Genomic DNA, 144,179 nt, shown 5'->3' with positions numbered 1-144,179 from the left:
CTTCAGCGCTTGTATCGCCTGTGTTAATTTAGTTACTTCCATCTCTGCTTTAGCGGGTGCTTTGTCGCCAGCCTTCGCGGTTGGTGCTCGTTTTCCCGTGACCGCATCTGCCCAGCTCACCTTCTCGGTGGTTTCGGTGTCTCTTGTTGAGGTCCTTTTGGGGGTGCGGCTGCGAGACCGGCGTTGCTGCTGCTGCCGTGGGTTTGGGGTGCGGCTCCGGGACCGGGAGTGGCCTCGGCTGCGGGTCCTGGATCTCGAGCGCGGCTTGCCGGCGGGGCTGGTGGCTTTGGCGGCCGCCTCCGCTTCCTCGGCGGCCCTATGTCGTTCCCATTGCCTCTTTGTCACGACGTAGGGGGTCTTGTACCTTGCGCGGCAGTTGCGATCTGCTGTCACGTGTGTTCCCCCGCACAGCTTGCAACGTGGGGAGCACTGGTGGTCGGGGCGTGGGTTGAGCGCGTCACAACCAGGGCACACTTTGTCCTGGGGATTGGGGCACACGTCCATGCGGGGACCGAGCCTCCCGCAGCAGTGACACATGTCGACTTGCTTGCGATACAGGGCGCAGCGAAGTAGGGCGCCGCCGTACCTGACGTAGGAGGGCACTCGCTGTCCTTGAAAGGCCACTATGACCGTCTTGGTATTACTGAGCCGTTTGGCTGCCAGGGCGGGGGGGTTGCGGGCGTGAACGGTGTTGGTGTGAATGGACTTGGCGTCCTCCTCCAACGGGATTCCCCTGATGATTCCCTTCACCGTGTAGTCGGGGGCCGTCTCATAGGCACTGACCTCGTGGCGGCGATCACCGATGGTGATGGCTTCTAGTTGTCTGTACTTAGCGGCGTGAGTAGCGTGAGGTGTACTCACGACTATGATGTTTTGGTGGTTGTTTGTGCACACCGTGTCCTCCCCTGCTTCTTGCCCCGGTACGTTGGCCGCCCGGTAAATGGCCGATGCGAGGAGCACGGTTCCGGTGGCGGCAACGTCGAGGCCTCCTCTTGGTCGTATCACGACCTTGAAATCACTTCGTGTGAGTAGTGGCATTTTACTGTTCCTGTTGACTTGCTGCTTGACGTTACGCTGTCTTTGACGCGAACGCTGTCAGTCGCCGTTCGCTCCCTCGCCGGTGCGGGAGTGGGTTCCGTTCTGGGTGTTGCTTTGTGCGGCCTCGCCGTTGAATTGGGTCTTGTATCGAATGGTGCACCAACCGTTGCCTTGGAGAAACTCTTCAGGGGAGATGTCCTCCCCGTTCACTTGAACTTCCATCACTGCTCCGGCGAAGCGAGCTCCGGTGAGGGTTAGCGTGGAGCTGGTCAAAAGCCTCTGTGATTGGGAAGGAAGTCGTTTCCCACCTTGAATATGGTGCCAGTAGAATCTTAGTGACTTCCTGCATACGCTGGTGTTACATTCATGAGGTGAATGAGCGATAATCACAGCGAAATTCTTGGAAAACGGAGCCGACATGAAGTGCGTTCGCTCCCTTCGGCAACTTCTTCTTCTTTCTTCATTGAATGCTATAGCATCTGATTTTCTAGCACTAAATTTCACACCTAATTTCTCGCCTTCCTGTCCATAGATATTAAGCCAGACGTTTCAAATCACTTTGCTTGTTAGCTACCGACACAATGCCACAGCCACGGCAGCCGTGCCGCATCACATGGGTACAGCGCCCTCTGGAGCTCCTTGGGCGTCGTCTCATTAGCCTCTTTAGAGCTGTAATCATCCGTGACCCCCCGCAAAAAGCAGCGCAGAAAGTGAAGCGCCTACCCTTATCCTAACATACAAGTCCTGAAAGAGGTAGATAGAATGATCGAGAGGGGGCAGGGAGAGGGGGTAGCGGAGAATGGGTAGAACCGGGTTATTCGCGAAACGAGTGAATAACGCCATGCCATTCTTCGCTCGCAGTTCTCATGCAGGAGGAAAGTACGAGACAGGGTACGCACGTCTTTAAAAGATAACGAAACTCTGCTACTATAGACACGACAGCGGTTGAGGACAGACTGAAGGCACGGTACTGTACGTTTCTGCTACTTCTCAAAAATAAACACCATGCAAATTTGTCAAGTGGGCAACTGACGCAGGCCGTGCAGACCCAAAGCCGCAATTAATTACCGTAGGTTATAGGTGACACTACTGAATTGGTCGCACGTCAAATCAACAGTTATGTGCCCGCCGCGGTAGTTTGACGGCAATGGCATTGCTTGAGTTAGCGGGTTCGATCGCTGCTGCGGGAGCCGGATTGCGACGGGAGCGAAATGCAAAAATGGTCATGCGCTTTGACTTCGAAGCACGTTAATGAACATTAGGGTATCAAAGTGAATCCGGAGTACGCCGCTACGGCGTGCCTCATAATCCGATGGTGTTTTGGCACGTGGAGCACGATAATTCTGCCAACACATCTGCCTTGATGCGATGTGCCATGTGAGGCAATGACAATCCTCATCCCTCTCACAGGTTACAAACAATGGCGCACAACAACCCCTCAAGCAAATACGTCTCGCTGTATGTTGTGTACTACGCAAAGACCAGTAGTGCACGCAAGGTAACATTTGCCATCAACTCACTACTCACGTATTGCAATATGCGTTGAAGAAATCTTATATTCGCAGTCAGCATTACCGCTAATTAACGTGAATCAAAACAAACAACACAGAAAGCTTCGCTTACATCGATTCGCACAGTGCGTGGAATCCGCATAAGTTTTTAGACTATGAATTTATATGCTTATGAATGGCGCCATTAATGCAATATTTGCATTCGCAGTGAGCAAAAGCGGCTGTCCTGTCCACGGTAGAATTAATTTAAATGGCTTCACTTCCATGGCCATTATATAACTGCCAACTTCTGTCATATCTTCGTCGTCAAAATGGGATACAAGTGGCAGGGAAATCACGAGGTTGATGAACGGCAAGAAGGCAGAAGCCAGCACAAGATCTCAGGGAAATAAAATGACTTTTTGAGCAGCTTGGTCAGGGGCCCATGTTATGGTTTGAAAGTCTATTAAAAATCCTCCAAAATATGAACAGAGGCCGATAAAAATGCGGCGCTTTGGGAAAGGTAAAACCACTGGAAATCTCAGGACATCATTAGCCTAAATATAAAAGTTGACCTAAAAGTAAGAAACCCTAACGTTGACAGGGTGGCCAAATTTTGGCACAAATAAATTGGCTCTTGAAGCAGTTCAGCTGAAACGCGATGGTGCGAAATAAGGCGAGAATGTCGACAAGTGTTGAGAGCTCAAGTACGTAGGTCCTGTAGCCAACGCCAGCGCCCGGCAGCTGTCTGACGACTGCACGTATAAGCGAGATGCCTGGTCGTCAGTCATTACAATGTGATTCGGGTCTGAAATATTGGACGTGGACTCAATCATATTAAGTACAGTGCAGTCTATACGGTGTCACTCTTCGACGGCTGGTACCGATTCTCATGCAATGAGGATGGGAACAAATTGTCTCACGTGCTGACTGTCACCTTCCTCGAACAGACAACATTCCTTCCCCTCCGAAGTTGCTTGGGTTTTATTGGGTTCGGCTGCTAATTACGAGGTCGCGGGATTGTATCCGAGTCACGGCAGCCGTATTTTGATGAGCTTGAAATGCGAAAACACTGGTGTACTTAGGGTTCGGCGCACGTTAAGGAATTCCAAGTTGCCCAAATTATTCCGGAATCCCCCACTAGGGCGTGACTTATAATTAGATCGAGGTTTTGGCAATCAAAACCCCATAATGTATTATGTAACATTCGTTAAGGAGGTCTTTGGCAGTCGCACAACTCTTGAATACAAGTGTCAGGAGTTGTGCGCGAGGTCTTTGTATATGTCGGTAGCCTTTATGGCATTCGATACCTGCTAGTCTACATTGTGGCTATATTATAAAGGCGGAACCACAACATGGTAGACAATATGGAGAACAGACAAATGCTGCATATATTACTGCACAATAATTTTAAATACCGGTGTTCCTTCACGCACGTGGTCAACCGTGACAGGAGACTAGTTTGGGAACTAACGCAAATACTGTATATGTGATGCCCAAGGTTGTACCTGGCCTGGCGGCCAGTAAATGTGACGCAGTATTGCGAGCAGCTTCGGCCATAGCATCCTAACGGACGACGACAGAGAGACAGTTTGCTCAATTCTTGTGTCGTGACTTTTGCGTCAAGGTGCAAAATCAACATATTCATGTAGTTGTCTTAATACTTACGCACATTTCGATTTGCAGCTACTGCGGTAGTCCATTAGTGCGAATAGCAAAGTCGCTAGGGAAATAATTGGGGGCACCTTAACGAAATCGACAGGCCAAAATCAAAAGCCGTCCACGATGGCGTCTCTCGTAGACGCTGTGCGATGTTCGGACGTTAACAATGTTTGCCGACTGAAGAAAGGCTGCCACGGAGTGCTTCTGACTGTCAGCCTAGCTTGTTTACTCCGTAGCGTCAAAAAGAAAAAAGAAAAAGGAAAAAAAAGGAAGAGCCGTATAAAGAGCACAGAAATAATCATCGCTCGTCGCGACTAAACGTTCTTCGGATGATAAGGCATTTCCAGGCGACGAGCGGCTAGGCTTTATCAAGAATGCTGATAACGCAGGCAGGACAGGCATTGTGGCCAAGTTGAACGCGCAGGGATAGCTTTTACTTATTTTATTTTTGTTTTGTTGACGTAATCACGCATCACCACGGGAAGTTTAAAAAGTTTAAGGTCAGTAAGCCAAGTGGTGGCACTCACGCGAACTAAACCCTCGTGTCCAGAAAAGCTGAAAACGGACGACAAATTGTGTGGAAAGCACAGATGGGCAGCGGTGATGACATCAGTATCTCCTACACAAAGAGCTTGGTGACACCTTCGGCAGCATATGGTGGCTCCATCCTGCGAGCTCGCTCGCAATAGAGGGGGCATTCTCGCTCCAGGAGGCGAACCGACTCAAGGAAAGGAGGGAACACCAGCGCATCCAGATCGAGATCGCGGTCCCGGTCTCGCTCCCAGCCCACGAAGCGGGCATCGTATGCCGAAAAAGTCAAGGGGGCTCCGGCACAGCGCCCTCGACGGGAAGGAAGACTATAATCGCCATAACAGCAAGGGGTGAGGCGCAGTCTGAGCAAGTGAATGAATCCCGAATCGAATCACTTGAGGGGGAATTTTCCAGCTCAGGCGCGAAGTTGCAGAGCTTAAGGAGGCCTTAAATAGCATTAGAGGGCAAATCTCGAACCGCGATGACCATAAAATTAAACTTTAGGCCCGCTTGCTGGCAAATCCAAGCGTAAAGCTCCCAACCCAGAACCGGTAAGCGAGACAGAAGAGGTGGATGAGATGGCGGAGCCGAGCGAAGCCCCAGCTAGCGCCACCGATCCTCCTGCCAAAATAAAGAGCAGAGGCCAACTAGCTTTCATAGAAAAGGCCCTATGACGCATGATGGAAATGCTCTCCGGGATGGAGACGAGATTACCTCAATTAGAAAGACCCAAGGCCCAAGCCAAAGGCAGGCTTACGGTGTCTACCGTGCAGGATCAGGCAACCCGAATCCCGAAGTGTGGGCTAAAGGGCTAATTGATCATCTTCAGTAGGCACAATGGCGAACGCGAATAGCAACAATCTGAAAATCTGGCAGTGGAACTGTGGAAGTTTCCAGAGGCCCGAGGCTCCATTGGGACAACTTGTCAGGTCTATTGCAGACAAGCCGCAAGTTATGTTGTTACAGGAAACGCTATGTAGAGCAGAAATTTCTGTATCGGCGTACCGCACGGTAATATTGTCACGGGTATAAAGATATTTACACTGTGTATTTACAAGGCGTATATAAAGAGCAGCCGAAAATCCCCAGAGGCTGTTGCCACTTCGTGGTCTTCACCGTCAACGACCTTGTTCTCTTTTCCCACCGTAACACGACCCCCGGCAGAAAATGCACCATCCCGGTGCTTCAGACCGGGCCGTCGGTAAGGGCATAGTAAGGCTTAAGCCGAGAGACGTGTATGACGTCACGTGATGTGAAACCAGGTGGCATGACGGAGGTCTAAGTGACATTAGTCACTTGACGTAGAACACGGTAAGGGCCTTTGTAGCACGGAATGAGTTTCTCAGAGAGCCTCACTCGGCGGCAAGGGGACCAAAGTAGCACGAGAGTTCCTGGTGGAAAATATGTGTCATGATGGCGGCGATTGTAAGCGTGCCGTTGAGATTTCTACGACGCCAACATACGACTACGGGCAAGCTGCCGCGCATGGTCAGCGTGTGCGATAGCGTCGCGGGCATAATAATCACCCCGCATAGGAATCAACCCCGATGTATGCTTTTCTTGCCTACACCTTAACATTCGTTCAGCTAGACACAAAGAAGATGAGTTATCAGTATTTCTAGACGAATTTAGTTTCCAGTTCGACGCTATCATGTTGACTAAAACATGGTATACATGTGGCGAAGAAATTTACAAGCCGGACGGATATCAGAGCTTCTTTGTAAATCGATCCCGTAGGATGGGGGGTGGGCTTGCTATCTTGGTTAAAAATAAGTTCGACTGTGAATTCTTTCGGATTTTTCATTTATATGCAACGAAGTTGAATGTTTAACTTTGTTATCACAAAATTATATTTATTGCGTAGCGTACCGACCCCCTAATGCTGACATAAGTACCTTTACTGAATTTCTAGACCGCCTCTTCAGCTACGTAAGCGACAACAAGTTCAATTTAATTCTTGGGGGCGATTTTAACATTGATCTCCTGAAACGATCTCCTGCGCAGGAAGCTCTTTTACTAACTGTAGAATCGAGTGGTAATTGCATACTGACTCGGACGGCTACACGCGTTACGATGCGGACAGCCACACTTATTGTTGTATTTATCTTGAACCTAAATACTAGTAGCTTACTTTCAGGTGTATTACACAGTTCTATCAGCGACCATTATCCCATTTATGTGCTCCTGAAATGTGCCGCAAATAAACAACACAACCTATTAGCGCAGAATACTGCGCAAAATATTACTCCGGACACCCTTGCGTCCTTTTTTTCTATTCTTTCAAATCAAAACTGGGATGACGTCTTTTCTTCTGAGACTGTAGATGCGGCGTATGAGGCATTCATCACCTGTTTTAAACGCCTATACCATGATCATTTCCCTGAGAAAACTGTAAAAAAGTCCACTAGAAGTCGTAAGCCATGGATAAATCGAGATTGCCTCAGAATGATTGAAAAGAAAGACCAGTTATACAAGAAATTTATGAGGACCAAGTCCCTTGCTGATCTAGGCAAGTTTAAACAATACCACAATAAAGTAACGTCTTTTCTCAGAAACGAAAAAAGAAACTTTCTGTACAATGAGTTTGACAAGGAGTTCTGTGATGGTAGCGCACAAGTTTGGAAAAAAGTTAACAAATTATTAAACCGAGCACAGTCTACGTCAGGAGTTACGGAGCTTTGGTTTGACGGTGAACGTATTGAGGGTGTTGCACTTGCAGATAAATTTAATACATTTTACAAAGATATTGTGAATACCGGTCTGAGTTCAGATTTTGCTTGCAACACTATACGACGGAAAAGCAATAGTATATTTTTGGAACCTACGGATGACACTGAAGTGTGCAGTACTTTTACTTTCTTTAAGAACAACAGGTCTTGTGATATAGATGGCATCCAAATCTCACCTGTAAAATTTGTCCTCACTCTGATAGCACCAGTGTTAACTTATATTTATAACCTTGCCTTATCAAGCGGGTCCTTTCCAAAACAGATGCAGAAATCTAAGGTAACAGTATTATATAAAAGCGGTTATAAAAATAGCATGTCAAGTTACCGACCGATTTCCATTTTACCGCTTTTTTCGAAAGGGTTGGAGAAAATTATTGAAAAACGGTTAATGAAATTTTGCAATGGGTTTAAATTGTTATCAACAGCACAACATGGCTTTTTACGAGGTAAATTTACCGAATCAGCTTTAATGTCTCAAAAAGAAATTATTCTTAATGCTTTTGAAAATAAAGAATTGTGCATCGGCATCTTCATAGATTTCTCAAAGGTTTTCGATCGCCTTAATCATAATACCTTACTTAAAAAATTAGATCTTTACGGCATACGTGGCACTCCACTTGAACTACTGAAATCGTACTTGCGTCATCGTGTACAATGCGTTAAAATAGGGCCACATATATCTTCATTTCAAACTATTACTGCTGGTGTCCCACAGGGTAGTATTTTAGGACCTCTACTTTTCATTTTATATATAAATGACCTTGTTTTGACTATTAGCCAGCCGAAATTTGTAATTTATGCTGACGATGCAAGTTTATTGTTCACAGGTAGTTCCATACATTCTCTGGTTTCTGTTACTAACAATGCTCTTGATAAACTTAAGGAATGGTCTGAAGCAAACTCTTTACTCATAAACACGAAAAAAACTAAAGCGGTTCTATTCACTACAAGACAGTTTCCCACTCAACCCGATATACATATATACATAGGCGATTCACGTGTCCAGTTTGTAGACACTGTCAAGATTTTAGGGGTAATTTTTAGCAAGACCATGAGCTGGGACACTGAAGTTCAGTTCATTATGAGTAAACTGGCAACGTGCACCGGAATTCTCGCAAAATTTCGGCATTTTCTGCCCGAACGCATAAAATTATTTATTTACAATGCGCTGTTTGCATCCCACCTAAATTATTGTTTCTTGGTTTGGGGTACTACCACTAAAACAAATATTAATAAAAGATACATGCTTCAAAAGAAAGCTGTACGCTACATTGCAAACGTAGACTACCTTGGTCACACTCAGGAACTGTTTGCTCGTTACCAAATTTTGCCGATTAATACCGTGTACGAATACTACTTAGCATTAAAATATAAGCGTTGTATCCAGAATGACCAGCTTAGTTTTCTTGAATTACCCTGTCTCAGTCTAAATCTTTCAGAATACTCCTTTCGCAAAAAAAGAAATTTGGCACATTCCCTTCTCCCGTACAATGTACAGGTAACAGATGCTCCGACATAGCCTGCCCGCTGTTTTGAATAAATTATTGTCAAGGGGTATAATTCCTGAAACATGTTCACTGGTTGACATGAGAAGTGCATTAATTCACTAATATCTTCCTTTTGAAAGCCGCTTTCATGTATTTTTCTTTTTTTCGTATCTTGCTGCGATGTATCCTGTATAATTTTATCTTGCTGCTAAGCATTTCTGTGTTATATTTTTATTCTTGTGCTGTGTTTTTTTCGGTTTATGCTTTGTTCGCAAACTCATGCATATACGAGATATTTTTGCCCTTGTTAAATAGCCGGAGTGTTGCTATGACTTTTACACTTTGCATTTTCGCTGTAAGCCTTGTACAGGGGGGCTCGGGCATCCCTCAAGTGATTGTGTTCACTTTTTGCCCGGGCCTACCCGCATCGTTGATTTTTTGGCGATGTAAATAAACTTCAACTTCAACTCGGTCCTCGAATCCCGTGCCAAGGGAGTGAAGTGTCCAATGGTAATACAGGGTCATGGCCGAAGAGTAAGTAAAAGGGGGAATACCCAGCATATCGTGGCGTGATGAATTATAGGTAAACTTGACCCATAATTCTTTTTTCCATAGCTCGTTGCGTGTTGCTCAATTTAAGTAGAACCCTTTTCGTAAGCTTCCGGGGCAGAAACCTAGAGGCTTACGAAAAGGAGTCTACTTATATTGAGGACCAAGCATCGAGCTATGGAAATAAGAATGATAGGCGCAACGTTAAGGGGATAAGAAGAGAGGAGATTGGGGGAGGGAACAAACGCGAGTTAATGACATCTTAGTTGAAATCAATAAAAAGAAATTAGGGCATGGGCAGGGCATGTAATGAGGAGGGAAGATAACCGGTGGTCATGAAGGATTATGGACTAGACTCCATGAGAAGGGAAGCGTAGCAGGGGGCGCCAGAAAGTTAGGTGGACGGATGAGATTAAGAAGTATGCAGGGACAACATGGCCACAATTAGCACATGACCGGTGTAGTTGGAGAAGTATGGGAGAGGTCTTTGCCCTGCAGTGGGCGTAGCCAGGCTGATGATGATGATGATGATGATGGTGACATGAGGGGGCGCCACATCCCAGTCCTTGTGGTCGGGTGAAACGTATTTGAATAGCATGTCAGTAATGGACCGATTAAGTCGTTCAGTAAGGCGGTTGGTCTGGGAATGGTAGGAGGTAGCCAGTTTGTGCTTGGTAGAACATGAGCGTAGGATATCGGCGATCATTTGGGAGAGGAAAGTGCGGCTGCGGATAGTAAGAAGCTGTCGTGAGGCGCCATGTACTAAAATGATATACCGGAGTAGTAAATCTGCGACGTCGGTTGCGCAGCTCGTGGGAAGGGCCCGAGTGATGGCATAGCGCATCGCGTAATCAGTAGCGACAGCGATCCACCTATTGCCGGAGCTGGACTCGGGGAAAGGGCCAACGAGATCCAAACCCACGCGAAAGAATGGCTCCAGTGGAATGTCGATCGGCTGTAAGTACCCGGCAGGAAGCGTCGCAGATTTTTTGCGATGTTGACAGGGCTTGCAAGCAGCTGCAAAGCGTCGTACGGAGCGTGCGAGGCTGGGCCAGTAGAAGCAGCGGCGTACGGGGTCGTAAGTGCGAGCAAACCCAATGTGTCCGGCAGTTGAGGCGCCATGGAGCTCCTGAAGAGCAGTTGAGCGGAGGTGTTGAGGAATGTCAAGGAGAAGGGAAGGACCGTCAGGATGAAAACTGCGTTGGTACAAGATCCCGTCGTTGAGAACGAACCACCGTAACGATGGATCAGTAGGGGCAGACTCTATTCAGTCAATGAGGATCCTCAAAGTAGTGTCATGGCGTTGCTCGTTGGCCATGTCCAAAAGCTGGGAAATGGAAAGAACACTTGCGGAAGCGTCCATGTCGGCGTTGGCGGGTGGGTGTACAGGGTAACCGGACAAGCAGTCGGCGTCCTTGTGTAGGCGACCAGACCTATACACCGCCGAATAGGAATACTCTTGTAGCCACAAAGCCCACCGTCCAAGCCTCCCTGTGGGATCTTTTATGGACGAAAGCCAAGAGAGAGCGTGGTGTCCGTTACAATGGAAAAGGGCCTGCCGTATAAATAGGCGCCGAATTTCGCCAGTGCCCACACAACAGCCAAACATTCGCGCTCGGTAATAGAGTGGTTCCGCTCCACAGGTGACAAAAGACGGCTAGCGTACGCGATAACACGTCCATGGCCGTGTTGAACTTGTACCAAGACGGCACCGATTCGGTGGTCACTGGCATCGGTGTGCACCTCCGTAGGGGCTGAAGTAGCGAAGTGTCCTAGAATCGGTGGGGTGGTGAGCATGGTGGTAAGGCGAGAAAAGGCGGTGGCCTTAGAGGATCCTCATGAAAACGGCGCACTTTTCTTCTGGAGTTATATGAGAAGGCGTGCTATGGTCGCAAAATTTTTAACAAAGCGGCGAAAGTAAGAGCAAAGGCGCATGAAACTTCGAAAATCTTTTGCGGACCGTGGAACAGGGAACTCTTTGATGGCGCGAATTTTCTCTGGGTCCGGTCGGATGCCAGTCGCATTGACGACATGTCCAAGAACAGTAATCTCACGATGGCCGAAGTTACATTTCTTGGAGTTGAGCTGTAGATCGGCCTTGCGAAAAACGGCAAGTACAGCTGAAAGGTGCTCAATGTGTGTGCTGAATGAGGGCGAGAACATAATAACATCATCTAGGTAGCAGAGACACGTTGTCTACTTGAATCATTGGAGTAATGAGTCCATCATACGCTCAAAGGTTGCCGGATCGTCGCATAGCTCAAGAGGCATAACTTTGAAGTGCTAAAGACCATCAGGCGTTATCAAGGCGGTCTTTTCACGATCCAGATCATCGACAGCGATTTGCCAATATCCGGACCGTACATCGATGGACGAAATATACTACGCCCTGTATAGGCAATCGAGGGTGTCATCGATATGAGGTAGTGGGTAGACGTCCTTCTTCGTGATGCGGTTGAGGTGGTGGTAATCAACGAAGAGTCTTCATGAGCTGTCCTTCTTTTTGACCAGCACTACAGTGGACGCCCAGGGACTTGACGATGGCTCAAAGATGTCTTCCGCTAGCATCTTGTCTGGTTACGTTATGATGACGTGACGCTCCGAAGCTGAAACTCGGTAGGGTCGCCGATGGATGCGTGGATTATCGCCTGTATGTAAACGGTGTATGACAAGTGACATCTGGCCTAAGGGTCGGTTGTTCAATTCGAATATATCCTTGTAGGAAAGCAATAGATTGCAGAGCTGTTCAGTCTCCGCAGGAGTGACATTCGGGGCGATCATTTTCCTAATGTCGTTGTCAGTATATTTGGCAAACCGTAAAGGCTCACAGGAAGCGTCGACGGCAAAAGTCTCCACGCAGCTAACAACTAAAGCAGTGATTGCAGCCAGAGTGATATTCTTAGGCACAATTTGCTTAGCGATCCCGAAATTCACCAAAGGGAGGTACGTGCAATTGTCTGTGACCCTCAGTATTGTGAGCGGGGCAGTAACGTTGTGGGTGAGACGATGGCAGTTATGGGAGCAGAGATGTTATCACCATCGGGAGCTGGCGTAGGAGGCAACATTTCGATGTATGTCAAGGTCTGTGGTGGAACGTGACGAAAATCAGTTGGTCTTAGGTGAATTTCGTGGGGAGTTGGAGGAACGTCCAGTAGAGGCAGGTCAAGACGCACAGTACTTGAGGAACAATCGATGAGTGCTGAATGGGCGGAGAGGAAGTCTAGACCTACGATGAGGTCATGGGGCATTGGTCAAGCACAGTGAAAAGGACGACAGTATGGCGGCCGGAAATGCTCACACATGCAGTACCCATTCCGACCACGGTCACCGTGCTACCGTCGGCGATTGGTATGAACCGAGTAACGGCAGGCGTAACAATTTTCTTTAAATGGTGGTGTAGGTGGCTGGTCATAATCGATATGTGTGCTCCGGTATTTATGAGGGCTGTGACAGGTGTGCCATCAACTTAGATGTCAAGAACGTTATGCCTCGTAAACAGCGTCAAAGGGGCGTTTTGCGGTGAATCCGACATTGCAGCACCACCTCGAGGTGCTGCATTGTCTAGTTTTGCTGCTGGGACGGTCCTGGGTAGGTCGGCGACAGTGAGCGGTGAAGATGGAGAAGACGTGGCTGGCGATGTTGAGGCGAGAACGAGCGAGCATAGCGGCGAGTCGAGGTAGTGCCGTCGGAAGCGTCGTGGCATCGCGGGAAGCATTGTCCCGAAGTTCAACGCGCAGGAATAGCTTTTAAGCATTTTATGTTTGTTTTGTTGACATCATCACAGTGTCACCCCGGGAAGTTTGAAAAGTTTAAGGTCAATGTGCTTTCTGGTGGCACTCACGGGAACTAAACCCTCGTCTCCAGAAGTGACAAATATATGACATGTGAATATACCTACTAGAGTGTTATGAAAATTCTTTACAACTAAACGTAGGAGAATTACGTACGTAAATATATAGCGTTGTTCTGACTGCGCATGCTCAGTCCGTTATTGAGTTTGTGTGCATTACATGCGCTGTGATAACGTACACTCGTGAGCAAAAGTATATGCACCAGAGATTGTGTGATAAAGCCTATTTTTTCCTCAGCCTGTGAATGCAGCTTGAAATTGAGGACTGCAGTCCAACTTGGCATTGCGAACCTTCCAGTCTATTTGTGAGTTGCAGTTTATGCATGCTAATTGCAAATAAATTTAGTTTTTTGGGGGACCCTGTAGTCCGTATACTTTTGTTCCCGGTTGTGCGTAACCTGGCGAGTCTAACTTTCGTAAGGTTTACGCACGCTAAGAAATAGCGTTGTCGTGTACGGCGGTGTCGTGTCCCGCTTCGTTCTCGATATGGCTATGTGCTCTCACTCTCGTTGACCACCAGTAACTATTTAAATGAGCTTTCGCTTTCTGTAAACTCACCTGAAACTGCAGGAAGGTATGGGACCGGGCTAGTTGGTGTCGATCCATGACATTTGACAGCACGAACTTAAACAAAGGACAAAGGGCAACTATATATATATAGTTATTGCTATATTGATTGAATTGAAACCCCCACGTAACTGGGTGGTTATTATCGTCTTTATTTTGTCTCATTCGTTATCACAGTGACCATAGCATTGTGGTCGCTGTGGTACACCGCAATCGGTTGTACTGCAATGCTAGACTCGTTCTTGCCCAACGGTAAATGTATACACGACCGGCGACGCATGGTCGGCACATTGACGACCGTGTAACACTCAATTTCAAACCGTTCCAACAGGAAGGATGCAATTCACTTGCCGTCGGTGTGCGCGAGGTCGACGTTAAAGTTGACGATTGGTGGGTACATTATTGCGTTTTATTACACTTTTCGGCCTTCCAATGGGAGCGAAGGAGTGCCACCATCGCACGTTTAATATCTGGCCGCGAAGGTCATGCGTTATAACATGGTCAATAAGATTATAACATTGATAATGATAACAATGATAACATAACGCGGAAAGATTTAGACGACTATATATATGTTCTTTTTTTCCTTCTACACGGCTCTTGCCCACGGGCACATTTTTCATGAAAACATAGGCATATACTGCTCCGCTGTAAAATTTTATCTTTTCTTCTCCTGATTAGGAAAGAACTGAATTTATAGAACGCGAAGCCGGACCAAGAAAGGTAGAAATTTAGAAGGTATACTCATGAGCGGAGGTTTACCAACGTCACCTCACGTTGACAAGGAAGTCATTGATCCGCATGCCACAGAAAGCCTGAATGCTGGAAATCGATTAAATTTGGCAGGGTGGGAATGTGCATTTTAATGATAAAAGCTGTCTAGAAGAAGCATTTCTCAGAATAAATGGCGAAACAATGTGAAGAATATGCCCGAGCGAAGATGACGGGACCAGAAAATAGTGAATTTGTTGAGGAAGCCCATGCAACTACCCAAACGAGACGAACATGGTAAAAGATGTTCGGAATCGGTGTACAAAACATGTGCAATAAGGCAGACCTATTAGGAGAAGCCAAGCTCATACAAACACAGTTGGTCACAGTAATTTCCAAATACCGCATTATATTCTCAATACATCTGCCTCTTTCCCCATAGTACACGCCTCCGAAAGAAATGCTATCCATTCTGCAAAGCCAGTAAAAGGCTTTGCGAGGCAGGGGACACAGAACCTTAATTGCGTGTCCAGAGAAGTGGCAAAGCTGGCCCTTCGGTTTGATTGGCAGAGTCTCCAGTGTGCGTTCGCATAATTTTCGTGCTTTGGTCCCTTCTGTACGTGGCCTAGTAACCTGGCCAACCTGCTGCGTACACCCCTTGGGGTTTTCTTCATACGGGTGCTCGCACGTTGATGGGACTCGCCACCAGGGGGCCGAGCTGAACGGACCTGTGCCTTTTCGTTTCCGACAGTCACTGCCTTCCTTCTGTTACTTTGGGCCTTGGGGCTCAAAAGTCGCATAGACCATGGCCATGGATAACCCAGAGGCAGCTTTCAACGTTCCATTACCCGAGGACATGGAGTTACAGCAGTTTGAAGACGCTCTCACGCCAGAGGATGCGCCAACCCTAACGAGCACCTCGAGCGACGCCATGGTAGACACCACCGCTTCGAGGTAGACGCCGCTGCGTCCAGACGCGAATCCATTCGCTCCACTTGATGATCCGGAGCCACCAAGGGGAAGCAAAGGCAAGTGCGATGATTTACGCGTTTCAAACCTACTCACTGTACCTACCACCAATCATGGGCAGAAACGTGCACGCGGAACGCAGTCCGTGATGGCTGCCGCTGCAGCAGCTAAACCCAAGGCTGCGTTTCGTCATAGCACCTCCCGCTACAACGCAACGCGACGCCAGACTTTAACGCGTATGACTCGGACTCGGCGTCTGCTCACGAAGATGACAACGAACAAGGAGCATGGAAGACCGTCACATATAAACGCCGCAATCAAGGGAGGAAACAAGCGAACGCGCGCGATCAACGCCGTCCATACGCTCACACCGTGATCCTAAAACCTCAAGAGTCATGCAGAATCTTGGATGAAAATTTCATTGTTATTGATGAAGCAATTTGAAATCACAATCACAACGCTCCCTCAACGCATGAAAGGGAAGCTGACCCTATCGTTCAGATCAGATATTTGGACAGGAGTAATCAAAGAGCAGTTGACACCGATGATCGCGACACGCGAGATGCCCTTCTGATTTTAATGCAGCATCCCATAAATGGCAAGCCAACTGCATTTCAAGCATAAGAGGTCATACAAACGGATGAAATCCGGTGCATTATCAGCAAAGCAGGACGAATGACTGCCAAGCAGCTTACGATGAACCTGCACTGCCGGAAATGCGACATTATCAGCGCTGGCCCCATTGCGGAGAAAGGCACAGCTGTAGTCACTTTCAAAATCGAGCTCAAGTCTTTCTCAATACAAGTCTACCCGTTCAAGTCGCAGGTCTACGCTTGTGAGACGTGCCACAAATTAGGACACGGAAAACAGCATTGTCCGAATTTTAACAGCCAGCGTTGTGCCACATGTGGCGGAAAGCAGCATGGCAGCGACGAGGTCTGTCCCAACCAGGGGCCGAAATGCCGCAATTGTGGGCGTAAACACCTTGCAACGGCTCGAGACTGCCCCCATGGCATAAAGATGAACAAGTAGCTGCGTGTGAAGTCCAAACGCCCTTAGAAGCAAAGAATCAACTCCTGCGATACCGCCGGAAAATAAACCGCTTTTCGACTACGGCAAACATACCTTAATGTCGTCAAGATGGCTAACAGCGAAGCGTTAGAACACGCGAAAGCGAGTCTCGCCAAAATTAAAAGTCAGTCTGTCCCCACCTCAGTCTTAGTAAATGAGCGTGCACATGTTCACGGACAAGTCCATGAAACTACCTATCGAGCCCTCACTGTGGGGGCACCACAGCAGAGCCAGAATAAGCTGCTAAAAACGCAGCCAAAACCACAAATTCAGCCTGATTACGAAGCCATCTTCTCTGCATGCCTGGCACAAATGTAACACAACATCGCGTCAAGGGTACAAATGGTGATAGAACGAGCTATCGAAACATGCGTTGGCACCGTCATGGAGCGCCTAATGCTCAATGGAAAGCCCTCCTTCGGAGGTCTTGCCACGGCCGCATCATCAATACGGCGCCTTTGCTGTCTACAGAGAGCTGCGACGCATATGGCTCACACACAACATGGCTCAGCTAATCACTCAAGTTGATGTTCGCGGTCGCGTTCGGGATGTGGGGGGAGCCACAAACTGTGATTCAGTGAAACTGCCGCTCCCTCAAGAGGAAAAAGCAGACATGATTTTACGCTGAGGCCTGTCGCATAACAGTCTCAAACCCGCCGTCCTGGTATTGCAGGAGGGGAACTGCTTCATGCCACGCTTATCATACTATGAGTGCTATGGCTTCCCCGAAGACACCGACACACCTGTGTGCACAGCTGTGTATGTGGACCGAACACTCACGCACCCAAAGCTCGACATTGAGCCTTAGTGTTCGAATATTGCTAATGTTACTGGATGCCGGAATCAACCCACGCCCGAAAGAATAATTGTTTTTTCCGTGTACATACGTCCAGAAAACGCACGAAGGAAGACTAAGAGCGCCTCGGTATACTTCTGCTACATACAACATTTTCGGAAGATATATCCCAGGGATACAATTTTAATCTGTGGAGACTTCAGTGCTCAAAACGTAGCCTGGAACTATAATAAGTGCAGCCCACGCGGTTGTCGTATCATGGAAGAGATTGACCATTACGGACTATCGCTCCCTAATCTGCCGCAATCCCATACGAGGCTCAGACAGGACACAAGGCAAGCAGACACGACGCCAGACCGAACATGGCCCTCGAGACCCAGAACCTGCTAATAGAAACTTCTAGAGGACCCTCTTGGCAGTGACTATCTTCCAATTGCCATCACAGTGAGAACAAATGGTTCCTCGTGCCACTGGTCGTCTTACAAACCGTATAGTACGATTACGCACTAGGACAAATATCGGATGCTTCTAGAAAAAAAACGGCCCAATAAATAATCTTTACTCCTTAACGCAAGCTGGGACGCGTGCCAAGCGCACAGCAACTAAGACGCTGCGGGTTTCTCCGGACCAACTTGATCCGGATAGGCACCTCCTGCATCTATGGAACTGCAGGCTCAGACTTCTGTCTTCTTATAGAGCGAAGGGCCCCCCCCCCTTCGCTAGGCTCTTTACAAGAGCAAATTGAGAAGTATACGGGAGAGCTAGCTTCCGAGCATTGGATGCAGGTGTGCGAGCCACTCAATGAATCGACTAATTCAAGCTGGGCGTGGGCTATATTGAGATCTCTTCTTGGGGACCGTAAAACCTCAGACGACGCAGCCCGTGTTGCTTTAAAGGAAGGCATCACCAATGCCGAAGTCGCAGAGAAAGCGGCAGATACATTTTTCCGCTGTGACATAATACCATAAATAGAACCTATGCGCGGGACGATGACCAAGACGGACACGATGATCTAAACTAGCCCTTCACGGCCAGCGAGCTCGAAGGCTCCATACGCAGAATGAATCCCCGTGGCGCGCCAGGGGTTGATGGAATCACGGCAGCGCACATCCAAAACCTTACCGAAGGATGCAAAATTACTCTTCTGGCAGAGTTTAACTGTATATGGAAAGAAGGAACTCTCCCAGAAGAATAGCGCTACTACATTGCCAAGCCTATTCCGAATCCCAACAAGCCACCGAACTGCCTGGGAAACTTAAGACCAGTTTCGCTCGCGTAATGTCTAAGCAAACTTTTGGAGAGCATGGTGAACGCAAGGTTAATATGGTCGTTGGAGGTAAATTGTCTTCTACCTCACACTCAGTACGGATTCCGGCCTTGTCTTTCTACTCAGGATATTATGATCCGCCTAAAAGAGGACGCGCTTGATGTCTCGTCCTCATGTCCACGCATACTTGTGGGGGGGGGGGACATCAGGAAAGCTTTTGATAGCCTTCCCCACGCCTGTATCATGCAGGCGATACAAGAAATGGGCATCAAAGGCAACATACACAACTTTATTGCTGCGCTCCTGCAAGACAGAACGTTTCAAGTTCAAGTAGGCAGCGACCTCAGCTCCTATCAACATAACGACGTTGGAGTGCCACAAGGAGCCGTAATCTCTCCAACATGATTTAACATCGTCTTGGCAGCTCTTCCTGCAAAACTGGAGACAATCACAAGCATTGAGCACGCTATCTACGCAGATGATGTGACGCTGTGGAGTACGCGATGTTCCCTAGGAGAACAAGAGGAGGCCCTGCAGACGGCGTTGAATACCACCGAGAGTTTCACGAGGGAGAGAGGGCTTACGCTAGCACCTGAGAAGACCGAGTTTGTCGTTATCCATGGTGGGAAAAGACAAAGTCGAAGGACGAGGAGAAATCCAGCGTCCATATCTCTCGATCGGACAGACACCCATTCTCAGGAAGTAGGTCATCCGCATAATCAGGATGTTTTCAGAAGAACAGTGTATGGGCATAACGTGGTACAATCAAACAGTAAAGGTCACAAAGCAGGCCACTCAAATCCTTCACTGGATTTGCAAGCGTACAAGGAGCGTTAAAGAAAAATAAATGAGACACTTTGTGCAGGCTTTCCTGAATTCTCGCATCCTGTAAAGGCACCCCTTTTCACCCCATCACTCGAACACAGCTACATACTCTGGAACACCTCAACAACGAGCCAAGGAGAGTAGTGACAGGATTCCCAAAGTACACGCCACTCCGTACACTCAAGAGCTGCAGCGCTTTGGGTGACATCGCTGATCTTATTTCAACGGAGGAGCATACTCATGTGACACGCCTCAAGTCCCCAAACGCAGGAAGGGCCACATTGGTTAAAATTGGGTATGACATCTCCAACCTTCCGGCGCTTCCACGGATATCTCCCCCTTGGGAGCACGTACCAATTGCAGATCCCAAGCCACTGCCGAAGAACAAGGGAGACGATCAATTGGCAAGAAGGGTGGCCCACCCCAAACGCCATAAGAAATACACGCTCCAACTAAGTGAAACGACCACTCTAGCAGGTGCCATATAGTCCATGTGGATGCTTCTATCGGAGGACGACAGGAGGAGGCAATGTTCACTACGGCGTGGACAAATATGGAAGCAACCGAATGGGGCAGTAAACTCTGCTTTAAAACACATGTCGTTCAGAGCTCCACGGCAGAACTGTATGTCATCCTAGATTTTGACAAGCATGATGAACACACTGCCAACAAATTTCGAAGAGATGCTAAGCACTACTACAAAGTGTTTACGGACTCTCAAATGTCTTTAGAGCTTGCCAGGACACTTGCACAACCACTGCTGTGGTCCAACAACTCCGCCTCCACGTGCGTCGTGTGCGTGACCAAGGTCATGATTTTCAGTTACACTGGATCCCGGGACACACGGGTATACCAGAAAATGAACGGGCCCATTGACTAGCGCGCGCCTCGCTACGATCCGCGCTGTCGAAACTGCCCGAACAATTACTGAACAACGTACCTGAAGACACGGAAATACACAGTCAGTGGTGCGATTCCATAGAAGGAATAGCCGAAGCCAAGCGCCACCGGCGCAGCTATCTCTTCACTACGTCCCATCCCATGGACATTCCTCCCCTTCCCTCCCAGGCTGCTACTCGTCGGCAGCAGATTCTGCTCCGGCAGGTACAGACTGGCACCCTCCTTACTCCTTTCCGCGTGCAGCGTTTTCGCAGAAAGAAAGACCGCCGTGGTCTGGAATGTTCGCGTGCGGGTACCTGCAGCCCCTGCAACACCAGGGCGGGCCTCGAACACTTAATCTGGGGCTGCCCGCTGTTTTCTGGCCCCAGGCAAAACGCCCTTGCTTCGCTCCCAACGGAATGGCGACCAACCTCCCTACACACCTGGGCGCTACTGAGGCACTGTATTGCTGTGACCGCCAAGGAGCTCTGGCGGTCACTGTACGAATTCCTGGATGATTCTGAGGCTCTAGCCACTAGGACCAGGCTTCTTCATCTGGAGCGTACCAGTGAAAGCATCAGACCCCACGATATAGATAATTAAGTCCCCCATTGTTTCCCTTACCTTCTCACTCCCGCCCCTTCCCAAGCCAATTTACCGCAGACCTTTAAGGGCAAAAATGTGAATAAAGACGTGTAAGCAACAGCAACACATTGATGAAGGGCTGGGTGATTGCAGAGCGTCGAGATCATGGTCGACTAAAACGCGCCACACAGTTCAAGGGCACCCGTCGCCAGGCTGCCCATGGTGCGAGCACGAACGGGCCGATATGGCCCATGTGCTTTGGGAATGCCGACGCCATGAGGAAGAAGGACAAGGAGGAAGGAAGAAGACAACATCAGGACCCTCTGAAGCGGGGCGCCTCAGTGAGAGATGGCAAGCAGCCCTCCTGAGCGAGGCACCCGAAGACCAGGAGTGGGCCGTCCAGTGGGCCAGGGCCGTTGCCGAGGATCTCGAAAGATTTTCCTCCGTCAATGTACCCCTGGCAGCCTAGCCCCGGGCACCAACATCAATAACCGTTGGACAAATAAAGTTTATTCCTATCCTATCCTACACTTCAAGGTTAACGAAAGGGCGGACAATTGCAGCAAAGCCAGCTGCCGAGCTTCTAAATGCTGTCGCAGTAAAAACGAAAAAAAACAGCGAATGCTCTCTCTTTTAATACTGCGCGCGTTAATCAAGTAAAATAACTTGATGTTTGCTGGCATTTTCATCTAGTGTAGATAAAAAAAAAGGATGTCACCCCACGAGAAATACATATTTTATGACTTAGTATACAAGAGGCACATAAAACACGAACACGTGTCTTGGCAAACGCCATGTAAGTTTTAGTTCTTCTATTATCTGACCAACTTCTTCCTTACTGGCCCAACGTCACCTCAGGACTGCCACATTTACAAAGTCGTGCCAGTGTGAGGATAAGTTTAGTCGCCCCGTTGCCTGTTTGGAGGGACAAGTTCACGTGGGTGGAAATTCAAGTGGTGGCGAGGGCTAACCAGGCAAAGTGCTTTCGAGGAAACCACTTGAGGCGGTCAAGAAATACGATGGCGTCATGACCATTGACGTGTATATTAAAACGAGGGCGTGGGATCGAATCGCGGCCGTAGCGGCCGCATTTCTGTGGGAGCGAAATGCAAAAACGCCCGTGTGTCATGTATTAGAAGACGCGATCGTTCGCATCTTCCAGCTCCAAATGACGACACTTGAGTCCTTTCACAAATACAGCTCTTCGCTGCCTCAAGTGTCAGTCAACTAAGTGTTGTCGTCATCCTGTTGTCGTTGTCATGCCGTTACGGTGGTCATGCCGCGGTGGTCGTCATCGTAGTCATATCATCGCTATAATGAGATCGTCAGTGCTATGCTGTCGTCTTCGCTATTGCTGTCCTTGTCGTGTCGTCGTCGTCGTATTGCCGTTAGCTGGTTTCTATGTTCTGCCTCTGAGTCCTTTTTTATTCAAAAGCGTTTTATGGCTAAGGGTGCCCACTCGTATGCTGTAAGAACTTGTACAGGAACTTAGGTGAAAGCTGAAACACGTTAGAATTGTCATTCTCATTTAGCTTTATATGCGCAAATTACCTTGAATATTTATTATATAGAATACTAATTCAATCACGTATAGCGAAGTAAGTTTCACTTAACATTACACATGCAGTATCATTTTTTGGCGATTGTAATAATATGAACACTCCAAGCGCACTTTCGCCGCAAGTCGTCACCGTGCTGTCCCGGATAACGTTCAAGTGCGTGGAGAACGGGTGGGCCGAGCGCCGTATGCTGGTGGTCCCGGGATGTGGTGCGGGTGCGAAGGGCAGCATGCGAGGATGGGTCCAGAAGGATGTTGCCTTGATATGTGCAGTTTTTGCATACGCCCAATGTTCGCCGTTACGGGTTCGATCGCACGCTGCACTATGACCCGGCTAAAGGGTGAGAGCTCGTCTCTTTCTCTTATGCATAAAAAACTAGAAAGGAGCATTGCGCAACACACCTCAAGCTTAACGAGTCTGCCCAACACGTGATCGTCACATCAAAGCACGCGGTAGGTTTTACTGCTCCCGCTCTGCAAGCAGAGCTACGGCAGGGCAGCCGAACAAGTGGGCGTCGATTAAGAACTACCGTGAACCCAGCATTGTCGACCAATACGATGAGTCTCAGGGGTCACGTGTTGGGCTAACACTAGGGGGGGGGAACGAAGGAAATGGCTTCAAGGCGAGTTTGCATGCTAAAGCTGGCTGCGTGTCGTAATGCTTCCTCCTAGTTCATTTCCTTCCTCTATTCCCCCTCTAGCCCGGCCGTGGGTGCGCATCGCCTGTCGTGGCTACCAGCCTGGCTTGAGCGCCATGTTGGAGGTCGTATCCAGTGGCGTCAAGGCGGAGGGCGAGCATGCAAGGGCGAGGCGAGATGGCTGGTAACTTCATGTGCGCTGCCTTCCCGCGTGCTTGATGTTGTAGGGTATGTAATAAGAGTTATTGAAACGCGGCACAGTTTAAATGGTGAAACGAGCGGCTGCATGAAACGTTCGCTTTGCGAGGAGCACGCACCCTCACATATTTCAGCACTCCTCACAATGTGACAGCAAGTTCTCGCGGTCATTGAGTGAGATCTCGTGTTTGTCAGTGCCTTGGCCCGCGCAGAGCATCTCTCGTCGTTCCTGCCCGGCTGCATGTTCCGGGGGAGGGGCTTGGTCTTAATAATGTCTCTCCACGTTGTGGGTAGCGGCTCTGTTGTCGGTTGCTGTTTAATTTGCCATCCTATCTTGCATAGGACGGCCCGACCGTGCTCTGTCCGGCTCAGCCTTACTCTCTGGTAGGATAGGTGTGCTTCCACCAGCTCTTCCACCGTGTGGTGGGTACCCATTTCCAGCAGCTTCTGTGTTGACGAGTAGACTGGGATGCCCATGGCGAGTTTGACTGCTTTCCTTATCGTCGTTTTCAGCGTCTCGCGGTTCACCTGCGCAAGCTGGAGGTACGGGGCACTGGCTCGACAGCTGGAAGAGGACCCCGAGGTTCTCTACGCGGACGCCTCGCTAATCAATCACGGAACCAGAGCAACGGCGGTCGTCACCACCATCGATAAACTGGTCACAGGCGCGTCGATACGGATGACGAATACAGCCGAAGCAGAAGAAGTGGCCGTGGCCCTCGCCCTCGCACAACCGGGAGTGAGGACCGTGGTCACAGACTCCCAGACCGCCTACGCAAGCTACCACAAGGGGAACATCTCTCCCGCGGCACTAGCGATCCTCACCAAATGCAAACCACCGGGACGGGCCGTTGAGCTCGTGTAGGTCCCAGCTCACTCGCAAGTGGAAGGCAACGCACTCGCCGACCACTATGCCCGAGAACTGTCAATCCGGGCCGAGGACGAGCCAGAGCTACCGCACCCCGTTACAAGTTAAAAAGAAATCACGCAAATGTACAGAAGCGGCAGATGTAGGCTTCCCCGTCCGCATCCGCAACTCAGCCGAATGCAGCAAACGATCGTGCGACGCACGCAAGCGGGGTCGCTAACGCATCCCGTGCTCTTGCACAAGATGTTTCCAACAGAACATGACACTTCATGCCCGCTTTGCAGATGGTGAAAAGGCACTCTAGCACACATCCTTGCAGAGTGCACTAAGTTCCCCCCCTCCCCCTCCCCCCCGAGCGATGGGAGACCTTGTTTTCCAGCCCCGACCTACCTACCCAGCTCGCACTGGCGGCTAGGGGCCAGGAACTGCTGGACGCATATGGGACCTGAGAAGAAGGTTCCACCCCATCTGGTGCCAGCGCGCACCAACCGTTACTAAGGGCTCAGTACAAAAGTTGATTCTATCTCTCTCTCTCTCTCTCGTGCTTGTCAGCGCGTGCGTGCCACCATGCTTGTCTGGTTGGTAAGGGAATGTTTGTTGCAGTTCATACGGTCAACTTCGTGTGATTGTGTATATGATACTTTGCTATCGCTATCTATGCTTGGTCTTTTGGGTGAAACTGCGACACTTTTTGCTTTTGTATCACCTCACTATTCTCACATATTGATGGTATGGCAAACATTAAGCCCATTTGCTGGACAACCTCACGCACGCACGCACGCAGGCACGCACGCACTCACTCACTCACTCACTCACTCACTCACTCACTCACTCACTCACTCACTCACTCACTCACTCACTCACTCACTCACTCACTCACTCACTCACTCACTCACTCACTCACTCACTCACTCACTCACTCACTCACTCACTCACTCACTCACTCACTCACTCACTCACTCACACCCCGCACACACATGCACAAACACAGACGCACGCACGCACGCTCACGCACACCGGTTTTCTTTGCGTGAATCTTCTGCTAAGGATTCCAAGAAATAATAGGTACAAGGGATTCTACTTCGCGTTGCTTTGCACAAGCTTTTGTGCTACATATGGCCGAGCTTTAACTAGCGAGAATGAAATATAGACGTTTCTTTGACTTATCTGCGTCTGTTAGCCATCGTTGAGCGCCTTCTGGTCGATGTTTTTGTCTGAGCGCACAAAAACATGCCTGTAAGCATATTTATTACGGAAGAGATAATATGTACCTTAGCCTCTGCGGAAAACTTGAACCTTAAAACTCGACCTCACCCAGAATTACACCTCGCTGGTCTTTGAAATTGCCAATGAAGGTGATGGCAAAATGCGCTTAATCTCAATAACAAAATTTATAGCAGTCGCCAACCTCACCTCAACCGCGCGTCACTGTGAGATGGAAGTTAAATTGAGGCTGAAGTTGGCCTCATGAAGTCTAAACCTTCTGGTTGTCCATTTATAAGGATAAGACATAACAGCGCAAGCCGGACACACTAGAACGATTTAGTAAGCATAACTCGGGAGGCCGTGTGGTAACCACCGTTTTCTTTTTCAGACCTTGCGTGGACAGAGGCCGAGATTCGTGAGTGTAGCTTTCTAACTCACACTTTCTTCAAAACAGTACAGCAAATAGTCATTTAAAGTGTGCACCCAAATTACACTCATGACTCAGCTTACTTTTCTCTAGCTTTAGCAGCTTTGAAACAACCGAATTTTATTAGAGCACGAGAACATTTCGGGGCCAAGTTGACTTCTTTCTCGAATGGTAATACCGAATCGAAAGCTAGGTATCATTAAGCGCAGGACATATGGCACAACTTATCTTGCGAACTCTCATATGACTAACCTGTAAAAATCGCCAGACTTAAAAATTTCCAGCTGGTTGTGATAGTATGCGGTGTTGGTTTTGTTTTTTGTTTTTGCTTTTTGTACTAAGCAATATTTGAATCCGCGTGTTATCGCCACAATTGTTTTATTTTCTGTGGTCGGCTTCTAGAACTGGAATGCGGTGTCGCCATTTACTTTTGCCTGTAACACTGCTTTCTGGCTTACAAATGATCTGTTTCTGGCAATGGTATCATATTATCTGTATCAGAACTGTGCGTAACTTGCCATTTTAGTGCCCCTTAAGGCTAACCGAAGACATTGGTGTTGCAAAGAAATTGTTTGATACTAAAACATCCTGAAAGTTACCGTTTTGGTCGGTAACATTGATAGGTTCCATCAATTAAGTGCAATATTTACTTATGACTGCTAAATAGCCAACCCCTAAAAACACATAAAAAAGAAAGAAACAAACAAGGCAATCCGTGGCATGACGAAAATGTGCATTGCTTAATCTTTAAAACCTACATATTCTGAACAGTTCCGCAGAACCAGGGGGACGTTATTGTGGGGTACAGGTATTTATAAACAAGACGACACATTTGTAGCAAAGTCACCCTACTGAGCTGCTAGTTAAAAAGCACGAGCAACAACAACAACAACGAAAACGACGTAAGGACAATCACTGACTATACGAGTTGATTCATGCAGTACGAGGGCGAAACACATAGGTTCGGGAGAGACACAATGAAATAAGGAATATCCATGAAGAAGGATAAAATATTACGGCAGTGACTGCGTGCAACTCGCAGAGAAAGTCGCAGCATTAGCAGTTGAAATGCTCCTTCAGGACGCGATCTACACTACGGTTACGCTGGCGCACGTCCTCGTGGAGCACACAGCTTGCTGTTTTTCTGGCGACGACCGCGGCCTGCTGCAAGCAATGTCTCTTTCTGCTGTAGCACGTTTAGTTTTTTCTGCACTTCTGCCGATATCCGCGTCTCACGTGATGAGGCCATCACTAATTGAGACTTCCAGCTAGTTGGACACGCGTTACCTGTGCGGTATTCTCAAAATGCAGAATATGCATTTCCGCTGGGCACGTGTTCTTGTTGCTACTTTTTAACGAGTGGGCAACTGTTTGGCATGTTTATGCTGTTGTCGCTGCTTCAGGTGGCGCCACGGCTAGGGTATTGGCAGAATATGTCACCACGTCGTATTAAAGAAGGTATTACTATTATAATCATCATCATGTTCATCAAAAGCCAAGGAACGCAGAATGTAAATACATTGCCTTTATAGGGCAATGAATTCATTTACGTTTCGATCGTTTGTTAGTGCGGGTGGCACCTCCTAAGAATCGATAATTAAGGCAGAAGGTAGGTTGGTGACATCAGCTAGCACTGTTTCAAAGCGAATGTTCACTTTGTCCATCCGTCCGTTCAGATTGTAAACGTTCAGACAGTATATGCCTGCAATTCCGTGCCCGGCGCTATGCGCATCTAACATTATTAGCTTTGTCAAACGAAGGTGGCTCAGTAGTTTCGCAGCAGATTTGGGTATTGGTCATCGCTGCCAATCAGGAGTGATTAGCACTTCTATTTTGGCACGCACTAACAACCTAGCTTGGAACGCAGAGTATAAGAACATACAATACAAGCCTGGTGACACGAAGCGTCTGTTATTGTTTTTTTTAAGTATATGACGATAGCCTAGCGTCGGGGGGGGGGGGGGGGGGGGGGCGTTACAGTTTTCGGGTACATGAACATTAGCACCCAACAACTATCGCGGTAAAAGAAGAAAACAAGAAAGCTAAATGGTCGATATTTCATTTTTTTCCAGCTAAGTATTCGCGCAGATCCAGCCTTCGGTGGGCGCCTAAAGCAATGTCGTGCGGTGCCGAGTTACAATATCGACAACGAGGCTCGTCATGGTAGCTCAGTGGCTACGGCGCTGCGCTGCCGAGCTCGAGGTCCAGAGTTCTGTCTCATGCATGTAGATCTAGGAGCACGATAAGGTTAACTCCAGGTGGCCAAAATCAATCCCGAGTCCCCCACTACGGCGTGCATCATAGGCATATCATGGCCCTGACGCGCAAACCCCTGAACTTATTTTTAATTTTTTTATTCAAGACGAGAAGCCGGGGAAGCTACTAGATGCAGATGACCTTGATGTTGGTATCACTTACATTCTAGATAGAATGAGCACGCGTGCAAAACGCGTGCGTTGACCTTGCAAAAGCTAAGTTTTCGCTGGCATAAACTAATGCACATGTCTATCACAAGTGTTGTATGCATTTAGCTCTTTTCAGTTTGAGCCCCGCCCTACAAACGATTAAATGGGCACCGCCCGTGTTACTCTCCATCTTTGTCTGCTTTTTGTGTACACCTTTTTACAACAAATATCTACTACGCCGACTCTACCACCGTAGTCCTAACTGCTTCTCACCCTTTATTTTTCCGGCCGCTTGTTCAAGGCAGATGTGCATGATGGCCTGCGCTAGGGACAATCAGCACACAATCGTCATCGACGCCGCCTGTGCTGGCTGGGGCCGGTGCACGTGCAAGTTCACGCCTTGAACACCTGTGGGATCACCCGAATGTACGACGCTACACTGGGAAATTAGTTCAATCATTATTGTCGGCTCATGGCTTCATGGCAAACGAGTATCGTTCATAGTATATTGTTACGGAATTAAAATTGGCCTAACAGAGCGTTTCATTTTTATCAAGTACCGCGCCATGCGCAGCTATATACCTATAGCCTAAGCCTAGCCTCCTAATAACACCATCTATGCTGATATATATATATATATATCTACGATTGTTGAAACAATAAAGTGAAGCTGAACCGAAGCCGCAACGTTTGGTGCTTGCGCCAAGGCGCCTATACTTGCCATGCCCAAAATATAGGATATTCGCAGTTGTTTATTCTCCTCGTGTCTCTCTGCACACACACACACACACACACACACACACACACACACACACACACACACACACACACACACACACACACACACACACACACACACACACACACACACACACACACACACACACACACACACGCACTTACTCAAAGAGGTGGGCATTATTTGCACGAGAAATGAAAATGCATAATTACCGATTTACTTAAATTCACTAATGAAGTTTTTACACAATTACCTTACGGCACATAGTGTAACCGGTGAGGCTGCCGTAATTGTAGCCGGCGAGGCTGATGCTGCGGGCATCATTGCGACATCACTGCCCGTTATATGCAATCATAATATGCAGGGTGTCCCAACTTTCAGGCATCAAGATTTAAAGACATGCAAATGCCACCTAGATGGACAGAACCAAGGTAATGTTGTTTTCCGTCGTTTGGAGATGCTCAAATTATTGTTTTGATTCCACCTAATTAGATAATTAATCCTAAATAACTATTCAGTTTTTCAAATATATTTAGATGAAAAGTGTCAAGGAGAAGATTGTAGTGCAACATGAAAAACTCGCGATGGAGCTTTTTGTTGCTCAATACTTGCTACATAACAGCGTTTTTCCGAGAGTGAAGGGGCCCGCGAATACCGGCAAAGTGCCTCGAGCGACCAGTCGCGCGATAATTTTGCGCGTAATTTTGCGCAATCTTTCATAGATTAGGAAAACGCATTAGATTCAGTAGAGATACCAGCAGTCATGGAAGCATTCGTAATCAAGGAGTACCAGAAGCATACGTGAATATCTTAGCATTAAGACTCCATAGTTACCTCGGTTCTCCAGAAGAAAAACAGACAAATACCGAAGGAGACACAACCTCTCCAATGCTATTCACTGAATGCTTTGAAGTATTCAAGCTATTAGACTGGGAACAAGAATGATTATGTAAACCACTTAGCGAGTATTTTCATATAACCCTAGTATGCACATACCCACAAATATATCCGGTGAGACAGTGACCGACTCAACAGCCAGGCCGCCATGCCAAACCAGGAAAAGTAGGCAAAGAAAGCTTCGCTTTAAAAGATGTACAATCATTGCATTTTACCGGTACTAGCATAAGGAACAGAAGTTTGGTGGTTGACAAAGAAGCTTGAGAAGAAGTCAAGGGCCGCGCAACGAGCGATGGAACGAAACGTCTAAGGCGTTACATTAAGAGACAGGAAGAGGGTGCGTGGATAACAGAGCAAACGGAAGTACCCGTTATTCCAGTTGACATCAAGAGGAGAAAAAGGCAGCTTGGGATGCCATGTACCTTGCTAGGCAGATAACTGGTGGTTTAGTACTAGAGTTACAGATAGGGTGCTAAGGGAAGGTAAACGTAGTCGAGGACGGCAGAGAATAAGGCGGTGTCATGAAAGGAGAAAATTTGCAGGCATAACTTGGAATCAGCTTGCGCAAGATAGAGGTGATTGGAGATAGCTGGAAGATGCCTTCATCCTGGGCCCAGTGGACATAAAAAAATGGGCTGATCAATATCATAATGTTCATCCTCTTGTCTGCGGAAACGCTGCAGCATGCCCGGGACATGTTACCTTCGTTACGTTGAAAAGCTTAACTCTCCTTGAATCACCTTGTGGTAACCTGATTTTGCACATGCTTCTCAACTACACGTTACTGTTCGATAAATGAAAGTGTCACTACAATGCGTTGGCCTCTTGCAGCAGTGGGAAAGGAATCTTAAAGTGAATGATATACTGCCATAGAAGTAGAAACACCGAGAACGCCGTGCAACCATATCTTATTATCAGTGACATCAAGGTCCGAAACACAACCAACACCCAACAAACAAACCCTTGCAATTGTGCAGTTTTTCTTTCTAAGCGCTTAATATTGATAGCAGCTTCATTAGAATTACGCGTTGCCGTTTGGTATCTATAGAATACCTAAAACGCTATCGGATTAACGACTACAGTGTGCTGCAAGGCATAACATGCAGCTTGCCTCTTAACGCGGACACAGAAGCGGCGCCGCAAACTATTTTCTCTTACAGAGCACTGAAAAGAACACACCTCGACAGAACAATCGAACTTTCAGCGCATGTTATGCCATTGTTCCTTGATAACTTTCTGCCGTTATGCAGAAGCTTTTCCATGATTTTGCATCGACCTTATGTTACGCCGCTTCGCCTTTTTTCTGGATATGGCAAACACCGCGAAGCGGCTTGCGCGGCACACACATGTGCACCCACCCCACTCGCACCAATTGGCTGCAATTCCTGACTGAGTACTAATACCGAGGTCACTGAGCATATACTATTGGATAGGAATGATAATGAAAGAGACTAGATACCTGCCGTCTTCCATTGCTTTAAACACGACATATGACAAATAAGATACGAACGAAGACGCATTCAGTGAATGGTTGATGCATCTTTATTGTATTTTGTCGCGCTCGGAGAAGACCGAACTAATACCAATTACTCGGCTGTAATTTGTTTCACAAGTAAAGGTTCACCGGTAATCCGTCCAAATGTGCTGCATCCCATGCTACAGATGTGTAACGCTACTGGAAAAGCGAGGCGCTGCGTAGAGCATACAAAATGACCACATGACACAATGCAAACGACGTCAATTGCTTAACATTCGATTCGTTATTTCACAGCCATTGCGATCATTGCTACAAACTTTTTATAAATTTTCACGGGCACCTGACGATGGAATCACCAATAAGTACGTATACCGCCTTCCCAAACGACTGTTTCTCGATCGCAATGTCCTTCCCTCCGTGAAATTTAAATTTTCAATTCATGCTGCGGATGTCGTTATGGAGGACTTTTCATCATTCCGACGTTCTCGGCGTAAAAGAAGGTTCCACTGAACGGCACCGCGTTGCCTATTTTCTTTCGGAAATTTTTCAAATGAAATTTCTTCCTACGCCGCCTCTGGAATTTCATAACCTTCACGCGCTTGCCGCCCTGACAGAAGGCTAAGAACACGTATCGATGAGGTCCCGATCGTTCGGGCGGAGTTGGACCATTATACGGCATCGCCACTTCGCCTTTGTCCAGCGTCTGTGGGCTTTCGGCGTTGACAACCATCCAATGCAACCAGCTGCGGAGCGTAGGGTGCTGACGGCTCGGCGCGTCTGGGTCCAACATGACCAAAGAGAACGGTGGCATGCAGTGGATGGCACCGACCAGAGCTACCGCGGGAACTTCGGCTGTCTCCTCGGGCGTCAGCGTACCGTTAATCGTCACCGAAGTTGTCCCGTAAGCGACCTTTAGGAGGGCCACTGGCGCAGCAACCAGCGAAAGATCCCTCACCAGTCCTGCGGCTGTCCACAGGTCCGTCTCCGGCTGCAACTGCTCTTGCGAGGAAAATGGCGATTTCACGGTCGAAGCGTACTCCCCCATCAACTGCTCCGCTTGTACGCCACTCCACAGTGTCAAGAGAATGAGCACTAACGAAACCTGGATGAGGCTCATCACTCACGTCCTCTGTGCAATACGTAGATGTTGAACGGCCGCGCGGTGACGCCAACTGTATACGCGCGAGACCCGGGCGTATATGCCGGCTACACTACCGTTCTCCTATGTAAAATATAAATACGCACGCGCTTTAAGCGAACCAATCGATATCGGTATACAGCCGGCCATCTGCTGCCCGTGTCGTGTGTTTATCTCACCGTTGTCTTTGTCCTTTTGTCCGCGCAGCCGTCCGACTGGCAGCTGTGCCGGCGCCGGCGTTCGCGCGAGGACCGGCTCACAAAGCGAGTCTGTATATTTTGTATGTCGACTTTCAGGAGATATTTACATCGCTTGCTTTTCCTCTTCTTGCCCGTATAGGTCACGTTGCCGCGCTCTACAGGTTGTTTTTTTTTTTAGCTGCCCCAAATTGTTGAGAATTGCCTGTGGCACATGGCACAATTCTAACCCTTTATCTAAATTACTTTATCAGGTTGCCATTACTTCGACGAGAAGTTAAAAATACTTAATGAATAATTAGCGCGCTTCCACTAATTCAGTTATTTAAATATCTTACGGTACGTATTTTAATCTACGAATTGTAGCTAGTGAGTTCGCAAGGCGTGTCTCCTTGGGGCGAATTTTGAGGACTGCACCAGTTTCAAGACATTAATCTCCAAAATGTCCGATAAAATCGATTAGTGTACCAGTTACTTTTGTGCTTCAATCCATGAAACAGCGCTTTTCTTCAGAAAAATAACTGGAACGCCAATGCATTTCGTCGGGCATATTGAAAATGAATATCTCGAAACTGGCACAGTCATGAGAATTCGTTCCAAGGTGATACGCCTTGCGAATTCACCGGCTATAATTCGTAGATTACCACATGGGCCGTAAAGTGATTAATTAAAGAGGTAATTAGCGTAATTTTGCTAATTATTCAATTAAGCATTCTGATTTCTCGTAGACGCAATGGTCACCGAATCGATTAATTTAGATCGAGGGCTTGAACTGCGCTATGTGCAAAAGGCAATTTTCAAAAAGTTGGTGCCACTAAAAAATTGCTGGCACTCCCGTAATCTAGAGTAGATTTAAGCATGAGATGGCAGCTGGCGAAGCAAATTGGTTTCAGATGGTACTGTCCTAAATCTTAATATGGGCGTAGTGCACGTTTGCAACAGCAAATCCACTACATCACACCGCACCACACCGCACCACGCCATCCTGTACACGGGTCCATAAGGGCGCTGCCCAGCTGGAAGAAGAAAAGCGGCTGAAGGAGGCGCCACGCAGCGTGGGGCCATCTCTCGAGGCGACGCAAAACCCGCGCCGTGGAACTCACAGACATCTGGCGTTAAAAGAGCGCAGGCAACCCTGCCTCAGCGCAATAAAAGGACAGGGAAGTGTATGGTGTCCTATATCTGCCTTTTATGCGTCACTACCGAAAATAACAAATGAAACTTCAGAGTACTATAAATTACAACTTTAGTGATATTGTGAACAAACATTAGGAAGAACTCGGAAGCAATATTTTTTGTAACTTGTTTGGGCAATAACTAGTGTTATTGGGTTGGGAGCCTGAGACCACATTTTCTTAAGTTTTGTCTGGTTGTCCGGATGATCTCATTTTTTTTTTCTCGCAACTTGCCCTGATGTTCCCGTTTGAGCGTTCGGATGAGCGAAGGCCACAGGAGTTACGCTCGGCTTCAATCGTCTACCGGGTGTTCCTGCCAACAGCTTCAGAATTTTTTTAAAGATTACCTGTGGCAGATAGCACAATTCTAGTTCATGAGCTGGTCTGCTCGAAGTGGCGGACATCATTTGAAAAAAAAAATGAAATGCATAATCGTCTGTATACCAAAAATCACTAATTAAGTTTCTATCTATTACATTATGGCTGATATTGCAATTTACTTTGGAATAACAATAACAATAATAAGGAACTGGAACGCCAATGCATTTGTCCGGAATGTTCTCGATTTAATATCTCGAAAGTGGTGTCACACAGAGATTCTTTCCAAGTGGATCCGCCTTACGAACTCCATGGCTAGAATTTGTAAATTGCAATATGGGCCATAAGATATTTAGTTAAAGCAACTTAGTCAATTTCTGTTAATTAGTCAATTATGCATTCAAATTTTTTGTACAAATGGTGTCCGCCGCTTCTAGTAGACCACCTCTTGAACTAGAGTTGTGTTACTTGCCACGCGCAACCTTTAAGAATTTTTTAAAAGTGCTCGCTGAAACACCCTGTACAGTGAATTGATCGTCATTCCTAGATCACGCATGGCTCATATCCTCTCGTAGTAACATATATCGCTAAAAATGTTTGGAACAAATCTCTAATATGTTTGAAGCCTCAATTATACGGTCTATTCAATTTGGCAGCGCTTGATCCACTATAGTTGCGTTACGGTGGCGCGAGAGTGCAGTGCCAGTCCAAAAAAGTTCAAATGCAGTGCCTAAACTTTCACTGCACGTTTATTTCCAAAATGAATAGCAAGATTCGTGCCGTGTCGTCTTATCGGCGCCTTTTCGCGAGTTAAGCTCATGTTGTTGCCATCGTTATGATCGTAGCAACTCCTCTCGTCGCTTCAGTGTTCGTCTGGAGCTTTCCGCCTCTACGCTGCGCCCCGCGGTTCAATATTTGTTTTTAGTTTTTAAATTGTTGTTTATAGGTATGCTATTTTTCAAAACATCACTCCTGTAATAAGCCTGCCAGAGGGTTCACAGTATGAAGAAATAATAAAAACAACTGTTCTATGCAACCACAAGTTTGGGCTCTGCGGTAGCCAGCGTTTGCTGGTCTGCGGATACTTGCGGTAGCATGAATGAAAGCGTGAAACGCTAACCACTTGCAGTGGTGCCAAGGAGACAAAGGAGAGAGAAATTTTGACAAAATAAGTTTTTCGAGGAACGAGCCCTGAATCGGAGACGCTGGACGAAACAGGACTGATTGAAGCTCGCTACATGCCTATATTGCCACGCCTAAATAATTTTATTTGCGTGGCGCTTCGTAAATGTAGTGGTTTCATTGTCTTAGAAACAAGCCGTTGGCGTTGCATGCAGGAAAAATATTTCGCTGAGCGCCATTGGCACAAAGCTACAAGCTGGTCGCCGTCGTCTGCTCGATGCTCGGCTGCGACGCGGACTTGTTGCAGCACTTTGGCCGTACTTCCTATCCAGCGATAGCAAGCCAGTCATGAAATCACCGAAAACTGGGCGGGCGCTCTTGCAAAAGAAATGGAAGAGTGCAGAGAGCGCGCGCTGCGCCGGAAGAAACGAATACGAAAGGGCTGCACTCCATCAACAAGGGCAGAAAGTGAAGCGATATCGAAGACACTTATAATTTAACTTCTCCGTTTTCATGGCAGTGGCTCAACGGCTAAACGTTATCGTGAAAGGACGAGTGGCAACCGCACGCTCGCAGGTGCAAAACCATGTAAACTACGCCCAAACGCGTAGCACTGCGTCCGTTACTTGGCTACGCGTTTCATGGGGAAGAACGCATGGGTGGCGCGCCAGTCTGTAAGCGGCAGTTATTGGTGCCCACCTATCAAAGCCGATTTGTACGTTACTTTGGAAAATGCCTCAGAAAGTGGCAATGTCACTTCATGCACAAGGAACTAACTACCAGCGTGCAAAGATAGTGTGCGTCTCCCTCCTCTCTCTCTTTCTCTCTCTGCTAACTCGCCCCCCCCCCCCCCCCCCCCTCCGAACACCGGGCTGCTTTTGTCAACTATGGAGGTTCTTGTACGATGAAGTGGGCGATGGGAATTCTCCAAAACGGGTTACTACTTGGTCAATAATTCTTGTCCCGTGACTGATACATGGTTCACTAATTTTTGTTTTTGGGGGGGGCAATGGGGCGTGGGGGGGGCAATGGGGCGCACAATTAAATATATAATCGCAACCAGTTGCGGATAGCAGGGGAAGGGGCGGTAGGGACAGTCACCCCCACCTCCCAAAATATCTTTGTGCATACTCCCCTCCCCTCTCTCCCCTCTCCGTGCCGTGCGCGTCCTTCGTCAGCTTGCGTGAGACGCCCTATTCTCCAACCCCCGGGCTAACTGTAAGCCCAGTTGAGCTTCTCCACTCGGAGTTACGAAACAGTGTTTGTTTCGCGATCCCAGTGCGCCCCACGGAGCTGCACAGAAACGTCCATTGCGAGACGCCGCATTGAGCATATCGCCCCTAGGCGCCAACGATTCGCAAACATCGGCGCATATCGAACCGGTGGAACGTGTTTTGTGACGACCAGCTTTGTTTTCCAACAGCCGTTTTCAGACCTGACCCGGAATGTTTAACGAAGATTCCTAGCTCCGGAGTGTTACGTCACTCCTCCTCCCATGTCACTTCTCTCCCAGCGATGGGTGCAACAATCACCATACCCTGCGCTTGTTATGTCTTCATCAAGCCTGTCATCGAGTGCGCTGTGGGGTGGGACCGTTGCGCTCTCGGAGTGTCCTTTGTTCTCAGCAAGCCTTGTGGTATCGTTTCGTCGTTTTTGTTTAATAAATACTTAAACCAGTAAGCTTGTCTCTAGCTCCTGGTCATCCATCGGAGGCAACAATCTTCGCAAGTGGCCACGCTACAACTCGGCTAGCCGGGCGAAACGCTCTCCTGCGTCACCTCCGGCAATCGTAACACCGGTCAGCCGCCTGATACCATCATCTTCCAGATAGACTACTGCTCTGCCCCTCCTAATGTACAAGATATATAGACTTCTGTCGATGACATTGAACAGGGGATGTGCTTCGCTGCAGACATTGTTCACAATGTGAATGCTACGCGGTACCGAATTACCGCCTGCAGCGTTTAGTTCGAGTGTCAAAAGCCACTCTTTTGACTAACAAATCCCAAGCCGCTTGGAATTTCCTAGTTTGTTTGTAGTGTACACCGCTTCATGGGTTCCAGCCGCTTTTCCCGCAGCGATGCATGAGCCATGAGTGCAAGCCCCTACCAGATTGTTTGCAAGACAGATATTTTAGGCGACTCAAGCTACTCACGGAATTCTATCAGCGGCTTAAACAAACAGTCCGCTCTAACCTTACAATTGCAAAAAGCTAATGAAACTCCGGGCACATTGGTGTTGTGTATATTTGTGTCACTTTTGTAACGTGTGCTTGTTGGAAGTACATGAAGTACAAACAGTATATGTATTATGACACGAGCAAATCATACCTCTGTTCGAGCAAACGTGATCCAGTAATACTGGTACTTCCCCATGACGAGTGCTCGTGTGGTCGAGAGACATGCATCATAAAACACGAAGCGCGCAATTATGGCTCGTTCTTATACGCTGCAAGTACCCGACAACCACATTTTTGCTTGTCTGCAGCCCTAAAGTTTTCTTTGAAGAATGAAGAGAGCAAGTTTGCAAAGATTGAAAATTGTTCGCTCCTGCTCCCAAAAAAAAGCCCTACAACTTGCAGTCGAAGGCACCGAACAAGCCACCTCATCAGCAGTGTTCCCATCGTTGCCATTGGACGAGAAAAACACGAACATTTGTGTTCCTCCCAGGTTGGAATCTTGTAGTATATCGTTGCCTCTTCAAGGCGAATGTTCGCACACTGATTCTGCATATAACCAAAATCCCGAACATCAAATCGAAGGATTGGGCGTGATATACTCGAGCACCTGCTCGAGGATGTCACTCACTTTGTTAGTGCCAGCTCAATGCGACATTGGAAAGTTTATTGGTAGAGAAGTCAATGGCTACATTAAACGGCATTTGTTATAACCGCACTGGTGCCCTCCAGATAACTATGGGCCAAACAATGAAACCCTCCTTACCTCAGAAAAGAAGCCTTCATTGCGGTGAGGCCACCTTATGTCACTTTGAAAGCTTCCTTACTGAGGCACCCTTAGCGAAGGCTTCCTTGGTGCTTCCTCAGCGTAAGGTGGCTGCGAAGCTACCTTCATGCGCCCTTACGCAGCTCCTGGCCCTGAACGAGGGCTTCACCTCACTGCTTAGCCACGCGATGATTACTTGCGCATGCGCACTGCCGCCCGCCTGCGGAGAAGCGCGAGCACGGTACGTCTTGCCAGGCATGTTCGTTTCAGTCGCACGTTCGGCATGAGTAGCGTTCGTAGGCGTTGCTAGAGCGTTGCTAGGTGTTGCACGACGCCGGTGGTGCCAGCGTTGCTGGAGCCTATCAAGTTCTGCGCTATAACGTGGTACTTTTTTACGTTTATTAAAGAAAAGTAGAAGAAAGCGTGCACGCGTCTGTACATCAGCACTTCAATTTAAAAATTATGCGGCGATACAACATCTTTTTATTTAATAATGGTGTTCGCGTAAAGCTCTTAAGAGATAATCTTGAACCCAGACATGCGGCTACCATTCCTTACGTAAGGACGGCTGAAGGGAGCTTTCAGAGTACGCTTGCTTCCTCCATCGGTCCTTTGCTGTAAGGAGGCCTCACGTAAGGTTAGGAAGCGGTCGAAGGAAAGGAACATTTCATTGTATGGCCCTATAATTTTTCCATGCTCAGTTCACAGGGGAAAGGGCAAAAAGTAGGAGTGATACGTAAGTCAGACGCACTTAAATAGGTTCAAGTGGCTTGTCATCTCTGATTCTCGCAAGGGCGTGTACTTTAAATGCTGTGTTTTTCTTCACAACCGGTACAATGAAAGGCTACCACAGAAATGTCCCCATTCAAACACTGTCATCCGCCGTGGTTGCTTCGTAGCTATGGTGTTGGGCTGCTAAACACAAGGTCAAGGTATCAAATTTCGTCCGCGGCGGCCGCATTTCGATGGGGGCGAAATGCGAAAAACCCGTGTACTTAGATTTAGGTGCACGGTAAAGAACACCAGGTGGTCCAAAGTTCCGGAGTCCCCCACTACGGCGTGCCTCAAAATCAGATCGTGGTTTTGACGCGTAAACCCCCACAATCATTTTTTCAAGCACTATTCACCAAGCCACTCACGCACTTTGCAACACTGCTGGGAAAAGATGATGTTTTCTGTTCTTCCTGTGCATGAAGCAAACAAGTACTACAAAGAAGCAATGCAGGCCGAGAAGGACTTTCTTGCATGCGTCCGCGAACCTGAAAAAGATGTGGCCAATCAGATTTTCATTCAGCGTTTTCATCAAATGAACGACAACCGAAAACGCCTGTTTCCAATCATGAAGTGGATCATACTTCTAGGGTGCTAAACTATACTATTTAGTGGCCACCGCGACAATGAAACACTTCTTGAGCGGTCAAATTAGACCTCATTGACTTCGAATGAAGGCAATCTTCACGAGATTCTGCGCTTTCGAGTATCGAGCGCACTGTACCTCAAAACACCTTGTAAGGTCAGCCCATCCACCCGAGGCACGTATATCAGCAAGACGACCCAGAACGAACAGATCAAATGCTGTGGAGACGAGGTTATTGCTACATTTATTCAATGGGTGCACGAGGCAGCCGTCTACTGCACCATGTTCGATGAAACAAGCGACGTATCTCACGCGTCGCAGCTAAGTCTTGTCTTGCCGTACGGACACAAGAACATGGTAGGAGAAGACTTCGTCCAATTCGTCGACTCACGTCGTAATTGCGATGCTGTCGACACCAACGTAACAGAGCTCATCCTGACAGAGAAAGTACTGGCTGAACGGGCTCTAAAAATGCTGAAGGGCCGAGAACTCAACTTCGGCAGGCATGTTGGCATAGCGAAAGGTGGCTGTAGAGTCGTGGTGTGAGAGCTATGTGGTGTCGTGCCCAAAATAACGCAGGGTGTCCCAAACGCAGTTCAATCCCCGAGCTTTAACCACGCACCCAACTTGTCTTTATCCAGGTCATCGCGCGTTCGAACTGTCAGGAACGCAGTAGATATTATGAAATATATTGTTACCTTGTTCACCATGCCACCAAAAGGAAATATTGTACGGGAAAGCACACTTGGCCACCAACTTAAAAGCCTTTCCTAAACAAAATGCGGCGAACGACACGGCAGTGTCATCCAGTTTCGAGACATACTTGGCACCATGGCGAAAGCTCGACGCCGTCGCAAATTGGAGAGAACTGCAAAGCGCTGCAAAAGCGAGGACGTACCTTGTCACTGTTGGCGATGGCGAGTTCACAGTGGCGATAGTTTGCCTCTCGGTCCTACTGGCAAACTCGCTCCTATATCGAGTCACCTCTACCCGGAGTTCGTCAATGGGCACACAGCAAGGGACACGCTAACAGAGACCGTAGCTGTTCTAATTGCTCAGAGATAAAATTGCAAAGAGGTATTCATGCCTCTCGACGAACAAGCCGCAGCGCTGGAGGATGAGCTGGAAACGGTTTCCTCGCATCACGAAGAGACAGACGCACAGGTCTAACAATCCAGCGCTTAAACCAGAGACCTTCTACAGTATGGCGGCATATATTCGACTACTGCATACTGTGTTGGCAGACCTCATTTTAAGGTTTAACAGAGAGGCTTTCGAAGTCTACGGATTCATTGACTTTATGTTGTCTCAGCTCCATACCATCACAACAGAAGACGAGGGAAAAGTAGTAACAGAGATTGCCGAGCAGAACAGCTCAGTCATCAGGTGGTTGCCCGCCCAACCGTGGCCTCTAAACGTCCCATGCCTTCAGATACGAATGATGCAGGAACATCAAATCAAGGCCCTTATAAAATTCTGCCTAACGGGACCTCTCCTGTGTATCATGGAGAACAGTAATCATATTTTAGTTCAGATTGTGGCTCGCAAAAAACACACATGGAGCTTAACTCCCGTGCTCTTAAACACCGCGCATATTCTGTAGCGCAGGGACCTACCATGATACATAAAATGAAGACAAAAAGTGCCAGAAGGAAAATATATATAAAAAATATTTTTGTTTTCAGCGATAGCATCCTAGACAAGGCAGTTTCTGCTGCCGGTCTTAGCTCAACATAGGTATGCTAAAAATATAACAGTGGAATCGCCGTTCCATTTATTCCGCTCCTATTCACTTGTATTACATCTGTAGCAAACACTGACCTGATACCATTGCATTGAAAGAAAGATGGTTATTAGCAGAAAAGGCATTTCATCTAAAAATACCGCACATTTAGTTTAGACCGTCCCTCTCGTGGTGGCGGCTTAGCTATCTTTATAGTTTCAAAAATTGTGCACTGGGCTAAAATGGCTTACAAACTCATGACTTCACAAAGTGAAATTCTAGCTGTGGACAATTCCATTCCAGGTCGCCTCCTACTGACATTAGTTAATGTTTATTTCCCCGGAGGTATTCTGAGCCCTAGTGTTCTAGATAGAATAATTGCATCCTGCAGAAAAATAATTTCTGCCGGTGACTTTAACTCCAATCATACTTCGTGGGGGTTCAAGACCGATTCGAGTAGTAAACGTTTGTGGGATGGGGCTGCGAACAATAATTTATCATGCATTAATTAATGCAAGAACACCTATATTTATTTGTAGTCAGTCGCTTTGCGCGATAGATCTCAGTTTCGCTAGCGATAATTTGTCTATCTCCACATGGTCTGCTGTAAACTCGGGTGCAAGCAATGACCGTCTTCCTATACTTTTTGAGCTTGTGTGCTCATTGACTTAAATTACCGCGCATTCAAATACTTTTTTAAACGTCTTTATTTCTGCAGTTAATAGGCGAAGCCTTGCGGCAAAAAAGAAGTGCTCAATGGGGGAGGGGGAGGGGGACCGGTGTTGTCTTTTTTTTCGAGGTGGAGTGGTCCCGAGGTCGGCTCTGCAAAGAGGCGGCCAGGCCCTTTCTTTTCCCTGAAAAAGTCCAGAAAAGCCCGCCAAAGCTGGAGTGAGTCCTTGGACCCGATGTTAATTTAAGCACATTCAAAAAAGTCTTGCACATGACTTTATCGAATCAGCAAAGGAATAATGAAGAAGAAAATGCCATAAATTTATTTTCTGTTTTAAAAGATTCCGTAAAATAATCTTAATTCACTGTGAATCCCACTAAAAGCTGGTCTTTAAACCCTTGGTGGAAGGCAGAGGGCTCACACGATTGCAGGATAAGAAAAGCAGCGTTGTAATAACTACTTCATAATCAGTGTCCTAGCAATTGGAGACGCTATAAGTTCCCGGCACAAACATTTAAAAGAGCAGTTACAAATGTTCAAGACAAGTTTTATTGTAAGCACATCGACTTTCTTTCAAAGGCTGCCAGCAGAAAAGCACTCCGTCGATTTCTGAGAAATAAAAAGGTCCTTCCAGAACAAATAAATTTCGACTCTGTGGTTTCGACACCCTGCGAATTGGCCAAATTACTGGAAGGTATTGCTGAAGGTCTAAAATGTCGCCTTCAGTGGATTTTGCCCTATGACGCTACGCCACCTACTCATGTTGAAGACTTCGAAGAAGTTGCAGTTTCCGAGCTGAAGAATCAACTAAGCCAGCTGCCTAATTCAGCGCCAGGCCTATATGGCTTTAATACGGCAATAATGAAAGCATTATTTAACATGTCGTCGCACTCGTTGCTTACCATAAACCACTCTATTAAAAATTGGTTGATTCTTCCGGAATGGAGACTTGCAAAGATAATCCCATTATTAAATAAGCAAGGTGCTGGTTATGTATTAGATAACATTGCGTCAATACCTATTACATCTAACCTAGTAAAGCTCATCAAAAGAATCTTACACGACCGCATATATAAGTGGGTCGCAGAGAACATGATTTTGAGCCCATGCCAAATTGGCTTCAGACGGGGGTGCACGAATTGGTGTGCCCAAGTTTACCTATAAAGTCGTATTCAACTAGCTTGATTGCAGAAAAAATATGCAGCCTTAGTCAGTTTGGATATCACTAAGGCGCATGACAGCGTAGAACAAGTAAGCCTAATAAACACGCTTCAGAATAATGGTCTGCCAAATTATTTTGTCGCGTGGGTTTATGAATTTTTAAACGGCAGGGAATTTTACTGTTCTCTATACGATGTTGCAACCGGCGCTCCTTCAGAGCGGGGTATGCCACCCCAGTGACATGCAGTTGTCACGCCACATCATTCACTTCCAGGCAATTCGCTTGAAGGCAACAACGTTGTCTGTCTTGAGCATTTAAAGGCAGCTCGCTTGAAGATAGCGACGTTGTCTCTCCTGACCATCACGAAGAGCCCATCAAAGCAGTTACGGTCGGCCGTTCACTCCGCGAGAAACTCCGGTCACTGATAAAGAAATCATGGGAAACGAGCCGATGGCCTCGTCAAATGGGATGTTGAATGTCCACGCCGGAGATGAGGTCCCTGAAAGGCTACGGTTCTTCACACCTGTCAGCCGCACAAATTGGCATGACCACGCTGGAGGCGGAGTCAGTGTACGATGCCAGTTCCCCTATTTGTGCCCAGTGATGTGCGTGTGTTTCCGACAAAACTCCCGTCGGAGGGAAAAAGCAACAAACTTCTGGATTGGTGGGACCTGAAGTCATCGGTCTCCTGACGCTGGATTGGGGGAAGCGACTGAACAATGATGATGCAGGGCATAAAAAGCGGATCCAGACGGCTAAGAGGAGAAGGACGCTTGGAAAACAGAAATACACTCGGACATGCAAAGCTGCTACCATAGTGTGCTCCGTTAGTTGCAGCAGTATTGTGAAGCTCAATTATGTACTTTTTTGAATATAATCCTTTTTTTATTCTCTTAAACGTCGCTCGAAACCCTTTCTCCCGGCACCTGCCACGGCACCATCGATGGAAACTTCGTTGGCCGCATGGACCCCCGACTTCACAACAGCGGGTTGTCTTCGTTAACGTATCAACAGTCAAGAGGTCTCTCATAAGAGGTTGAGTTGAGTTGAGTTGTTGTAGGTTACTGGTGGGATTAGCCTTGCAGTTGCTGCCGGCAATTCCTCCACCGTAGCGACACTTAAAATAAATAAATCACATAATCAGACACAGACCTCACAATTACAAATGGTCACTCCTCAGTTCACCATGTGGAGGCCAAATCCGTGTCCTGTAGGTAATTTAAAAGAAGGTGAGAGGCCTCCTTCCTACACAACCGATTCCCGCGCGGGAAAACAATGTCCTGAAGAGAACTGTGAGGAACTCCTGTCTTCTTGAGGAAACCGAATAACACCCTCCTTTCCGCGTTATACACAGTACAGCACATTAGGTAATGTTCTATGTCACCGCACACACCACACGTTGAACATAATGGTGATAACGCCAGGCCAGTCTTATACATCGACGCAGGGGTACGAGCAGAGCCCGTGTGAAAGCGGAGCAGTAAGGTGGCTTGGTTTCTTTTGAGACCCTTGATCACACATGGCTTGTGAGGTGAGCTCCACAAAGAACTGACGTGGCACAACACCGCTTCTCTGAAGAGTCTGTTGTCCTCTTGAGGCACTCTTCTGAATGAATTCCCAGACAGCGCTCTATGGGCGAGGCTGTCCGCCATCCCGTTGCCTATGATACATATGTGCGAGGGCACCCATTGCAAACGTATGGAGAAGCCTTTGATATGGAAAATATGCACCGAGCGTAGGGAGCTAAGACATAAAGCATCGGTAGGGAACCCGTGCTCTAACCTTGGAAGGGCAGATTTTGAATCTGTAAGAATGACAACAGGTTGAGGCATACAAAACCATAGTCTCTTTAGAGCTGCATCAATGGCAACGCTTTCGGCCATTGTGGAGGACACGACTGTAGTGAATCGAACAGACCAATCATACTTCAAAAAGGGAATGTGAAAAGCAACTGCACTAGATCCTTTGACCTTGTCCACAGAGCCATCAGTGAAGATTTGAAGATGACGTGCATATTCAGTCTCAAGATGTTCCAGTACCAGCGAACGCTTTGCCGCCAGAGGAGAACTCCGCTTAGCGCGTACGTGAGGAATCGTCAACGAACAATCGAGGCTCGCGAATGACCAAGGTGGTTTCAACCTCTTAGTTCAACCTCTAGCGTCAAGACCCAGGTAACCAAGAGTATTTAGTTCCAAGTACGCTCGGGACTCAGATCTTTTTCGAAGGCGCTGTAGAAGGGCTCAGCCGACTGCCGTCTGTTTGTGACGGCCAATTTGCACCAATAACCTTTGTGAAGCGACTAGGCTAGGAGGTCTCGATAGATATTCATAGAGTACTGCATTGTTAGGAGCCGTCTGCGGAACGCCAAAAGCCCTTGTTAGGCTCTTTCTGTGCAGAACCTCAAGTCGTTCCAGCTGCGATATCGAGGGGGAAATTAAAGGGAGCTGATACATTATTGGACTTGTCACTAGTGCATCGTGCAACCTGATCATTGAAGAAGGGTGATTTCCCCATTGCTGACTTGTAATTCTACGGATTACATTGAGATGCGAAGATATCGATGTCACAACCGAGTCCACAGCTCGTCGCCACTATAGGGGGTAGTCAATAATGACGCCCAAAAGCGCTTGTGTTTCAATTGTCGAAGGCAAGATTGATCAAGGTCTAACTTCAGCCGCGCATACCTTCTTCCTCTACCTGGAAACATCATGAAGCCAGATTTTTCCACCGAGAGAGTCAACCCAACACCTTGAAGGTAATTTTGAACTGAAAGTAATGCCTGTCGAGCTATCAGAGCTAAACGCTTGTGTTGATATCCGGTTAACCAAAGACAAATGTCGTCCGCGCATATCAACATATGGACATGCCTGCAATGTTTTTGCACTTCAGCGGGAAGACCAGCCATTACAACGTTAAAGAGCGTTGGGGAAAGAACGCTTCCCTGAGGTACACCTCGCGATACCGCCCTTTCGGTGCTTTTGGTACTTCCTAACCGCACTTGAATTTTACGATCACTGATAAATGAGTGAATGAATCGCAGAAGATTGCCCTGTACGCCCATGGCCTGCAAACTATTTAGTATTGAGCTATGAAAGACGCTGTCATAAGCCTTTGATACGTCTAGGAAAATAACTAGTGTTGAAAGGCCGAAAGCTCTATGATGTTCAATATGGCTTATCAAGTGCAAGACGCTATCTTGCGTGCTTAAACCTGTTCGGAATCCAGTCATGCCTGTTGGCCGAGCCCTTCTATCTTTGAGCCACCAAGATAAAAGCTTACTTGCCAGCTTCTCCATGAGTTTAGCCACGCACGACGTGAGTGATACAGGACGATACGAGGCCAAGTCTGTCATTTCTTTGCCGGGCTTCAGCACTGGGACAACACAAGCCACCTGCCATGAAGGAGGAACATCGCCAGTCTCCCACACTTGATTCAGATAGCTTAGGAGCATCTTCGGGTGTTCCAGAGGTAGGTTCCGCATCATCTGGTTGGTGATGCCGTCAGGACCTGCTGTACATTGACGCCACAGGCTGCTGAGTGCTGTCTGTAGCTCTCGAAGTGTAAACGGGGCGTCCATCACAGACGTAGATGTTGCAGGCAGAGCGCAGGGATGAATTCCTGAACTTGCAAATGCATCTACAAATTCCTCTGCCAAGCACACGAGAGGTTTCTGCTTGCGCAGTGCAAGCGCTTCGAAAGGTTTACTAGGTCGAGAATCACCAGCAAGACTGCCAATGACTCGCTAAATTCTCGACATCGGTGAGAAAACCGTGAAGCTAGCGCAGAAGGAAGCCCACTGCGACCTACAGAGCTTGTTCGTATGGCGTCGAATGGCAGAGTTAAGCCTATTGAAGGTCGTCTTCAAGCATCTGTCGTCCTTCTTCCGCATCAGTTCTCGCTCCGCCCCTCTGCACGCTGCGCAAAGGTTCCTGAGTTTTAAATCCAGAGTCGGAAAATGATTAGGCAACTTGACCGCTGTGGTAGCAGCCATCTTACCAGAAATCATTTTGTCTATCACGTCACCAGAAACACATATAAGTTGCTCCCTGTATTTGTCCCAATTAACAACATGGCTAATTTTAGAGCCTCGCATATGGAAGTCGGCAGTAAACACTAAAATTGGATAGTGATCACTTCCCACGTGGTCAGGTGCAGTTGACAACTTCATGCGGACGCAATGACGAATGCAAGGTTGGTCTATAGATGTGGCTGAGGCTGGAGGCCGGAAGAAAGTGGGATTTCCGTCATTGGCCACGCACAGGTCCAAACTGTCGATAACTTCTACTAGTTTGCGTCCGCGGGAATCTGTATTTTTGTCACCCCATACAGAGTGATGGGCGTTGAAGTCCCCGTGGATAATTTGGGGCGCTGGGCAACGGTCACAAAGCTGCTGAAGAAACAAGTCCATTGCTACCTTCTTCCGCAGAGACACGTATACGGATGCAACATAAAGAGTTCGGAAGCCAAGCCGTATCCTCAAAGCCGCTACCTCAATACTAACGGTGCAAAGATCGGTGACGTTCAAAGCCACATGAGGAATCTCTCTTTGAATGTAAAGGGCGGCACTTCCCGCGGGAAATGACTTTGTGCTGCAATCCTTATGGGCGACATATCAAGTCAAAGGTCTCCCGCTTGGTAGGCCAGCCTCCGAGAGGGCCAATACTGGAACACACGTATCTTTGAGAAATAATTTAAGCTCTGCTAATCGACTTATAATCCCAGCGCAGTTCCATTGCATAATAAACGGCACTTTTCGGTGATTTTTAGTTGCAGGGGTTTGGAGAAGACTAGCCATATATAAGGTAAAGGTCGCTGCGAAGGTGGTAATCATCGACTCAAAGGAAAGAACGAGCTGTAGAAAGTTCTTCAGGGTGCCAGCCTGCATCGCTTGAACATATGAACGTAGGACTTCAAACAAAACTCGCAGAAGGTCGGACAGGTCCTGATTTTTGAGCTCCTTATTTTGCTGTACGCACTGCCTCACAACTTCAACAAATGTTGCGGACTGCTACCCACTCTTGGCCCCTGCAGCTGGTTTCTTCATCTCTTTTGAGGCGAGGGAATGTCCTCCATGTTGTCGAGTCTGCCTGTGATCTGGTCGCTGAGGAACGTGGACACTTTGTGCTGCAGCAGATTGAACAACCGACTCACCTACAGAGGACTTTGCCGTCTTGCTAGGCTCAGGTCGCTCACTGACGTTGCTTGTCACCCCGCTGCGAACTTCGGACTCTAACGCAGGGAACTCAACTTCCGAATCTAATGCCGGGAACTCGTCACTTCCAGGTATCCGCTTCTCAGTAGGTTGCGGTTTGGGACTAATAATGAAGGACACTCGGCAGTGTAAGGCACTTACATGGAAGGGGCAGCCACCAAAACTCACTGGATGGTCACCACCACAATTAGCGCAAGCAAAATCTGCCTTGCAGGCTTTGTAATAGTGGGCGCCACCGCATCTTTTGCAACGTTGATCTTTGGTGCAAACTTTGCCTACATGCCCAAAGCTTTGGCACCTAAAGCATCGGCGAAGAGGTTCAACGAATTCTTTGACTGTATGCTTGGTAAAACCGAGGTCAATTTTTTCGGGGTGCTCGGTGTTGGGAGTAAACGTTATCACAACGGAGTTAGTAGGTTTCACTGCCCATTATTTTTCTTGAGTCTTCACCCGGCGCATCAGACGTTTCACGTGCAGAACACCTTGTGGTTTCAAGTAGTCAAGAAGGTCGCTTTCCGAATACCACCCTGGTACTCCCCTAATAACACATGTGTTAGTCATGTAGGAGTGGGGCAGCCTGGCTTTATCTCTTATGTCACCAATCTGAGAGCACCGGAGAAGAATGTCAACTTGCTCTTCCGTTGCGATATCTAAATAAAGAGCACCTTGCGTTGTGAAGCGGCTGCGAATCGGGGCAGACCCCAGCAGTACTTTAATGGCTTCGAAGAGCCTGATAGGGTTCCGCTCCCTCAAATCAACACCTTTCTTTGTTGGCAAAACTACCACTGGGATTCCGACCGTTCTTTGCTTCCGATGACTTCCCACCTTGAAGCCGTCGCTGTCCACTTCCGCCATATCAGCCACTTCTTCGTCAGGGTCGACGATAGTTGTGTCGTCCCCACTGAGGGATGATGACGCACTGGACTGCTTATCGTCCCTGATGTCTGGCAGCTTCACACCTTGCGAGGCCATGGCCGCCTCCGCCACGCTGGCGTCCATCGGATGGCGCTGTCGTTGTTGTTGTTGTTGTTGTAGCCTGTGGCACGTGTGGCTCCTACCCACGATGGGGGACTGGCCAAGAAATGGATGGATTATTCCAAAATAATATATAGCATAAATTTCCTAATATCTATGGGAATAGCATTGAATAGGGTTGAATAACCGGCTAAAATAAAATCAGGAAGGTCATGTTGAATGAGAAATAATTAATTTAAAAGTAATAATAAAAAATAGAATTTAGCAGGGCATTCGTTTAGATTCTGTAAGGAATGTTTGGACAGCGAAGCATGCATTCCTGTGGCTGAAACCCAAAGTGGACGCCCCGAACGAAAGAAGTGCAGGTTCTGTCAAGTCCAGGCCAATTCTGTCCCTTTAAAGATGCCGGTGCCGGAGCAGCCATACCCCTCCCATAGGGACAGTACCGCCTTAAACATGCGGCCGTCTTCCAAGGATATAAATAACTCACTTAATGAATAGTAAAACCTATTAAAAATTACAGAGCTGATTTGGTTTGGTTTGGTTTGGTGCCTGTAGTTATAGCACAACCCACTACGGGGGATAGGCGATGAATCGGGCGGCAGTGGGTTGAAAAAGAATAAATACCTAAATTGAATTTTTTTACTGAAAATGAGATATTCAATGAATTCTAATCGTTAATAATAATTTTCATGCTAGAGTCTCTTAAAATTAGAAGTTAATATTTTTGTGTTCTTGTTGTGGAAAATAAAACAGTAAAATTAGCATGGAAGTCTTCTTGTTTCCACTATAAAATTATATATGGCATCACATACGTTCCCATTACAGTGTCCTAGTGCCGACGCCCCCAGAGACAGAATGATAGGTGGCGTAATGGCTAATCCAAGTTGGCGGAAAGGACCTTCTAGAAGTCGTTTCCTATGCACGTTGAACCTACGACACTCTATAAGAGCTGAGGTGACAACAGATCGAACAGCGTCGTCTTCCTCTTCCTCAATACTCCATCCCATAATCCCATAAGGATCAGTACTCTCACCATTGCTATTCAATGTTTTACTGAGTACTGTAGCTTTGCAACAGGATGTGCATGTGTACGTATACGCCGACGACAGCGTTTTTTGCTGCATTGGCAGATTTACATGTTTTGTACCAAACTCTGCGGTTAAATATGAGCCGCCTAGAATAGTGGCTTGATGGAAATAATCTCTGTCCTAATATTAAAAAGCGCCCTCTCAATTTTCTCTCAATGCGCTCCTGTGCAAATTTCTATTATTCATTGACAAGAAAATATCCCACAGGAGAATTCATTTAAATATTTGGGTGTAGTGCACACCGGAAAGCTTAATTTGAGCCCGCATATACAGCATGTTAACTCAAAGGGAGCACACGCGATAGGAAGGCTGTGGAGACTTAGCAGCAATCGACCAGGGTTGCGTCGGCATGCTCTCATTATGATTTATTGCATGTATGTTCGCCTAATAATACAGTTCGGCTGCATTTTCCTTTCGGGTGGACCTTCATATAAAATTCAGCCTCTGGTTCTATTAGAACAAGAGGCATTTCGTTTATGACTTGGGCTTCCTAAATTTGTTGCTAATGATATAATATATCAAGAAGCATGCTTGCCTTCTCTCCTCATGCGGTTCAATATACTGACAGTACAGACTTTCCAAAATAATTTGCATCACCACAGATGAGATCACACTGTGTTTTCATTAATGAATCTGGCTCATTTTTTAACTGCATCGCTCATGTTGTCCTCAAGTTGTCTTCGTAGAAAAACCATTGGACCCGTTGAATGTTCACCTATGCGAAGTGGTCTTAGTAAATTTCTCTGTTCCAGTCGCAAAAATTGAACTTGATTATATTTTTCCAAAGAATGCTAAACATTTCCCTATAAATAGCTGAATAGAATTTTGAAGACCACCTTGCACACCTGGATACAAAGACCGGTATAGGAGCTGATTGTTCGTTTGTGAAGAAAAGGCAGGCGTGGACATTGTATCACCACATCTAAATTGGTCTTTTCCCATTCGGCTACCTAACTTCACGCCTATCTTTCAGGCGCAATTATTGGCAATTGTCTTAGCTTTACGCAAATTACCATCATCTCTGTTATCAGCCCTAATCGTAACTGATTGCCGGTCTGTTCTTCACAAACCACGTCCAAATTGTCAGATTCATTAGAAACTTTCTATTCTTTTCTCTCAGGACACTTACATCTGGTTCATTTAGTGTGGGTGCCAGGCCACAGTTGGCGAGCCTTAAACCAATATGCAAAGGCACTCACAGTAGTATCCCACGATGTTCCTATAATCCCCATTTTACCTACGTCAGCTTTCACCACTGCGGCGCGATTCAGAAATTATACTTCTGCAAATAACTTGGCAATCATCGTTGTAAACATCTGATTTCCCGCATCTCAATTTTCCTTGGAACAACAAATGGTGCTCCAACAGTAACAATTACGAGACTACAGTGCTGAGTCCCCCCACTGAACTTTTACGTCACCATGGTCTGGTTATGCTATATTGCCTTTGTGCCCTTAATGCAGTGAGAGTGAATCTCCGTGACACTTCTTTTTGACATTCCGCCGTTTCATTATTCAACGGAAAATATTTTTAGAAGAACGCTCCTAAAAGCTTGGCTTGAAGTTGACTCTTCCCGTAATCCTTTCCTTTGCGGCCACCGTACTAGATTACAGCCGCAGTAACGTTTATGAAGCCCTATGCATCTTTCTTCGTGAGACAAGAAAAATGCATTCTAGAATTCCTAATACTTATTATGCTCACAAAATTCTTTTTATGTAGTACTTAGATAATTGGTTATTCATATCTGTAACAGTCGGTATAATAAATCTGATTTGCAAGATACTTAATTCATTTCACCTTAATTTATTTATTTTTAAATTTAAAACAGTTTCTTCACCGTCCCATTCATGGCCGATTCTCCAGAGTGAGTTGCGCCATTTCACTAGGAAACAAGAATAAGAGCAAGGGGTCAGTCATGTGTTGATGCAACAACAACTTATTAGATGACATACCTTCGTAACTGCAACTGCTAATGAAGCCGAACTGTGGCTATGGCAGGAAAAGTGGAAGCCCGAAAACGAAAAAGCAACGGAAATCCCTTCGAGTGCTGTTGCGATATACGCACAAAGACATCCAGTTGACTGTGAAAAAGTTACCAATCACTTCGCCATGGGAAATGGTGGACGATGGAGGTGGGAATGTGTGGTGTAACGCTAGCTTGTTATTCGCCGCTTCAGATTCACTTTTTAATATGAACTATCTAAACCTACCAAGCTTACATTCTACTTCTCTAGTCTGTAATTTTGTTTCAATATTGTTTCTGCAGAGTCTGGTACATGAACTGAAATCTTAATTTTTTATTTGCAATGAAGTTTCGTCGTTCAAGTATTTTCGCATGCCCTCTCTGATTGCCAGTTTTGAGGAAGTCTATGAATATATCTTTTCGGCTGCGTGAACGATGACTTGCATAGTTATCGTGACCCTTCGTGTACTGTTTAAATTCCGATCAAATTAAGAATACCTATCGAATTGCTGCTGCAGAGCGGGGTCGCGTAGGTATGATTACACGTACGTTTCGTTCCCCGAGCTGCAATTAGTGAGATGTATTATCACTATTTTAGTTATGTTGCCGAGTTTCGATAGGGCTTTTGCTTTTGGATACAATCATGCTGATTTTGTAGAGTTCATAGTAAGTACTAAAGAGGGATGAATGTTCTTTAAGTATGTCGCTGCTACATGCTGTACCTAGAATTTCAGACTGAACTGATCATGCTTTTGCAACGTTTCTGACTAAAAACGTTACGATGGTTTTGTTGAATGCACTAGTCATCGTTCAATGGGCATGATATGATTATTGTTATTTTGTCACTGTATAATTCTACAAGCGGTAGCGATGTTGCCATGCTTTCTTTTGTCTTCAGGTTTAGAGTGATATTCTCCTATGTACTAGTAACATTTCGCGTAATTATTATCATTTAAAGTAAATGTAGAATGAGGATTATTTGAATCTAATTACATTTACTTAATTTATTATGAAAAATAAAATAATATTCACAACTGCAGCACTTTGTGTCTATTATGTGATAATTTCCCACTCTATCGAGCCCAATTACCTGTTTACAATCGCACCTAGAAAGACACCAAGATGAGTGCTCACTCATTCTCACAACTGCATGGGGTTTGTTTTCCCTGTAATACGTCGAGAACCAAACTTCGCGATTAAAAGACTTAGCGAAGTAAATTGTGCAGTTATCTGAAGCGTGGTCATCTGTAAGGTTTTAATTCTCAGAATACTTAATGAGTGGGAAAACCGATTAGAGCAAACGAATGCGATGACTCTTAACAAATATTAGCTGTATTTATAATATGGTGGGAGTCTTTTGATAACAGTATCACCTTAAAACGACAAGGAAAGAATCCCCCCACGTCAGTATCACATCGAGAAGCCGCTCCGCCCCTCCCCCCCCCCCCCCCCCCCGAAAAAGATGAGTGGCTTGATGAGCCTTTCGAATGTCGCAAAGCTCTCGTGTGACAAGTTGTGTGCCTCGAAGAGCTAGTTGACGTTCCGCGACCAACCCGCCTCACAACTCGGTTTCATAGCTCTCGCGCGAAAGTATGAGAAGCGGCTTGTCCTCTACCCTCCGGCTCTACCCTCGTTCTCATGCAAGAAACCCGCCAGTGTACAGCCATGGCCATTCGTATTACAAGGAACTGCACCCATGGGCACAAATATTATTGAGGTCTGCGAACACGTAGGTACAAAGGATTTGTGAGTTCTATAGGAGCCGCCAGGGTGTTCGTATGATTTTATTAGAACTTCATCACCACACAGGCTGGTGCTGCCGTCAACGTGACGTTCTAGGCACAGGATCACGTGACGACGGCCGGCCGCGGCTCTCATGGTGGGAACAAGCACAAGACTAATTTTTCTTGGAAATGGGCTGCCACTGCGTCTTTCTTAACTTCGTTGATTACAGCTGATTTGTCTACTTAGAGCTTTGTACGGTTACGTTAGCAGTACAAATTTCATTATATAACGCGTCCAATATTGCGATTACTCCCATACGTGGCGATGCGAGATCCGTTACCAAAGTCTGTGTTACACAAGTACTCAGAACACATTATACTGCGATAAGTTTGACTGTGCGAGCTAGTAATAAAACACTTTCGTATCCTACGCACTGTTCGAGTAGGTTTAAGGAAATCTTTTATTGGTGTTTGGGAAAAACGCAGTTTCTGCTTAGTGATCATATGTATGCAGAGACCACCCGACGCAATTGGACACACTCTCGGCCATGCACATGCCAGGCACAACGACGACGAAGCGACACACGATGGCACCATGATGGCTGTTTGACGACGAGGCAACGACAACAAAGAAAAGGCAACGATGGCATGACAAGAATGACATGACTACACAGGAATCACTGCAGCAAAATGAAGACGATTGAGCGACCACAGTGGCATGGCGACGACTGCACGACGATGTTTAGATGAAAACGACATGACGACGACGGAATGATAACGATGCAAGGACGATGGCATGACGATCATGCGATGACGACGCTGGAGTGATGACAACATAAGGTTGCTAGAATGCTGCCGATGGCATCACGACGACGGTGTAGCCAGGGAGAGAGGGTAAACCGGGCACGTCGTGCTCCCTTCCCCCCCCCCCCAATTCTGTGTACCAGGATACATAAGATGATATGCGACAGCGCTCGCCTGCGTTAGCATAACAGCACACCTTACCTGTCCTACTTCCTATAGTCTTCCATCTTAAGCAAAATTACACACTTCTGCCACACAACAACTATTGTAATCTGTCTTGTTCGCATTTCCTTTCTTTAACGCGGCGAACCCGGTACTTTGCAGTAACGAACGGCATGCGCGTTATCAGCATGACATAGCATTCCCGACAGAAAAGCAGCGAGCGCAGTGTTTTCAAGAAAGGAAACGCAAGCAAGGCAGATGACGATAATTGTTGTGTGGCAGAGATACACCCCAAAGGGTGTAACTTTGCCTAAGATTGTGAGGTGCCACAACAGGTAATATGCTGATTAGCCCCTATTTATAATGCGTCAGAAGTATAATAAGGAAGTATCACATAGATAGAATTGAACATGCTCTTAGGAACGGAGGAAGCCAAAAACCAGCGAAGAAGAAACTAGGAATGCACAGGAATCAGATTTATGCGTTAAGAGTTAAAGTCGGCAATATCATTACTAATATGGATGAAATAGTTCAAGTGGATGAGGAGTTCGATAGAGATTTATACAGTACCATTCGCACCCACGAAGCTAGTGGAAGAGAGAATAGTCTACAGGAATTTGACGTCCCGCAAGTAACGCCGGAAGAAGTAAAGAAAGCCTTGGGAACTATGCAAAGGGGGAAGGCCGCTGGGGAGGATCAGGTAACAGCAGATTTGTTGAAGGATGGTGGGCAGATTGTTCTTGAAAAACTGGCCACTCTGTTTACGCATTGCCCCATGACTTCGAGCGTACCGAAATCTTGGAAGAACGCCAAAATAATCTTAATCCATAATCCATAGGGGGCGCCAAAGTCTTGAAAAATTATAGACCGATCAGCTTCCTGTCCGTTGCTTACAAAGTATTTACTAAGGTAATCGCAAATAGAATCAAGAACACCTTAGACTTCTGTCAACCAAAGGACTAGGCAGGATTTCGTAAAGGCTGCTCAACAATAGACCATATTCACACTATCAATCAGGTGATAGAGAAATGTGCGGGGTATAACCAACCCTTATATATAGCTTTCATTGATTACGAGTAAGCGTTTGATTCAGTCGAACCCTCAGCAGTCATGCAGGCATCACGGAATCAGGGTGTGGACGAGCCGTATGTAAATATACTGAATAATATCTATAGTGGCTCCACAGCCACCGTAGTCCTCCATAAAGAAAGCAGCAAAATCCCAACGAAGAAGGGTGTCAGGCAGGTAGATACGATCTTTGCAATGCTATTCGCAGCGTGTTTACAGGAGGTATTCAGACACCCGGATTTGGAAGAATTGTTGATAAGAATTGATGGAGAATAGCTGAGTAACTTGCGATTCGTTGATGATTTTGCCTTGCTTCGTAACTCAGGGGACCAAATGCAATGCATGCTCACTGACCTGGAGAGGCAAAGCAGAAGGCTGGGTCTAAAAATAAGCTGCAGAAAACTAAACTAATGTTCAACAGTTTCGGACGATAAAAGCAGTTTACGATATGTAGCGAGGCACTGGAAGTGGTAAGGGAATACATCTACTTAGGGCAGGTAGTAACCGCGGATCCGGATGATGAGACTGAAATAATAAGAAGAATTAGAATGGGCTGAGGTGTGTTTGGCAGGCATTCACAGATCATGAGCAGCTGGTTGCCATTATCCCTCAATAGAAAAGTGTATAACAGCTGTTTCTTACCAGTACTTCCCTACGGGGCAGAAACCTGGAGGCTTACAAAAGGGGTGCACTTAAATTGAGGATGACGCAACAAACTATGGAAAGAAGAATGATGGGTGCAACGTTAAGGGATAAGAAAAGAGCAGCTTGGGTGAGGAAACAAACGCGAGTTAATGACACCTTAGTTAAAATCAAGAAAAAGAAATGGGCATGGGCAGGACACGTAATGAGGAGGTAAGACCACCGATGGTCATTAAGGATTACGGACTGAATTCTAACGTAAGGGAATCATAGCAGGGGACGACAGAAAGTTAGGTGGGTGGATGACATTAAGAAGTTTGCAGGGACAATATGGCCACAATTAGCACATGACCCGGGTAGTTGGAGAAGTATGGGAGAAGCCTTTGCCCTGCAGTGAGCGTAGCCAGGCTGATGATGATAATACGTCGGCGTAATAGGGCATCCTACCTGTCTTACTACTCTGCGGTGCCTTAACAGGTGATATGCTGATAATACACTAGCTATATAACGCCAGTGTGCCAAGGCCTCTTACAAGTCCTACGTACTACTCTGTAATGTCACAACAGGTGATCTGCTGATTAGCCACTAGCTACAATAGATCAGCGTAATACAACATCTTACCTGCGCTACTCTGCGGTACCGCGACATAGGATCAGCTGATAAGCCACAAGCTGTGTATATATATATATACATATATATATATATATATATATATATATATATATATATATATATATATATATATATATATATATATATATATATATATATATAATGGCAGGGTACCAAGGCATTTTACCTGTCCTGCGACATCTTACCTGCGCTACTCTGTGGTGCCAAGACAGAGGATGTGCTGAAAAGCCTCCAGCTATAAACCGCTAATGTACAAAGGCATGTTACCTGTCCTACTTGGTACTCTACAATGCCACAACATATGATCTGCTGATTATCCACTAGCTACAATGCGTCAACGTAATACAGCATCTTACCTGCACTATTCTGCGGTGCCACGACAGGCGAACTGCAGATAAGCCACTAGCTATACAACGCCAGTGTACCAACTAAGGCATTTTACTAGTCCTACTTACTAATAAGTAACGCCACAACAAGTGATCTGCTGATAAGCCCCTAACTATAATGCATCAGCATAATATGGGATCTTAGCTCCACTGTGGCATTTCACCTGCACTACACTGTGGTCTCATGACAGGAGATCTTTTGATAAGCCACATGTTATATAACGCCAGTGTACCAAGGCATCTTACCTGTCCTGCTTACTACTCTGTAATGCCACAACATATGATCCGCTGATGAGCCACTAGCTATACGCGTATATAACGTCAGCATAACGCCTGCATCTTACCCACCCGATGGTGTTCATTGTAAGCGCACAGTACCCGCCCAGCCGGAATCGCGGATGCTTGCTCGCACATTCGGCTACGTAGGGAAGTTTTAGAAGCCCGTCCTCGAGTGCTGACATCGTTGTGCTTGTTTATTGTCCTCTTAGAACAAGCGCGTGAACCACAACATGCACTGCGAATTCGTCCTAACACGCAAGCACATACTCCACGGAGATCGACTGACATAATTAAGCGAAGCTCACACCTACACCAACAACCACACGAACAAACGAGAATTATTAACAGAATTGCAAGCGGGACTACGAGAAACAATTAAGACGACCTCGTTCCCTAGGAACATGCACCCGACACACAACCTCGAGAGACGGAAGGCAAGGGCCAAGGCACTCCTTCAAGACATAGATCACCATAAGCAGCAGGTGGTGTTCGTGGACGCTACCTGGGTTAAAGATAAGGATGCGTGTACCTTCGTTGTAGACACTCAAGGTAACATACGAGATGCCATCCCCGTCTATACCAAGGACCCAGCAGTAGCAGAAGAAGTAGCAATCGCCTTAGCCATCCGGGCTAATTGGTGGAGTCATAGTTAGAGCGACTCTAGAATAGCCATACACAACTTTACTAACGGATATGTGACACGGATAGCAACAAGGTTACTAGAGAAGGTCATCAGTGAGAGGATCGAAATCCGCTGGTTTCCTGCACATCTGGGTGTTGTGGACGGAACTCGGAGAAACCTCAATGAGGTGGCAAATGAAGCAGCACGAGGACTTTCTAGCCGTGCTCTTCAAGACTGAGCAACTTACACTTCACCCGGGGAACGCAGGGATCGAATATTAATATTTAACGAAATAACGAAGCACTATTACTTAAGCAGAAGGGAATACCCATTGCCACACGGTAAGCTTTGCAGAGCCCAAGCAGTCACGATACGTTTGCTACAGATAAGGACATACCCAAGTCCAGATTTTATTAACAGAATCTATCCGGAGAGGGAAACTCAAACCAATTGTTTGTTTGTTTGTTTGTTGACAAAACAATGCTCAATAGCTGTTTGTCTTGGTGCCAAGGCAAAAGGCGGTACTAAAAGCCACCTGACTAGGCCTTTGACACCAGACAGCACGCGCAGCACATAACATGAGCGCAACATGCTTTAAGACACACTGCAAAATATCAAACACATACAAATAAAAAATGCACGTACTGTGTATCAAACACGATAAAGCAAGATAAGGAAGAATGTCAGAAGTAGACGTCAACACATTCATCATCAACAAGACACATAACTATTAACACCAATGGACTACAATTGGATTGAAGAGAACAAAGCGAATGTACAAGAAGATTACAACTACTGGAGGAAATGCATTTTAGTTAGTTCACTGAAGGCAAGCAAAGAGGGAGAACTCTCCATTGTATCTAAAAAGGATGGATAACAATTCAGAAGGTTCGGAATTTGCCATTTTAATAATTGCATACCGTATCTAGTTGTCGTTTTAATCTTTACAAAGTATTTATTTCTGAAATAATATGGTGTCTCCCTATTTGTATATGTATGAAAAAATAGCTCACGATTTGCTTTTAATTCGAGAAATATCAATTCCAACAAACGCTGTTTATATAACATTTTTATATGAAGTATCCGGTTCCCGGCAAAGTATGGGGATGTATGATCCCGACTAGATAGGTTTTGAATGAATCGTATACTTTTCTTCCGCATTATCTATAGTCGTTCCAAAGTTCCCGACTTATAACTTTGTAATAAGTGCAATGGCAACATTACTCTTGATCGCATGCTTTGGAAGTGCCCCGCGGTCTTCATAGACTGTGACAAGGAACAAGAATGGTGGCGGCAAATGCTGCACAGTGAATCACTCTCTGACCAATTGCGGGCAGTGCAGAAGGCCTGCGATGTGGCTTAAGGGCTCGGCCTGACAGTCCCAAGGTGGGAACGGCCCGCGTCAACCTAGGGTTGACCTTCAGGACCCCATAAAGTTCTTCATACCATACCATACACAACCAAGCTCGCTATATAGCACGTTCACACAGCACATTCAGTGACACATTTATTACCAGTTTTCTTTAATTACCGGAACCACACGCCACAAGATACATTTGCATGGCGATGCTGGGCAGAGCATGTAGTCGTCTGCCAGAGAACAACCACGAATATGGCGATCGGCGCCGAGGCACCGCAGTGCCGCGTTGCGGCGGAGCTTCAGTGCATAAAATCTATTGGGCTTCTGTAGGCAATATTTTGCACTAATCGAAAAGGGCAGTGACCGAAAAGTTTTTGAGATTTATTTTCTATACTCTTCCTCACAGACACACTTTGTCCAGAGGAATCCTCCACAGTGTCCTCGCAGAGGCTTACTGTTGTTGTTGTAGCACTCCACAATGCACAGGTCATCTTCGAAAGGGCAACCTTCTGGTCGGAGAGGTGGGGTCAATGGGGACGAAAAAAAAAAAAAAGATAAGTTGCTGTTTTGTTTTATTTCTTTACCCAGCAGCGCGCTTTCTTTTATGGCCCACAGTAGGCAAAACACACCCACAAAAGAAAAATGACAGCTGCAAGTATAGCCCAAGAAGGGAAGTATGTCTACCAATTAACACAAATAGCAGCTTTAGTTAATGAATGTACTTTGAGTGGACATTTGGAAGCGTGCATACGACTTTTAGTTTTAAGGAGCACTATACAAAGTATACGGTTATAAATACTGCTATTTGGATTTCCGCAAAGTTTGCTATGCAACAAAGCAGAAGAAAAAGTTTTTTGGAATGTTTGGGCTATGATGGTTGACTGTGATATGCTGTGCGATTCAAACGTGAACAGACGGGAAGTATTTATCGCTTGCGGTTCTTTGGTGTGGTTGCACAGCAATTAAATTAATAAGTAGTTTCACTATCAGGAAACGCTTCAACAAAGTGACGGTTGGAGGACATGAATACGAGATATAATGCTCGTATAATGGGAAAAGCAAGTCTAGAAGAAGGAAATTTACTGGCGCATATGTAGGCGTTCCTTATACAGTGTTCGCCGCTGCATTGTGAACCAGTCACTGGCTATATTAAATAACTTCAGGCGATTATTTTGAAAAAGTAACGTTAATTAAAAAAATAGCCGTAAGTAATTTGACCTTACGTGTCCAGAAACATTGTGTCCACGAAACCGCATAAACCACCTGTACAAGCACCATTTGTGTAGCTAGCATAACCTTACTGCTAAAATTATTGATGGTTTAAGTTGGAAGGCCCTGCATATTATTATAAATGCCCAGCAGAAATTCTGCCCAGTCTTGGCTCGCATAGATTGTCCAAGTTCTGTGGTATTATGCTGTGCCAGTATTGGACCTTTGTTATCTTTAGGGTATATTAATTTGTTAGTGTACGACATTAATTGAGCCGATTCGTACACATCTCAGTATTACATGTACTTAATTCTTCTGAAATATTGGTACTTTCGCAAGCAATTTCCTATCGGCTAGACATGATTATTTTGAACTCGAAGGGTGAGTACGTCTTTGTGACGTGAATTTCACGTTAACATGTAAGCGCATCCATGTGTGAGTGTATTTTGAGCGTAAGGCATCGTTCATGAACAGACATATTATGTGGAGAATTGTTTGTAGATATTGCAATCAAGTTTGTGAGAGGAGCATAGGTGTCACAAATGCTTGAGGTAAAAGTACGTAGGTGCTGGCCGCGCACGCTTCGAAATAACCTGAGAAATATGCTTTGATGGAGCTTCCTTTTAGAATTTTTAGTTTGTTTTTTTTACACCTGTTCTAGGCGCCCAAGTTCGACTAAGCTTAGCTCCAGTTGAAACGTAGCAACTGTTTAAGGAAAATAAACTCACGTGAAACGTTAGCCTTGATACCGAATTTCCGGAACAGGTCCCCGAGAGAAGTAGGTACTACTTTGGTGCCGGGAATGTTTTCAGTAATATTTTTTTTCAATTTGTTGAACACTTCTTCGATGTCGTCGATGATCGTTCCGCTGACCAATAGGCCTGCATGATTAATGTGTCAATGCAAGTGAGTTTTAGGCTCCATAGCACATAAAGCATCTGAGATAGTGACAAATAAGCTAAGTATCATGATTAGAAAGCCGCTCTTCAGAGAGCAGTCATTGAAAACTGTAACATTCGTACCTCTCGCGATGCTTCGAAGTCACTTACATCTGTGATGAAGCCAAGTAATGGATACTGTAGAATGCCAGAGCCGATAAGAGAACATGTGCATTTCTTTGAAATTCAAAATTGGTTCTGATTGCATCATTTAATGTCGATTTTTTTTCCTCGATTCTGTTGAAGAAACAGCAAGTGACCGCTGGCTGCGAACCAATAGAATTCCAGGCGACCATCGCGTGGTCATAAATGATGTTATGTGAGCATTCTCCATGGGCGAGTCAGACGAATTATTTTATTATGCAGACGAATCGTATCGTAAAAGAGTGCGCCCGTGATGAGTTGCCGCATGCCGTTGTGGCATGCTCGTTATAATCACAACACCACGAACACTAGAGTAGCTCGGCCGAGGAAGCAGCCACCGGTTCTGCAAGTGGAGCCTCTCCCCTGCATTTATTCGTTATCCACAACGGCAAACCCAAACGGAGACTCGTACGCAACGTTATCGCATAGCGAATAGCAAGTCGCGTTCTCATCGGGCTTCTCACCACCATAAACACTGTGACGTAAGGACGGCGATCTGTTGAATTTAGTCAGTGATTTCCCATGCACGAGCATCAAGCTTTACCATGCGGTATGGCAGGTCTTGCTAAACTGGTTGCGTTGAGTAAAACTAACTTGTGCATTCCGTTTACTAATCCCTAGGAATAGTTAATGAATGAATGATTTAAATTAAAAAATAAATTTGAAGCACCTATTAGAAGACAACAAGAAGCAAATGTTCGAAGTCCTTGCAAGCAAAGCATTAGATTGTGCTAGTCCAAAATATGAGTACAATGCAATTCTCCCGACTTCTTTTTGTTCTGTTGCCAATGCGTGAACGAATTCAAGTACCGCATATACTCATGTATCGGCCGCAGTTTCTTTATTGCGATAGCAATCATACGGGCACTCCAGGCGCATATCTGCTGTAGGCTTCGGCGTCGGTGCGAGGTTCCTTATAAATTCAATGGGCAATATAATCGTCGCCGCGCGTTGTATGTTGTATGAACGAATGAAAGCGTGCGAGGGTGAGCCGGTGATTGCTGTTCAGTCACTCAATCTCGCACACGCAACAGCGGAGAGTGCGGAGGAAGCGCGTGGCTTTCCATCACGCGTTCAGGTAGCGCAACGTATTCTCCTTGTGGTTGCAGGGGCGTCCACCGTCACTGGCGTTCTTTCAGCCACTCGCGTTCAGCCGATGTTGATAATTAAGGCAGTCTGCCGTCTAGATATTCAGTATAGGCGGCCCAAATTCTACTGCGGTCCCTGCTACTTCCACGGAAACATCTGTGATGTTATTTTCAAGGTACATCGCCGTAAGGCGCGAGAAAGCTATGGTCTGGCACGACTGACTTAGCCCTTGCGCTGCAGGTTCGAGACAGTCTGTCCGACACAGCGATCGCCAAATGGGGTGTTAGTGCCCGCTGTTTCACCTATTTCACCATGCCCGACGCCAGCGTGCGAGCGTAAAGAAACTCGACCCCACTGCACAATGCCGGCACGCTTAGGGACAAACGCATACAACATGCGCTAACAAACTTCTCCGTAGTGCCCAGGCAGAGTCATATATTCAAGGAGCAAAAGCCCCACATTCGAGAGTATTAGTTTAGGGGACACAAGGCGTTGGGGCCCCTAGCGCTTGGGTGCATTTGCGTTTGGGTATGCACGCAGAAACACGTTATATGTTAGCGGCCCCAAACCAACGCCTCGTTTATTAAACTATGACTGTCAGTTCCGGCACCATGCAATGGGACCGCCGCGGACACCTCGGCTCACGTGCCGCTCTCATCGCGGTGCTGCTAGCTGCCACTATGCATTTAGTTCTTTTTATTAACCTAGATAGGAGATTAGGCAGTAAAATAGCAAGAGCTTGGTGGCACAACCCACCACCCCGTTCCGAAGGGGACGCTCATAACATCCATCCATTCATCGATCCATCCACCTATGCCGCCGCTCAGAACGTTGCTGTAACATACGTGCCGCGCCCGACTTGCGCTGCTCACGTTGGTTGTCGAGTTGCATATTGCACTATCATTCATTTAGTTCGTCGAGTACGTTAACGAAACACAGCTCAGGTACTTATATCGGTAAATATTTAATGTGATACAAGCGATACGATTGCGTCACACCGCCGCCGCGTTAGTGACGAGCAGTTTCGTTTGTTCGTTCAGGTATTTCGCTGTCGACTAGCCACTATCCAAATACATCGATTGTCACTCATTCAGATAGGCAAAAACGTAAAGCGTAATAGCCAGAAACTGTACTTGCCCTCGATTTTGTGATTTACCTTGCTTTTTCAAATACTTTAGTTCCCACGACCCAAATTTTCGCATGGTTAGACAGCAGTGGTTTGATGAACTTGCGGCACACGAGTTCATTCAAGGAACATCTTCCTGTGGCCAGGCTCCTCGTTCTTGCACATCAAGACGGGGATGTCCACAAGCACATCAACAACATGTTCCACACTGGTTTCGAACGGTTTGGAAATGGACTTCCTTTGAAACAACATTATGTCGACAAACCGCTTGAGACCTATCAAGACGGACACCAACTCTTTGGTTGGATACTTCAGTCCATCACGGTCTTGGTACGCAAACAGCCCATCAACAGGGGCATTGCCCTTTGGTTTTCCACTAGTTGAATACAACTCTCGCAGCTCAGCCTTCCTGACAAGCCTCTGGCTAGATATCCACCATTCAGGGCAATACTAGCCACTTCGGGGTTGGGGAGCCATGGTGTAGTGCACAGGTCCCGCAATCAGTTCTTTGCTGCTGATGGGAAAAAAATGCTTGCTTGTACAGCTGCGTTTCTGAGTGTCTCCATTGGAAACTGCAGCATCAGTACGGAATTAAATTGAGCTGTTCACATTGCTTCGAACTGATGCAGACACAATACCAGTCTTTAACATCTTCTCAAGTCCGCAGAGTACAGTCTTCACGTGCATTGCACCATTGCAACCTGCTGTCCTTCGAAGGAACCGAACAGTGCCTCAATAGGATCACTTGAGAACTTTAGAGTCAAAACAAATATGAATTTCTTTTCCTTCAGAAGAAACTGAATGCATGCTACATTCGATGTTGTCGTCAGGACCAGTGCTCGATATGTCTCACTGGTAAAGAAATTGTCAGGGCGGCTGTCCTTTTTCAGCCTTTTGGTATAGTCAAAGAAATAGGTCTGTAGCCACTGCAACCTCATGTAGTCAAGATGAAATGCCGGCTGTCAGGGGCATTCCTGTGGATGTGCTGCTCTGTGTTGCTGACATCCATCAGCGCAAACCATTTGTGCATCAGCGACATAAATTCCGCAGTTGGGCCCACTGACCTAAACTCCAAGTCACAGGTGTGGCCAGCCTGGTCTTTCAGATACTGGAGTGCAGCAGTAACTGGCGGAGAGAAGATTTGCACTGCGTGTCTCACACTCATCTTCTCAATATTTGATCTATAGAGGTGTTTCCGTGTTAAATATCTTATTAGCTTCACAGTTGAGCGTCAGTGCATTGTGTACAGTTCTTTCAAAGGGACTGACGAAATTTGCTTCTTACCACCTATGTCCTTTGCAAGAAATTGTCCTCTGACATTCTTAATAATGTGGGATTGGTAAAACGCAAGAAAAAGGAGTCTTGAAGGATCCACTGGATGTGGATATTTTAGCCGTTCTCTTGCTTAATATGTCCATGGCAGTGACGTTTGTCTTGTGGTTATCAGGGATAAGACAAACTATTTCAAAACCGAGTTCCTCTGTCTTCTGGACAACGTGAAAAATGGTCTGTGCGAGCTCGGCTCCTGTGCAGGCCTTAGTAAAAAAGTACCCCTCAGTTATCTTAAGGCTTGTCGACAGGGCACAAAGCAAATACAAAGCAATAAATTTGCTAGCTAGTCGCTGTCACTTGGTATCAGATACTCCAGCTCAATGCTCCTATTGACGTCACCTACAAAAAATGGCTGTGGCTTAGCTAAGGTTGAGCCCAGGATGCGAAGCATACTAGCCTTTATTTTAGTTGTTGAACCACTGTTTAGCCTGGAGAACCGCTGTTGCTTGGCTATATTTGGTTCGGCTAGACGAAGAAACAACTCATGCGTTACTCTGCTTCGCCTTCAAGAGTGGAACGCGATAGCGTTCCCGTCGACCCGCCAAGGGGTGTAAGACAATGGGCTACGGCGCAGCGACTACGCGCCCCGCATTGGACGCGGTGAGCGTCGAGCAACGCAGCGTTCGGCGCGGCAACGAAATGTGCGCCTGAGCAAGCGACGCACGCCTGAGCCTTAGAAACAGCTCGTTTCTAAGGCAACACCGCATTCACTAGAGGCGCTTTTGTACCGCTTTGAAGCATCGTACTCGTGGCTCAGTGGTAGCGTCTCCGTCTCACACTCTGGAGACCCTGGTTCGATTCCCACCCAGCCCATCTTGCGAGAGTTGAGCGACGCCGCGAGCGACGCCGCGAGTTGGAGCCCCGTTTCTCCTCTGTCGTGACGTCATGGTGTCACGTGGTATGGCATGGGGTCAAAGGTCATTGAAGGCGACACCGCCGTGCCTGAGGAGCTGGGTTGAGCTCTCGTAATATGCTTCGCATAAAACATCGCTTTGATTATTATATACAAGTTTTTGCTTGATGTGAATTTCGTCTACTACCAAACTGCACACTTTCGACTGTGATGTCGTTAGGCTCTGAAGCTGTTTTGAGCCTGCAGCGAACAAGAGGGCTGAAGCCAATTTCCTCAGTTGCCGGTCCAATATACTTTTGCAAAGTGTTTCTACATGATAAACGGCGAAGATATTCAGTACGCACATACTCATAGGCTTTGCTCGAGAGATTCCTCAGGATCCCGCACTACCTCACGGTAGTTTCCGACCACGTTGGTCTCTTCCTACCGTAATTGATTACTTGGTCCACAATGAATACAGCCGTTGCCTTAGTTTGGAGCGAAGCGGCTACAACGCCCACAAAGGCACGCACATTGCACTCCTCCTTCAGTTTGCAAAGTTCTTTGCAACTGTCTGTTGCAACCTGACGATCTGTAACTGAAGGGCTTTTTCTTTGGCTGTTTTCGGCGATATACGAAACTGCTTGAACTTGCGGCCCTTTCCGTCTGAGTTGCAAATGTTCCCTTCGCAAACGCCGCTGTTCTGTAAGTTAACGCTTCGGTATGCACCGCCGTTGGTACAGCGCATACTGTGCCACTCAAAGTAAGAGATGTGTTCGAGCATGCTGGCCTGTTAGTTGGCGCGAAGGCTGGTCGCGCAACTATTGACGTCGCGATGCCAGGGCAGCCAGGTTCTCCATTCTCGTAGAAGGTAGTAGCAGTTATTGCTTTCCGTTTTTTTCTAGCTTTCTCCTGGCAGCAGCCGAGCTGCACAGCGCGCTTTCGACTACTTGCATCACTGCCTACCTTGGCAAGTGCAGGCTTCATATACGAGGGGTAGCACGTGAACACGCTGGGCACCACTCCCGTGTTCAGTTGTTGGATTTTGGTATTCTCCTGGAAGTCCGAGGCAACGAAGTGCTTACTGCAAACGACGAAGTAATTAGATGTTGTATTCGGCTCCCAGTTCCTTTGCGAGATCACCTTTAGCCTTCGTTGGCGCATCTCGAGGTCGGCAGGAATCTTGTGGAATAATACTCCGGCGTCCTTCTTTCTTGCACTTGATGTGCACATAGGCACACAGCAGTGCCTCATGCTGAACACTGTCCGTACACAAAACAGAAGCAAATCAAACTTCAAGGCATCTTCCTACGCACGTCGACAGCAGCGAACAAATGATTGCTTTGCTTACCTAGTGCGAACGAGTCCCGCAAGCCTGCGCACGGCCGAGATGGACGGGACATTAGTGTTAGTACAGGAACACTAACTAGTGTCAGCCGGCAGCGCCACGAGCGGCAAGCGCTGGCCTATGAAGAAGAGTGACAGGAAAGGGTGCGATTGAGCAGGATGGGCTGTTTTGACAGGCATAGTTAATAAAGGAGGCGTTGCCCCAAACGCAAGCCGCACTGAGGTCGCATGCGCTCGCAGTGCCATCAGTGTGTGATCATTGCTGCGTTATCATTCTTTTAATTATGAAATCAAACATATGAAGTAAAGTAGATTAAACTATTTTTATTAAAAGCAGGTTATATATAAAAACGATGTCTGTCCACACTAGGCAAAATATTTATAAGATTATCTACGCGCCTACCTTGCGACTGAAATCGAGCCGAAGCAATCCAAACTTACGCTTCGTAAACTGTAGTACACTGTAAAATAATTTACACCCCTAAGGGTTTTTTTCGGTGTCTATAACTAACCCCCTAGCACCCTTGAAAAGGCTGGGTTTTATAGGGAATTACACCCTTATGATGGTTATTCTATATTCCAATAACACCCTATCCCTTGAGGGTGTTTTGAACAACATATTACCCTTCGACCCATGGGGTGTAAGGGTGTGATCAGGAATACATTACCCCTTCACCTATCGGGTGTAATGAGCAATATAATAGCCCTTGTAGTACGGCATGTGGAAGCGGGTACATATGCACTTCATTGTTTGTTTCTAAGTCTACAGTTAGGCTAGCACACAGAAATGTTACGTATGGTGTGCATACAATAGGTAATGTGTTTACAAACGCACTGCATAGCAACTTTGAGAGAAAACACATTATCACTTGTGAGTGTTCTGCGTGAAATGGTCCCATTTATCACAGATACAGAGTGACTGCATGGAGGGTCATTTATTCTAGCCTCCTGTACAATATTTTGAGCTTGCATTATGCCTTGTGGTGACAAGTCTTGCGGCCGTTCTACATTGAAGAACAGTCTCATTCAAACCAAAGTTCCAGGGCACAGGCGAGGATGATGATGCCTTTTTGTAGCTCCATTCCAATGTCCTAAGGCGAGCCATCATAGATGAAGCCATTTCTTCATTGATCACTGTAGCCATCTGCTTCTTTTCTACCTGCAAAATGATTTGTTGCAATTTAATGTCAGGAAAAGTACACGAAACATGACTAGCAGCGCTTCCCTGCATCATTCACTTTAATATTTCAAGATCACATGAAGAGCAGGTTAAAGAAAACAAGCACAGATAGTGCTTACTTCCAGGAAATCGTTATTTCGAAAGAATAAGGCATTTAATCTGCCACATCATGAATGTAGGAGAGACAGGCTACACAACTATATGAGGGCAATTCAGAAATTATTGCCTCCAAGCCCACTACTTTGCCAATATTACAGCAAACATTTTGAACTTTTTATCATTGATGCACTTATGCTTAAGCTATCGAATGTCACTTGCCTCGCCTTCCTATCTCTTCTCGTTCCAGAGTAATTGAGCAATTCATGGCATCCAGTGGTGACGTCCAGTTGAAACAACAGGCTGTAATTGAATTTCTGACTGTGGAAGGTTGTGCGCATATCAACATTCATGGCCATTTGACTGCAGTTTACAGGAATGCCTGTGTTGACGTCAGCACTGTGCAGAGGTGGGCAAGGACTGTGAAAGACCAAAATCGTACCACATCAAATCTCCCGGATCAGCACCGAAATGGATGGCCCACAATGGCTTCTGATGAGGGTCATGAACATCAGCAGATGAGTTGACTCGGTGCAATCGCAGGATCAAGCAACACCAGATTGCAACACTCGCCATTTCCATTGGCTCAGTGAACCACACCATTAAAGACCTGCGTTACAAGAAGACTTGCGCTTGTTGGGTGTCACGGTAACTGACGACTGACATGAAAAAGCCGAAGCATAGCCAACAAGTTCAATTCTTGTAACCTAGGAGGTTTTTAATTATGTGGTTCACTGAACCAATGGAAATAGCGAGTGTTGCTGCAATCTGGTGTTGCTTGATCCTACGATTGACCCGATTCAACTCGTCTGCCTGATGTTGATGATCCTCATAAGAAGCCATTGTGGGCTGTCCAGTTCGGTGCTGATCCTGGACATTTGATGCGGCTGGATTTTGATGTTTCTCAGTACTTGCCCACCTACGCACAGTGCTGATTTCAACACAGGCATCCCCGTAAACTGCTTTCAGATGGCAATGAATGTTGAAGGGCGCAGAACCATCCGCAGTGAGAAATTCAATTACAGCCCACTGTTTCAACCGGACATCACCACTGGATGCCATGCATTGCTCGATTACTTTGGAACGCGAAGAGATAGGAAGATGGGGCAAGTGACATTCTATAGCTTAAACATCAGTGCATTAATGATAAAGAGCCAAAATGTTTTCAGTACTACTGGTAAAGTAGTGGGTTGTGCATCAGTGCACAACCCACTTTTGTGCCTCAGTGCATAAAAGTACATTTTGTTAAAAAAGTAAGTGGAACAACAGTGCATTTTTCCGGCAAGTTTGATGGTGCATATCTCCAAACGACGCCATTCTGGAAATCAATTCCAAGTAGATACACCTTGTAATCTCACTGGCTATGATTCGTAAATTACAATATGTGCCCCAGATATGTGGTGGCGCTGGCAAACACTCCCAGCGTTCTACTAGGAAGCATAAATACCCAAGAAAGTGATGGGGAAACGGCGCCCGCAGTAGCTCAATTGGTAAAGCATCTAACGCGTAATGCAAAGACGTGGGTTCGTTCCCCACCTGCAGCAAGCTGTTTTTTCATCCACTTTCATTTCCATAATTTATCATTTCTTCATTTCATTTGTTAATCACAAGTAATTTACTCTAACTTGTCCTTGGTGTCAGTGTTTGCTGGCTTCTTAGGATATGATTAATAAACATCGGGTTTCTTGGTTAAGCCCCTTTCTTTTCGGTTATATTAGCTATAATGTAATTCATTCGAAAGATAATAATTTTTTTAATTAGTTTAATATGTTTCGATTTCTTGTGCTAGATATATCTGCGTGTTTGAATATTCCTGCTCAAGGACTAGAATTATGCTATATGCAACAGGACTATATTTAAAAATTCCACAAGACTGAAAATCATCACCCTGCATAAAAACAGTGTGAATTTAAAAACAAGCTTCAGTGAACCTTATTGAATCAGCAAATGGCCAGTGTAACTAGTCTGATCATCCTGGAATCTTTTGTAGCTTATAAGCATAGTGCATTTCAATTCCACATTTAGGAGTGCAAATTTTTCTTGAAGTCAGCGTTTTTTTTTTTAACAGCTAGCATCCCTGCCAGTTTGCTCAAACATAATGTTGCATGACTTCAACAGTACTGCACAATCACTTTTTTCTGCTCACAGTGTCTAGTGATGTCTTTAGCAGCTGAGATAATTAATGTTCATGCAGATAAACATCAGAAAACATTGCAATAACTGCCAAGAAAATTCAATCATGCGTTTTGGTTACAAAAGAGCATGTGCTCTACCTTCTGCCAGGTTTGTTTTCCGTGTCAGGCTAGAACGGAACTTGCACAAGAGGCACCTTTTGCATCCATGAAGATATTTTATGAGGTTATGGTGGTGTCGAAACATGAAATCAACTATAACACTTTAAACTATTTTATGAAACAGGTATTTGTACAAAGATAGAAAAGGCACCAATTTTGAATTTATCACATTTGGTTTAGAGTACCATAGTATAAATGGCTCAACTAGTACAGGTACGAAAACGGGCTAGTTGGTATTGGTCGATGACGTTAGACAATGTGAACTCGACAAAGGATGGAGAAAGAGGCGATAGCATTTGTTCCATTTCTCGCCACTTTTGACGTCCCTTGTACAAGTCTGCGCTGTCTGTCGAACATCATGGATCAACTAGTACAGCCTGAAAAAAATATGTCATGAAAGAAAACTTGACTTTCAACCTCGACAATTCTGCCTGTTAGGTATTATAGTTTCTTTAGAACTTAGTTCTTTATACAAAGTCAGACCCATCAAGTAAAGCTTACTGAGAAAGAAATGAAGAACAACATCAACACCTCTCAAGGCACATGCATCAAAGGAGTCAGAGCATCATACACATTACCTTTAGGTGCAAGAGTATACTCTTTCTTAGGCAAACTGCATTTCTAGTTTCTTAAAGCCTATATATTTATTTGCCACAGCTATGGGAAAATCACAAGGTGGAAAAGATGTGTTGGTGCAATTTCAACTATTATGTACAACAGCAAAAGGTAAAGCACAGGAAGCCTCACTGCTCCTCTGTCTAAATGACATTTAGTTTCATTTGTCATGTCCACTCCTATCCTGATGGCAGCAGAAACAGCAAGACAGCAGCGTGGTTCAGAAAGTAGACGAAGGAGCTGATATCCTAGCTGACATAAAGAGTAAAAAAATGGAGCTGGTCAGGCCATGTAGTGCAGACGTGAGACATCATTAACTAGCGCGAAAAAGACAACGGACGACAGCTAGAAGCACACAGGACAGAACTCTAGGCTTCAACTGAAATTTTGGCTACACAGAAACATAGGATTCAGGGGATGCGACCTCAACGCATGGAAGCAACATTTATCTTTCCTTTTCCCTGCCTGACACAGGAGGTATTGGAGCCAATCGATGGGCAGGTTCATTTCGAGATACGAACACTCTTTTTTTGGCGAGAGCAAGGGAAGGGGTGCTTACACACTTATCACCCGCTTTTCGATGCAAAGTGCTTCGAATATTTTCATGCCGACCTGCATCTAGAGCCGCGTGGGCAGATGAGTGCTTTGAAACTGCTCAGTGCATGAGCACTTACAGCAATGATTGGCCAGATGGCCACCAGCTATGACAGCTGCCCTATCTTTGTTCCCCCAAGCGGTCGTTTAAACACCGACCTGTTTGGCTTGAGGACACATAGGGCAGCTTTGAGTGCCTTGGTGGCTGGTGGCCACATGGCCAATCATCGCCATACGTGCTCATGCACCGAGCAGTTTCAAAGCAATCATGTGCTCAGGCAGCTCCAGAAGCAGGTACATAGGGAAATATACGAACCACTTTGCATCAAAAAAGCGGGGAATAGGTGTGTAAGCACCCGTCTCTGGCTCTTACCAAGAATGTTCGTAAGTGAAATTAACCTGTTCATAAATTTGTTCCGATAGCTCCTGTGTTGTTTCTGTCCGTCGACATTCTGTGCATTCCATGTTTCTGTGTAGCAAAAATTTCAGTTGAAGTTAGACTTCTTTCTTATGTGCTTCTTGATGTTGTCTTTTTCACGCTAGTTATTGATGTCTCAAGTCTTCAATGAGCACCAACTAGCCCAAGTGCCTTCTTCAACCATGTAATGCATAGGGCAGATAACCGGTGGCACATTCGAGTTACAGAATGGATGCCAAGAGAAGAGAAGGGTAGTCAAGGACGGTAGAGAAGTAGACTACGATGAAGTAAAAAAATTTTGCATGCTTCACTTCGAATCAGCTAGCGCAAGACAGGGGTAATTGGAGCTCACTGGGGGAGGTCTTCATCCTCCGGTGAAAAAAATATGTAGGCCAATTGTGATGAAAAAAGTATACCTGTCGGGTCAGACGTCTTCACAGTCTTTTCAGCAACGTGTAGGCCCAAGACAGCCAGTCGGTTCCCATGCAATTGCTTCATGCTGACTGCAACTGCATGGGCACAAGAAAACAACCCATCATTAATACCATTCGAGATTGAGACTCAATAAAAGAACCTCTCAAAACTGCAAATACAATTACGCATTTACCAGCTTAATAAATACATATATAAAGGCCAAGAATAGTTACAATAACCATACGCTTTATAACTAGACATTAAAATAAGGTAGTGAAGCGTACAATAACCGTAGGACGCTAAGTGGAATTCATTTCAGAAATACTGTTGACAACTGACAGGACGCCTTAGGCAGGGTTCAGTCACACAACAAGAAAACAAATAGTAGTAATAATAAGCACGCCTGCGTGAAACCAAGAAACGAGTACAAGGACGAGAAAAAAATTGATTAGGCTCGGTGTGCTTATTTATACAAAAAGATGAATTTATAAACAAACAGCGCAACCACGCATTCATCCGCAACAGCACGACAGCTTCTATAACAAACGAGCACAACTTAAAGCGATTGATAAGTACATAGCCGGGACGGTCGTGGTTCTTTTGTTTTGCATTAGTTCTAGTCATGAAACCACAAGCATTGCAAGCTGCCTGCGCCATTACCTACCACGGGACCTCCAACAAAAAAAAATAATAATAATAACAATTGAGTGAAAGTACACAAGCGACATTTAATACGGTTGTCACACTGCACACTTTTGGCCGCGATCGATCCTGACTGGAATCGAATTTCTGGACGCGTTTGGCCTCGTTGCACAATCGGCGGACGGGAGCCAATCGCGGTCGAAAATTTCGATCCAGAACGCGCTCAATCGTGCTCGAAAGTGGCCGTGTGGCACCGGTATAAGTCTGCGCCCATCTTTGGTAACAGAAAGAACCAATTAGTCAAACCAAAGTATTATTTCCCTGCCTGCGCCGAATACTGACGCGTAGCAGTACTTAATTCTCTACAACTCTAGTTGAGGTCACGTGAACAATGAAACATTCATTTTTTTTTTCTTTTTCACATTTGCCCATAGGCTACGCCTGGAGTACATATACTACACTCGCATCCAACACACCTTGCGCTGTCCTTTAAATAAATTACGAGAAAATTACTACCACAATGACGCACCATAAAAAACGCGACGCTGAACGTGGCTACGTACGTACCTTTTATATGAGCAGTTCATGCGCCTTGCAAAAGGCCCTCGGTTTGAAGGCGGAGCGCGGTCACGATCTGTACTCTGGGCACGCCGTTTCGTTTACGTAGTGGATGGACCATGTTGACGATGCATTCCGCCGAAAAACAAAACGTCCACTTCATCACTGTTCAGGCCGAATGGAAGATGTTTTCTCCTTCGCCACGAATGACGGCCGTCGTAGGCGTAGTAAATACACTGTCACAAAGAAACACCGATGTCGTAGGCCGCTGGTGCCCTTCTTTTTCACGCATAATCGCGTCGCCTTCACTCCGGACGCTCACTTCGCGTCGATGAGCACAAAAGTACACGATAACAACGAGCTGGTACAACCTAAACGCAGCACAAAACAATCTAATTACTCACAACTTCAAGAATATCACGGAGAACACACACATGTGCACCCGGCGGCCCGCCGCGAGACGCAGGAAATGACGTAGCGGCGATAGCGGCGACACCCGTCGGGGGAAGTTATTTCAATTTCGGTTTCGTTTTCAAGGCATAAAAACAAATATTCTTTTAAACTATGTGTGTGTATTACTTTCAAAGCTATTTATTTTACGCTACCTCTAAGCCATTTTCTGTGTTTACGGGTAGTTTCACTGGAAATTTATTTCCAGAAACATGGGCTGATATCAAATCAAATGGGGCAAAGGTGGGCTGGTAACTGCGTGTAAGTGAATTTATTTGTCGATGCTTTCTTTTTTGTTTGTTTGCTTGGACGTTCATTTGTAAAGAGACGTGGCCCTTCCTGATTGTATAAGATACAGAGGTACTTGCGAGTCTGTCTTTTCTTTTATGCACAGAGAAAGAGAGAGAGAAAAAAAGCTTTAATTGGCATTTTCAAGAAGTTCACAATGCTCATATTTCTGAACTGGAGTGCTCACTCAAATTTTAAATAGCTTGGATGAACGGCAGATATAAAAGTACTTGCATAATAGCTTTCTAAACGTATAGGCGACACCACGAAATTTCACATGTGCAGAATTACACGAAAACCTTAAGTTTCCAAGTACGAAACGTCTTTCTTTGCCTGCTGTCGTGAAAGTGCAACCGAAGCGAATCCAGATCTCGGGGTTTTTTTTTCTTTGTTTTTATGAGCGGGTGAGCGAGTGCGGCCTATGACCGCGCAAAAGAAAGAACAAATATAACAACGACTCCCCTCTGGTGGACAGCACCGTGAGTTGTCGTCATAATCTGATGTCGGTCTTTGTCTTACTGCAGTTGCTTATAAAAGCAGTTTGACGGGTAATGAGGAAGATGTATTCAAAATCGAGGTATTTTGTGCATGCGGTAGACAAGTCATTTTCAACCCAACTACGCTCGCCCTCAAACTACCACGAGCAGAGCAATTTAGTATTGTTCCCATTCAATAGCTGTGCCTATACCATCGCCGAACCCCTTTGCTCGCGAGGGTGCAGCTGTGGTAAAGGCTATTGAATGACAACAACAATTTCCTGGCAAAGTGTGGGAACTGTGATGACATTTCGTCTGGGTGTTGGCTTTAAGCATTCTCTTGTCTCCCCTTAGTACCATACTGTCTCTCCTCTGCGCTGTTGCATGTGAGTACAAAAAAGTAAGTGCTGCACCTTCTGCACTACTTTTGCGGTGGGTGGGGGTGGGCAGAAGGGGGCTAACGCGTAATTAGTCTTCCAGAGGGCATTGTGTCGATGGCCAGGGTGTTTCAGTGGGCATTGTGACGGCCAAAGAGGTCCAAAGACTATTGTAGCGATGCCCACGAAGTTCTCGCTAAAAGGACTCGCACACGCCTTCCCCGCGTCCCTCTCATGTTCATTATGCACGCTCTCAAACCACCCACCGACGCGGCTGGCAAGCCAGTGACAGCAGCAGCAGCAGAAATGGAAAAAAGTGAGGGAGGAGGCATAGAAAGCTTCGCTTTAAAATCTGGCAGAGCGCCCCTGTGCACGCTGTAACCTGCAATCCAGAGCTCTGGTGTTTTGACAAAATTCAATTTCATTCTGCAAAGTATTTCTTTCCCGTATTCAGCATGTGCACCTGTCCTACCCGTCTCGCGAGGGGAGACGGGCGAGTCTCGCGCAGGTCTACATATGCCAAGACATCGCGAACGTACTTGGCAGGTGAGCAGTAGCGCGCACACTTGAAAAATGCCTCACCACTGTTCCGTGAACAAAGATGGGTCTGCAAATGCTCCGCCAATTTCTGGAATCTCGTTATATCTACAATGATTGGCTTGATATCCTATTCATGCATGCAATAATACTGTCTCCAATTTGGGAGGGGAAATATTTCAGTAAATACCGTTGTTAGTCGGTGTTGTAAATACTTTATGCATCGCAAGTTGTACGTTGGTTCTCTATACTTTCTTAGATTATTCTCCCTTTCTTTTTGAGCACTCCGTTCAGGCAGCTGTTTGTAAGCCAGTAGAACGTTCCTTTACTATACAACTACAAACTTAATAGTTTCTTTTTGTACAGCCAGCTTCGTAAATTGACGCAGACGCGACGCCATGAGCGTTTTGCACGGCTCTTTCTGCAGATGCTGCTTGAGCAAAGCATTGTGGTGGGTGAGAAGGCTCAAGTTTGCCAACGAACCTACCTTGTTTATAAACTTGAGAGAAGCAGAACGAATTGGGGTTATTGATTCGGCGAAAGAAGGTTAGGTGGGGTCAAAGCTTCTCGAATCGGCGTATCTTTTGTCCGCGTATGGTTCGTCGCACCCTGTTCTGCCTGTTTTGTCGTGCTTGAAAGAAACCTAGACGACCGCACTGCTTTAGAGCAATTGTGGCGCGTCCAGCTGCATGCTGTCACGTGGCCTATTCATTTTGCTAGATTCCTGGCGTCCCAAAAGCAAGAGCTGCACTAGTTCTGCGTTGCTGAAAACATTTTGAACATTTTTCTTTTGGTTAAGTATTCAATACTAGAAAAAGTAGGTGCGCGCTTTTGGATTCCGCGGAATTTGTGCGTGACGACATTTAGGAACTGTGTGCCACCTAGAACACTGTGACATAATAAAGTAGTGCTTCAGCAACAGGTTTTTCCCAGGACATATTTAAAATGGCTTATCAAAACAGGCAGTGAAACGGAGGGGGTCTCTTCAAGAGTTTTGTCGGCTTTGAAAGCCCGACATATCTCGGGGGGGAAGGGCTTGGGGTAAGGCAGGGCCCATTTCTGGATCCGCCACTGGTTTTTAGTGCCGTGGGACACGCCGTCTCTTCGTGCAACTGTATGTTTGTGAATGTGATAAAAACAAACAAAAACACCCTTGCACCCACCTCCAATATTCTTAGTCAGTGCACCCTTTCGGTGGGTAAAAGGGTGTTGTGCCATCTAGAACTGCCCTATGCTTCGCAAAAAGTCATGATGATGGGATGTTTCTTGAATGAAAACACCCTTCAAGGGTGTTATGATTCGCAATTCTCACCATCAAGGGTGTAAATTATTTTACTGTGTAGGCGTCTCGTGCAGCATAATTTGTTGTGGTCTGTGTTTTGTTTATTTAGAGCCGTCTGCAAATTTTGACATGCCACCGTTGCGGCGACAGCGTGCCCTTGTGCTCTGCGCGGCCAGCTTCTTTACCACGTCGGCCGTGAAATGCACACGTGTACACGTCCTCTCTGGCGCAGCCATGTTCTCCGTCTGTGTGGCGGGATGGGCGGCTTGTCTCGGCTGGTCTCGCTTCTCGTAAGTTCTCGTACACCACGAGAGCCACGTGGGTAACGTGACCTCTCAGGGGCAGTGATATTTTCAGCTCGTTTTTTCGCGGCCTAATTCGCGTCGATGCGAACGGCTACACCAAGGTCATTTTGATCGCTGTTGCTGCCACGTTTCCTCACTGCGGCCTTTTGACAGCGAGTTTCCGCAATGATCGAGTTAGATGTCTTCATGTTGGTTTGTGCGCATGTGACACCATGCTTAATAAATTAGTTATCATGCCAATGTTTACAAGTTTATACGGCCGATAAAACTGCTATTTTTACTTCGTATGGCTGTCCACTAATTTGCTATTGCAATTGATGCTTCGGATTTCGGGTGAGACTGCGACTTTTTTTCCCGATATTTGGGGTGAAAATCGAGACTGCGGCCATTACACGGAGAAAAAGACACAGCTCTTTTTTTTCGCAAATGTTTTCGCTCATACTTTATTTTATTGAACTACAGTACTCGCTTGGACTGGTTCTAGCTATTTTTCTCTATTCCCGTAGCGCGTCACCTGCTGGATGGAATGAATGGTTACGCTCCACAGATCATTGTCATCATGTTAAAAAAGTTACGCAAAGAAACAATGCATCGTTCCATCAGCGTTCACGAAGGTGGAAATAAAACAGGGAAGCTCCATTGAGTTTTTCAAAATATCTACGGAAATGGGTTAACGCAATTACTTCCTCCGCGAAATTTTTGCAATTTGGGTATTTTCTATTCTTTCTTGAAAGAAAAGGGACGGGGGAGCAAAGAACTGTTCGAATAAATGGGCTTGTGAAGCAGCTGTTGTACTTAGTTTGGCTATCTCTTCGACGGACATTGAGTTTTCGAAGATTGAGCATGGATTGAGTTTAGAAAAAGCGAGGGGCAAGGCATGATCTGAATTTTGTAGACAGTAATGTACCCGAGAAATGCGTACACATGGTTGGAACACCATCAAAAAATTTTTGAGGGAAACAGTAGGAAATCGCCAAACACTGAGATGGCAGATTTTCATTCACTTACTTAACGACCAAACTTCTTAACGCGGAAACAAAGAGTGAGACAAAGGGGAAACGACATATGCAAGTGCTAAACTTCCAAACAAAGCTTCATTTCTGTCGTGTTTGAAGAAGTTTGAACACGGAATACCAATTTGCCCTATCTCTGACATTACTTAATGACGCAGCGTGTGCAATGCAGGGCATTGGCCAGTAATGTAAGCATAGATGAAATACAATAACTGACGCACTAAAAGAATGTAGTGATTCGAAAACAGAAGGAGAAAGCAATCTCACCAAGTGTTTAAGACGACAAAGGATGTGCCACACTGTGCAGTGTTGAAAATATAACTCAGCAGCGCCCCACAGCATTGTAGAGATACTGTCCAAGGCTTCCTTGTTGCGCGGCGCATAAAATGTTGGCGACAAGCACTTGCTGCTCATACATGCGGTAACGAAACAAATATTTGTGTACACAGCGATGTCGGAATAAGCTTCTGTGAACATGAGCTATCGAGGCTGTTTTCATGAATTCGTGTTCGAGACTTTTCTTTTGGAGTGCTAAGGTGCAAGCGCACAGAAAAAAATACTCGTTTTCCCCCCCGTAATGTCAGAAAAATTAACGGAGAGGTTGCCCACTACATAACCTATATTACTATACAACCTGAGAAACAGTTTAACTCGAGACTGTGCCAACAAAGATCCAGTGTTCACTACAAAGGCTGTAAATACAACAGAGGTCATTGGCTCGGCAGTGCACCAGCTTGTATAGCATGGCGTCAGAGTGTCGCCAACAGTAGGTCGTCCGGACCTAACGTGTTGTTCGCGCGGTACCGCTCGAAGGACGATCTATAAGACTGTAACGTACCCCATGTGTATGACACGGCCTAGGCGAAATAGAGACTAGGGACAGCGCGCCAAGTTTGGTGAGAAACCAATCCAGGCTCAACTAACACTTGCTGTACTGGAGTGCTCGTGTTGTCGCGCTCGCGTGTTGCTGACGGCGAAGCGCGGGTTGGCTTTAAACGCTTCTCTAGACTCTTAAAAGAATTGCATCCTTTGGGGTGTATATTTGTTCCACAGCGATAATCATCAACTGTCTTGGGGCGCTATAACGTAAAACTATTCCAAACTTTTCTATTCCAATTCTGCTATCAGCCCTCCACGCTTGGTCAAACACTTTTTTCGACCACGCCCACTTCACCTGTCTGTCACGCGACGTCACGAAAACCGCGATACCTCCCCATCTGATATAATGTGTACACATTGATTATGCGTGATTTGACAGAAAAAAGAAAAACAGTTATTTCTTATTTGACCCCTTTTCGCCATTAGCCCTCGGCAATTGGTAAAAAGTTTTCGGGCTGCACCCACTTCACCTGCCTGTCACGCGACGTCACAAAACCGCAAGAACTCACCGCGTCAAAGGGACGTGTACGCGATCAAGATGCATTAATATGCCGAACAAAAGTGAATCTTCTTCGGAATAGCCGCAGGCTGCCCCGTTCCGAAAGGAATAGAAGATGGCTGCGACCGATTGCTCAGACGCTGGCTACTCGCCCCTGCCGGAGAGCATGGGTGTATTTGCGTATAGTAAAACTTCTTGCGTGGCCGTGTAACGTTTTCGAGCAATTTCGGCACGTTTACCCCCTGATTCTGCCAACTCTTCTTTGCTGAGGGTCCGTTTTAGCGTCATTCTTGAGCTTCCATTGCATGCCACCGCCATTTTCGACCAGCCACCGCAAGCCAAGTAAGGGTAAGCTAACCAATCGTAGACGCCGGCACCACCCTCTTCATCCGGTTATCGACTTTCAGTGCAGTGGCTCGGCCCCATCAAATCCCTCTCCACTTGAGCGTTCTCCTCGCCTCTTGTCATCCAATTAGATACGACAAGCCGCTCAGTGTAGGCAATGTTATTGGTTTTTCAAGCAAACAAAAGTGACCTCTTACGAACGAGGAGAACGTTTGATTGGTCTGTTCAGACAACCCTGCGGGTGACCGCCCAGTGCTTGCGTTGGCGGTTACGCAAATTTGACGTCAGGAGATTGGAATAGAAACATATTGGAATAGTTTTACGTTATAGGGCCCTTGCTTGCGTTTCCTTTCTTGAAAACGCTGCGCCCGCGGCTTTCCTTTCGTGAATTCTATGTCACGCTGACAACGCTCATGTCGTTCGTGACTTGGAAGTACCGAGCTCGCAGCGTTAAAGCAAGGAAACGCGGGCAAGGCAGATGACGATTACTGTTGTGGGACAAGATAGGCCCGAAATGGTGTACATTTTTTTAGGAGTGCGGGAACAAAACATAGGTGGGCGCAGGGCTTTTTGTTTGGGGGGCTAAGCTTGGCCAGACTATCTGACAGGTGCCCTTCCCTCTCCGTCATCACGTGCCTGAGCTGATGACAAACAGGTCGCATGGCATGGATGAAGAAACTCACGATGGCACTCGTCCTCCCCCATCTTTCTGCGTGCGCGCGCGCGCGCGTGTGTCAGCAACGATCGTAGCCTCCACGGTTCCTCGGGAAGCTACTGAGTATAGGCGGGAACTAAACGCTTGGTACCATTTCCTTTTCTGATAAGTATTCACATCTATTTATTGTCAGGAAATACTCAACGAGAAATGAATCTTATTTGGACTGAAGTGAAACGGCTAGTCTTGCGGTACTAGAGGCAATTGTACAATTCCCAAGGACATGTAGGCACACGCAAAAACTTACCCACATGTCGTGCGCGTGCCACACTGAACGAGTTGCGTAAACGTATGTTGTAAGAATATTTAGGTAATACGAAAACGCACCAGTAAATTTTGCATCACCTGCATACTCAGTGTACATTATTCAGCAGTAATCATATTCATCACTCACTCCAAATAAACAACGCAAAAAGCGGGTTTGGTATTGTTCCCATGATTGCAGTGAACGACGTCAAGCCGGGACACCACGATGCCGGGTAGAACCGTCCAATATATTAAGCGTGTGTTCTGAAAAGGAAAGCACGTCACAGGCGCACCATGAGCATTAAAACAGCGCCTAATTTAACTGCCATTGAATTGTGGAGCCCATCGCAATGTAGAACGATCATTCAAAGTACCGCGCCGCAATGCATTATTCTTCACTGCCTCGGTGACATTGGTAAAATGAATTATGCGAGAAAATTGGCCGCTGATAACTTCTATTTCGACCCAAGCTGTAATACTTAAACTTCAATTTTTTCCTGTGCATTGCGATGATTGACTTACGCGAAAACTCTTCCAGTCTCTGAGCGCATTTGATGCGAAACACGTTTCTACACTATAGAATAAAAAAGCTGTTAATTTAAAGAAAATTTACAGAAATTTTCTGTACCGCAAAAGAAATTTTCTGTGGATGCTGTATGACAGATATGTGTTAAAAGAAAAAAAGAGAAACTTTCTGTTATTCTTGACCTCTAGACTATAAATCGAGCCAAACTAAAATATAACTAATCAAAATTTTTGTAACTACATAAAGAAACAATAAAATAAAAATTTTGAGTTTCTGCCGTTACCTGAAACAAAATATTCGTCTGGCTGGAATACACATCATTTGGAAAGGTGCTCCCGCATGGTTCTCACATACGCACACACTACAGGGCTTTGTTGACCATCTTCCAAAAAACATAATATCTTGTGCTAAAGCGCTTCAATGAGCTCTCTATAATCATGCTACTTCCATATGTATAATAAAGCACCACTCTTTTTTTCAGGTCAGTCGCAGCATGACACCCTGAGAGAGGAACCAAGGTCCAGAGCCCAAGCAAGCAGTATGGCCTTGCACCAAACGCTGTCTCCATAATCAGGTATCTTCACGATGGAGTTTTAAAGAAAAAGTCTTAATCAACATAATGCCGAGGCCACTCTGAGTTTTTTTTCAGCACCATTGTGGTTTGCTATGTAAGCTGGTTCTCTTGCACTGTAGTAAGAAGTTCGCTGTTTCTGTTTTGCTTTCATGTGGCTGATTTAGCCATAAGTTTTTCTTGCGTTAAAATAAAACGCTTTTCTATTTTTGTAGGAAACAAAGTGTAGCCTGGCTATTCTTTGTAGCATCCTTTACCTCTGTGTTAGTGCTGCCACCTCCTCTTTGTCAAGCATGACTCCATGAAGTATCTGGTTCCTTGGTTTATCGAAAAAAAAAATGCCCGCCGCGGTGGCTAAGCGGCTGTGGTGTGGCGCTGCTAAGCACGAGGTCGTGGGATCGAATCCCGGCCGCGGCGGCTGCATTTTCATGGGCGCGAAATGCAAAAGGCACCTCTGTACCATGCATTAGGCGCACGTTAAATATCTCCTGGTGATCAAAATGATTCCGGAGTCTCCCACTACGGCGTGCCTCATAATAAAATCGTGGTTTCGGCAGGTAACGCCACATAATTCGTTCATAAAAGAAAACAGCGTTAGAGTGAAATTAGATTAAACAATTTTCAGGTAAGAACAGTTTTGCTATCTTGCGACTCAGCTTCGATGGTTAAACCAATATCTGACTTTACACAACACTTCCTCTGTACATCAAAAAAGTATTCGAGTGTATCTGCATTTTGAAGATACGCACATCTCTTCAATGCGCACTTCACAATATCAGGACTCTATGACATAATGTACTATCGTGTGCAATATGAGCGGGAACACAGGAGCGCGTGTCAGATAGCCTCGAACCCTGCTATGGGCGATTGCGGCGGTCGCCATCGGAAACAAAGTCGAAAGGAGGACGCTGTTCTAATCGCCGTTGGCACTCCCGCCATGCGTCTCTTTTACAAAGTGCGGAACTTCACATCACCAGTGCACCTTGATAAAGCTGTTCGATATTGCGGTTACTGATAACTTTGTGCACCAAAGCGTGGTCAATAGCAGCAGTGTTTGTAAGCGTAAACATTCCCTGGGAAATCTCTCCGTCTCTCTGGAACATGTGACGCGATGCGCTCCATAAGATATATATGAGGTCCTATGAGGCTATATATGAAGCTATCATACGCTAAACGCAGGAACGGGTGCCCAAGACCTGCGTTCTGAAAAAGAAAGCATGAATGAAAAAAAAATGACTCGCTGTAAGTCACCGCGCACGCAAGCGTCTTACCAGCTACCGGCGGCCAGTGAAATGCCGTAAGCTGCCTATTTTCCACAAGCGCAGGCGTGGTAGGAGTGCCAACAGTTAGCGGAAGAGCGCAACCCTTTCCCCTATGTTTTCGACAGCGCCATCCACGTATCACTCTAACTCGGCTTCGAGGCTATTTGGCACGTGTTCGCGTGTACCCACTCATATTGCTCACGATAGTACACCTATATACCATGATGTCTCATACACATTGCACACCCATCTTGATTCTAATTGTGCGTTGAAGATTTGGGCATGAATACATGCCGTGACAAAATGAAAACAAATTTACTGACAGGGTCGGGGGAGTTCCGTAGCTTGGCCATCAGTGCATATTAAGCACAAAGATGTGCGTATTTATTTACTTCGCTTGCCTTGCTTTGAAAGGGCATGTACCTTTTCCTGTTCTTCCTTCTCCACGTACGCGTGTGATCCATGGCAAGCGGAAGGTTATCTATAGCCTGTAAAATTGGCTTTTAAGCTGTTATAACGTCTAGAGGAAAATCGATGCTGCTTGTTTTCTGAACCTAGTGCGCATAAGCAGTTCTAATAATATACCTGTTTTCATATATATCTTTCCAGTGCTGTTTTGATGTCAAATAAAACAAAATTACATTTTCTTCCACAATGTCCTAAATTACAAATTATTTCTTACAGCCACTGTGAGAAAAAGTGTTTACCATATTTAACAGCAGCGCAAGAAAACTGAGTAAAGTAAAAACGGAGACACGTACGAGCGCTACGTGCGACCTTTGTCTTTTTGCGCAGCAGTTGAACATTTTCTTCTTTGAGCACAGCCTAATTTTCGTATTGAGATCAGCTGCCTATTTACATATTTGTTATCCTATAATAGTTATGTGATGCACGATAGAAAACTCAAACATGAGAAAAGTTCACATGAAAATGGAGGCTACAATTGATAAACAGTGGTCGAACAAAGACTTTTGGCTACAGTCAACGTCTCTACAAAAAAAGAACAAAAATATATTCGTGAGGGTGGCAACTGCCCTTACGAAGAGAAATACCCTTTCAAAGCGTTGGCTTCAGCGACAGTACTGGTTTGTCCATCACTCATCAGGATAGAAAATTGTCTTTACACATCACACTTCTGTACAGTGGAACAGAAAAAAAAGTGAAGTAACAGAAAAATATAAACAGAAAAGAGAACTGTTTCTGTGCCTCCAAATGGATAATGGTTTTACACATACATTTTGTGTAAAATAAAACAGAACATATTAATATAACAAACAAATCTTCAGCAGAAAACAGAAATTTTCCTGCAATACAAAATAGATAACTGTCTTTAAACACAAAATTTCTCTTAATGTAAAACAGAAACAACTTGTTAACTAACAGAAAAAGGAAAAATAGCAAACAGAGCTTTACATAAATTTTCTGACAATGCAGCTACCAGAAAATTTTTGTTTTTTAAGGAAAAACTTTTTACAATGTAGATAAGAAAGTAGGTCTAGACAAAAACTCACATGTTTTATGGAAAAATACGTCTAATGAGTGCTTAATAAAAGTTCAGTGTAATCATTGCATATCCTTATTACTTCAAGGTAACTACCACGAGTTTCAGGAATAAGAATATCACGTTATGCGCGGCCATGGCTCTGTAAAATGTCAGTCCGTTGAGGGGTGAATTGACGAAGGTTCTCATTTGGGAGAGATGTCTGCAGTCGGCCGGGTCGCTATTACTGATAGGTTCCAAATCATGATAGGCAAGTGCCGGTTCTTACGAACCCCTCTAGTGCATGTACGGATTCCAGGCCCTGTAAGATACGAGTAAACCTAAAAAGAGCATTGGAAAAAAATTCATGCTAAATTACACACCTACTTTCGCAGAAGGACATGCACCATATCTGCATTACCAACTCAAGCAATCTGTATGACGACTATACCATCGGGAAAGTGCAACAGCTGGGAGCGTTTAACAAAGGTTCATAACATCTGTTTTGTCTAGGGAAAGCAGTCCCTCATCACGCGTGCTTTAATAGGGCAATTTTCTTTGTGAGTGCGTAAAATTGGACAGCTTTTACGAATCAGAGTCTGGCTCTTGTAAGGTCGGAACAAACTGGCTCGCAGCAATGTGAACATGAAACTATAGCCAGTAGAATGTAATGATTTCCCGCTTGCTAAATTCTGTCCCTTTCTCATAATCCACTGCTCACAAGAGACCGCTCCTGGCAATACAGTAGGTGAAGTGCCAATCGGAGCGCTGAAGAAACGCGAAAAGGAAAATAATTAAAATAAAATCTTTACCGTATCATCGCCAAAATTAAACAGCGCAACCCGAACAAAAGACCCATGTCATTCGCTCGTTCTACGCTGTTTTATTTTGACTTAGCTCTAATTATTTCAATTCTGGACAACAATGTTTGTGTTAAAGCAGCAATTACCAGAGCTATCACAGTTTAATAAGGCAGCGATATTATTTTCGTAGATTATGTATGAAGCCTGATTACTGAAACTTAAATTATCACTAATATACAGTTTAAAATATGAGGGTCCTAGCACCCTGCCTTGAGGAGCACGCGCTTTCATAGTTTCTATCGCTCATAATTCTTTATCTATTTCCACCGTTAGCTACGTGTCGGTTAGGTATGACGTCGTATGGTATGGTTAGGTATGACGAAATCAATAATGCTCTAAGTTTGATAATAATGTTAGGTCATTAAAAAAATCTACAGCTTTTAAAAAGCCATCATAAGTGCCCATAATGAGTTGTCTCTCTTCAAAAGACTTATAGATTGTTTCTTTTTTCTTTAAGAATGCTAATTCTGTTGAGAGTTACTTCTTGAAAGATAATATGTGAAGCTAATGTTAGTGTTTCTCACAGAAAAAACGTAACCGCAAAAAAATACATTTGTTCATGTCCTTTAGAATATAGCTCTGAGGTTTGTCGGTACGTAATTGTGCAAACCATTTTTTTTCAGACAACTACCACTCTTGCGAGCTTCATACCGCCCGGAAATGTTCCGGAGGTAAGTGATACGTGAAAGATATACGTAAATGTAGGTACAGCATAATAATTTCAAGACAAACAGAATTGGCTGAACTTGAAGTCCGCCAGCTTTACTCACTTTACTATTATTTAACACTGCGAGCGCTGAAAGAACATGAAGGGCGCTTGTTGGTTTCGTTCAAAAAGGCACTTGACTTTGATGCTGGTAAGTATGATCCACATGATAAGTTGTGTGTGCATGTGAAAAGATTGATGAAGTTCGAGTTAAATGTCTCTCACTTTCTTACGCTGCAAAGTTTCGGGACGTAAATTACATCATTTACTTCAAGTTAAGACAATATGTCACCCGCCGTGGTTGCCCAGTGGCTATGGTGTTAGGCTGCTGAGCACGAGGTCGCGGGATCGAATCCCGGCCACGGCGGCCGCATTTCGATGGGAGCTAAATGCGAAAACACCCGTGTACTTAGATTTAGGTGCATGTTAAAGAGCCTCAGGTGGTCAAAATTTCCGGAGTCTCCCACTACGGCGTGCCTCATAATCAGAAAGTGGTTTAGGCACGTAAAACCCCATAATTTAATTTAAGACAATATTTAACGTGCAAAACATAGGTCGTAGTAACTGACGCCCAGACAGCAGATAAGCGAGTAAGAACAGAACATTTTATTTCGAGAGTGCTATTCTCTAAACACACTCTGAAAAAAAAAGGCAGTGAGAAAGGAGGAACTAGCCGTTTTTCTCCTTCAGGCCAGTGAGTTCCTCCTCCACACGCACTTCACATGTCGCGCCCTGTTTAGTCAGGAGGGGAGAAATGTTTCTCCCTTGCCGCCGGTGACCCGAACATCGGCTACAACAATTTCTTTTAGACGGAAAGTAATGCTAAGTAGCAGAACTTGAGGCCTAAACTTTTCATGACAAGCGACCACCAGCGTTAAACTATTCTCGAACAGGAGCTGCGATACGAGAAGAGTTCAACTAAAGGCAACGCCCGACTGCTGACGCACAGCGAGACAAACCTGTACTCAGGCATCTCAGCCTAGACACCGCGAATATCAGCCAGCCTTTCTCGTTTTGATGCGTGAGATCGGCATAAGGAGAAGGTTAAGCTAAATAAAATGTAAGCATTTCTAGCCGTTTCGAAGCGCCATCCGCGACGGCTTCGAAGAAAAAGCAAAATACGTTTGCTGGCGCCGTCGATGTGATGCTATGCGATGTGAGCGCATCACCGCCGCGAGCGACGCCGTCAGATCCACAGCTGGAACACAAACCCTGCACCCAGAGCAAGGACGCGCTCGAGCACACCATGCAACCAGATGTACAGCTGTATATCCAGCGTTACTTGCGTGCCGGTTCATCTGCGTCTCCGCCCGCCAGCGGCGGCTTCTCCGTGATGCATCGTGTAGCGGGCACAACAGTACAATGACAGGAAGCACCGACCAACAATAGACGATGTATATCCTAAAAGGCGGGGTACAAGCGAACGTAGAAACAAAACAGTATCCAGAAAATAAATTTGAAAAAAGCTTTTGCAAATTGTTGACTTCCGCGTTGGAGTTTTGAACATAAGGCAGTTGGTGTCTGTGAAGAAAAAAGACACTCTCGAAAAGGGCAAAGGGCAGGGACCTAATGCAAGATGCTACCGACTTGGGACTAAATCTTATTACCGACCCAGCATACCCTACAAGAATCGGCAACTCGATCACCCGAGACACAACGCCCGATCTCACTTTCGTCAGGGCTAATGGCGGTGCTATGGCGGACTTCGAATGGCGCAACACGGGCCACGAATTGGGAAGTGACCATTACATTGTGGAGGTCGCTGTCCCGCTCGGTGGTACCGACAAAGTTGGCAGAAGCCTTCGGAAACATAGATTTACTGACTGGGACGCGTTTCGAGGATTGTTACCCGAGTAGCAAACCGAAATTACGGACATTGAGGAGTGTTCCACCGAGATTGTAAACAAGTAAGAAAAGGCCACCAAGGAAGTCGAGACGGATGAGCGTGTCCACAGGGTCGACAGCCACCTCACCCATCTCATCGCAGCCAAGCAGTCCATCCTGTCAAGGTGGAAGACTGAGAGGACAAACAGAAAGCTACGCAAGAAGATCGCCGAACTCAACCGCGAGATCGAGTCCCACAGCCGAGTGCTATGCACACAGCAATAGAATGAGGTTTGTAACGCAGCGGATGGCCAGATGCACTGCGGCAAGACGTGGAGTATGCTGATGCATCTTTTGGATGTGACCCCGACCAAGTCTCACCAGCACCACAACTTGGCCAAGATCATCCACTGGGCGCTGACCGAGCACGGGGAAGACGAAGTGAAGAAACGCCTCGAGGACAAGTACCTTCCGGTCACTCCCACAGATACGCACCCGGACTACCTAGGCGGAGCAAACGAGTGGCTAGATCGAGACATTGAAGTATGGGAAGTAAGGGTTGCCCTGCACGATCTCAACAGCAACTCCGCCGCTGGTCCCGACCGCGTTACGAACAGAGCGCTAAAAAATCATAACTAAGCGGCGATCGAGAACCTCACGGCATACTTCAACACTTGCTGGCGAGCCGGATCATTACCCCGGCAGTGGAAAGCAGCCAAGACCATCTTGTTTCCCAAGCCGGGCAAGCCACCCAACATTGAGAACCTCCGGCCGATCTCGTTTACATCCTGTGTGGGCAAAGCGTTGGAGCATGTACTCATGAAGAGGTGGCAGAGGTACCTGGAAGATTCGGGGCTCTACCCAAACACCGTCATCGGGTTCCGAAACAAGCTAGGAACTCAGGACGCCATGATACAACTGAAAAATGAAATCCTCGATGACACTACCAACACGAAAGACAAGTGAGCCATCTTGGGTTTGGACATGCAGAGCGCTTTTGACAAAGTGAGACACTCTGCGATTCTGGCCCAGGTGTCACGGCTAAACATGGGCAACAGAACTTATGCGTACATCAAGGATTTTTTGACGGAGCGGACTACTGAAATCATCGCCGGTGACCTGCGGCTCCCAAAGAAGAAGCTTGGCAGTGTCGGGAGCCCCCAGGGCTCAGTCATTTCGCCATTGCTTTTCAACCTTGTAATGATAGGGGTGGCCGAGCGCCTATCACGAGTCGCGCGGGTGCGACACACCATCTATGCCGACGACATAACGCTCTGAGTCCCAGGAGGAAGCGACGGACACATCGAGAATACATTGCAAGAGGCGGTTGACGCTATCGAGGAGCAGCTGGACGGGTCTGGGCTCGTCTGCTCGCCAAGCAAGTCTGAGCTATTGGTCATTCCTCCGAAAAGGACAGCTAGGAAGACAAAAGGCAACGAACCTGCGAGAGAGCAAGACACAATAAAGATCAAGACGAGTGGTGGTCACATGATCCCGGTTGTCGAGAAGATACGCGTGCTGGGGATGCTTATTGAGCGCAAACGAGTCAACGGCGAGACGGTCAACCGTCTGGCGGCCAAAGTCACCACGGCCATCCGTCTCATTAAGAGGGTGTCGCACAGAACAGCAGGCATGAAGGAAGAAAGCCTCACCCGGCTAGCGGAATCCTTCGCTATAAGCCACATTACATATACGTTGCTGCTTTCCACAACTGGAGGCAGTGCGAACAAAATAAGATCAATGCGCTCATACGCAAAGCGTACAAGGCTGCACTCGGCCTTCTCGACTGCACAAGCACCGACAAGTTCCTGGCCTTGGGAGTGCATAACACCCTGGAGAAAATCGCCGAGGCGCAGAGGACCGCTCAGCTCGCGCGGCTATCAGAAACAAGAACGGGCAGACAAGTGCTGCGTGACCTAGGCCTGGGACCAAAGGAAATGGGACCCGAAAATACAGAGGTGCCTGTACCGGACGCAATTAGTAGACGGCTACGGGTATGTCCGGTGCCAAGAAACATGAACCCTGAGTTCCACAAAGAGTGGCGGGCGGCGAGGGCCAAGGCGCTCATCGATCTCCATGCCAAAGACAGGGGTGCCGTGTTTGTGGACGCGGCAGAGTATCCACATGACAGAAAGGCATTCGCCGCTGCAGTGGTCGGGGCATCGACCGGTGCAACGAGAACAGCGGCGAGTGTGCGGACTCGAGGGGCGCATCAAGCCAAGGAGGTGGCCATTGATTTGGCCATCGCCGACCCCGAGCGCACGACTGTGCTCTGTGATTCTAGGACGGCAGTGAAAAATTACGCCAGAGCGAGGGTGTGTGGTGAAGCCGCGCGTGTGCTGCGTGTGGTCGATCTCGCGAGTGAAAGTCGGTGTGTTGTGATAAAGTGGTTTCCGGCCCACATGGGTAGTGATGTGTCGGATCGCGGCAACGCTAACCACAACGAGACGGCGAACGCGGCGGCGCGAGGACTAACCAACCGTGCCGCTGCTACTACAGCCGACCCGTCGTGGTGGTGGGAAACCAAGGACAAATGACTTCCTACAACGAAATTGTGAAATGGTACCGACTAGAGTGAAGGACTATGCCGCCACCTCATCCGGGCTTGACCCGTAAGGAGGTGGTTTTATAGCGACAACTTCAAACGGGGTCGTTATTCACCCCGGTGCTGATGAGGCACGTGTGTCCAAGTGTTTATGAAAGTGATCTGTGTTGTGTGTGCCGAAAGGAAAGAGACACTGCAGCTCACATCCTTTGGGACTGTGCTAAGAATCCGCATGAAGCTGCAACAATAACAACGATCCCGCCGCGGCTCGAGGCCGCAACGAGATGCTATGACCAAGATGTGCGAACCCAGGCCGTCCAGCAGATCTCGGCGGCCCTCGAAAGGCAACGACCGAGCGAAACCGGAGGGAGACTGCCACCCCAAAAGAGGGGCAGGCGCGGTCGACCAAAGGGAATAGTGCGGTCGCGGTTGAGTGGGCATGGAAGCACAATGAAGATGCGGGACTCACGTTTCTTCTTTTTCCTTGTGCAGTATATCGGCGTGTTCTTGGACTGCGGTGGGATGCACACTACGCCCTTCTTCAGCGCCAGCATCACATCTGCGCATGCGGCACAAGATTGCAGCGGTGGAGCGCAGCTGACACCCACGGCTATCAACGGATCCACTATTGCCGGCAGTGGCGCTTCGTACTGCTTCCTTGGGCTTCACAGGGCAGCTGCAGTGACATCGTCAGCGGAGCACTTAAAAGGCAGCTTAGTGGCCTTCCCCTTCAGTGGGCATGGAAGCACAATGAAGATGCGGGACTCACGTTTCTTCTTGTTCCTTGTGCAGGTTGGTCACATTTCCCTACTGCCCAGAAAATGTTACAAATCAGATGACCCTTTTGTAATTGTGCTTCCATGCCCAGAAGCCTTGCTTGAACTTTTTTGTGCATTGTTCTTAGCTATGTGTGGTGACGTAGAACAAAATCCAGGCCCGCCTACTGATGAGATACTTCGTATGGTGAAAGAAACTAATGAACGATGTATACGCATAGAAGCCAATCAAACTAGCATGGCGCAGGCAATTGCTGAGCTTAAGACAGCGCAGGAGTCGTTTTCTGGTGCAATTGTGGAAATAAAGGAGCGCCTAGATGCAGTCGAAGAGCAAACTGCTGTGTTTGAAAACTGGGAGCAAGAAATGACAGCCACGCGCCGAGAACTTCGGCGTGTGCAAGATGACTCCTTCGCGGCCCATTCGCGATTAGACGACGCAGAAGATCGGTCGCGACGTGATAATTTATTATTCTTTGGAATAGCCGATGACGCGTCAGAGACATGGAGTCAGTCCGAAGAAAAAATTGTTGGGTTTGCTTCTGACAAACTGGAGATGTGCTTATCAGCAGACCAAATAGCGCGTGTCCACCGAATCGGTCGTTTTACACGGGAAAAAAATAGACCAATAATTATCAAGTTCTCTGCGTCCAAAACCAAGGAGGCTGTTCTTTCTAAACGAACCTTGCTCAAAGATGACGAGGTTAGCATAAGTGAAGACTTTTCACCTGCGACGCGATTGGCTCGTAAAAAACTACTGGAATTCTGAGCATGTGTTGGTGGGCTAGTTGGTTAAGCATGATTACAAAAACGGCGCCGAATAAAACGACACACGAAGAAGGGAAACACGAGACAGCACGTAGGCGCATTAACAACTGATTTCGATAGAACCAGTGTTCTGTACAGAGCTGACCATTAACTCACTAGGGAGATATTGGAAGCGCTTGAGATAAAAAAGCGCGGTCTTGAATGTATCAGTGAAGCCTCAGTTTCGCTTTCGACAAAGGAGCTGGCATATCTTGAGAGTGACTCTTGAAATGTTATTCTGTATCTTCGCTTCCTTGTGCGATGCAGATGACTGCCCTGCTTAGTTCTTGTTGTTTTTTGACAGCAGCTATATATTGCTATGTAAAGAAATAAAACACTCAGTTGTTAGTGCGCCTACGTGCTGTCTCGTGTTTCCCTTCTTCGTGTGTTGTGTTATTCGGCGCCGTTTTTGTAATCATACTGGAATTCGGCAAGGCACTTAACACGAAGTTCAAACTGCGCCATAACAAACTTCTCATTGATAATAAATATTACATCTATAACTCTCTCGAAGACAAGGTGCATGAACAGAGTTCTATTCCTAATGCACACAGGGCTGAAAAGCCGTCCTTAAAATCAACTCGGTCGGGTAAGGTGTACTCTGGCACTGGCTAGGACAGGATGAGGGGAGGTGACCCGACAGTTGGTGCGTCTGTGCTATTTACTAATATACGCAGTTTCTACCCCAAAAAAGATAACTTAAATGCGTTAATTAATGACTGTAATGCTGATCTTGTCGTACTAACGGAAACCTGGCTTTCCAGCCGTATATCTGATTCGGAGTTATTTCAGTGTAACAAAAAATTTAATGTTTATCGTCGTGATCGCACTGATAGAATGGGTGGAGGCGTTCTCATTGCCATTAATGAAAACATTGAATCTTATCCTATCCATATTAGTAGCAATCTAGAAATAGTGTGGTGTTGCATTACTCTTAATTTTAAAAAACTGATCTTCGGCGCTTGCTACCGTCCCCCTACCTCGGGTCACACTTCTTGTGCAGATTTTCATGATTGTTTAAACCAGATTGTTGTGCGTTTCCCTGGTGTACCACTTTTTGTTCTAGGTGACTTTAACTTTCCCACGATCAGATGGTCCCAGTTGTGTCCCTTTTCAGAACCAGCATGCGTGGACGCGGTCACATTTCTTAACACATGTACTGACTTTCACCTATCGCAGATTGTTCACCTACCGACGCGTGTAACACCCACTACTTCGTCCTTACTCGATCTCGTCCTTACATCTGCTCCTGATATGACGTCACTCGTTGCTCATGTGCCTGGATTAAGTGACCATGATGTTCTTCATTTTACATTGTCTATTCCATCTACACGTGCACAAAAACGGCTCAAACAAATACGGAACTACAACTGTGGCAATTATGTTGCTATTAACATTGAACTTTCCTCCTTCCTTGACAACTTAATTTCAACCTATAATGAGCAGTCCTTCGAAGAACTTTGGAATTCTTTTAGAACAAAAGTAGTTGATCTAACTAACAAATTTATTCCTTTACGAGCTGTTTACGACAACACTAACGCTCCCTGGTATATCAGATATCTCAAGCGGTTATCGAACAAAAAAAGCAGGCTGTTTCATAGTGCGAAAAAATCGCCTAACCCAGTGAGATGGGCTGTATACAAAGCCGCTTCTACGGCATATTCAGAGGCACTGAAAACGGCGAAATTTACCTTTTTTCACTCAACGCTTCCGTCCTTACTCAAAACTAACCCTAAACGCTTTTGGAACACAATGAAAAGCAGCAATAACAATGACGTATCTCTCAATAACAATGGTGAACCAGTTCCGAAGCATCTTTGCGCCTCAATCTTTAATGACACCTTCACAAACTTGTGCTGGGACCCAATATTCACTCTTCCTTCTTATCCGAGAGCACATCTTACAGCTATGGATCCCATCATGCTTGACCCAGTCGGCATTCGTGCTATGATTAACAGACTAAAACGATCATCTTCATGTGGTCGGGATGGCATCAACGCTAAATTCTTGCAAAACACTAATGAGTACAGCTCTATCATTTTGAGTTACATTTTCACGAAATCGCTTAACGATGGATGCTTGCCCAAGGATTGGAAAGTAGCCAAGGTCGTGCCTTTTTACAAGTCTGGTGACGCACACAACCCAAGCAATTATCGTGCGATATCACTAACATCTGTTCCCTGCAAAATATTAGAACATGTCATATTTACTCACTTAGTTAACTTCTTGGAGTCGAATAACTTTTTTCATCCATCCCAGCATGGTTTTCGTAAACATTTTTCTTGTGAAACACAGCTACTAACATTTACTAATGACCTTCACGCGTTCCTTGATGCCGGCCTCATCACTGATTGCATATACTTGGATTTTGCGAAAGCCTTTGATAGTGTAAACCATGAGCTCCTTATACTAAAACTAACCAGCCTAAACATTGAACCTTTAGTACTGCACAGGATACGCGACTTTCTTTCTAACCGGACTCAATTCGTCACGGTGAATGGAACCGATTCCTTGGAGGCACCTGTTTCCGCCGGAGTGCCACAGGGTTCAGTCTTAAGCCCATTACTATTTTTGATTTATATTAATGATTTACCTACTAGCATAGCTTCTTCTGTCTGTCTTTTTGCTGATGATTGTGTTATCTACCGCAACATTTCTAATTACACTGACACAATAATCCTTCAAAGTGACCTAAATAATATTTCTGCTTGGTGTCAAACGTGGAAAATGAAGCTTAACATTCTTAAATGTAAATCAATGAGAGTAGCGCGTAATAACATGCCTTGCCCAAACTACCTTCTTCACAGCACGGCGTTAGAATCTGTAACTACCTATAAATACCTCGGTGTACATATTACTAATGACCTTTCATGGAAGTACCACATCGAGCACGTAACTTCAAAGGCCAATCGCATGCTTGGGTACCTGAAAAGAAACTTCTCTCTCGCACCTTCATCACTCAAGCGACAGTTGTACATCACTTATGTCCGATCTAATCTCGAATATGCATCGTCAATCTGGGACCCTGGCCTTGCAACTCTTACCAATAACTTGGAGGCAATGCAGAATCGCTCAGCACGTTTTATCCTAAGTGACTATCATCGAACTTCCAGCGTAACTAACATGAAATCGATACTTAATCTGCCCCCGCTTGCAAATAGACGGAAACTATCTCGACTTGCATTGTTTCATAAGATCTATCATCATAATCATGTTCTTAGGACGCGTCTGATTAAACCGCCTAATTTTGTTTCATCTCGACTTGATCACAACCATAAAGTCCATGTCCCTCACCAAAACACTGTAACATACTCGCACTCTTTCCTGCCCAAAACCAGCCTCGACTGGAACAATCTTCCCGCCTCATTAGTTAACATTACCAACTGTGACCATTTTCGTGAAGCTCTTTCCAGCGAAATTTAACGCATTCCAACTTTTTTTTCTCTATGTTGGTTGGAAACTTCATCTTTTAGTGTCTCAGTCGGTTGCAATGGTATGTTCTTGCCGTAATCATTGTATAAGCCGTGCATGACAGTGTGAATTTTTGTTATTAGGAATTACATTCATTCCCATTTTTTGAAATTTTTGATTGTGTATGTGCAAATAACTGAACTTATGTTGAATGATTGACCCCCTCCCCTCTATAATGCTTGTATGCCTTGAGGGTACAATAAATAAATAAATAAGTAGAGGCGCCACACGCCGCGAAGACGTCATGGCCGCGTCACGGTAACGCCTCCCTAACAGGGGAAGGCTAACCGTTCTGCAGGCGTTCTCAACAAAGTTTCGTCGCTCACTCACTCACTCACTCTCGAAGATAACATGTAGAGGGACAATTGAAACTACAAAAAGTACGAAAAGCCTAATAAAAGGCGCAAGGGTACGGGGCAGAGGGATATGCGCAGACGTGAACGGAACACAAAGCAAATGGGACGCACATGGTTAAAAAAATTAAATTATGGGGTTTTACGTGCCAAAACCGCTTTCAGATAACGAAACACGCCGTAGTGAAGGACTCCGGAAATTTGGACCACATGAGGTTCTTTAACGTGCACCTAAATCTAAGTGCATGGGTTTTCAAGCACTTCGCCACCATCGAAATGCTGCCGCCGTGGCCGGGATTCGATCCCGCGACCTCGTGCTTAGCAGCCTAACACCATAGCCACTAAGCAACCATGGCGGGTGGACACACATGGTGACAGCACCACTATGCACCGTTTCGACTGTCGGATTCTAGAAAGTTGCAGTGAACTGTCGACCTCGAACGTCGGTATGAAGCGAAACCACCCTCTCTCTTGCAGAAAGCATGGCTAGCACGATGCAGATACAACTTTGCAGTATAGAGGCGCTCGGAGAGAGATGGCATGCCCCAAAGTCGGAGCACGCCGTCTCATTGAGCCTAACCGGTCACTTGTCACAACGGTTATGCTTCAGCCATCGTATTTATGGTTATAGTAGTTGTAGTCTAGTAGACTGTATTGCAACAATCTTGGTTACCACGGCTCTCCTGGAGATGGATATAACACAACAGACAGCAGCAGTTAGCCTTCAGATATCGTCAATGGTGAGCGGGGCCAGTCGCGCCAACCGCGGTGAGTAATCTTTGGTTCGTGTATGTAGTAGTATCCTGACATCCCGGTGAGTAACTTCTATCATAGCCTCCTTGGATGCTAGGCTAGCATTTACATCCGCTTTCCTCCAATATCCTTACAAATCGCTCGCAGCTGCTCAGCGTGTAGCAGCGAACGACGTCCTCGATGGAGCCGAATACTTTTAGTCTGTGGACAGCAAGTCAAAACATGATTTCGATGGCTCGCTCGAGAGCGGTGGCTTCAGCGTCCCGGTCAGATTCGTTCCTACACTATATGCCCTGCCTTAAGTCCGGTCGCCGTCAGCTGCTGACGCATCGCGCGCCAGCTCGCACGTACCCGCTCTGCAGCAGCGTATGGACGCCGCGAATAGCAGATTGTTTGCCGTTTCTTTATGAAATTAGGCGAGAGAACGTTGAAGTGATCTGAACATAATGTGGACGTGCTCAGCAAGGTGCGCTGCAGTGACCACAGGATGGTAAGAACTCGAATTAGCCTAGACCTGAGAAGGGCACGGAAGAAACTGGTACATAAGAAGCCGATCAATGAGTTAGCGCTAAGAGGGAAAATAGAGGAATTCCAGATCAAGCTACAGAGCAGGTATTCGGCTTTAACTCAAGAAGAGGACCGTAGTGTTGAAGCGATGAACGACAATCTTGTGGGGATCATTAAGGAGTGTGCAATGGAAGTCGGTGGTAACTCCGTTAGGCAGGATACCAGTAAACTATCGCAGGAGACGAAAGATCTGATCAAGAAACGCCAATGTATGAAAGTCTTTAACCCTACAGCTAGAATAGAACTGGCAGAAGTTTCGAAGTTAATCAACAAGCGTAAGACAGCTGACATAAGGAAGTATAATATGGATAGAATTGAACATGCTCTCAGGAACGGAGGAAGCCTAAAAACAGTGAAGAAGAAACTAGGAATTGGCAAGAATCAGATGTATGCGTTAAGAGACACAGCCGGCAATATCATTACAAATATGGAAGAGATAGTTCAAGTGGCTGAGGAGTTCTATAGAGATTCATACAGTACCAGTGGCACCCACGACGATAATGGAAGAGAAAATAGTCTAGAGGAATTCGAAATCCCACAGGTAATGTCGGAAGAAGTAAAGAAAGCCTTGGGAGATATGCACAGGGGGAAGGCAGCTGGGGAGGATTAGGTAACAGCAGATTTGTTGAAGCCAAGCGCTCTCTCCTCGAGAGATGGAAGACACAGACTCAATCGCAGGCTACGGAAAAAGACTGCGGAGCTCAATAAAGTCATTGAGGACCATTGCTCCGAACTTAATAAACAGCAATGGCGAGGCGCCTGCTCGGCAGCGGAAGGAAAAATGTGCAAAGGAGGCAAATGGACCCTCTTTAAACATCTCTTAGACGATGGACAATCCAAATGTAATCAGAGACTAGTCATAGACCGACTAATTATTAAGGAAAAAAATGGAAGGCACCTCAGAGGCCTCCCTATTTCGGAAACTAGCGAACAAATACCTTCCAATTGGCCAAAGCCCAGGTTCTCCCCTCCCTCAGTATGAGGGCGCGTGCCCCAGATCTGAACGTCCCCTTCTCGGAAGCTGAGATCAGGAAAGTGCTGCACAATTTAAACGGAAAATCTGCCCCAGGCCCCGACGGAGTTACAAACCGGCTCGTAAGAAATTTGGACGACAAAGCAATTCAAGCTTTAGTGAAGGAGATAAATGAGGTATGGGAGGAAGGCGTTGTACCGGAGAGTTGGAAGAAGGCCACAGTGGTCTTAATCCCCAAGCCAGGTAAATCACCCAGCTTGGACAACCTCCGTCCTATCTCCCTTACTTCTTGCATTAGCAAAGCGGAACATGCAGTGCATAACAGGATATCGAGACATATTGAGCGCAACGAACTATTCCCGTACAATATGGTTGGTTTCAGGCCCTTGCTTTCAATGCAGGATGTCATGTTCCTGCTCAAAACACAGATAATTGATTCTCAAAGCAATGATGTAAAAGGCGTCCTCGCACTGGATCTATCCAAGGCATTCGATACAATTGCACATGACTGTATCCTTCAGGAGATATCGGCCTTGAGCTTAGGAGTTAAATTCTTCTCCTTCGTTGCATCCTTCCCCGAGAGCAGGACGGCAGCCATAAAGTTGAGGCAATCAGTCTCGGAATATTTCACACTCGGAAACAGGGGTACTCCCCAAGGGGCAGTTATCTCACCCCTTCTGTTTAATATAGCAATGCGCAAGTTGTCGGAAAGTCTTGCAGCAATTCCTTACGTAGGTCATGCATTATATGCTGACGATATTACAATCTGGTGTCCTGGAGGATCGGAGGCTACGGTCGAACAAGCTCTACAGGAGGCTCTGGATGTTACAGAGTCTTTCTTGAAAGGTACGGGACTGGCACTCTCGCCTGGAAAGTCGGAACTCCTGCTGTACAGACAGGCTAGACGAGGTGCTAGGGGACTCACCCCACTCGATCAGGTTCCAATTAGCGTTCGTACCAGAGAGGGGCACACCATCCCGAGAGTAGACTCTATCAAAATACTAGGGCTTTCAATAAACTCAAAGGGATGCAACGCTAAGACTATAGCCCAACTCACGACGAAAACTGAAAACATTATTAGATTAATTATGAGAGTGTCCAACAAGAAAGGTGGCATAGGTGAGGATATACTCCTTAGGGCTCACCATGCTTTCCTCATCAGCCATGTCATTTGCATAGTCGCGGCCCTCAATTGGACGAAAACAGAAATGGACAAATTAGACACGCTTATGCGCAAAAGTATCAAAAGGGTGATCGGCGTGCCAATCACGGCTAGCACAGAGAAACTCAAGACATTGGGAGTACACAACACAACCTCGGAATTAATAGAAGCACAAAGATCAGCACAAGTTATTAGATTATCAAACTCCAAAGCAGGCAGAAGACTTCTGGATGCGGGAGGCCTCCATCCTAGCTTCAATCAGGAAAATATCACGCAACTTGATATTCAGACCAGGAACTCCTTTATTGTAGACCCTTTTCCAAGAAATGTTCACCCCCAACACAATAAAGGTCGAAGGTTAGCGAGGGCTAGAACTTTCTTAAAGAACATATCCGGAACGGAGACCTTTGTTGACGCGGCGCGACACGCCAGTGCCAACAAGTTCTCCGTAGCCATAGTCAATGACAGGGGAGAACTCCTCTCGGCAGCCTGTGGCGGAACAGGCTGCTATAGCTCTCGGATTACTGGACTCAAAACGCACTATGGTGTACCCGGACTCCCGAGCAGCCGTTAGAGCGTTCGCATCGGGATTGATAGCCAAGGAAGCAGCCAGGATTCTAAACGGCAAACACCCCTCTGACATTGTTCACCACATAGTCTGGTTCCCAGCTCACATGGGACCAGACGTATTACCGGGTCACCTGAACCCCAATGAGATAGCCCACGACCGTGCGCGAGGTTTCGTATGCCGCGACGGGATGGTGTCTCGGGTGAGTTCGGGAGAGCTCGTCCACAGTGATCCACTGGTTACTTTTCATGAAATCACCTCTCATTACAGACGGAATAGGCAGAGTTTTCCTTTCCCTCATCATAAGCTCAACAGGCCACAAGCTAGCACGCTTCGCATGCTCCAGAAGGGGTCCTGCCCCTCTAGGGGCTTTCTGAACAAGCTCCACCCGGACATCGATCCACTCTGCCCAGATTCCGGCACTGAATTTAGCTCATTAAATCACATGCTCTGGCAGTGCCCTGTATTACAGGACTTTAATACAGAAGAAGACTGGACGAAAGCCATCACAGACCCGAGACAGGACGTCCAGCTCCTGGCTGTCCAGAGGGCCCGTGAACGAGCGGAGAGGCATGGCCTCTCTGTTCCGACATGGGACTAGCCAGTGGCTGGGTAGGGACCTGCAGGCCCCCGCTTAGCTCCTCAGGGCCCCAATAAAGTCGTTTGCTGCTGCTGCTGCTGCTATGCTGGTATACTAACGCCAGTATTCTTAACTGTCTTTCCAGATTTTGATGCCAACTTTGAGCATTGCGAGTTCTACACCTCAACTTTCGAACGCATTGGTGGAATGTCGTATTTCAGTGCACCGGTACAAGCAGCTAGACGCTGGAAGCATCATAGACGCTGGAAGGACATCACGTGCTCCGAGTGCTTCTCATTTTTGGACTTTCCAAACATTAAAAGGAAAATTATCAATCACTTATTAACAATGCGTAACACTGCACATGCTAGCACATGTCCTTACTTTTCTTTTCTTTCGTTTCTCTTCTTGTGCCGATGTTTTCGATGACGCAAAAAATAAAATTGGTAGAAAAATGTATCTCATTTGTGAAGTTTTCCCTATTACTGTATTTTCTTGTTTTACTTATTCAGCTATTTCACTTTTATGCGATTTTACAGTATAAAGAAACAGCTGCCATAGAAGTGTTTTTTCCTGAAAACAATCGGTAGGGGCCCTTTAACAAATTTGTTGGGTCCAAAAAGCGTGTACTTTGCCATTGTATACGTTAGTTATGTTAAATAAACTTTCACACAAACTTTCAAAAACAATCCGATGAGCTGATTATCTGATTTCATAATTTTTCTTTAGCGCTAATTCATGTATTTGTTTTCAGCACGAGAAATGGAACCTAATGCTATGTTACCGTTAACCTGCGCTTTCTTTCATTTAAAAGCTAACGATCCTTGAAGGTCTTGTAATATATAAGTTGCACTTTTTCCTGTGAAACAAGTTAGCACAAGTACACGGCTTTTTTGTTTTCATTTGCTGTCAAAGCTAGCGTGGTCTATATTCTTAAACTATGCCTGTTTAATATTAGGAAACAACGAACCTACTGTGCCCTGTAAGATAAATAAATTTGTAAAAGTGAATACATTGATAAATTTATAGAAAAGCACGTTTTAGCCTGACTTCACCAAGCAATTTAGTACAATGTACCCTTTCGTCATATACTGCATGATAATGACTTTGACCGTTTTTGATACTTTAGGAACTCATGTCCACGGAGGATCTCATTGTAAACGAAGAGTTAAGCTTCGAGCTGTAAATTTTAATTTGCTCCTTGTATATTTCAGCTGGTGCATATTGAACTATAGTAGGCATTCTTCTTTGAATCACTGCAGGGTTTAAGAAATCCCTGTTGCAAGAAGAGCAGCCGAAGAAGCGCTCATATTCATTCGAACAAAAAGTTCAGTGCCATTCCGCTTTTTGAAGGTGGATGACCAGCGAAGCTGTGTATGTGGGCCCCTTCACGGCGAACTGTCCATTGCCGCGCGTCAACCATCATAGGCACATAAATGTAAGGCGAGGCGTGACTAGTCGCTCCTCCACGATGTTGAGTGCGAGAAGATGATGAGGCACCGAAGAACATACATACCCGCGTATTGTTGCAAAACGCGGCGCGACACCTGTTACTAACAAATATCTGCACGTAGAACAGACACGCACCTCACCGCACTCCAAGGGCACACACTGCTTCAGCTTAGCCAAAGCGATCCTGCGTTCGTCGATGTCCCGCAGAGCAGTAATGGTTGTAACGTCACTCAAAAACCACAAGTGGTCACACAAAATTGGTTCCCCGAAAACTCCCCCTGAAGCCTGCCCGTGGCTCCGGTGAAACGTTCCAAGTTTGCGGGACCGCGGCTACATGGGCGGTTCGCATTTCTTTTCGGCTCGCGGTGCTGGCGGGCATCACGTTTACGGGACCGACACCATGGTAGAGCGGAAGGAAAGGAAAGCCGATACGCAAGCGCTAGGAACGCCGACAAAGAGAGGGCGGTGCGAACGTAGACATGGCCGACGGGGTCAGAGTATACTAACTGTTCTTATCGGCCTAATGTCTGATAGGGGTTGCATTTGGACCTAAGACATTAAACCTATTTTTGCAAGTTTCCAGAGTGTTTAAACCATGCTTAACCTCCGCTGTGAGTGGGCCCGGTATTGTACTATCTTCGGGATTGTCCCACGTATGGGGTGAAATTCTCGCTTTACACCGCTCGATAGAATCACGCAATTCTGTCCAGAACCAAGCCATGTACAGCGTCGCTGTAAAAATTACTGCTAAAATATTGAAATATTAGCCGACGTTTACATATTGTATTGACAACTCATTGTACGTTTCTTCAAGTGTCATTGTGATAAGTGTTAAAATCACTTGAATGTCACCGGTAAAACTTATTTGGAAGTAGTCCATTGTATTGTACATCCGTTGTTGTACATCCAATCAATATATCTTAAGATGCCTTTTACACAGCATTGAAAGCACATTGTACTTTTGTTGAAATATGGCAACCATTGTTGAAACGTTTGGAATATTGTGCCCTAAACTTTATTTACACTCTATTGTCCTGCAATATGATGATTTATTCTAGCACACCAGACACACTCGAGGTCACACCGGCAGTGCACAAACGCTGATCGTGGGCACAGCAGACGCAAGAGCGCGTTTCTTCGTCCTCTTCTTCACTAGAGTCAAACATTTGTTGGGCTGCCACTGACGCCACATTGAATGCCCATAGTGTTTTTGTTCAGATGGAATTCAGACTTCTTCAAAACCAGCCACTTAAGTATACATGCACCTTTATGGAGCTCCTGAGTTGGCTGTTGATTTATTGCTAAAAAACGCAATCATATTCCCCGATGTCCACGCGCGAATGGTGTTTCTTTTGTTTGAGCTTTCCATAACATCAATAAAACTACGTATACTGTCTTCAAGAACTGTTTTAGCTAAGTACAGTTTTTGGGATGTGGGCCCTGTATCTCAATTTCGGTTAAACACGTACAAGCACGCAATGAGTAGAAAACGGCACAAAAATAACAAAATAAAACAGGGGTGTACAGCGTGTCCCAACTATCGTGCACTAAGAGAGAGAGTGAGAGAAAGAAACCTTTATTTGAAGTAGTGATTTGTTAGTCGAGGTGGGAGGGTCCCTCATTCCAGAAACCCTCTGGCTTGGATAGCCCTCCGGGCCCGGGCGACGAGTTCGCGCTGGTCGACCAGGTCCGGCTTGGAGATCGCAGCCTCCCATGTTTCAGCGAGGAGGTTTGGGTCTGCGTCTGTTGCTATTAGTTCTGGCGCTGTGATGCTTGCTCGGGCGTTCTTGCATTGCATGAGGAGGTGCGCCGGAGTGTCTGGCACGTGGCAGTGTGGACAGGTGTAGCTGTATAGCGTCGGGTGGAAATGATGCAGTAAGCTTCCGTGGGTAAAGGTATTGCTCTGGAGTCGCCTGTAGTCGATGCCTTCGTTTCTTGTTAGTTTTGCATGTGGTGATGCATGCTCCCGCACTTGGCATCACGAAGCAGTGCCGGCTCTACTACCGGGCTTCCTCTACCACGGCGGAGCTAGCGGGACTTCACCTCGCTGCGGACATCCTCGAGGAGTCGCCGCACATCACCAGCGCGGCGATTCTCTGCGACTCGAGGTCCGCGCTGCAGCAGCTGCTACTCGACGAGCGCGCGCCGCCCCTTGCACAGCGCCTTGCCGTCCGTCTGCACGCACTGCAGGGGCGATGCAACCTACGCCTGCAGTGGATCCCCTCGCACGTCGGAGTCGCGGGCAACGAGACGGCGGACCGGCTGGCCAGGCGCGCACACTACTCGTCGACCGCGCTGACAGACCGGGTGAGCTCGCTGGACACAGCGAGACTTCACTTCAGACGGGAGCTCGCGCTCCGCCATCCCGACGACCGAGTTGCGCAGGGTAGGGTGCCTCGATGCCTGCCCGCCGCGCCGCCGTTCAGGGTGGTGACAGCCTTTGTACCGCTCCGCGCCGCCGTTCGGCAGACGCGCCGCCATATTGGTTCGACGTTGCTGCCCGCTGCTCGTGTCTCCCGTGCGGTCGACGAGTTGGTGAGGCGGCATTTTCGTGCTCTCGTGAGCAACCGACATTGAAAACATTTTCGCACACGCTCTTGCAGTGTAACAGTATTCTTATCGTCCAAAAACAAGAAAGGGGCTGGCAGATGGAATGGCACACTGTGGTATAAAATTTTTTAAACAGGGTTGAAGTACCTCAGACAGGCTGGCCAACGTTTCGATAGGTGGACCTATCTTCGTCAAAGGCGGCCTCGTCATCCTCGGCGTGTTAGTTTTAAAGGGTTAGTGCAGTGACGTCACGTGCGGGTGTTGTCGCTGGCGGCTGGTTTTAAAGAGAGAGATTACAAGAGGGAACAGGCACTGTCGTCCGACGTCTGTGAGCCTCATTCTCAAGACAAAGGGACAAGAGCGTGAGAGTGGGCACGCGGAGAGGAAAGAAAAGAAATAGAAGCAGAAAAAAGGGGAAAAAGGAAAAAAAGGAGCGGGGAGCCAGGGCCGTACCAAGACACAACAAAGGGGGGGGGTGAAAGAAAAAGAAAGAGAAAAATGAAATCTTTAAGCAATACGGGGGCTTGCGAGCGTGTTGGGGATGCGAAAGGTTAGGAGTAATTCAGGGGGAGTCGTTGGCGGCATGTTTTTGAGGCATTAGAACGGCCGGTCAAGCAATAGGTCGAGTAATTTTGATATAGTTAAGGTGGCGACGAGGAGTCTGCGGTGCAATGTGTGGGGAGACTGAAAGGCAGCGGCGTGGTCTTTCAAGGGGCACTGCCCCACGCGCTTAACGTAGGTGTCGTTACGGCGGCATCCAGAAGGCGATACTCTGGGTTGAGGCGCCGAAAAAGGCATATTGACTTCGGAATGTGTTGTCGAGGGGGTTTCAAAAAAAAGAACTAAAAAAGGGGGGCAGGGGGAAGGGGGGGGCGAAATCGGTATAGCAAACAGGAGGGTGACGCGTGCAGAGGCGGGCACGGGCACGTGTACATGGAAGGAGGGGATCGTACACTTGGTATAGACGTAAAATCCTGAAAGAGTACATTAAATTGAGTAGAAGGCAGGAAATTTTTTTTTCTTTTTTTTCTTTTCCCTCCTCCCTCCCCTTTTTTCCTCCGAAATGAAAGAGTAGGTGAGGTTAAGAATTAAAGTTGGCTGGTGGGCTAATGTGTTTTGTGTATTGGTTGATGATATGAGAGTTTCAGATTTAAGTTACAGATTTTAAAGATTCCTCTCCTTGTAACACCGCAGCGCTCTGCCAACATGACTACTGTGCTTTTTTACAACAGAATATGAGCTCTGTATTTCAGCCCGAAAGCATAATTCCACACATGCCAGAAATTTTCAGCTTCCGATGCGATTGGTGAGAATCCTGCCCTCTGCAACGATAGCTCGGCGGGCGCGCGAGGCGCTTCTTCAAACCAATATGGCGGCGCCGCGGGGCTGTCACCACCCTGAACGGCGGCGCGGCGGGCAGGCATCGAGGCACCCTAGCGCAGGGGCGCCCACCGCGTCATCTCCCGCAGACCGGATTCACTAGGCACGGGCGCGCCTTCCTCCTCGCCCTTCGGACCGGTTCTGTGTGGCCCGCCGAGCCAGGCCCCGTACACTCTCAAGTTCAACAAATGGCCACAGAGGGCGAAAAATCAATCGAGGCGCGCTTCAGCGTAAGCGCGCAAGTGGAGCTACTGTAATTTGGTCGAATACTTTCATTTGTGCTTTCTCTGCTAGGGGCGCTGAGCATGCTGAATTTTTTACTTTACACAAACCATTGACATAAACAATCGAGGCGTCTAAGGATGTTTTGTTACCTCAGGCAAATAGGCAGTTGATTTTTTTTAATTTGATTGTTGAAGCTGCTTTTTAGTCATAGCGTCAAGGTTTTTGTACTTGATTAACCACCGACAGCCGACAGCCTATTGGTATCGATGTGTTTCCTGGCCGTTGTTCGAATACTGCGGCGGTAAAACCGGTAAAATATTTTCGAAAGCATGCTGGTTTCGTCTGCGAGTCATTACATTGACTTGCTGTAAAGAGGTCTACTCTTGGCAAAAAATAGTGCCTCATTTTGTTTAGGCGTTGATTATCATAATGAATGCGGCGGACGTTGAGGAAGTACGCTTGAAGGTACGTTTTTATGCCGTTGATCTCCATAACACCGTGAGTACGCAAACCGATGTCACAGAACACCCGATGCATCATTATTGTGTGTTCTCCGTCATCGCTTGTTTGCTGTACGCCTACTAATTCTTCATTTCTTCAAGTGTTGTACCCTCCTTTTGTTCTTGTTCTCTTGTGCTTCAATTACAATATGTCGTTCCGTCAGCTGTAATGCGCATTTGCAAAACCAAAACGTTTGATAAGACGCAGTGGTTATCATAATTTCACTACACATGTATTAAGCTGGCACATATGGTTCAGATACAGATGCCTGTATACGGACTTGCACGACGTTGATGCGGAGATTAGGATAATTATGACACCCGTAAGGAAGAGGCAGCTGACGGCTGTAAGCCGTTGCATTCTTTCGGCCAAACTACCCGGCCTGGTAGTGCTGTAAAGATGCTGTATAAAAGTGACACGCGGTGACAGGGAAATTATTATACTTAGCAGCCGACCGTATGTTTTGTAGCTTCGGTCTTCTTTCTTGTGCGTTTGTGCTACCCTTATTAATGAGCCATTTCTTGATTATTTTCTTGACTATGTAACCGCGTTTGTGCGGATGCGTAGACGTGTGCTTTCTGTTTGTACTTGTAAAATGCAAATAAAATATTTTCAGGCTTACTCAATCTTTGGTGTCATGTGCGTTTATTCCAGTCGAGGCCATCGTGCCACCTGGAAACCGCATTCTGTCAGTAGCCCTACACGAAATGCAACAGCTGGAGCGCGGCGGCACAAGTCGGGGTAACGGCGGCATAATAAACGAAAAACCGCTCGGGATGCCCTTAAAAGTCAGTTCAGAGTGTGCCTTAACTCGATATGAATCAGCGCTACATGTATTCTGCTACGCCTCGATCGCGCTCCCGCCAGTTTGGTTGCTGTGTGGCAAACGTAGCGCCTACATATACACATAGGCGCTACGTTTGCCACACAGCAACCAAACTGACGGGAGCACGATCGAGGCGCAGCAGCCAGAAACCCAGTAAAGCCACAGAACACCTGGTGAAGCGTGTGCAAAACCCCGTTTCCGTTTCCTGTTGTACAGCGCCACCGGTGGTCGCATACTTTAATTCACGACGCCACCGCTACGCTTATTTCCGTAGCACTGTGGAAGGTACAGTTTCCCTTCTCTAAGTTTGTATAGGTGTTCTGTGGCCGAGCGGCGGCATCGACTGCGTGGAGCCCCCTCTCCCCTTTGCGGCGACTGCGGCGCGATCGAGACACTCCAGCACCTGCTGTGTGAGTGCCCCAACTTTTCGCTCGCCCGCGCGTCCCTTGCCCGTGTCTACCGTGGGCACGGCCTGCCGTGCGACACTGTGACTGAACTCCTGCACCCCTCGGGCTGCCCTTCACGACACAGGACACTTCAACGTGCGCTCCTGACATTCGCCGAGGCTGTCGGCCTCGCCGACCGCCTTTAGCTCTGCTGTTTCTGGTTCTCTTTCTCTCCCCCTACTTTCTTTCCCTACCCCCTGTGCAGCGCGGTTGAGGTGTCCTCTGCTGAGAGACAGTTACTGCGCTGCACTTTACCCCAACCTTTCCTTCCCATCAAGAATCTCCTTCTCTCTGTTAGTACTCGGGGCACGCACCCGGGGCCGGCCCCCAAGCCACAACGCACCGGACCCTCAAGTCCTTCTTCAGGGAGTCCCGATACCGAAGGTCGACTCCCTTCGAGTCCACGGGGTCCATATACACAAGGACGGGTCCGGCTCCACCACACTCCCCAGGCTACACAACACTGTGGCACAGCTTACTCATCGGATACGATGGGTGGCCAATTGCCGCAATGGCCTCAAAGAGCACGACACTTTGCAAATGGCACAAGCCCTCCTTTACAGCCGCATTACATACGGAACTCTTTACCTCAACCTGAAGACAGCCGAGAAACAAAAGCTAAGCCTTCTAATAAGAAAGGCCATGAAGCTCGCCCTAGGACTACCGACAACCGCCTCCATTGACCGATTGCTTCGCATGGGAGTTCACAACTCCTGGGAAGAAGTCGCGGAAGCGCACCTCATCAACCAGATCGAGAGACTCTTTATTTCTTTATGTCGGAATATTTGTATTCTCTCGAAGTTTTGCCAGATGAATTGTTTTATCAATGCAAAGTTTTACGAAACATTGACGCACATCAACCTATAATTGTAAAAACGATACACAGGAAGAATTTCATATTAAGAAAAAAGTGGTTCTGCGCAGTGCGTATAATGGACATCAGCTATGTAACGCACAACTCTTTTTGTAGCAAATTTAGTTTGTGCAAGTTTGTCACACCAGTTGTGCCCCACACCATGATGCAGTACTGCATGACAGATACCACCAGAGCATTGTATAGCGTTATGTTTACCTTGGTCGGGAGTAAGCGACGCAGACGAGCAGTAACACCAATGGCAGATGACAATTTCGATTGGAGATGATCAACACGGTCATTCCAGGTAAGGTGCTTTGTAAAACGCGCCCCAAGGGTATTAACGGAGTCCACTATCTCCAAATGCTCACTGCCCAGACACAAATTCATATTAGTAGTCAACAACTTTGCTCTAGGCGTGTACAAGATTACATTTGTTTTTTTCGGGTTAATTTTAAGCAGTTTATCGCGGATAAGCGTTCTAAGTCGGACAGCGTCTTATTAGCCTTTATTTCTATATCTGTTTCCACGTTGCCTGTAATAAAAACGTTTCTGTCATCAGCATACGAAACGAATGTAGCGTTATCTGTACAGCGTACAATGTCGTTTACGTAAATAAAAAAAACCGTGGGCCCAAAATGCTTCATTGCGGCACACCAGGGATAACTGGCTTCCTTGAAGATATTGCGTTACTGGCATCTACGAACTGTGACCTGTGGGACAGATAAGATGTCATAAGCGAGTGTGCGGTTCCACGTACACCATACATTTTTAATTTGTTAAGAAGGGCGGAATTATTATTTGAATCAAAAGCCTTACAGAATTCCATGTATATGCCTAGTGCCATATGCTTACGGCTAAATGCATCTAAAATTATTGCTTTTTGGCTCAGGAGGGCTGTTTCGGTAGAGCGGTGCTTTCTAAAACCATGTTGAAAGTCTGCAGTCAAATGGTGACGGTGAAAGAATGACAGTAATCGCACATGCATTATTTTCTCAATGCCCTTAGAAAATACTGGAATGATTGATATAGGCCGATAATTATTTAATGCAGTTTTATCACCGCGCTTGAAGACGGGAACAACGCGGGTAATTTGCATTCTCTTGAAAAAAAGGCACCTGTTAATAATATTATGTTATAAACAGGGGCTAGAATAGGGCTTATAATATCGAACACATACTTTATAGGGCGAATCTGGATACCGTCGGCGTCTAGTGACTTGCTATTGCTTGTAGCTCCGATACACGAAAAACTTCAGGAGAAGTAGTTGGAGCAAGGAAAAGTGATGCTCCATTCCTGTTTACTGAAGAAACTGAGCGTAGTTAGTGAGGCTGTGTTCTACGTCCTGTTGTGGTGCTAGAGTAAAAACTTCTTTAAATGAATGTTCCAATATATCAGAAATAGCTGAGTAGGAGTAGGAGTAGGAGTAACAAGGCATTCAATTTGCGCCAAAGTACATCATTTCGTTGGTTAGCAGGCTCACTAAATATTCCTAAAAAATAAGCATGGTTGGCAGCTCTAAGTTTATTTGTTAAACTGTTTCCGTATTTTTTAAACTTCTTAAGCAAGGCTTCATCCCTAGATTTCACAAATCTGGCATATAAAACATGTTTTTGTCTAATCATGTCAAAAAGCTCAGGGGTCAGCCAAGGTTTCCACGCTTTAGGTGGCCTCGTAATTTTCTTGCATGGAAATTGCGTATCATACAATGGTTTAAAATATTAATAAAAGCGGAAGATGCAGAGTCGCTGTCTTGTGCACAATAAACGCTATCCCAAGTTTGCTGAGCAATGGCACGGCGAAAAGCCTCCAGATTTCATGGCGTAATTGATTGAATATAAACTGGTTTCTTATTTTTCTGAGTCACACGATTGATTTTACTCACTAGTAGAATGATGCCTAGATGTTCACTGATATCAGTGCAGAGAACGTCGGCCTCTAATGAATGAATATTTATATTTGATATGAACGCATTTAATAAGGAGGCGCTGTCAAGAGTTCTGCGTGTTGCTGTAGAAATCTTATTTGCAAAACCGCAAGTTCTAATTACAGGCTGAAAATTATTTTGCAGCGGAGACGATGACAGCATGTTTATATTGACGTCACCTCCTAAAACAAGATTCATTTTTTCTTCTGTTGCATAACCGAAAAGCTTTTCAACGAAAGCAAGAAAGCGGGTGGCATCACCTGATGGTGGCCTGTACACAACAAAAAACAAGTTTGTATGGCTTTGTAGTGTTAGTACCTCATAATCAGAAGTTATACCATTGAAATCATCGACTGGTTCAGCAAAAATGTTATCTTTCAGCAAAAGCGCTGCACAGCCCCCTCGCTTATCCTGTCGACTACAGAACAATGACTGATAACCAGATAGCTGGAACAATTGTGATGTGGGCATTAACCAAGTTTCGGTCAACATTATGCCTGTAATCGGTATTCCGAAGCTATGTATTAAGATGGTAAGTTAATATGTCTTATTTGCAAGCGATCGAACATATTGATGAAAAAATGTCATTGCCGGTTGTTTATCTGGTATAAAATCCTATATAAAATCCTATATTTTAAATAAGGAGCTACCAGAAAATAATGGACTCAGCTTTTGTTCCTACATCATTTTCTGCAAGTCATCAAGATGGCAAATGGGGACAATTGAGCTGCCGTCTGATTTCCGGGCGAAAATATTGCCATCACGATAACATGCATATTTCCAGCCGAGCTCTTTCTTTTTGCTGTTGACCACTCCAAACAAGCGTTTCATGGGAGGAAATAAGTGTTCATTGATCTAAATTGGAGTGCTGGTCTCCAGCTGTATATCTTCTGTTGTCAACTGCTTTTTCCTTGCTTTTCCTAGGAAACAATCACGCTTGGCCCTGTGTGGGAACTGCACCACAATATTAGGGCAATTAGCGTTACGGCTTGTCCTAACTCGGTGGCAAACTTCAACATCAGAATCCTCGAAAGGTACATCAACTGCACCGGCAAGTTTTCTGGTTATATCCAGGGTGTTTTCTTTTGGCTTCGTTGGTACACCTTTAATTTCTATGTTGTACGTCTGTTTGTTGTCTACGTCTGTTTCTACGTCGACGAGAGGCTGTGGTTGGAGAACGTGACCGATGCTGAGAAATGGTCCCTATCTAACAGCTCCTCCTCGCCTCGGAAGTTCAGAATGGCCGGTGAACTCAATTTGGAGGTCATGTAGAACACTGATGTCGCTTGTAGTAACCTGCCAACGAGCTTCGTGTGAAGAATTCAGGATCATGTGCACTGAAGAACGTACGTCAAACAAACGACACAACATAGCGTTGCCCTAAGTGCAAGCGCAGGTTCTTGACCCTTGATTCGCCAGGCTCCTACTATATCAAACTCAACCCTGTGATTTTTACTTTGTCAATTTTGACAAAGCAGATCCAACCACTTTTATAAACAGCTTTCCACATCTTCTCGACTACCGACAAGACTAGAGTGATGTTGCCGTTGTAAAAGAATCGGAACAAAACTAATAAATTTATGAAAACAGTCACTACGTAAACACAAGCCAAAATTTGAAGCCACGAGCATGTTTTCCTGCGCATAATCAATATACATACCTCGTTATTCAAAGGAAGAACGTTAATACGTTGGTTTACGGAAACAACCGGCTCAAATCATCCGCGTTCCAATTTAACTTGCCCTTTTTTTAATGGACGTTGTAGGCATATTCCTGGAGAATTAGACGCTATCTGAGCAAGCGTCCGTTCTTATGGGACATGTGTCTGAGCCAGATCAGAGAACAGTGGTCGGTCTCGCAAGTAAATTAGCGCTCCGTACAGATAACAAGATAATTTCTGGACCGCCAAAACTAAGCAAGCGCATTTTTTTTCGGAAGCGCTGTACGCCTCCTCTCTGCACGTTAATGTTTGGCTAGCATACAGTACCGAATGCTCCTCCACTCCTTAAAATCCCACGTGGCTGAGGCGACTCCCAACCCTCTGTCACTAGCGTCGCACTGCACTAAATATTCTTTAGAATACTCGGGGGTCCGAAGCACTTCTCCTGAGCTCAGAACCTCTTTCAGGAGCTGACATGCGCTTTCTTTGGCCTTATTTCATCGAACGTTTTCGGACTCTCCCTTTTTCTCCTCTTTACCCAAAGCTCAAAAAAGCACAGGCGGTCACTTACAGATAGTTGCCGTCTAGAACATACATCACGCCAACGATATTAAGCATGACCTTTCTCTGTATGCCTACACTGCGGCCACGAATACCACAACTTCGAACGCATGCTCTGGCTGTGCCCTGCCAACTCGGGTACGGACTTTCCTGGCCAATCCTCCTGGGACTCAGCGCTTAGAAGCACAGAGCTGATCTGACAGCTCAAGCCTTTCCAGAGGACCCGGGCCGTCACCGAAGGACTCTCTCTACCGGCCTCGAGCTGGGTGGAGCCCCCGGATTGATTTGATTATTTCTGCTCAAGACCTAAATAAATTTCGCACTGGCTCACTCACTCATTGTGGATGATACACAGAGCTGTATATCAGCCGCACCCCACAGCTTTCTAGGAAGGTCGTGGTTAAGGCAGTTGTAAATATCGCCCCCTTGTCAGACGGAATCTCTGCAGCAAACCGACACGCGCATAATTGAACAACAGAGCGTCGACTATCCCGGGGGAGCTCAGTTCTTTCAAAGGAATCACCCAAGGATATTTTGTCGCGGGACTGAGCATGGTCCAATAGTACTTGCACGCTGATTGGCGTGGTGGCAAGGGCGCCGCCACACCAATCAATTACCAGCCGACGGAATGGCTCCGTAATTAAGGGAACCAACTTTAAGGGATCCTTGAGTTTATCTCCCGGTTTCCCAACTCGTTGACATACATCGCAGAATCTTGCATGATTTTCCACATCCTTAAAGCATCCTGGCCAGTAATGTTCTAAAAGCCTCGCCGTCGTTTTTTTTATACAGATACCGTAAAGGCCCTTGCGGCCATTACATAGGGGGGAGGGGGATAACAACAAGATATTTCAAACACAATTGGGGGGGGGGGAATGCAATATAGAACACCGTAGTATAGGTCACCGAACACAGAACAAACACAATAAAACATGAAGAAGAAAGCAAAAGAAAGAAATGCATACATGATGAAAAAAGCGTGGTACAAAGCATGTAAATGCACTTACAATGGGTCAAAAGCACAAAATTCTGTTTTTACTCGACATGCGTGTTTAAACCGCGCTTCAAATGGCTTAAAAACGAGTCATGAACTTGTATAGAAGCAAGCTTTTTTGGCAGCTTGTTCCATTGATAAATAGCAAGAAAGAGCGGTGATTGTCGAGATTCGTACGCACAAACATGGGACGCACTTTGAAGGGACGGTCAAGGCGGGGGAAATTCGTTGCGGGGGTTTGATATGGGATGCAGTAAAGGATGACGGGGTATGATACAATCTGTGGAAGTTGGAAAGCAGTGCGAACAGTCGTCGTTTTTCCAGAAAGTATATTTGGAGGGACTATTTGATAGCCGTGATGCTGGATGTTGTAGAGTAGGTCTTAGTGATGAAACGTGCTGCTTTATTTTATAAAGATTCAAGCTTGTTTATTAGGGGTGTCTGGTTTGGATTCCATATTATGGAAGCGTTTCCCATCTTTGAACGAACTAGAGCTGTGTAAGCCAATAGGTTAGTTGAGTAATTTGCTAAATACAAATTTTGCCTTATGAACTCAAGGGTTTTATTTGCTTTCGAAATTATTTCATCAATGTGATCATTCCATGTAAGGTTAGAAGTTAAATGGACGCCCAAATATTTTAACGTAGGCACATTCTCTATGCACATGTTGTTCAAAAAATACGAACTTAACTGAACGTTACTGGCTCTGGTAAATGTCATTGTTTCTTGTTTTAGAAATATTTATTTCCATTTGCCACTGCTCGCACCAAAGTAAAGTTGTGTTTAGGTCGGCCCGTAAAATATTAGTATCTTCAGAGGTAATAACTTGTTTGTAAATAACGCTGTCATCTGGAAATAATTGAACTGGTTAGGTCAGGTTATTACTGATGTCATTTATGTAAATTAAGAAATAAATTGGTCCAAGTACAGAGCCCTGAGAAACTCCAGATTTAACTTTTACTAAAGTGGAAAACTGATCACTTACGGAAACAAATTGGTAGCGATTAGTTAAAAAGCTTGAGATCCAATTAACAATTTTACCATGTCTGCTAAGCCGGCTAAGTTTCATGATTAGGCAAAAATTGGGAACTTTATCGAATGCTTTCTTGAAGTCAATAAAGATGGCTTCGATATTTATGAACTCGTGAACAGCTTGATGAAGACCAGTTATAAGTACAAATAATTGTGTTTCACAAGAGCATCCTTGCTGAAATTCATGCTGACTATTAGAAAAAAGGCATGTTTAGTTAAATATTTCATAACTGCGGAAGATATTATATGCTGAAGTGATTTATTTACCTGTAATACTAGTCAAGGATATAGGTCTATAGTTTGAGGGCACTTATCGGTCACCTGATTTGTAAATGGGAGTTATAAGACCGATTTTCCAATCATCCGGTACAGTTCCTGTATCTATTGATTGCGGGTAAAAGGTGGCTAGCACGGGAGATATTATAAGCTCAATCATTTGAAGTATCTTTGAGCAGATGCCGTCTGGATCTGGCCCAGCGTCATTCGAAAGTCGATCGATGGCCGATTCTATTCCCTTCGGTTTAATTATAATGTCGTTCATAGATGAGTTAACTAAAAGAAACATAGGATCAGGTGGTATTGGGTTTCGTTTGTGAATACAGAGCTGAAAAACGAGTTTAATTCAGTCACAGCTTTAGATGGTGAGACCAGCATGCCGTTATTGACGATTGGTCTAATCGATTGAGAAAAGTGTTTGGCATTAACGACTTCCCAAAACGTTTTGGGATTGTAAATTAACATGCTGACGATGTCACCGTTAAAACACTTGTATTTAGACGCTTCAATTTCCGCTTTACATTTATTTGATTGCTATCTGGGGCGCTGCCAATCACCATTCGAGTCGCACAACTTGGCTTTAGAGTAAACAAGTTTCTTCTTATTGATTGCTCTCTTCACTGGGGACGTGAATCATGTGCTGCGTGTTCATGAGGTGATTTCAATTTTGGGAACGTGCTTTTACTTCGGTTCAGTGTGCCTTTCAATAGAATAAGCGCCAAAAAGTGACAGCACACAAGAAGAAAACCAGACAGGACAAGGCGCTACTTGCAACTGTTTATTGAAATGACAAGTGGCTGATTATATAGCCATGAGGAGAGGAAAATGAAAAAAGGGGGACACTGAATATTTGAATGCGCACGTGCGAGAACACTGAAGATATAGGGAATCACGCTTAATCTAAATATAAAACTTATCTAAAACATGCATTCATTCGTGTATATATTCAAAGACGGGGTACTGACACAGTTATCCCCTCTTTTCTTAATCTCGTTGGCCTCCAACAACTCCCGCGCAACAGAATCTTTACTTTTATACATGATTGTCGTATCATGAAGCCTTGCTTCACATACCCGTTCATTGTCATTTCCGCAGGCCTTGCAATGCAGCGGCAAGTTAGAACCATATCCATTTTTCAACGAAAGCTTATGCTGGCGCAGGCGTTCATTAATACATCGGCCAGTTCGGCCGATATACTCTTTTCCACACTTCAATGGAATGTAGTATACTACCCCTTCTACACATTTAACAAAAGGGTTCGCATGTTTAATAGAACACCCTACTTTTTTAGAGTCATCCGGACCAATCAGGCGGCACAAAGTAGCAAGCTTTCGCGGCGCGGAAAAAAACAACAGGAATTTTGTATTTCACGGCGACGTGTTTCAGATAATGCGCCACTTTATGAGAATATGGAATCACCACCACTTCGTCTTTCTTTTCGACTGATTGATTGACCTTCTTCACTTCTTTTTCTTTCTTTTTTCAATAACGCCTTCCTGTCGTAGCGCCTTGTCCTGTCTGGTTTTCTTCTTGTGTGCTGTCACTTTTTGGCGCTTATTCTATTGAAAACTATGCACCAACTAGCCCCACAACGTGTTTTACTGCAGTATGCCTTCTTCGGATGGCGAGCCAGTTATTATTTGCCTTGTGATAAGCCATGGTTCTTAAATAAATAATGGGGTTTAACGTGACAAAACCACTTTCTCTTTATGAGGCACGCCGTAGTGGGGGACTCCGAAAATTTAGACCACCTGGGGTTCTTTAACGTGCACCTAAATCTAACTACACGGGTGTATTCGCATCCCGCCCCCATCGAAATGCGGCCGCCATGGCCGGGATTCGATCCCGCGACCTCGTGCTTAGCAGCCCAGAACTATAGCCACTATGCAACCACGGCGGGTCAGCCATGGTTTTTAAGAACCACACAGACAAAAGAGACAGCTCTTCAAGAATCCCCTCGACATTTGCATGGGAATAATCGTAAATACATTTTGTTGCTTTTTCTGGTTTACCACTTTGTAAAATTTATTCACAGTGTGTTACGTTGTGGTCGCTAATACATCCAAGAACGCGAACAAGCATATCTTGCGGTACGGTTCTGAGGACTAGATCTAGAATTGAGTTTCCACGTATTGGCTTGCAAGCCATTTGATGCAGATTTAAAGAACAAATAACATCAAGAAATTCCCTGTATTCGCTCTTCCTTGCGCAACGTAGGGGCGTACACGTCTGCCAATTTATTGCGGGGTAGTTGAAATCGCCAGCAAGGGTTATTGGTAAGGTTGGATACTAGTCTCAGATTAAAGCTAGGGAATGATTAAGACTGCCGATAAATTCAGCGGTAGAATCAGGCGGACGGTAACAGACGCCGACTGCGGAAGTCACAGAGGGACACAACTGAAGTGAAATCCACAAAATTTCAATATGTGACTTCATGTCAACAACGCAAGCACATAGATTAGATTTCACTGCAGCTACAACACCACCTCCCCGTGGGCCCACCCCTATCATTTCTAAATATAATAAAGTTTCTAGAGAGCGACAGCTCGTTGCCCCCAATATCGCGTGTGAGCCAAGTTTCTGTACCAAGAACAATATCTACAGAACAAGCTTCAGTTAATGCACATAGCTGATATTGTTTATGAAACATGCTTCGAAAGTTACACACCAGGAGTTACGATGAATTACCTTTAATAGCATGTCTGTGTCAATCATTCTGTTTAGTTTCGTCGCCTCTTGCACCAACAGTAGCTTACTCACTTAGCCCACATACTTCGACTTCATTGCGCCTTGAAAGACAGGTTACTTCGTTTTTTGATGAATCAAAGGTGTAACATTTGTTTCCGAGAAGTTTATCGTAAATCACAGTATGTTTTTTGTTAGGATTACGTTCTTTGCGCGCGAAATCTCTGAGCTTTTTCCTGATGAGCTGCATTCGGATCGAGAAATCTTCTTCAATCTTCACGCTTGGGCTCTGCAGGTCCTTTATTTTGGAAGCATTTCTTAAAATGATGCTCTTGTGTTTGAAATTAAGAAATTTCACGACAATTTGTCGGATGTGAACTGCTTTAAGTCGACCTATTCTGTGGGCTCACTCTATTTCGCCTGCACTGAAGCCCAGCTTAGTCAACTCGAACTGGTTGATGATGTGTTCAGTATCAACGCATTTTTCTTTTGGTTCTTGCGGAATTCTCTTAAAAACGAGGTTATTTCTGCGCATACGGTTATTTAGGTCATCAACAACCAGATTGGACTGTTCCAACTGCTTAGTTTCTATGGTCTTCAGCTGCTCTTGCGATTCTTGAACGACTGAGTTAACGGTGGTGATGTCATGGCACAGGTTATCAATTGCATTTAGTCGCTCTTAGTCATCGCTTTGTCGCCTTTTGATGTCAGTGAAGCTCGCTTGAATATGCTTTAGTTTGTTTGAAGCGTCTTTCAGAAATTTTTCATTTGACAACGTTAACTCTTTAACAAGCGCGAGAACTTCGTCCACCTTGTCCGGACCCGTGTTGGTTTCTACGTCGCTAGCGCAGAGTACCAAATGGGCAATGCAAAACGAAACCAAGGAACACCGTCTTCCCAAGAGCCAGCAACTAGTAACCAACGCAAGCCTAAGTCATATAGGTGAACAACGGCTGGTCAAATGACCATGCGCCACAAAGCAGCCTATCCGTGCACGGTAGGTACACAGATCAATGCCCATGATGAATCAAACGACACTCGGGATTTCCAACCTAAACAGTACCAAAGTTGAAAGAGCTCTCGTCTCTACCCACTCGCCTAGATCACTCGCCTAGCTGCAAACAATCGGCTGCAAATCCCGTTCGAGGGTTGTGGACGATCCCTTCTGTAGGCGACCGGGTGGAGGGCGCTGCGTGTGATGTCGGCCGCTTCTGCGTGGGTTGGGGCGCCGATTGCCTGTGCGATGGAAGGCGATCAGACTGTAGCCACGAGGCAGCTTGGCAGGTGGCCCGATGACCAATTATCAGCTTGGAGCACCACAATCTTCGTGTCCTCGCTTCCTACTCGAAGGTGTCAGTGCCTACGATCCATAAAAACATGCGTGAGCTGCGAACAGTCGGTTGCAAATCCCCAATTCCTAGGTGATTCCTAGATGACTCCTGGATGATTCCTAGATGACCCGACCAGGAATTTCTGTGACACAAAGTCAGGAGATCCGCCTGATACTTTTCCGGAACGATTTACTGATCTAGTATCCGGCCCCTACGATCTCGCTAGTGTCTATACAGCAGTCACGTTGGTCACGGATGGTCACGTTGCCCCTAGATATGCCCTCTTTCGCGTTGTAGTGTAAATGTGTCAAAGTCTGATCCTTCTCTTCCTCCGCGCTGAGCAACTCTCTGTCCATGTGGAGAAGCCTGTCAAAGCTCCCAGAGGCAGGTGAAAGTACAGAGCCGTTCTCCCTTTCTGTTACTTCAACTTGCGTCCTTTCTTCGCTACGCGAGTTTTCTGCTGGGGTTATTTTTAGCTGGCCCCTCTGTTGCCGCGTTGTTTTCTATTTCGTCCGTTGTCCTAGGTTCTATTTGGTATGCGCACCCTCTCGTTCCGCCACCGCTGCGTTTGGGTCCCCGGTTAAGTGAGCGGCGATTTGGTGAGCTCCCGAGCGGGTTCATGCGTGTACCCTTCTCTTTCCGAACACCTGACCGCGCTCCCGTAACAAACGCTCCGAATGGTTTCAAAAGAGATATGGATAGTCTATTGGTAGCACCTTCGAAAAACGCCTGGTTCTGCCTTCACTTCTCCGAAAGGACCACAAATTGTCCCTCGTGCTATTGGCAGGCACACGCCCTGTTCTTCTAGCGCTGACTTGATCAAAGTCATCTTCCCTGTATAGTCCTCGGCATTTACAAAAGAAGCGTGCACTAGGGCCATGCTTCCTCCGCTGTCCCGTAGTACCCTACAGGTTTTTCCGCTAATCCGTAACTCCTGGAGGTACGGACGGAGAAGCTCCAAACTTTCGTCGCTTCCGCCCACGTAGGAATGCACTACCGCTTTTTTTTTTTGCAATGCACGGCAAAGTGACCTAGGCGCTGGCACTGATAATATCAGATCAATCGCCTCCTCTCAAACACTCCCGTGTCATCTTTGTTTATCTCTTCCTCCATAGGTTTGTTAGCGCCTTTATCCTTGTTCCCTTTCTGGGTCTTTTTCATCTAGTTGACCCATTCGATAGCTTTTATCTGTGTGTGTGTTATTTTTTGTGGTGGATATACCTTCTTGGATTATTCCTTCCATTTGAACGTTCATCCTCGTTAGTGAGCTTTCATCGCATTATGTACACACCAGCTAACCGAGCCGCCTTATCTACCGTGTCAATGGCATCTCTATCCTGCACCCGATACCTCAGTGACTGTGAGATGCTCCGGTAGAATTGTCCGAGACAGATACACTCTACAATTTTGTCTCTATTTTCGTTAACTATGACACTCTTATGCTACTGAACCACGTTTGTTTTCAAACCGTGCGCGAACTTTGAGTAGCCCTCGTCGCCCTTTTTGCTGGCTTCTCTGAATCGCTGCCTAAATGCTTCCGGGGAAATTCCGTATTTCCTCAAGAGCGTTGACTTTACTTTCCCGTAGTCTTCCGAATTGCTTGCCGTTAGTCTTACGGCTACGTTCGCGGCCTCACAAGGCAACAAAGTTAACAACCGCTGTGAGGAGGTGTCCGAAGCAAACTTACACCTCCCACAAGTACTTCCGACACGAACCAAGAATAAGGCAGCGTCCTCTCCCACCTTGTACGGTTTCATGCACTTGTTCATCTGACATGGCTTGACCTCGCTTGATCACTTAGGGTTGTCCCCTTCGCTACCCGCCGCTGGGCGTGATTTCTGAAGTTCGAGTTGTAACTCCGCCATCTCTTTCTCGCGCTTTTTCGTTCTCGTTCACGCTCACTCTCGCGATATTGACGTCCTCGCTCGTGCTCCTCACATTCTGGCTCAGGCTTCCGCGTTTCCTGCACCACCTCCCAAGCAATATGAACACTTTCATCGTCATTGCCACTGTCTCTAATTGCCTCTTGGATAGGTGGCTTTCTCATCTTTTTGTCCGCCTCAACTCCCAACTCGTCGCGCAAAAGGTCTGACCTCGTCAACCTTCTAAGATCAGAACTGAGGATAAGAAAGAAACAGAACTGTTTGCTTAAATGATTTGTGCAAACTCAAAATATGCTACAAATGTGCTATTCCCAGAACAGTCAAAATAAACACACAAAGTTTTAAGTCTAGCCAATCAAAAGGAAAGAAAATCATGCACTCACTCACGGATACAGCACCACGCTACCCAGTTTTCCACCCGCTGCTTCCAGTAGCTCAAAATTTCCTGGGTCGAAGGCTCCCTCTTCTTCGCAGATCCCAGTTTCTCCCCACTCCTTCAGTCGAAGGTTCATCCTTATTGCTGGCGCCACTTATTGGATCTCAGGGTCATTGCGTATACCATCGCTGCCATCCAGTCATTTGATCTTGCCGATGAGTGCGGGAGTTGGCCGATGTGGAGGCTGACTTGGAGAAATAGAAGGTTTATCTGCGATATGTACAGGACTTAGAAACACGTAAAATAACAGCAAAATGTCATCGACGGCAGGCAGCAAATCGTACCCTGCGGCCCGTGGCAAGAAGAAGAGAACAAGAAAAACTATCGTGTAGAGGCCGTCAATGTTTTGAGCTTCAAGTTTTATGGACACTTTACTTTGTGTTTACACAGAGTCACCTTTATTACTGTTTAGAGTCTTGCGGCAGTACGTACAAAACCTGTTTAGAACCTTTCGTCGGTCTTCCAAAACGGGCGCTACGAATAGTTACGTTTTCTAAACATGCTGACCCAAGTAGACCTATGTTTCAATTGCTTTGCGTTCTGCCGTTCAGTGAGGCGTATAAAGTAAAACTTGCGGAGGCAGGTAATATAATAATACGTTTTAATAATCTGCTACCGCTCACAATATGTAATTTTCCGGCACGAAACATGAGGGCAGCTACTAACAACTATATTAACTTACCACCATGTCACAATGTATACGGTGTTAGATATGGAGCTGTTTCCTGCGATTACTTCGAGTTCCCCAGACCACGTCGGATTGCAGCACAGCTAATTGAGGAATGCAGAAGCAGGAAAGCGCATTCCAGAGGAGACACGTGCAAACAAGTTTGCGGCCCCCAGGTCGTGTGTCGCCGGGATTAGAAGGGGGCCTCGTACAATGGAGCTCAATCGTCCCCCTTCGGCTTTGAAGAAGGCATCTGCTACCGCTGCGGAGCCGAGCCACCGGGTGCAGGTGGGCCCTTGTGCAATGAAGCATGAGCGCCCCCCCTCCTTCTCCAGCCTAGAAGAAGTGGATTGCCAGTCTGCGAGGCAAGACCGCAGAGAGCCGCCAGGTGCGACACCGCGACACGGGCGCCTACCATTGGCTGAAAGTGGCGTCATCGGAGCGGACTCTCCCATTGGTGAAACATGAGGTGACTTACAGTGCTCGAAGGGTTTATAAGAAGCCTTCCAGAGAGACCTGAGCATTCTGGACGATGCCCTGATTCCCTGATTCACCTCTCTCGAACTTCTTGCCGCGGGCCGCAGCGTCCGAGTTGCTGCCGGCCCGTAATGTCAGTACGCCTGTTACTTGACGCTCACGTCCCCTGTATATAATGTAGAATAAATCCCTCCCAAGTTTGGGTTTCCATCCCGACGTCCCGTCCTCCAACCCCTACATCTGGTTGGCAGCGGTAGGATCGCCTCCGAATGCATCAGCTGGTGGCAGCGCTACGAATCAACCTTCGTCGAGAGAGATCGTAAGGAACCGGGAAGAGCGAAGAAGAGAGAGCCTTCGTCGAAAGAGGTCCGAAGAAACTGGGAGTAGCGAAGAAGGAGCGAGCCTTCGACCCAGGGAGTCCGGAGGAACCGGCAAAAGCGGACGAATGAACCGGATGGCAGGGTGCTGTAACCGTAAGTGAGCGCGTGGTTTTTTCCTTATGATTCGCCAGACTCAAAGGTTGTGTGTTCAATTTTGATAGTTCTGGGAATCGGGAATTTGTTGCATTGTGTGTTTGCACAAATTAATTAAGGAAAACAGTTTTAACCACCTGTCGGGGCAGCTGCCATGGATCTTAGAAGGTTGACGAGGTTAGACTTGTTGTTGGTGTGCGACGATTTGGGAGTTGAGGCGGACGAACGGATGAAAACGCCAGCTATCATAAAAGCGATTAACGATAGTGGCAACGATGACAAAAGCATTGAGCTTGCTTGGGAGGTGATACAGGAGCCACGGGAGCGTGTGCGTCGTGTACGTTTGCGAGAGCGTCGTGAGCTTAGGAGTGAGCGTCAGCGTGAAGAACGCGAGAATGAACGGAAGCAGGAGCTTCAAGAACTTACTCTTAGGTGTGAGCGTCACGGACGTGAGAATGAACGCGAACGTGAGCGAGAGGAAAAGTATGAGAGAGAGAAGGCAGCACTGATCAAAGAGATACAGTATTTTGATCAGTTATTGGCACAGAGACAACGGCTGTCTGGGAATTCTGTAGGTAGTACAGAGCGAAAGAATGAGGAAGCATCGAGCGGATTTTCGCCAGAAGCCGACGAGAAGAGTACACTCTAAAAACAAAGGGAGTGCCGGGCACTCTCTTTGAGGGAGTAGCGGCTTGTCCCATATTTCACTCTCTTTTCGAGAGTAGATCGACCCTCTTTGAGAGGGAGTAGGTCAACTCCTGTTGACAGAGTTTTGTTACTCCACCGCCAGGGATTGCTAGTACTCTTCCGCAGAGTGATAGTACTCTTCCCACAGGGAGTGCTAGTACTCTTCCGCAGAGTGCTAATACTCTCACCGCAGGGGTAATGGCACTCCACCAGACCGAGTAGTTCTACTCCCCCAAACAGAGTGCTAGTACTCTTCCCAATACCCTCTTAGCGAAGTCCTGGCCACGCATGCAGGCAGGAAATCAGATCAAATTAGGGTCGCTGATATACCGTTCCCTAGGCGGCTCCTCAGAGTCAGTAGCCCAATTCCAAGCGGCCTACAGAATAGGCGTGAGCAAAGTTATGCAGGATTTTAAAGTCATTTTTCCTGGCTATTTGCTGCCTACCATGAGGCGTGACTGCTCGGAATCGGCCTATGCGTATGCGTCGCGAACGCCACTGCGGACGAAAAAAAAGCTAATTAACATTTAATCCGCAATTATCTCCGCACATTTCACAATCAGGAGACAAATAGTTTAATTAGAACACAATAGTCGAGGAAATCACATAGTCATGGAGAACCACATTGCTCTATACATCACGTGGATTCGAACCCGCGTACACTCGCATCTATACAATTCAAAGCACACATCCTAACCATTACACCACAGAGCCACCACGCTCAGTCGTGTTGTTTTAGAGGTTATATATATAACAAATGTATTTGAGGAATCGGCTGCGGTGGGTGGAGTTTCTCAGCAGTGTGCTGTGCTGTTGTGTACTGGAATACGTTTGCGTTTGCATCATTTCCATTCCTTGCTACGACTAACGAAGGAATACAACGTAGACGACGACGTGAGAACTATTCACGGCTTGTCGTCACCCCAGGAAAATAACAAATGTGCCGTTCAGCTCACGATCGAGTGCTTTTTCAGTCCATGCATTATATGTTCTCCGAAAATACGCGGATACAAAGTATCGTGCCAACCATCCACGTATGGGAATTTAAGTCACGCGTATACTGGTGAGCATGTCTGTTTATTTTTTCCGCCAGTTCCATTCGTATGTGGTTAACTGCGACGCCAGTACCAGGCATTCGACGTGCCTCACGCTGCCGTGTAGGCGTTCTTTTCAAGTGCATTAGTTTAAAGTTCGGTTCAGTCCGCTATGAGCCATTGTCCTGCATTAGCAGCGGATCGTTAGCGTTTTGAAGAGCATGCATTCCAGCATTTGGAGACTGCTTATGCCGATAGCCGCGTCACATGCATTGGCACGCATGTTTAAATGACTAATGTGTCCACTTGTTACGCGTGCACTGCTCGTATCCAGTGGCAGTGCTCGTTCTAAAAGCTTCGAAGACCATCTACATCCATACGTGTGTTCAATATATATGCACAGGATGGACTTGTCGGCTAGTTGGTTGAGCATTTTAGAAGAAACAGCACAACGCAAGGACGACGCAAACACATGGACCACACCACGAAGCACTGGTGTGGTTGATGCTTTTTTTCGTCCTGGTGTTTGCGCTGTTCCTTCTTGCACGATACACGCACACCACAGGTAGGCAAAAGTTTAGGAGCATAGGGCGTTAACTTTGTTAACCCGTTTCCTCTCAGTGTCAATGGCACAATGCGTTGCCCGGAATTGCGCACGCTTACCTTCATACTCAGAAATGCATCATAACTTGAAGCCCATGCTTGACTTGATCTAAATGACGCAAGCCGTGAACGCACCAAAAGAAAGGCAGTGAGCGGCTAGGGGACGTTCGCACCAGGCGTCGTTTATATAAAGTCAAGCATGAGCTTTGTATTAAGATACATTTCTGAATATTGGGGGTTAGTCATCTACTTCTCACAGAAAATGTCGAAGAAACGCCCACCAAAACCAGGCAAATTCGTAAACTTAACTAGGCAATACGAAGCTCCATAGAAAAAGAGTGGTATTAAAAGCTTTCAGTATTTATCATTACTCCAAAATGGTTGCGCTCTCGTGGCTTCAATGTACAGAGATAGTGCAGCGTCAGCTAAAAAGCATGAATTTCCAAACTCCACGCCAAAATAAGCTTGTAAAATTATTTAGGTGCTAGAATCGAGGGTTTGTAGCGATCCTTGAAAACCCTTTATTTCTAAAATGCCATCTTCAAGGCATTGAAAACCCTGGAATTTTTAGAAGTACTGGAAAGTCCTTAAATTTGTACACTTGGCTAGACTTAGCAGACATTGCCAAGCGTTTTTTTTTCCCTTCTGTGACACTCTTCGCATGTCACAGAGAATTGTCTGTGGAGGTAATAGAAAGAAAGCGACATCGTTAAAGTTGAAATTACTAAGGAGCTGCAGATACCAGTTTTAGGAACACGGAACCGGCGACAAATGTACCTGGAGGAGCAGAAGCAGGAAACTCAACAGTTGAGGCATTCAAAGAAAAGCCGTGATGAGTAAATCGAGAGCTACAGACACAATAAAAGGAAATTACAAACGACTTGCTTATTTGGTGGTGAAAAGCTGAGGCAACAGATGACATCACACACACTGTCAAACCAGACAGTATTCAAAAACTGCAAATGTTGCAGGCCCAAGTAGTTAATTGTGCTATTGCGGAAAAACTTTGAGCGCTTTTTTTGAAATGCTTCCTTGTGTACGTTTAGTGTGAAAGGCAAATTAGCAGTCTTTCAAATGTTTGAAATCAGTGAAATACGATTTGTTTTGTTTTCTTTTGTTTGCATTAAAGTTAACGATGCTGTTGAACAAGTTATTGCCTGTCCAAACTACTAAAAAATTGCACGAGGTCCTTGAAGTTACTGTGTCGGGGCCTCGAAAGTTCTTGAAAACCATTGCATTTTTTTCTTCACTATTGCTACGAACCCAGTAGAACAACTGTCATGGAGTAAAAACCTTGGCTGAACAGGGGCTTATAAGAAGAGCACAGGAAGAGTAGAAATGCAGTAGTAGGCATGGAGGGCCCTGAAAAAAATGTGCCACATCTGCTCGTCTGCCTTATCTTTCTGCATTGACTATCCCATTTTTAATAGAAGTGCACTTACTGTTCTACTCCAATAAACGCAACATTACCAACTCTAGTGTGGGGCAGTCCTTCAGCCAGTGCAGAACTCTTTCTGTACATCCCTGTCAGCTCTGTCATTTTTCCAGCATTGTAGTACAAGATTTGTTAAACTGGTTTCGCAGAATATGAGCAGTATACTCTTAAATTAGCTGTTTATTTGTATGCACAAGTTCAGGTCCTCAGTTTGGTTGCATGACAAATTGCCATACGTCAATAGATACAAGAAAAAATGTTATTAGAGTTTAATAACATCCAAACAGTAATAATCACAACAATATAATGACATACATTTCTTTTGGTACATATACAGCCCATGTCTTGGCACTGCATAAATTCAACTATACATCGCAAGTACTGTGTCCTGACCACTGTTATTCACATGTGTAAAACCATCACAGCAATTCTTCAACAAATATCACAGTGATTAGTGACATACACTTTGTAACTGCTTTACATGAGCATAATGTATACAAATGGTCCCTGTGTACCTACACACGACTAGTGCCACCCGAGTACTATTACTCACAGGTGTAAAACCAACAAAGCAGTTCTTTAAAAATATCACAGCGCTTAGTGACGTACATGCTGTAACTCCCTTGTAAAAGCTTAATACAAACACGTGAGCACACAGAAAGCTAGCAGGGCGCCTACATGGAAATACCACCGCCTCAATACTAATTCACAAGTGTACAACCAACCAAGCAGTTCTTTAAAGAATATCACAATGCTTAGTGACATACAATTTGTAACTAGCTTATATAAGATTTATACAAACATGAGAACATACCCAAAGCTATCGGTGCACCTACATGGAAGTGCGGCCATCTGAACACTATTATTTGCAAGTGTAAGCTGAACAGAAAAGTTCGTTATAGTGACGCCCATTTTGTAACTGCCTTATACAAGCTTAGTGCAAGCACAAGAATGCGGAAAAAATAAATTAAAAACTTGCTTTATGAATACACAAACAGATCAACACAAATGGTAAACACCGCTTTGAAGACACGTGACCGTGACAAAGCGCAGTGCTGTGCCGGTTGAAACTGCCATCCACAAAAGTATTGAGCAATGCTTAAACCACACGCAATAAAGTGCTGAAAGACTGCATCTGTAACGTACCTATTTTAATTCAAATTTCTTGAATATAGGGCTCTCTTGCAGATAAGGCATCTGATCCAACTGACCTGATTTTACACCTGCTAAATGCATACAATGCACTCAGGTATAACTGGTAATAATAATTATAAAAGGCATTTAAAAACTTGATAGTATGATGAAGATGCATGACTAGAAAAGTTCTGTCCCCCTCGTACTTGATAAAAAGGTGTAAGTACGACACATGTTCTTTTTTTCCGCAATTTTTGCATTAATGGACACCCGGGAACCTCGAACCTACAAAAAAAAAGAAGATACTGCTGTGTTAATAGTGTTGTGAATAATTTTTTGTGAAAGTTTTTTACAGACAAGTTGCAGTCGTTTCTGGAGGTTGAGCTGTATCATGCAAAATAACATGGAAAGTCGTCACATGGGAGCATGACACTACGCCATAATGTTCGTTTCAGTTGACTCTCTTGCCCTACAAGTCAGTGCTCACTGTGACCAGTGATGGAACAGCAGTGTCTGTGTGATTTTCATCACACTTCTGTCCTATCCCATCTTTACCAGAGTTGGTGGCACATAGATACCCAAATTTCGATAGTGTTGCTTTCTCAGGTGGTTGTTTTTGATTTGCTCAATATCAGTTGGCACTTCAGTTGCATCAAACTTCTTTTTTACCTCTTCAACAACAACATAAACTTATGACACCTTATGACAAATCTTATGACACCTGTGTTGTCCTTCTAGTTGCCTACAAAGAAAAGTTAATCTAGCAACAACACTGACAGTCTCTACTATCTTCTAATGGAGAAGAGGTGTGTCCCACCATGTGTTCCACGTTGTTGTCGCTATGTGGGCTGGCTGGGGAGGCAACAACTGTAATATGTTTGCATATTTTAAAGTGATGCTTGTACTGTGTTACAACAGCTAACTTAGTCTTGCACTTGCTGCACAAGAACACTGGCTCACAGTCGCGGTGAAAAGCTTTTATATGTTGAGCAAATGAGCTGTATGCACTACAAAAAAAGTCACAGTGATAGCACACATGTTGCTCTACCAGGCCTGGTGCGGTTCCTTCTGACACTGCTGCTGATGCTGACACACTGCTGCTTGCCTCGTACACTGTTGCAGCTGCAGTAGACATGGCCCTCTCTGTATCTATTGCTGCCGTGCCACCTGTGATGGTAACTTCAGGTGGTATCGGGCTCACTTGAGGGCTCTCGTCATCAGGGCCAATAATTTCGTAGGCATTGTCTCCTGCATCGAAGAACCAATAAGAACAGCCTGAATTAATAAACATAGCTCTAAAAAGTACGGACATCAAAACTTAACCACAAGCTTTGCACATCAGTGACCAGGCTTAAGGAATAATACTTGCAGGAGGAGTTACACAATTGTGTGCATACATTACAGTTAAGCCTCATTAGAAGAGATACTAAAGAGGCACGGGAAACATGTGTCTCGAAACCAAAAATTTTAAAACACTGAGGAGCCAGACTAGATCACCTTATTATGCATCATCACTAAAGTATGTTTAAATATATCTGAAGGAATAATTGCTCAGGGTGGCTTAAAGGGCCCCTAAACCACTTGTTGATTCATATGACATACCTCTGACACGCCAACTCATATTAGCAAATGCACAGGCATGTCCAAAACAATAAGCGTATGCAAAGAAGCGCCCTTGCAATTGTAATTCCACACAGCGGCCGTTATTATCGATGCCGATGCATAACTAGCTGCTCGACAATTCACCGAGTTAGTAGACATAAGCATCCTTTCAGTTTCGCACCATGCACGAAAACCGCAGCAGGAGACAAAACCAGACCTACCTATAATCACACCATTTCTATATATGAGCAAAAACAGTTCAGTCTTAGGGATAAACACTGTGAGAGCGATTTAGTGCGCGACGGCGACGAGCGACAAAACGGGCCGTCGCTTGAACAGATGGCTCGGTTCTGGAAATCTAGAAATCATCGCTCGTCGCCCAAAAGTGCTATGAGCGACTAGCCAATAGCACGAAGCCGGAACTAGATGTACATCGCTCAAATACTACCGATTGTAGCGCGGAACGAGCAAATGATTCAATTTTTATACGTGCAAGGATAAGAACCAACGGCAAGACCTCCGGAAATATTTTATGCTACTTTTTTAGTAAAATACATCAACGTAAATTACTAAAGCACGCGTCACGCGTGATTGCAGCCCTCATACCGGCAACACCGGGGAGGCGTCGCTCAATATCGTCGCTCGCACGGAGTACGACTTGTAGGCGACGAGCGAACGCGACAGCCATCTCCATCGCGTCGCTTGTAGCTGCCGCGCGCAAGATCGCTTATATGGGGTTCATTCTCTTTTCAGCATAAAACATGGATTCCTCATGCGTTTTCAGTAAGTTCAAGATAACGCGCCCAACTGACCTCTTGCAGCATGCAGCTGAATGCCTGCGGCAAAGTTTCTAACTAGCACTGGTGCTGCACGTAACTTCAGTGGTCGCAGATTCCCCCTGCGCGAGACACCGTCAAGCGCGCGGTTTATTTATAAAAAAAGCATGCTGCCAGCAAAATGACGCCTTCTGTTATGTGATTCCTTAGTTCAACAGCGTTCCGTACACAGTAGACTGCTAAACTGAATAAATTCAAACACACAAAACGCACGCTAATCACGCTCCGCATAGGTTCGGAATCACGGGCTGGTGAACGAACCATTTTAAGCGTCCTCTCGCCTGGAGTCTTATTAGACATACCATAGTTCTGGCAGCGTTTGCGATCTTTAAAGCTCTTACGGACAACGGCAACGTGATAAAATCACATGCAGTTATCGCGACGACTGGCTTTTTCGATTGACATGGAGAGACACAGCGCGTATGCCTAGTCCTTTGTCAATCGCGTCGGCTAAGCGCAGCGACGACTTCCTGGCGATAGCATGACATATACGGAGAATGTGCACCTAAGTTAGAATTCACTTACCGTGGAGGATTTGCTGTTATATCCAAGGCATGACGAACGACTGTCATGTTTTCGTAGCGACGCGAGATGGCTGACATACGATCTCCGTTGGCTGGCCTTCGCGGCGGCAGTGCAGCTCGCTGTACGGATCACCTTTCTCCAGTGCTGTGTTGTTCCGCGATCTTGAGCGCGCGCGCGCGGTGGAGCAAATCCGAGTGAAAAAGTAGAGCGCTCGCTACGCGTTCCTTTGAACTGCGGCGGCCTGTTCTCTTATAAGCAACTGCATGTAATAAAGCCACAATTAGGTTTCTGGCCTCCTGTAACAAAATCCCGCCGGACAGATGTCCTATTCTGCCGTCTAAGAATAGGACACACTTTTGGCACACATAACTTCTTACACACGGGAAACGAGCCTCCAACCTGTGGTAGATGCGGGGAGAGGCTGACCGACCTCCACGTCCTACTGGAGTGTCGGGAAGCCGAATCCGAAAGAAAAAAACATTTTCTCTTAGCATACCGGCACCACATCCCCCTTCATCCTGTTATGTTACTTGGCCCAGAACCACTCTTTAACACCAACGCCGTCCTAGGTTTTTTGAAAGATGTTGTGTTGCATATTATTAGCCCCACACGTTCGTAGCGCTTCCTCTCTTCAGAGGATGCCGCTGCGATAATTATTTTGAATAGCACATGCCTCTAGGCCCTTGTGGTTCAAGGGCTCTGGCGAGGCAGTAGTGCTGTAAGCAATTTAACATCTCGCATATTTTAAACAATGCATCATTCCTTTACGATGGATTTTAATGTTCATAGTATTCGTCATTAGTCATCGCCATAATTTTATAGCACGTAGATTTTACGCACTTTACAGCGACTATTTTTAGGCCACTTTACAGCCAAGTCACATCTTCCATAATACATCGTTAACATTACCACTTGTCATGGCGCTCTTTGGCCAAACCTGGCCCTTGCGCCACAAAACACCACACAGCATCATCATCTTAAAAGCAAAACGATGTGTTCTTTGCTCAGCGTGCATGAATGATACATTGCCATGTTCGGGGCCAGCCACCTACAGTTGAAGCAGAAGATTACGCTACGTTTTGTTCTCTATTGCCGCAAGAGTAGTTCTACTCTCTCTCTCTGAAGGGGAGAGTGAAAAGCACATTTCACTCTCTCCTTGGTGACAGAGTGAACAATGCATTTCACTCTCCTCGACATTTTGCGAGAGTAAAACGACGCTTTGAAGAGTGAACCGGCCGCTTCACTCCCGCGATACCCTTCCTAGTTTTTAGAGTGTAGTGCCTGTGAGATTGGCTGCAGATTCATAAGTGAAGGGAAAACGCTAGCTGCTAACGATGCCTTAGTGGCAACAGAGGCCGTTAAAGGCCGCAGAGAGAGCGACGAGGTGCTGTGCCAACAGATGACTGTGGAGACAGCTAGGCCAGCTGCGAACAAATTGGCACAGTTACCGAGCGTGTGCGTCGCTGGTAATGTTAGCGAGGTTGCTAGCGCAGGAAAGGGTACTTCTGACCCGACAGAAGCGAGCACCCATGTAGAGCCAGATGTGCGTGCAGAAGTGAAGTGCGAGCTGGACGATGCAGTTGAGAGTAGTTCTCGGGATGGCGAGCTCCGTAGTCCACGAGAGAACAACTGCATTGTTCATGGATCGGTGCGGCTCTCCGCCAGTCTAGATAGCCTAGATAGGGATGGTTCAGGTAATAATCATTCGGACTGTGCGCGTGAGACAGCGATCGATACCGACGGGCTGTGTGCCGATGCACAGCGTGAGCTGGGCAATGTAGCAGAGGGCAGTTCGCAAGAGTGCGAGTTGTCTAACTCGAGTAAAGCCTGCTGCATCGTGCCAGAGTCGGTTGGGCTGTCCGCCAGTCGAGGCAAAGTGAGAGTAGATTTAAATGTAAAGCACTCAGACTGTGCGGGTAAGAGGCCGATCTGGGCCGACGAAATGTGTACCGGCCAGCACGAGGCACGAGAAGGCGACATGAAGGCTAGTGCAAAGAGAAAGCGCCTTAAAAAGAAGCGCGGTAAAAACCGAAAGTCGGTAATTAATGTAGCGCCGCCAAAGATGGCGAGAAACCCAAAAGGGCAGGGCGCGAGGAAGAAGGTGCGGTCGTCTAGGACGATGTTGACGCATCCAAAATGGTCGAGCCACCGGTCAAAGGGGGACCGCGAAGAATGTTCTGCGCGGACGCGGACAAAGGGCACGGGGCAGTTAACCTCCTCGTCGTTCCGTAGTTCTTTTCAAAGCTCAGCGTGCAGTTCGAAGAAATGCAAGGTGGCAGGACGAGACCAGGTGGGGAGTAGCGACGCGGTCAATCGAGTTCGTATTGAAAGCGGGGCGCGGGGACGCAAATTGGCAGGAGACCGTAACGTCTTGGGGGAGCTGATAGTTAGTCAGCCCTTTTGTTGTCTCTCGGCAGCCAGAGTAGCTTTCAAGCCGCGACCACAGCGAGGACGGCTCAGAGTATGAGTCAGACATAAGCGTTTGGCAAGGGAGGCGAAGAGCCCTTCCGTAGAAATGGAGTGTCTTGTTTTGTTATTTTGAGCATCGGAATGTTTTCGCGATTTGAGACTATGATTTCTTTCAATATGTAAAGGTATGAGCTTTGTTTGTGTTTTCGTTCGAGAAGCTCCGTGATTTGAAAGATGAGGTTTATGTAAACATGTAGTCTCGCGAGATGCTCATTAATAAGTAAATAGGCTTTCTTTTTGTGTGTGTAAGTAACCTGAGGGTCAAGGTTATCGTTCAGAGGCCTATGGTAAAGCGCGTGTGTTATTTAACCTTCTTTCTTTTTAAGTATTATTGAATTTTGCAAGGTTAAGCGCGTAGGTTTTCAGTGAGTGCATGATTTGCACGGCGAAGCGTTCTTAGTTCCATTAGCGCGTGTCCTGTGTGGACGGAAGGAAGCAGACTTTATGACTGGGTTGCTAGTGTGTGTGGAGGGCAGCCGTATTCTGACTTCTTTAGTGAGCGTGCGTGGAAAGAGTTAGTAGAAGACGCATCATTTTAAGAGTTCTGCGGAGTGTGTAAGTCCCGCGAGTTTAATTGTTCGTTTATGTCACGTGTCCTGTAGGACTTTCAGGAAAGAAACGTGAGTAAGCGTAAATGAAAAGTTTGCCTACAACGCACGTACGCGTTTTGTTTAGCGACCACAAGGCTAGTGCGCTTGTGATTACGTACTTGTGAGGTTGACCAGATTGTTCAGTGGCACCATTACGTGCGATAAGTACGCCACTGCGATAGATTGGAAACATGCTGTTCGTGTAGTTAGGCCACTTAAGTTATGTTCGGCTGTTTTCATTTGTTGTTTGCATCGTCAACGACCCTTTTGTTTTGCAACAACAATGGTACTCTGGTCTTGTCGGCAATCGAGGAGAAATGGATAGCTGTTTGGAAGGGTGGTTGGAACTGCTTTGTCAAAATTGGGGAACTAAAAGATCAGGGTTGATTTTGACTCAGTAATAGCCTGGCGAGTCAGGGGTGAAGAGCCTGCGCTTACGCGTGGTGCAGCGCTGTGTTGTTTGGTTTGTTTGACGTATGTCTCCAGGGCCCAGGATCCCGAGGGTTGTCAAACGAGGCTCGACCCCAGTACCCTGCAGCTTCTTTCAGCGTTCCTCATAGCCAGCGAATTGAGTTCACCGGCCATTCAGAACAACCGGGGCGAGGACGAGCTGTTAGATATGGAGCTGTTTCCTGCGATTACTTCGAGTTCCCCAGACCACGTCGGATTGTAGCACAGCTAATTGAGGAATGCAGAAGCAGGAAAGCGCATTCCAGAGGAGACACGTGCAAACAAGTTTGCGGCCCCCAGGTCGTGTGTCGCCGGGATTAGAAGGGGGCCTCGTACAATGGAGCTCAATCGTCCCCCTTCGGCTTTGAAGAAGGCATCTGCTACCGCTGCGGAGCCGAGCCACCGGGTGCAGGTGGGCCCTTGTGCAATGAAGCATGAGCGCCCCCCCCCTCCTTCTCCAGCCTAGAAGAAGTGGATTGCCAGTCTGCGAGGCAAGACCACAGAGAGCCGCCAGGTGCGACACCGCGACACGGGCGCCTACCATTGGCTGAAAGTGGCGTCATCGGAGCGGACTCTCCCATTGGTGAAACATGACGTGACTTACAGTGCTCGAAGGGTTTATAAGAAGCCTTCCAGAGAGACCTGAGCATTCTGGACGATGCCCTGATTCCCTGATTCACCTCTCTCGAACTTCTTGCCGCGGGCCGCAGCGTCCGAGTTGCTGCCGGCCCGTAATGACTGTACGTCTGATACTTGTCTCTCACCTCCCTGTACATAATGTAAAATAAACCCTCCCAAGTTGTGGGTCTTCATCCGCGAAGTCCGTCCCTCAACCCCTACAACGGGCAGAGACTCGTGGAATTCAATGGTGCTGTAATATGGAACGCACCACCACACAGTGTAACGACTAGCCAAAGCTTTGTACAATGTTTAAAAAACTTCTTTCATGAATGCTCACAGGGTCTTTCTATTTGTATCCCGTGTTCTCATAACATAGTCTTTTGTTTACCCTATATTTTATCCGTAAAAATGCTTTATAACGTGTGTTTAAGTTGTCTCGTACAATAAGTACGCTTTTCTTCTTTTGTCTATTTTGTTATTGGGCCCCAAACTAGACACCAAGGCTGTGGGTCCAATCAGTATTGTGTATTGTGTGTATGCAATTATTCAAATAAAGAAAAATAAACGTCTCTCCCTTTCCGATGGGTATCTGGCTTATAACCCCTTCAGTCCGTCGGGGTCTCTTCATTTTCAGCCAATCGTCGAGCCCGTGCAGCTGTCGTCATTTTCATCCAATTGGCGAGCCCGTACAGGTGTCGCCATGTACGGCCACTCCGTGGGCTTCCCCCTCCAATGTCTGTGGCCTTACACAGAAGTCTCCGCTTTGTCGCAATGTCTCCGTGACGTGACTCATTATTTTACCCCACCCGTCGGTCCCGGTGCTTTTGCAACTTCTGCACAGACGCTTGCTGGTGTTCACAGGTTCAAGGATGACTCTTCCATATTAGTTAATAGCGTAGCCACTGACCGTCCCCAATCAGTTGACGGACGCGCTGAAACGATCCATCGCCGAATGACGTCTCCATGGAGCTGCAGCAGCATGGCATCGTGTTGCGATCTGCCAATACTCGACACGGGCAAACTGGAGCACAGCGTGGCTTGCCCCATTTGACGAACTACCAGGGAGCTACGATATTCGCTTGATGGTAACGTGATCTTGCTGGCAAAGGCACAATGGGATTCCGCCACAACCATCTACTGGAAACCGTACCTTCTAGAAGCTTGCAGCCTTACTTGGGCGACCCTTGCGTTCAGGCAGTATATCACTGGAGCTATCCGAGATCCCACTCATTCGGCCCTGTTTTTCGTGCGGCCAACAGAACCCAGTCTGCACGCTTTCGTCGGGAAAGCAGCTCAAATACAGGATACCGCAAGTCGAAGTTTGGCAGCCACAACCCTCGAGCACACCTCTCCCCATGCTCTGCTAAGATGGGGATGTTTTCCTTGCGGCCATGTGGGCCACTCATACAGGAGCGGTTCGCAAGATCCAAGACAGACCATGCAATATCAAACCCGCCCACTACCAACACTCTTCGTCCACGTTGTCGGCATAAATGAGCTTGCGGTACTTGTTGACACCTTAGGTGAGCGCGCGGCCCTGTTGCGACATCACGCCACACGCAGTCCAGTCATGGACGGAGCCACCTCTTTGAGGCCTTTGGGTAGCGTGCTGCTTGCCCACTGCTGCTCTTCACCTGCGACTCCCCACAGACGATGGAAGCAAGCCTCTGGCCACTGCTCCCGTTTTCAAAGAATTACTAGCCTATCTGAACCTCGGAACCGACTACCTCCTGTCTGTTGACGTACATTTCTTCATTGATGGCGTTGCAATCCTGCTCCACCCAATAGTCTCGACTTCAACAGCTAGTGTAGTCGCTAAGGGTAAACCTGAAAGACGTATAACAGTTTTCACAGTGGTTGTACGCTAAGGACAGATTTCCGCAGACAGTAAATTGTAGTTACCAGGCACTAACTTGCTAGAACACTGCATTCGTACAGATGAGCACGCAACCATGTACTTACTATTGCTACGCTACACCGATCGGGAACGTGCCATCATTGCCGAACAAGGGCAGGAAATGCGGGCTGCTAGCGCCATCAGATGATCTTCTAGACCCTCAGCTGCACCTGTAGTCTTTGCTACGAAGAACGGCAGTCTCAGGTTTTGTGCCCATTATCGAGAGTTAGGCAAGCATACCACCTCCTATTCCTACCCCCGTACCCGTAGTGACAAAGCCACAGACACCTTGCGAAACTCTAGATTGTATTCAGCACTTCATCTTCGTGCAGGGCACTGGTAAATCAACGTTACTGTGGAAGGCCAGAATAATACAGCGTTTCGGACTCCTTCCGGCCTTCACGAGTTTAACGGCATGCCTTTCGGGCTGCGAAAAGCGCCAAGTGGATTTTAGCGTGCCATGAATATTGTTCTCGGCAGATTGAAACGGTTGTTTTTTGTCAGTGATGCGCATAAATACGGTTTTATCAGGGTTTAAATTTATTCCCCAGCAGTCACGCCAGGTAGTGATTGCATCAACAGAGTGGTCCATGTTCATGTTCATGTTTGTTTCATGCTTGCGTCGGGTTCCCAGGCGACATATTAGTAGTGGGCACAACAGAAGAAATCTTTGGAACATGGACGAATTTTTAGAACGACTTTTTGATGCAGGGTTCCGATTAATCCGAGAAAAATGCCAATTTCTTTCGAACAATATGACCGCAATGAACGTTCACCCGGAAGGGTGGCAGCGGTAGCCATCTTTCCTACTCCGTCGTGTTTGAAGCTGCTACAGGCATTCCTGGGCCTGGCGTTATGCCTGCTGAAGTTTGTTTCAACCTTCACATCGACAGCAGCTCCACGGACAATTATGCTTGAGAAAGCCTCGAATGTCGAGTGGGCGCCCTCACAAAACGCCGCATTTTATGCCCTCTAGCACGGACTCACACAATTTATTTATTTATTTATTTATTTATTTATTTATTTATTTATTTATTTATTTATTTATTTAGAAAATACTGCAGGCCAAGGAATGGCGCAAGCAGGAGTTGGGGAGTTACAGAAAAATGTACACGACCAAATACATAATGATACAGGCGTGGCAAAATAACCGATATGTATGTAACATAGTAAAGTACAAGGTCAAAATCACAGTTCACAATAATTTTTAATGGATTTTAGTATGCTTCCGGAATCAAAAATACGGTGCGCAGGTTGCCTCAATCTGTTGTCGTGCGAGGAAGGAAAGAGTATTTAAAATTGGTAGTACGGGCAAAGATATAGGTGAAGTTGAGTGAATGGTATTGTCTTGTGGGACGCGAAGATAACGGAGCACGGATGTCTGTTAGGTCTAGAAAACATATTTTGCTAGATAGGTGGAAAAAAATTTTAGACTTAAAATTTTCCTTCGACATTCTAAACATTTAATTTTATTTTTATTCATTAGTCAGAGTGGCGAAAATGGTTGAGAATAAAACGAAGGCCTAATCTTTGGATTTTCTCGAGATTGTTAATATCTTTTTCAGTGTGCGGATCCCAAACCTCAGATGCATATTCCAAGCTAGACCGTATTTTCGTAATATATGCGAGCAGTTTTGTGATAGCAGAAGAGCTATTTAGTTTATGCCTTAGCAAGCCTAGTTTCCTGCCTTCGGACGAACAAATTTGTTCAATGTGGGAGGACCAAATTAGTTTGCTGGTGATTGTGACGCCAAGATATTTATAACTGTCTGTTAGTGAAATTGGGGTTCCTTTGATGCTGTACTCGTAAGTAAACGCATGTTTCTTGTCAGCGATGCGCATAAATACGGTTTTATCAGGGTTGAAATTAATTCCCCAGCAGTCACACCAGGTAGTGATTGCATCAACAGAGTGGCCAGTATTATATGGTCATTTACGGAGTTAATAGAACGGAATAAAAGACTATCATAAGCAATCAAACGCATTTCGACACCTTGTGTAACACAGGTTGTAATGTCATTAATATAAATTAAAAACAATAGCGGTCTTGCGACGCTTACCTGGAGGACTTCGGAGTTAACTGTGAGAGGGCTAGAGTAAATGCCGTTTCTGTCAACAAACTATGTGTGCGAAGTACCATGAAACCCAGTTAATAATGATAAAGGGGAAACCAATCAGATTAAGTTTATGACTTAGCTTGGAGTGGGATATCGTATCGAAAGCCTTGCCGAAGTCAAGGAAGATAACATCGCTTTGGCCTGATTTATCTAGAACAGAAGAGAAGACATGGACAGAAGAAATTAGTTGGGTAGTTCTACCAAGTCCTGTACGGAAACCGTGCTTGAATGGCGATAGAATGTTATGAGCTTCAAAAAATTGATGTAATTTCAAATAATGTGTTCCAGCAGTTTACGACACGTGCTTGTAAGCGATATCGGTCTGTAGTTGGTTATGAGAGTATTATTTCCTTTTTTAAATACAGGGATTACTCGAGTTATACGCCAGTCTGTCGGTACGATACCTTGCGATAAAGATAAGCGAGACATTACGACGAGGAAGCGGGAAAGCGATTCAGCGTAGCGACGTAAAAATGCACTTGGTATTTTGCCTGGACCACAAGAAGGTTTTATTTTAATGTTTAGAAGCATGAGGAAAAGACACCTTCCAATGTTTTAAAATCAGGATTAATTTCTATACTGTTACCACTATCACTTTCGAATGCACATGGGCTTGAAAGAAGAGAGTGAAAACAACGGTTAAACTCCGTGGCTATTTCTTTTTCATCTTGAATTATTTGATCGCCGATTTTAATGCAGTCCGAGGTTCTTTATTTATTGGTTTAAATGTGGCGCTAAGACATTGCGGGATCACTTTTAAGGAATTGAGGTAACTTTACTGAATAGAAGACGTCTTTGCTTGACCGTATTTTTTTCAGAAAGCATTCATTTTAATTTTTTGAACCAAGAAACGGTTTCAGTTGCGCTTTTTCATATGCTTAATCTTCCACGCTAGATGAATAATTTTTATTTTTTTTTATTTCAATGTACCTTACAGGCCCCAAGGCGAGCATTGTGTAAGCGGGGCGTCATTGAACAAATGACAAGAAAAAACAGATATGTGAGCGCTAAAAAATGTGAGAGCTAAAAATGTTGATAATGATCACGTGCTTGCAAAACAGCGTAACAAATAAAAACGGTAAATCAATACAAAGGGGGTCGGGAAAGTAATTAAAAGTACAATTCACGGTAACATAAAAAGCGATGTAACTCTCGCGCAAAATAATGTACATAGCGTGAGCACATAAAGAAAACAAAATTGAAACAACAATAACAAAAAAAGAAAGTGACATATGACGTATATGATATGACATATGTACAGATGAATACATTTGTTATAATGAAGACTGTAGGTTCAGTAGTTGTCTGAATTTATCATTGCTCATTTGAGCGACGGTGCTGTTAGGAAGCGAATTCCATAACCGAATCGCTCATGGTAGAGCGGAGAAGTTAAATGCGTTTGTGTTGCCATAAATGCGAGTGAGGCTTAAATCATTATAAAGTCGTCCTGATGCGCAAGACGCGGGCTCCAGTGGCAAGTTTGATGGCTTCATTTGGTGAACATATCTCTGGAGCAAGGACTTCTCTAGTTATCCACGTGTTTCTGGAGAGCTGCTTCTAAGTTTTCTTTGGAACAAAAATGTCCGAGACAATGACCACAGAGTGACCGGAAATTATTGCAAAGGCTGTTGACATCATTACCGGAGAAATAATCAAAGGCTAAATCAAGATAATCAAGAATTGATTATTCATTTGTTCTCCAAAAGTTTTAAACACTTTTTTTAATTTACAGACATATTTTCAGTTTCCTAGGTCCCACGACATGTAAAAAGTACCAATTTGTGATCATAGACCATCTTCAACGGGTACGTGCACACCAGAAAGGCATTTACTATGGAACACAATGTCAAGAAGCGATGTTGTGTCATCCTGTACACGTGTCGGCACGCTCCCCGGTTGCTCCAGATCACATGCCAACATCGTATCGAAAACAAACTGATCACTTGAAGATGGAGAGCGTAATTTGGACCAATTAATGTTAGGCAGATAAAAATCCCCAGTTATTATAATGCGGCGTTCGGAATATTTGACAGAAAAAAATGTAGATTTTAGTCAAAGATCGGCTACAGAATTTGGAGGATGGTAGACGGCAACTAAAAGGAATGTTAGTCTGAAGATGTTTAATTTCAGACATCAGCTTTCGTGGTCATCTATTTGTTCTAAACGGGTAACGGTCACGTGGGTGCTAAAAATGACAGCGAGGCCTCCACCACGTGTCGGCATATCTCTTCTATGTATTTTAGAATTTTGAGGAGCCATGTCAGTGTCACTAATATCTTCGTGAAGCAATTACGTTTCCGTTAATACAGTGATGCGGGGAGAGTATATCAATATTATGCTTTCTAATTATATAGGAAAATGAGACATTCACCTAACCGTAGGAATTACTACAATCGAAACCCATACGGGTTCCTCGAAAGAAAAGCCTCACAGTTGTAGAAAAATTCGTCCTGGTCCAGGACCCGAACCCGGCACCACCGCCTTTCCGGCTCGACAGTTTTGTTAAGAATGCTTCGTGCACTGGTATTAAGAAGTCGCAGGGTTTGATAGTGCAGACCATGGCTTGGTCATGCACTGTCTGGGGGCTTGAAAGTGGTTGATAAATTTTGATAGGTAATCATTTGCACTTTAACGCGCCTGTTGCTGCTGTCATCCACGTAAACATGTCATTATCGATCCGCAGTTTGTCAGGTAAAAGATACGGTTTCTTGCCATTAGCTTTTTCACTCTTAACACTGTCCCACAACAGTTTACACCGACGGAGCGTATAACAGGAGTAATCGTTTTGAATAAAGACGTCGGTACCTTTAAGCTTCATTGCATTCTTAAGTATTTCTTGCTTTTCATTGTAATCTTGTAGGTACATAATTATGGGACGATTGCCAGTTTCCTTCCTATTCTGTGTATGCGGCCAATCGAACTGCACTTTACATTAAGCATTTTATCGAATAGTTCATTGACTACCTCATTCTTCAGGGTATCTTCTGTTTCTTTTACTTTTTTCCAAAAGACCGTATGTGACAAGTATTGAACGGCGGCTGCAGACTTCAATACAAACGATCGTTTCTGACGTGTCAATGATCGAAGTTGTTAGTTGGTTTAAGCTTGAGTCAGTAATCGATCTTGCTTGTTGATTTGCTCGTTGCGGTGACAAGGTTTTCAATCTCACAAATTTTATCTGATATGACCCCAAGTGACGTTTTTTGGGTATTCTGTTATTTCTTCAAATCGAGCATACATTTCAAAATTTCATCCTGTTGCTCCAAGATTTTAACGAGCGTCATTCTAATGTCAGGGCCGCGATTGAGTTCAACATCTCCGCAAAGCATGAGTTATCAAACATAGAAACAATAATAAATAATACTGATGCAGGTTT

At 46.1% G+C, this 144,179-nt stretch overlaps 1 protein-coding gene, 2 long non-coding RNA genes and 1 pseudogene across 15 annotated transcripts; 1 reads left to right on the top strand and 3 right to left on the bottom strand.

Annotated features, from left to right (window-relative positions):
• Window positions 1–42,113: 42,113 nt before the first annotated feature.
• LOC135912971 (uncharacterized) lies at window positions 42,114–93,259 on the bottom strand. 13 transcript variants are annotated; one of them, XR_011509442.1, is made up of 6 exons: window positions 86,607–86,652; window positions 86,517–86,564; window positions 85,796–85,878; window positions 82,533–82,648; window positions 62,082–62,234; window positions 60,505–60,650 (listed from the first exon to the last, which is right to left on the bottom strand). XR_011509442.1 is itself a non-coding variant. In XM_070528555.1 (4 exons), exons 1-4 carry the CDS (start codon window positions 92,713–92,715, stop codon window positions 42,145–42,147), a joined length of 393 nt encoding a protein of 130 aa, XP_070384656.1. In that variant the 5' UTR covers window positions 92,716–93,259; the 3' UTR covers window positions 42,114–42,144. The 13 variants fall into 13 exon arrangements, 1 of the variants encoding a protein (XP_070384656.1); XR_011509443.1 differs by having other exon boundaries at window positions 86,611–86,625; XR_011509445.1 differs by lacking the exon at window positions 86,517–86,564 and having other exon boundaries at window positions 86,607–86,694.
• LOC135912992 (uncharacterized) lies at window positions 67,780–68,220 on the bottom strand. Its single transcript, XR_010567866.2, has 3 exons — window positions 68,166–68,220; window positions 67,958–68,076; window positions 67,780–67,898 (listed from the first exon to the last, which is right to left on the bottom strand). It is a non-coding gene; the product is annotated as an uncharacterized lncRNA (long non-coding RNA).
• LOC135912970 (uncharacterized) lies at window positions 69,140–75,358 on the bottom strand. Its single transcript, XR_010567842.2, has 3 exons — window positions 74,982–75,358; window positions 73,775–73,867; window positions 69,140–69,320 (listed from the first exon to the last, which is right to left on the bottom strand). It is a non-coding gene; the product is annotated as an uncharacterized lncRNA (long non-coding RNA).
• Window positions 93,260–104,099: 10,840 nt separating the features above from the next.
• On the top strand, window positions 104,100–104,277 carry LOC139051695 (U2 spliceosomal RNA; annotated as a pseudogene).
• Window positions 104,278–144,179: the final 39,902 nt, after the last annotated feature.

The sequence above is a fragment of the Dermacentor albipictus genome, unplaced genomic scaffold (assembly GCF_038994185.2).
Source record: "Dermacentor albipictus isolate Rhodes 1998 colony unplaced genomic scaffold, USDA_Dalb.pri_finalv2 scaffold_13, whole genome shotgun sequence".
NCBI classification, from domain to species: domain Eukaryota; kingdom Metazoa; phylum Arthropoda; class Arachnida; order Ixodida; family Ixodidae; genus Dermacentor; species Dermacentor albipictus.
The sequence above is the reverse complement of the archived record's forward strand: the minus strand, read 5'-3'. Positions and strand labels throughout refer to the sequence as shown.

Bases quoted from the DNA above. Each gene is read 5' to 3' on its own strand.
- LOC135912971 (XM_070528555.1), bottom strand. From the start codon at position 92,715: ATGCTGGCGCTGAAGAAGGGCGTAGTGTGCATCCCACCGCAGTCCAAG. The intron at 62,235-92,630 runs GTGAGTCCCGCA...TTAATCATGCAG, and splicing joins CACAAGGAAAAAGAAGAAAC to GCCTATTGGTCAGCGGAACG. The intron at 60,654-62,081 runs GTGAGTTTATTT...CTCTCCGACCAG, and splicing joins TATCAAGGCTAACGTTTCAC to AAGGTTGCCCTTTCGAAGAT.